Source organism: Alexandromys fortis, unplaced genomic scaffold, assembly GCF_014885135.2.
Source record: "Alexandromys fortis isolate MF-2015 unplaced genomic scaffold, M_Fortis_MF-2015_v1.1 scaffold_75, whole genome shotgun sequence".
Taxonomy (NCBI): Eukaryota; Metazoa; Chordata; class Mammalia; order Rodentia; family Cricetidae; genus Alexandromys; species Alexandromys fortis.
Window position 1 is genome coordinate 898842 of NW_026067956.1, and position 130343 is coordinate 1029184.

General features: G+C 45.3%; 2 protein-coding genes across 3 annotated transcripts in view; one reads left to right on the forward strand and one right to left on the reverse strand.

The window, feature by feature from the left end:
• Nuggc (nuclear GTPase, germinal center associated) overlaps positions 1-11438 on the reverse strand; it is a 35657-nt gene extending 24219 nt beyond the window's left edge. The window contains exons 1-7 of the mRNA XM_050152281.1: positions 11346-11438; positions 10409-10631; positions 9144-9374; positions 6751-6960; positions 2794-2969; positions 1513-1531; positions 814-903 (exon numbers count right to left, since the gene is read on the reverse strand). Coding sequence (XP_050008238.1) covers positions 814-903; positions 1513-1531; positions 2794-2969; positions 6751-6960; positions 9144-9374; positions 10409-10631; positions 11346-11401 — 1005 coding nt within the window. The 5' untranslated portion in view covers positions 11402-11438. The remainder of the gene's footprint in view (positions 1-813; positions 904-1512; positions 1532-2793; positions 2970-6750; positions 6961-9143; positions 9375-10408; positions 10632-11345) is intronic.
• Positions 11439-26727: 15289 nt separating this feature from the next.
• Positions 26728-90850, forward strand: Elp3 (elongator acetyltransferase complex subunit 3). 2 transcript variants are annotated; one of them, XM_050152190.1, is made up of 15 exons: positions 26728-26846; positions 31226-31325; positions 37220-37358; positions 40034-40104; positions 40738-40801; positions 41979-42047; positions 44508-44662; positions 56286-56447; positions 58537-58663; positions 60791-60984; positions 69538-69628; positions 71577-71642; positions 73071-73298; positions 73962-74043; positions 89780-90850. In XM_050152190.1, exons 1-15 carry the CDS (start codon positions 26828-26830, stop codon positions 89854-89856), a joined length of 1644 nt encoding a protein of 547 aa, XP_050008147.1. In that variant the 5' UTR covers positions 26728-26827; the 3' UTR covers positions 89857-90850. The 2 variants fall into 2 exon arrangements, with proteins under 2 accessions (XP_050008147.1, XP_050008146.1); XM_050152189.1 differs by having other exon boundaries at positions 26753-26966.
• Positions 90851-130343: the final 39493 nt, after the last annotated feature.

The following is a 130343-nucleotide window of genomic DNA, read 5'->3' on the forward strand; positions in this document are numbered from 1 at the left end:
CTCTCTCTCTCTCTCTCTCTCTCTCTCTCTCTCTCGCGCGCGCGCGCGCGCGTGTGTGTGTGTGTGTGTGGTATATACATGTATATGGGAGGTGTGCTATCAGTGCATATGTATATTGAGGCTGGAGGTTAACATGGACCCTCTTCTCTCTTGCTCTCTACCTGTTTTTGAAGGCAGGGTCTCTCACTGAACCTGGAGATTACTTTCTCAGCTAGACTAGCTGACCAGCAAGCCCTTGAGAGCTAGCTACCTGTTCGGCCCACACTAAAGCTGCCTGCAGCCATATCAGCTTTGATATGGATGTCGGGGAGCCAAACTCAGTCTCTTCCTCAAGCTTGCGGAGCAGTGTTTGAAGACTGAGCATCTTCCCAGCCTAAGACTACTGGCTTTTTTATTTTTCAGTTATTCCCAAGAATCTGGGAATTTTCCCCAAATCTTTCCCTAGTATCACCTCTTCCTACTGCCGGTGGGACTTGGAAACCTGTTCCCATAGAGCTGGCTCCCCGGGAAGCACCCACACGCTATACTTGGCTGACTTTCCCTGGAGACAATACCTATCTTCATTTACTCATTCCAGTAATCACGAGGGACACAGCACTAGCTCCCCATTTTACAGACAAGAAAGTAGAGGCACAAAGAAGTACTATAACATGCCTAAGGTCACAGAGGTATCAAGCAGCAGGACTTACTTTTGTCTAACTTGTCTACTCCAAAGCTTTTAATCTTGTTACCACAGAGGTTCAAATGAACATCTGTTTCTCAGTATGTGAGGACAGAGAAGCAGAAAAACACACAGCAAAACCGCAAACTCACCTTCAATTTCTCCTTGAGAATTCTAGTCCTTTGTAGTTTGATTACTTCATTTCTTTGCAAAACAGCCTCTCTCTGACTCTGAATAGCTTGCTGGGTTAAGAAAAAAATACAGCAGCCAGAGGCTAGGGTTATGGGCAGTGGTGAGGTGATCAGCGCATGTTGTTTTAGCTGTCTTCGTTTGGCCCAGAAACTCAATTATTCACATATTAGGAAAATGTACTACCAATCACAAAAGACATTATTTAAAAAACACTATTGGGCCAGGCTGGGGCGGCGGTGGTGCACACCTTTAATCCCAGCACTCAGAAGGCAGAGGCAGGCGGATCTCTGTAAACTCAAGACCAGCCTTTTCTACAGACTGAGTTCTATCACAGCCAGCGCTACACAGAGAAACCCTGTCTCAAAAACAAAACAGTATCAACAAAATTACTGGTCCAGATCCTGAAGAGATAGATATCTCAGTGATGGAGAGCACCTGCTGTTCTTTCAGATGCCCTGAGTGTGGTTCCTAGCATCTATTTCTGTGGACCACAACTGCCTGTAATTCCAGCTCCTGGGATCGATCCCTCTTCCAGCCTCCACAGGATCTTCCCTTACATAGCACATGCATGCACACACTTGCACACATTCATACACACTCACACACACACACAATTAATAACAAAAATAGATGCTTTTAAATGACTGGTCCATACTTACATTTCCAATCTTTCTTTCCCTAAAATGAAATAAGAAAAAAAAAAGTAACAATGACTAAACTTATTTTGCATTTTCAAAATTTCCAACTTTGCCGGAAAACAGCACAGACAAACAGACGTGTCCCGGTTTTGTATAAGCTCTTTTTTGGCTCAACCCTCCCTCCACCACCTCCCCTCCTCTTCCAGTATCTTGGAAAGAGGGCCTTTATTTCCCAATGGTGAGCAATGGCCTGTAAACGCACTCCCTTTCCCAGGAAGAGGGTGGCCCTCTCAGTCTGAGTTCCCATGGTACTGGGCTTGTCCCTCTTTTAGACAGCGGTCTTAGAAATGAGGCAATCCTCAGTGCCCATCAGATTTAATGATGCCCAGTTTCAATGTTGGCCCTGGAAAAGTAAGCTTCAGACGTTCTGTGGTGGGGAGTAGGGCAGGATAAATTGTAGGCGTGAGGAATGAAGCTAGAATTCTGACCTAGACCGTAAGAGGAAACATTTTAGAGAAAACAGCCAGGCTTGAGTTTTGGTGACCCTGGGAGGAATGTGGAGGGGACGTGTGATGAGTTCCAGAGACTGCAGAGAATTTCCAATGGCCCAGCAACACTGACATTGTATCTTGTGACCTCATGCTGTGTGCTCAACACAGCCTGTTTGTATTTGTTCTGCTGGTTCGTTTTTTTTACTCAACGGTATCCCAAGGTGGAAGGGAAGTCCCACCTCTCCCTAGTAACTGGGGGACAGGGTCCCATGGAAATGAAGACATCTATTATTAATTTCCACCAAGCTCTCCAACCCAATATCTCTAATACAGATCTTTCATTCCTAGTCATTAGATTGGTACTCTAAAACCTTTGGGCCAAATTCTTAAGTTTTAAGTTAAAAAAAAAAAACTTAAGTAAACAATACTGAGGCGAAACCTGACACTTGAAAGTTACAGCAGGCTGGATATGGTATGTTCCTCCGAGTCACAGGAAGCCTACATTTTCATGTCCCTGGAAACAGGAAGCACTCTTTCTATACTGTGCATGTGCGGGGTACCTCAGAGTTTCCGTAGAGAACAGTGGTTTAGCACACAACTGCCCCCAGGAGTGCCCCATGGCTGAGACTTTTGAGCAAATCCACCCAGACATCTTGACATCTCAACTAGTCACACAGACTTCTCTTTCATCCCCAAGAGTCACTTGGTGAAGCCTGAGGTGAAGTTCTATTGTTATTATTTTCACAGCCAGGACCCAGGAAAGAAAGTCCAGGGCTGGATGAGCCACAGACTTGCCAGCTCGGCACAACACCTGAGATACTCCCGCAAGTGGAGTTTGTCCGTCTTGGTGACCACCAGGGCGATGTCCCTGCAGAAGCCACGCTGGCAGGCTTTGATGCTCTCATTCAGAAGGTCCTCGTGGGCCTTTCCTCCCGAAACACGCTCTACGTCGCTGATCACCCAGATCACAGAACACTTATCAACGGTCTGCAGGACAAGGGTCAGAAGGTGGACAGCATCTCAGTGGTAGAGCCTGCAGTTCAGTGATGGAGCTTTCCCGCTGCCTTCTCAACCCCTGCCCCTCACTCAGGGCTCCTACTCCACTCTCTGCACCAGCCAAGGAAGCAGCTCATGGATACTCATGTGCGCCTCCATTTGTCTCTTAGGGCCCTGAACTGGATTAGCACCGATGAGCAGACCCCCTCTCCTGGACATCCTACACACCTCAACTCCCTACCACAGCTCCTCTCCGACTGTTCGGTGCAGTTCTCTGTCACCTAGAGGGAAGGGGACCTCTTGCCTTGCATCTTAGAGTCCACAGAACCTCAAGCACTTGGCCCACCAGAGCTCCCAGCTTCCTGAAGAATGATTGGCAGAGTTCTAAAGATCAGTGCTCTGGGCCCAGACCCATCGGCCACATGTGTCGCCTCACAGGAGGGCTCTTCAAAACTACCTTTGCTCACCTAGCAAGAAGCTAAACACCTGATAATTCATGTTCCAAAGGCCAACAAACATGACATTAGTAGCCCCAACACTGCTTCCTTAAATGCTCATCTTTGAGTGACAATTATGCATGGCCCTGTGACATGATTCTCACTGTATTGTCTGTCTTATCTCTGTATATGCAAAATGCTGACCCCAATCAGAAACCAAGTTGACTCTCAGTTTTTCAACACAATAAGTTGCACATAAAGAGAGGTATGACTATTTTGTGACTTGAGAATTATTATTCTCATTATTCCTACACATATCAATTGTGTTAACTAGTAGAGATCCTATACCTCAGAGGATATATGCCTGGAAACACCGGAAGATATTTTTAAAGAATGTTTTTATTTGCATGCATGTATATGTACATGTGTGTGTGCGTGTATGTGTGTGTGTGTGTGTGTTGTGTGTACGGGTGCCTACAGAAGCAAGAGGAGAGTGTACACTGCTCTGGAGCTGAACTTACAAGCAGTTGTGACATGGAGGCTGACAACTGAATCCTGGTCCTCTGCAAAAGCAGCAGCAAGTGCTCTCAGCCAATGAACCATCTCCCCAACCCCTCTAAAGATATTTTCAATTGTTACAATTTGAGATGCTTACAGATAAAAGCTAAATTCCTTACAATGCCCAGATGACCTTCCGATAACAAAGAATTATCTGGCTCCAAATGTTACAAGGTCCAGAGACCTTGAGTTAACAGCAGTGAGTTTCAAAACAGTTTTCTCTAAGGCCAAACAGCTGATGAGCGGCAGAATTTGGGGTTAGGTTAACTTCCTAACTGGCCTGCTGTGACCCCTGTGCACTGTACCCACTGGCCCAAGGCATCCCTTTGGTGAAAAGGCAGCCCCAGCATCTTCCCCTTTCTCAGACTCTAGTTCATAGCAAATGCCTCTGAAGGGACCAGGGTGCTTGTTTAAACACAGAACTGCTCTGATTGCATCAGGAGGGGAAGACCTGGTGACATCAATTGCTTATGCCTCCCACTGGTTAATAAAGAAAGCTGGCTTGAGCCTATGGCCGGGAGGAGCAGAGGTAGGTGGGGAAGATGAAACTAAATGCTGGGAGAAAGAAGGGCAGAATCAGAGAGAAGCCATGTAGCCCCACCAGAGACAGATGCCAGAACTTTAGCCAGTAAGCCACAGCCACGTGGTAATATACAGATGAATAGAAATGGGTTAAATTAATATATAAGAGTTAGCCAATAAGAAGCTAGAACCAATGGGTCAAGCCGTGTTTTAAATATTATAGTTTCTGTATGGTTATTTTGGTTCTGAGCAGCCAGGACAAACAAGTGGCCTCCTTCAACATGACCCCAAGTCCTTTTGTTCCATAGATCATAGTTTAAAGAATATGTGCCCTCTAAAGAGAAGAAACCAGGTCCAGGGGAGTAAAGGAGCCACACACATCTGGACCCTAACCCTCATCTCTTTGGAATGGACCCACATTTAGACACCAATGTAAAAATGCCTGCTGCCTTCCCCTTCTGGTTCTTCCTAGGAAGAAGGTGCTGTCAGTTACTTCCTGTAAGAGGCTGTCAAAAAACCTCAGGAATGCAGAGGAGAGGGGCCAGGCAGAGCAATCTAGGAACCAGCCTGTCCCTCTAGCCAGCCTCCTCAGAGCGTGATCCAGGCCAGATCTGCTGGCTTTGATAAACAGCCCAGTATATCCAAACCGGCTGCAGCCGTGTTCCATCCAAGGGAAGAGCCAGCCCCTCCTTAGCTGTCACTCTCTGCTTGGCCTGAAACTAACTGAGGGTTTAGGGCTAAGACTAGTGAGAAACTAAAGTTCACATGGCCAGTCCTGAGCCACTGACCAGAGTGAAGGACACGGACTACCTCGTCCTAAAGGAGAGGAAAAAGGACGGGGATGGAGAGGATAGAGCCCCGTGGATCAGCTAAGAAACCTGATATCACTGAATCTTGTCACCGGCTAGCCTTGGACAAGGGACTCTGTCCCCGGCTAGTCTTGGATAAGGGATTCTGTCACCAGCTAGCCTTAGACAAGGGACTTTGTCCCCAGCTAGCCTTGGACAAGGGACTCCATCACCGGCTAGCCTTGGACAAGGGACTTTGTCACTGGCTAGCCTTAGACAAGGGACTTTGTCACCGGCTAGCCTTGGACAAGGGATTCTGTTTTCTGAACTTTTACAGCTTCAGCTGTAGAATCTGGCTCTCTGTTCACTTAGTGTACACTGGCAGAGCTGTAAGAGTTCTTCATAATAGTAGCTCTGCTACTAACAGTGACAAGACATCATCCATCCCTGCTCCCGTCTATCTGGGGTCCTGTGTTCCCCCATCCCTGTCCCCATCTATCTGAGGTCCTATGTTACACACACACACACACACACACACACACACACACACACACACACTTTCTCTTTCTTTAGAGAACGGTCTGGCTGTTCTTTTCCTTCCGGTTTCTTGAAAAGCCTAACCCAGAGGCAGCAGGACAAAGGCAGACAGCTCCAGGCATGCTTTCTGCCATTTCCCTCCTCCACACCCACCATGACCCTCCCTCTGTCAAAGAGCATCATCCTTCCCTGCCTTGCCGACAGAGAGTCAGACTCTTGGTTCTTGAGTGACTGACTTCTGTACCTTGCACCCCTGCCCTGTTATGATTTGGATGGGAGAGGCCTCCCACAGGCTCGTGTGTTTGAATGCTTGGTTCCCAGCTGGTGGTGTTTGGGAGAAGTTAGGGAACCTTTCTGATAGCTCAGCCCCACTTTCTGCGCTCTCTCTCTCTCTCTCTCTCTCTCGTTCTCACTCGCTCTCTGACATGACCGCATGTCTGCCTATCTCTGCCTCTCTTTCCTAAGTGAGGACGAAATGAGATCACTCTGCTTCCTGATTGTCATGCAGACCCTGTGCTCTGGCCACCATTCTTTCTCCCCATGGTGGGCTGTACCACCTCTGGAACCGTAGCCAACAAAACAAATCCTTTCCCCCTAAGTTGCTCTTTGTCAGGACACTCTATTGCAGCAGCAGAAAAGTAACACAGCCTTTGTGCTCACGGCCACCTTGTCCCCTTACTCTGCTTCCCTAGGCCTCTCTGTTGCTGCCCTTCTTGTCCATCGTACACTCTTGTCCCGGCTACACACACCCCTGCAATCCCTTCTCCCCAGCTTCTGTGGCCATCCACATACAGCCCCTGTTCAACACAGGAATACAGAAAAATGAAAAAATTTAATGTCAACAAGTTCACAAAATCCCAACTTGTTTCTCTGAAGGGGGTGGAGGAAGAGAGAGAAGAAAGATAAACCCCGTGGGGGGAAAAAAATCACCTTTTTCCACATCTCATCCCTCTTGCTGTTGAAGTCGCCTGTGCCTGGAATGTCCACCAGGACAACCCCTTCTGGAATCAGGGCAGATTTGGGAAGAATCACTTCCACGTATTTAATCAAGGGCCAGATTTGTGTTTCAGCTGATCCTCCATCCCAGTCGCTCCTCTGAGTGCGGATATAAGGGTCCAGCTTGACAGATAGCTCTCCTGCCTGAAGAGAAATGACAGGTTGCACGGACCAATGAGGGCTCTTTATCCTGGCTGTGATGCAGAATCAATGAAGGGATGCTGAGGGACAATGGGAAGTCCTCAGACAACAGACACCAGGAAGCACAGAATGGTCTCCTCAAGGACCCGTGAGCCTGTGAAGACCAGCAAGTTCAAGTTCCTTGACATAGTTGGGGCTGGAGAGGTGGCTCGGTGGATAAGAGAACTTGCTGCCCAATCAGAGTCCCAGACTTCAGATCCCAGCATCCATACTGGGCAGCTCAAAGCTGTCCGTAACTCCAACTCCGTGTCTCTGTCTCTCTCTCACACACACATACAGAGAGAGAGAGAGAGAGAGAGAGAGAGAGAGAGAGAGAGAGAGAGAAATAAAACAAAATAAAATGAGTAAATATTTAGAATTCAGTGGGGCTGGGGATGTAGCTCAGCTTATAGAGTGCTGGCCTAGCGAGCAGAAAGCCCTGGGTTTGGTCGCAGCACTGCATAACCTGAGTGTGGTGGTTACAGGAGACAGGAGGACCAAGAGTTCAAGACCATCTTTGGCTACACAGTGAGTTTAAGGCAGTTCAGAATATAAAAAACCAGCCCAACACAACTAGAAGAGGACTCCAGAAAAGTTATAGGATGCTAAATTTATCTCCCAGATTCCATTTGCTTCTAAAATTGATGCAGTTTTCTAAATTTTGCTTAGAGCATATTTTCTCCACATGGCGAAAGGCAACTGTGAAGAATTTAGTTCATGGAAGTCTCATGTATAATTATAGAAAATCAATCATGACCTAATGATCATATTTTAGAAATTAAAGATTGATCAGAAATTTGATCTTTAAGAAAAATTTTTTAAAAATTTCCAAGTAGATATACATAAATATATATAAATAAATCCTTCCTCCCCACCCCCATGTGTGTGTGTGTATACATGTGTGTGTGTTTGTGTGCACACTTGATATATATGCTTTTCCAGAATATTTCAATAACAGTGAGTGAGATTGGGGGAAGAGGAGGTTTCCAGTCTACTGTTCCTACTTAGATACATCAGGACAGTAAGTCTCAACTGGTACACTTCAGAGAGCAGAAAAGCTAGGATCCATGGTGGCTATTGTTGATCAATGTCTATGGAAAGGCCCAGAAAGAAAGCAAGAGAGAATGACACATACATATAAGTTCACACATAAGCATGCCTCAGGGCAAACGTGGAAGTCAGAGGACAACTTGCAGGAACCAGTTCTCTCCTCCCACTCTGTGGGTCTCGGGGATCAAATTCAGGTTGTCAGGCTTGACGGCCAGTACCTTCACCTGCTGAGCCAAGTCACTTGGCCCACCGTGGGAAACCTAGGTTCTTTAATGTGCAATGTTTATAGGTTGGGTGTTGGTTTCACAGATAGTTTGTCTTAATATAGATTCTGAATCTCAGCATAATAGAACGTATGCCAATTCTGAAATTGGATGGGCATCCCAGGCTTCATCATGCCAGCCTGATCTGTTTGGGGAGCCAAGGGAGTGAGGTTGATCTAATCAGGGCAAGTCAGATTGTTGCCTTCCATAGCTAAGGAGAGCCACTCAGCCCAGTTCTGAACAATGAAATCCACACGCAAAGTTAACAATGGTGTTTCTGGGACTGCTTCCACTTCCTGAAATGGGAGATGTGTTTGTTGCCAACATGCATCTGCTTCTTTCCATGAGACAAGCTGCAACAGCTGGCATTTCAGCAGCAACCTTATGACTAAGAGGCCACAAGCACCATGAAAGGCCAAGGAGACCACAGAGATGTTGAATCTGACACGGCTGAGTTACTGAACCGATCTAAGACCCTTTTGCCTCCTAACGAATAAACTTCATATGCTCACGTCTTTATATATATTTATAGTATGCTATATATGATATATAATATAATATATAATGAATACATATATACTCATTTTCACTCAAAGTCATTCCAAATTAATCCTCATCTGGCTGTAGTCTTTTCTGAGCATAAAAACTTCATTTGGAAATCAAAGTTTACCATCTATAGGCATAAATAATGAACGATAATTGGATGATATCTAATTCTGATTTGGGTAACAGTTTATTTCCAATAAAAACCACTGTACCTTAGACAATTCCCCTTGATTTATTCAATTGTTATATTTAAGACTAACAATAAAGAAAAATAAATCTTGACGTTACCTCCTCTGCCTTAAGAGTGATGGTTCTGGAGGTCGGAATCCTCACTCTGGGCTTCGTCCTTAGCAAATCCTCATAGGGCCTCTGTTCTGCCCCACGGCCATACAGCATCTGTAGCTTCTGGGCCGCTTCTGCTGCTGCATCATCCCTGGCCCACATATCTGCATCTTCTTCCCTGGGCCCCTCTGCCCTGTGCAGGAGCGTAGTCAAGTCCTTCAGTTCTGCCTTCCACTCCTGCCAAGGCAGAGCAAGCCACACTGCTCATGACAGACTTGGGGGAGGGGTGGTAACAAGGGGAAGGACAGAGCCCCAGGCCCTGGGGGGCGGGCAGAGGTTGAGAACAGAACCCTAAGTCAGCTACCCTAACTGGTCCAGTAAATGGTTGGCTTCATCAATTTGATACGGTCTAGGGTTATCTGAGACAAGGTCAAAGGAGAAACCGTCTCACTCACGTCGGTCTGTGGCCATGTCTGTGAGGGACTGTCTTGATTTTCTGAATGACGGAAGGGAGTCAAGTCAAGTGTGTGTGATGCCATTTCAGGGCAAATGGTCCTGAGCTACACAAAAAGCAAGCTGAGGATGAGTATGGGAGCCAGCCAGGGAGCGAGCCAACAGGCGGCAGTGCTCCATGGCTTCTGTCTTTGAATTTCTGCTCTGACTTCCCTCAGTGACAGACTGTGACCTGGAAGCACAAGCCAAATAAACCCTTTCCTCCCCACAGTTAGTCTTTGCCATGATGTTTGTCACAGAAACAGAAAAGAAATGAGAACAATGAACATGCAGGGGCTTAGAGAGGAGCACGCCTGACCCAAGGCCCTGGGCCAGAACCCCCATCTCACCCTGCAGAATATTTTCGCTGAAATAGGTTTCATTAGATGAATGTTCTATAGTAATTTGTGCGCGTGCATACACATGTTTCATGAAGGCAGGGCTTGACATCAGATGCTCTCCTCAATCACTTCTCCACCGTATTTGTCTGTCTGTTTGAGACAGCATCTCTCAGTGAACTGGGAGCTCACCAGTTCAGCTGGCTGGCAAGTGCCGGTCATTATCTCTGTCCCCCTGGCTTTTTACTCTCCACAGATGCTGATGGTCCAAACTTAAGTGCTCGTGCTTACCAGGCAAGCACTTTACCAACTGAGCAATATCCCCAATCCCTGTGAGGCAGTTATAATGATATAATTGCAATCTCTGGTGGTGTCGAGAGGAAAACTTCATGGAAGAAAGGAAAAGAAGAGACATGAGAGACGGGGGGTAGGCTGGCCTACCTGATCAGACAGAAGGTGGATTTTGGCCTCATACTGTTCACAGCAGCCAGAGCTCACTTGGACGATGCATGATGTGCAAATGCTTTCTCCAGACACTGGTAGAAACATGGCTTGCTGGATGAGGGCATTGATCAGAGAGCTCTTGCCGGCTCCAGTGCTTCCCAGGAACCCTACGTAGATCGGCTCCAGCGGTGGTTTTTCAATCAAGGCAAGAAGCCGGTTTCTGCATCCATTTCAGAGTGCACAGGAGTATGAGAAGAAGCACACCAGAACAGAATGCAAAGAAACTAAAATCCGATCCTGGGCAATTCACTACATCCTTCCTTTCTTTGATGAAGGGGTAATACTACTTCCTACTTTCTACATAGACTTGGGCTGGGGAGCAAACAGGACTAGGTAAAAATGCTTGGTAAGGAGAATTCTCCACAAACGTTATACTGTCTACATAGATGTGAGAGACATCCTTGTTTGTGTTCCATGTTCTCGTCTCTAATAAAAACCCACGCAGAAAAGTCTGAGGAGCAACCCGGAGTCCTGTGAGCAAGGTCAACTATGTCACTGACTTGACTGAGGACCTTTGAGCCAACTCTGTACGGACAGTTGATGAACTCAATGACACAGAGTTTGGCTGGGTTTGGAGCATTTCCCCTTATCCACAGTGTGACTTTGCTTCATGGCTTGGTCTTTCGGAGCATCAGTTTCAGTAAAAAAATGGAACAATCACAGGAGAGTAGCTGACAACAGTGGTCACACAACAAATGGTTACTGTCAGTGCCTAAAAACAAAACAAAACCCACAAACAATATAGCCCGAAAGAAAGCCTCCAGCCGTAGGAATTGTTTCCTGTCCTTTTGTGCTGTTTCTAACTGAGAGCACTTTCTCTTTCTCCTGGTGGGGGGTATGGCATCGGATTGGAGGGTGAAGGTTCCAGACTTACATGAGATACTTGAGTCCACTGGGAATACTGTCCTCCAGGAAGACAGACTGAATCATTTTCTGATAAGTGTTGCTCAAAATCCTCCTGGTCCGAGACTCCAATTTTTCATCTGGAATCAATAGAAATGGGTTACCTGGGCGTGTACCTGGCAGAGAAAGAATGCCAGGTCCCCAGAGGAGGCTACTGAATACTGCAGAAAAGGAAGAGATCTCAGCAAAATGAGAAGTCAATTAAACCAGCGAGCGAGCTATCTGACCACCTACAGAGACCGGCACACTCCGCACTCCCCTTACACTTTTCTGTGTGTTGCCATGGACTTTAGCCCTTCTAGAGTCTTCTCTCCTGCACATTCTGTATAAATACCCACCAAAGCATCTAGCTAACCATCTACAGACTGTCTTCTCACTCAGAAAAGGCTATTTTGAAAACAGAGCAGCCTAGACATAAATGGTCAGGTTATATATCTACATGGAGATGCTAAGGAGCAGGTGCATGTGGAGATGCTCCCTTGCCTTCAGAACTTTCCATCTTTCCCTCCGAGTGTCTGCACCTGTCTGTGAAAGGCAGCATCGTGTTGCCACAGCCACGCCAGCCTTTCCCAACACTCACATTCCTTAAGAGCACTTTGCTCCGCAGAGGGAAACGCTTGGAACTGCTGGTCTCGATGTGACCTGCGTCTTTTCTTCACGGGTTCTTTACACAGATCACAGTCAACTAGGGATAAACAGAGGACATAGAGAATTACGGGCTGAGGAGGGTGGGCAGGGGATCCTGGCCTCCCTCTGCCAGTGCACACAAGCTGAAGGCCTCAGAGCACCCTGGCTAGCTCTGCCTGCTCTGAGGGGTTGGTTGTCTCAATTTAGAACCTAATTCTCAGGGTCACTGCATCTGTTGTGCCTTAGATCGGTTACTTTTGTGTTACCTGTGATAAAATGTCCTGACAAGAAGCACCCAAGGAAGGAAGGATTTATTTTGGCTCGTGTGACAGGAGCGCAAGAAAACCGGTTACGTAATATCGGCAGTCAGGACGTAGGGAATAATGTATACACAGCTCACTGTTGTCATCCTATTCAGTCTGGGACCCTGGCATATGGGCCAGTGCCACCCACATTAGGGTGGGTCTCACCTCGTATTCAGCCCAGGACCCTGGCATATGGACAGGTGCCACCCATGTTAGGGTGGGTCTCACCTCAATTAACCCAACCTAGGAGCCCCTCACAGACACACTCTTAGGCTTCTCTCCACATGATTCTGGGTCCTGGCAAGCTCTCTCTCTCTCTCTCTCTCTCACACACACACACACACACACACACATACAAATACCATCACGCATCTGGTTTCAACATTTCTCGCCACAGGCAAACTGCTCTTTGCATGTCCTCAGAAACCAAAATAGCTAGATACGGTCCGTGAAGTTCCACAGGGATCAGACAGGCCTTTCAGACCTCCATCAGAAACAGAACAGAGGGGAAAACAAACAGGTAACCATGGCAAGTGTCTTCTGCTAAGCCGCTGAGTCCTTCCTCATCTGTAAACCAAAAGGCTGGTCAATTAGAAGCACTGACACAGTGTGAGGGGTTCCCTACCCAATGGATGCCTTCCAGCTGGGCCTGGGGGTACATAACTGTACCCCCAGCTACTCAGGAGGATGAGGCAGGGAGACATGGCATCTAGACCAGCCTGGGACACCTACTAAGAGCTTATCTCAAAATGAAGGTTAAAATCAGGATTGGGAAGTGGCCTAGCAAGTAAAGTGCTTATGGAACAGCATGAGGTCCAGAGTGTAGCTGCCAACACCTACGTAACAACTATGCTGAGCCAGCTTCAATCCCAGCATGGTGGAGGCAGAGACAAGCAGATCTCTGGAGCTCCACGATCCTAACCCAGTGCTTCTAGGGCTTGCTGGTTGCCAGCCTAGCTTAACTGGTAAGCTCCAGGTTCAGCAAGAGACTCTGTCTCAAAATAAAAGGGTGGAATACAATCACAATACATTATATGTGTGTATGAAATTGAAGATAACAATGTTCTAAACTAGAAAGTGACAATGGTGTCACAGGCCCATGAAGATGCTGCACTAAAGTCTGTTACATGGTACAAACAGGCAAATTGTATTCTGTGTAAATTTTTTGTCAATAAAGATTTTTATAAAACTTAAAAAAAAAATAAGGTGAACAGCAGCTGAGGAAAACAACCTACATTTAACTCTGACTTCCATATGTAGTCAAGCATGTGCACACCCACCCACATGCATGTGTGCCCACATATAAATACAAACACACATGAACACATGGACATGCATACACCATTCATACATACACAAGTTGAAAATTAAAAAAGGGGGATGGGAATAACTCAGTGGTATCGATTACTTAACTAGCACGCATGAAGTCCTGGGTTCAACCTCAATACCACAAAAGGATAAAATAAAATATACTATAAAAAATAAAAGATGCCTTTTGGATATTAAGTAGGAGAATCACCCCTGTCCCATGCTTCTTCACCTACAGACATTAGCAGCAGCTTCCTTAAGCAGGAGAAAATAGAAATCAGGAGATCTTTGAAGTCTGCAGGAGTCATTCATTCCCTTACATGAGGACTTGATTATGAGGTGGATGGCTGGTAGGGGCCCTAAACCTAAGGAAGGCTGTGCTTTAGATTTGGAGAACACACCTCATTAGTGTTGGCTGGCTAGAAAGGGGGAACAGCTTGGTCTCTGGGGCAAAAGTTGCTGCAAATGATCCTAACCCAGCGCACCTAGGGCTTGCCCAGGGAAATAGCCATGGAGGGACCTGGAACACCTGGTCCCAAGAGATGCCACTCTGAGCTCATGTGAAGAGCGGATATAAGGCCCCAATGCTGAGTGTGGCCTAAGCAGGTCAAGTTCACTGACGGACTGATGAGGCACTTCAGTGGGGACCTAGGGTAGCAGCCTGAGCAGAAGCCCCAGCTTGCATCACTGGGCTCCAGATGTGAGTCTCCCACACGTCACACACAGCCTTCCAGCACCACCTCTTCAGTCTTGCATCTCCCAGAGCAGATTCTGCTGCCTTCTGGAGACAGCTCATATGCCACAGAAGGTTCCAGGGCAGAGCCACACATGTGCCAAAGTTTGAGCGGATGACACCTCATGCTTCTGCTGTGACAGATGAAAAGCTTGTTCACTAGATCCTTCTGTCCCGGGAAGTGACTGATCTCAACTGCAAGCGTGCATCCTGGCTCAGCTTCAGCACTGCAGAGCTAAATACCAAGGAACTGCTGGCTCTGTGGCTTCAGCCAGAGAGGAAGAGGCAGAAAAGAAAAGAACATGCTATTCAAAGGCCTGGGCCAGTTGTAGGCCAAACACTAAAGACCAGGAAGCAGCTCAGAATGCCAGGATGCACGCACAGTCATCTGCAAAATAATATAGAAGGATGTCTACTTTGTAACTCAGGTACTCTTGTGTGAACGATGTTCGCACAGTCTCTAAGCCATATGCATCAAACAAGGAATAAACCCATCTATCGAGAGCCCTCATTTCAACTTTGTAAGACTCGGCAATTCATCTGATATTAGTGGGAACCTGGGGTAAGAATTCAGATAAAATAACAGGATTATAATTCTTTTCTCAGTTCCAAAAATGAAAAGCCACCTGGAAAGGATAAAATATTCCATCTTGGATTGATATCATGAATGGGTCTATTAAACTGTAGCTGGAGTGGACTGGCCTGAACATGGACCGTGGTTCTTATCCCCTACAATGGCTTGGCCATCCCCTTGTCGTGTTTCAGCTCTATTGAATTATTCTAGGAAAGAGCAAGGGAGTGGATGGAAGGAAGCAGGCAGGGGTGTCGCTTTTGAAAACTGATCTTCAAAAGGTGCAGCTCTATAGTCAACGTGAACCATTGCTAAAACAAAGGATCCCCTCCTTAGCTCTTAGCTCAATCCAAGGGACCCAGAAGTTGCAGAGATTTTTGCTTGAGTGGCCTGTCAGACTTCATGAGATGGCTGCTATCCACATAGACCTGGAAATATTGGTTCCCTTTCCCTTAAGGGAGCTGTTTCCATAGTGACGAGGAGGATTTTGCTCCTCGGTTCTGAAAACAAGGATGATTTGATATACCCTTGTTCCAGTACCTGGGAGCTGCCCCCTCTGCTTCCTCAAAGAGGCACTCGCTGTGGCCCAAGAGATCTTCCACCAGCCCACTGAGGCAGGGAGCTTACCCACACTGACTCCAATGGACTCGTCCTTAAACAAGACACTTCTTAGGTGCATCTCTCCCATTCTGAGAAAAGCCACCTGCTAGTATTCCAAGGACCTCACCTTGCTGCCTTAGATTTCGGAGAGTCCTAGCTTGGGTTCTAGAAACTATTTTTAAGATAGGAAGCCTCACACACACAACTGATCATCAAGCAGCTCGCTTTGATATGAACAGACTACTTCAGTTAATGTTTTTAAAAACTGACAGCTGGTTCTTACTAACTTGCCATTAGAAAACAGCATCCAAATGAAGAGCAAAGAACGCCAGCTGTGAGCACAGTCTCAGTGTTTGAACAGACAGCAGTAGCCAGGCCCTATTTAGGGTCATTTTAGGAATGTTACCTGAGTGTGGCATCACACCCGCGGAAGCCTCCGTTTCTGCCATTTCCTGCTAAATCAGTTGCTCCTTTTGTCTGCGTAAGAATACCAGCCTGAAAGGATAAAGAGAGGAGGGATGCACACATTAAAAGTACAAAAAGCGGCCGGGTGGAGTAACAATCCCACTTCTTGAAAGACTGAGACAAGATAATCACAAGTTCAAGGCCGACCTGGGCTCCAAAGCAAGACCTTGTGTCTCATTAAAGAATAAAAATACAAGCCTCCAACAGTGAGAATACGTAAATATGCTTGTGTTTTATGTCTTCCATTAACTTCCAGAGAGAGGGGAGTCTTCTCACCTCTCTTTGAAACCCTCACTGTGCCTCACACATCACCCGTCGACATGAGATGTGACAAAGATTAGTGTGTGATAATTGGTTCTCCATCACTCACGTTATCTGGGGAAGGTTTAATTCGATATTGCCTGAGATCTTCAGAACAACTCATTCTGAAATGAGAATAAGCCTCTGGTGTCCAGAGCTAAGGACGTCAAATTCTACACATTGCTTTGGGCAAGGTCAGTGCCGCAGGAGGGTGAACTCGAACTTGTGCCAATGACATATATTTCCAGCAAGAGTCAGCTTGAAGCTGGGGTGACTCCATGCCATTTCTCGGGACTGGAGTTGCCTGGCTCGTTACTGGGCAGGGAAGGAGAGGTCTGGTGAATCAGTCTTACGGACATTACTCACCCCACTTCATCAGGAAGACACCTGACTGGGGGTTGATTAAATGCAGCCCTGAAGCATGGGGCATACACAGGAGGAACAGCAGTGTGAAAGCATCCGAAGGGAGTGTCAGAGCTGGCCTGTGTCTAGGTCACTGGCAGATAAGCCAGGACATGCGCAGGCCCCATGGAGACTCTGAATGGAGAATACTGAAGAGTCGAACATACGTCACCCTGGAGCCCTTCTCTCTGCCCACACAGATGAGAACCCAGGGAATGCTGGGGGAGTACCCAGAGCCCTTACTCTGCACAGCCACTGCACCTGTGGGGGAGCACTCAGCTGTGCATCTCAAAACCAGAACCACCAGCCCCTCTGAAATATGCAAAACCTTCCTGAGGTGTCGGTCTCCACTAGTCTCCGGGGCCCTAGTGAGACAGACTCACCAAATAAGGCAGCCTGCGCCTTATTTGCACATGACCCCCAAATTAAAATCACAGCTCATCAGCTGAAATGATCTATTCTTAGTTCAGCTTACAGATCTGACCGGACTAACCGGCTTTCGTGCTTGGTACACACTGGTTGGATGGGATGGGATGGGATGCTGATCGCATGCAAGGTTGGAAGCATGTTAGCTCTCCACTCCCTCTCTTGGGCCCCTCACATCCTCCGTGGTTCTCCAGGGAAGGAGTCCTGGTGAATGTCCACAAACCTGGCACCCTAGGATGCCCTGACCCCTTGCTTCCCTGTGAACGCCTACCCTTTATTCAAGAGTGTGTTCCTGGAATTTTTTCTCTAATAAGTGTCTGAATTCCTAATAATTCCCTTCTCAGGTTCCTGCTGTTCTGTAAATGACCCAATTATGACAACTTTTCTTTCTTTTCTCTCTCTCCCCTTCTCTTTCTTCCCCTACCCTTTCCCACAGTATCTTTCTATGCAGCTTAGGCACAGGATAGCCTCCAACTCACGACTCTCTTTCCTCAAACTCTGAAGTGCTGCAATTACAGGTATGTACCACTGTGCTCAACACAGTAACCATGGTTTATGTTTCCTCTTCCTTACTGAACTATGAGTTCTACAAGGTTCTCTGATACTAGAGAAGTCTGAAAAATGGCACCTATGTGTATGACCAGCTGGTAATGGACTCATCTTCAAATGCTGAGATTCTGAGTTCTTGTTTTGAAGTGCACAGCAGAAACGCTGGGAGGGGGAATGCTCAAAGTCACATCCCACGAGAGACACAATGACTTCTGATTTAAAATACTTGAAACTGGAGGGATGGTTCGGCAGTTAAGTGCACTGGCTGGTCTTGCAGAAGACTAAGGTGGATTCCTACCACCAACATGGTAACTCACAACCATCTGGTCCCAGCAGATGCAACACCCACTTTTGGCCTATGTTTGTAGTGGGCACACACACATAGCACACAGGCATGTATAAAGGCAAAACATCCATACACGTGAAAATAAATAAATAATTTAAAAATCACTGTTCCAAACACTAAACATACCAAACCACATCAGGACTGAAATGAGTAAGGACAGAAAAGGCAATGAACCACAGCATGGCCTCTCTTCAGCGAGGCCTGTCTGACTCCCAGTACAAAATGAGGAAGTAACGAACAACCTTGCTGTTTTCTAAAGAAGGGTGGGGCAGTGAGCCACTGTCACACAGAACGCTAGCCGCTAGCCGTTATTTTGATTTCGTGAATATTGCAGACCAAAGGAAAAGTATGATCCCATTGCTGGACAAAATCCTGTGGTTTGCCAGGACAATCAGCATTCTAGAATGCAAACTCCAGGAGGAGGAGGACTTGTGAGTCCAAACAAAACCCCAAAGAACAACTGAACCACAGCAAAGGCATCATTACCACACTGACATCGGGCAACATGAACATGCTCAGGCTCTTAGACTTGAAGATGCCCTAAGGTTCATCTCGAGAAGAAGGACCTTCACTTTCAGAGGGACGCGGGTCGAAGCACATTTTTAAAAGCACACAGAGCGAAGGGAAGAAGCAGGCCTGCTCACTGGATACTGGAATACCAGCAGTGGTTTGGGCTTCTTTCAGGGTCAGGGGAATGTTCAACTGACTTCTTTTACTACATCAACAAAACATGATGTCCAGAAAAATCTGTTGGCACATATATGTCCAGGGTTAGACTGAGATTAGCTGCATCGGTGCAGACACCGAACCACGAGCCTCTCACCAAAACAGCGGCCAAGTACCAGTTCACAAGGAATTTGTGACTTCTAACCGACATGTAGGGACAACGGAAACTACTTGAAATGGAGTTATAGGAATTTAGGTTTCAGATTCCTTCTGCCAAATTCAAAGTCTGTGAAGAAGGGGCCATTTGGTTGACCAACTGAGGCACTACAAAATGGACAGAAATACTCTATAAAGAAAGCAAAAGGAAAACCTCTAAGAAGCTAGCCCATCAATATGGAGCTGAACACTATAGTGGCAGAGGCCACCCTGCTTCTAATTCTGCTACCAACCAAAAGAGCCGTGGAGCTGTGGGACATCCCCTAGTCACCTTGCCACTCTGGGCTTTGGGTTTCCCATCTGTGAGCAGAAGGCGTGTTCTCTGGTGTAAACAGATGCTGAAAAGATGACACCCTCATCATGAAACCCCACCAGCAGCGTAACAGCAATTAGGGCTCCCAAGGAGTGGAGCAGAGCGACTGAGAAGGCCTCAGTGCTGAGTTCACAGTCTTAAAAACAACCATCCTCAGCCAACGCCAGAGCACACTGCCCTGCAGAGGGAAGCAATAACGGTGGGAAAATCGGGTTGGTGTCTGTGAAGAACCAATCCAAAGCAGTCCAACTTATAGACCTGTGCGAGCACAGCTCATTTCAGTTGGGTTTCGGCTGCACGGCCAGCCCTCGTGGTTTGCTTTTGGGGCTTATTTACATTCGCATGCCCTGAGCCCAAGAATGGCATCTTTCAAATGATGCTCTGCAGGTAATGCTAAACACTGGGCGGCTGCCCCGGGGCTGATTTCCTGTTAAATAACCGACTGTTGGCAGCTGTTCTTGCCTCTCTCTCATCCTCCCTTTCTCTGGTTTGTCCTTGCTTACGGCCTCTTTATAAACGAACAGTGAGAGAAGTGATACAAACTCTTCATCCCTATCAGAGCGCAGCTGTGGCGGGTAGAATTAGAGAAAGACTATCAACCCTGGCTTTCAGTTTACAGACATGTACTCTGAAGCACAGAGAGGGGAAGGAACTTGCCCACTGTCACCCAGTAAAGAAATGGTCACCTGACAGCAAGGTCAAGAGTAAATAAATAGCATATGAGCTCTCAAGCCAGACCTTCCTGGAGGAAAAAGGTGGCTGTCACCTAACCACCAGTGTGCCCAATGTTACATGCCTGCCAGAGGCAGAAAAAGCACAGGGTGACATGTTTATCTGTCAACGTTTCCCCCTCGGTGAATGGGAGGAGTTAAGCAGATATCATCCAATTCTGACGAAACAAAAGGAAAACCATCCTCATGGGCAGAAGCACAAAGCCCTATTCCTTGGGGTCATTTTGTGTACAGACTTCCCTCTGAGGAGTATAATACAGAATTCGGAGGGGAAGGAGTAATTCGCCCGATACCACCCCAGCCAGGTAATCCAGATCAGCACCAATAGTTACAGCTCAAGGAGATGCTGTTTGTTCTCCTTGAGGTGTGATGAGAAAGACTTCGGCTCTGTGGTCTTCTTCCCCCAACCCCTAATTCTAATCTAACTATGAGGGAAATAACAGAAAATGCCAATATCAGAGAATCTTACAAAGTACAAGATCAATACCCTTCAAAATGATCGATATCATCAAACACAAGGAAGCTCTCAGGTGACAGCCAAGAAGAACCTTTAGAGACAGAACAGCCAAGTGTGACATGACATCCCGGAGGGGGTCTGATAGAATATGGACCCTGGACATAAACTTGGAACATTCATCCACTAAGACACAGAGTTTTCCTTAGCACTCATGCTCATTCATGACCGTGGACTCATTCATAACTAATATGCCCCTCCAGGATAACCAAGGTCATTAAGGGCAGGTTACACAAACTATTTTCTCAAGCTTTCTGTACATCTAAAACTATCCATTTTAAAGACTCTATTATTTAAAAATTCCACAAATCATATCACAGAATAGATAAGAAAAACAACTTACCAGATGGTGCTGAACTGAAAGCAAAAATCAAAAAGATTTTTAAAAAACAAAAAATCCCAATCAGTGTTGCTTCAGTTCCAGAAGCCCACAAGTGAAGCAGCAGCTAAGAGAGACACATCGATTCAGATGCTGCAGACACGAGGGCGCTAGATAGGGCCCTCGGTGGTCACAGTCAAAGCCACATCTGTAAACACGGCGGAAGTGAAACCAACCACATCAGGCTCTTTTACCCCCAACTTCTTCCCTCAATACGGAGATGTGCGGTGCTCTATATTCTATTTATCCCAACTTTCGCCCTCAGTAGGAAGACATGCTGTTTTCTACTTTCATTTAAACTTCAATTGCACGTGAACTGGGGATCGTGTGCCCTTCCCTGCTGTCTCCCCACAAGCACGCAGGACTTGACCACTTTTCCTTCCCAGAGTTTAGCGTCCTGCCGCCGCACACTTTCTCAGAGGGTGACTGCTGTCCAGATGGAGGCAGGGCAGAGAAACAAAGGGCTGGTTCCCAGATACCCGGATGTGCCTGGCTGAGGGAGCTGGAGAACAGGATGCTATCAATAAAACCCAATTTTGACACAAACAGCGCTACCCCCAAATAAATTCCGCCAAAAGTGAAACACTGTTGGGTTTGATTGTTAAAAAAAAAAAAAAAAGGAAAGCCAGGTTCAAATCTTTTTTTTTTTTTTGAGAAATTAAACTTTAGATCTTTTTACTTTTTTTAAAAAAAATGAATTTTGTTTTTCTTTTAAGACAGGGTCTCACTATGTAGCCTAGACTGGTCTTGAACTTACAAGATCCATGTTCTTTTAAAAAAAAAAATGTTAGCCAGGCGGTGGTGGCACACGCCTTTAATCCCAGCACTCAGGAGGCAGAGGCAGGCAGATCTCTGTGAGTTCGAGGCCAGCCTGGTCCACAAGAGCTAGTTCCAGGACAGGAACCAAAAGCTACGGAGAAACCCTGTCTCGAAAAATCAAAAAAAAAAAAGTTTTTAGAGTACTATCCAGTAGAGAAGGGCAGAAAATAAAACTCCCCCTTTGTGAAGGTTGGCTACCCTGCCCTGTTGATCTGACTGAGGACACAGGAAAATACATTCTTTCAACCCCAGGCTGTGGGCTATTACCCCCGGATACCAGGACAATACAATACTCTAGGTAATACTCCAAAATGGGGTCAGAAAGTAACAAAAATCATAACATGGGCAAGACTGAAGATAAATATCTAGAGTATTTCAAAAACTAGTTTGAACTTTTGATGGGATGGGTCCTCCCTACATAGGCAAGATTCTAAAATATCAATATGAATTTCAGAAACTTTTTTCCCTTAAGTTTTTTATTAATTTTCTTTTTATATTTTTGCCAGTACAAATTTCAAAACAGAGAAAAATCAACATGAATATCACCAGATCATCACTTACAGGCATCCAATACGTGCTTAGCTTGCCCCCTACTGGTGATTTTCCTGTCTCCATCGCTAACTATTTAGAAGTGCTACTAAATAACTTTAAAATAGGTTGGGAAGCAGTTAAAGACAACTGGGTTATTTATGACAGTTTTTTTTTTGTTGTTAATTGATTTTTATTGAGCTCTACATTTTTCTCTGCTCCCCTCCCTGCCTCTACCTTCCCCTTCAACGCTCTCTCAAGGTCCCCATGTTCCCAATTTACTCAGGAGATCTTGTCTTTTTCTACTTCTCATGTAGATTAGATCTATGACTGTCTCTCTTAGGGTCCTCATTGTTGTCTAGGTTCTCTGGGATTGTGATTTGTGGGTTGGTTTTCTTTGCTTTATGTTTAAAAACCACCTATGAGTGAGTACATATGATAATTGTCTTTCTGGGTCTGGGTTACCTCATGCAAAATGATGTTTTCTAGCTCCATCCATTTGCCTGCAAAATTCAAGATGTTGTTATTTTTCCTGCTGTGTAGTACTCCATTGTGTAAATGTACCACATTTTCCTTATCCATTCTTTGGTCGAGGGGCATTTAGGTTGTTTCCAGGTTCTGGCTATGACAAACAAAGCTGCTATGAACATAGTTGAGCACAGGTCCTTGTGGCACAATTGAGCATCCTTTGGATATATACCCATAAGTGGTATTACTGGGTCTTGAGGAAGGTTATTTCCTAATTTTCTGAGAAATCACCACACTGACAACCAAGGGCTGTACCAGCTTGCATTCCCACCAGCAGTGCAGGAGTGTTCCCTTTTCCCCACAACCTCTCCAGCATAAGTTGTCATCAGTGTTTTTGATCTTGGCCATTCTTACAGGTGTAAGATGGAATCTCAGAGTTGTTTTGATTTGCATTTCTCTGATGACTAAGGATGTTGAGCATTTCCTTAAGTGTCTTTCAGTCATTTTAGATTCCTCTGTTGAGAGTTCTCTGTTTAAGTCTGTATTCCATTTTTTTCCCATTGGATTATGTGTTCTTTTGATGTTTAATGTCTTGAGTTCTTTGTATATTTTGGAGATCAGATCTCTGTCTGGTGTGGGGTTAGTTGTTGGAGGAGGCGCTTGTTTGTCCAGGCTGCCTGGCTAGCTTAGCCCTGAAATAACCTCACAGAAACTGTATTATTTAAAACACTGCTTGGTCTATTAGCTCTAACTTCTTATTGGCTAATTATTACATCTTAGTTTAAGCCAACTCCATTAATCTGTGTATCACGATGAGGTCACAGCCTATCAGCAAAGTTTCAGCACATCTCTGGCTGGCAGATCCATGGCATCTCTCTCCCCACCTTCTTTTTCCCAGCATCTAGTTCCATCTTCCCTGCCGACCTAAGTTCTGCCCTATCAACAGGCCAAGGCAGATTCTTTAATGGTAATCACATTAATTGTAATCACAGCACACAGAGGGGACTCCCACATCAGTTACTGAAGATCTTTTCCCATTCTGTAGGCTGCCGTTTTGTTTTGTTGACTGTGTCCTTTGCTTTACAGAAGCTTTTCAGTTTCAGGGGGTCCCATTTATTAATTGTTTCTCTCAGTGTCTGTGCTACTGGGGTTATATTTAAGAAGTGGTTCCCTGTGCCAATGTGTTCAAGTGTACTTCTCACTTTCTCTTCTATGAGGTTCAGTGTGGCTGGCTTCAAGTTGAGGTTTTTGATCCTTTTGGACTTGAGTTTTGAGCATGGTAATAGATATGTGTCTATTTTCATTCTTTTACATGTTGATATCCAGTTATGCCAGCACCATTAATTAAATATGCTTTCTTTTTTCCCATTTGATTTTTTTTTTTTTGCTTCTTTGTCAAAAATCAGGTGTCCGAATGTGTGTGGACTAATATCCGGGTCTTCGATTTGGTTTTATTGGTTTTATGACAGTTCTTAGCACCTGACACTGGACATCTGAATGCTAGGCTGGTTAGAGGTTTGGTCACCCTGCCAGGCTGAATTCCCACTGAACTCAAGGAAAGTATCAATGCCAATGAAAGAATTTGCACACAGTGTCATCACACCCTACTCCCATGGCCGTTCCGCACTCCAGTGCCCCATCACCACTCTGCACTGCCATTTTGCAACCCCCCTTAATCTCAGGTTCCTTGACAGCTACTACTACCCCATTTATCGGTCCTTCCTTATGACACATTTTCTCAACCCTTACCTCTTTATTGATTATGAACTATCCTAGTTGGGTTCTGTTGCTGTGCTAATACCCTAACCAGAGCAACTTCATTGTTCAGGTTCTGTGGATGGCCTATTGAAGCCATCAAAAACGTTTTCAGAACCTGAACAAGCCTTACCATTTTCACGGCTTTCTACCCTAAGCCTGTGCCTGGCTTGAGGCACAATAATTTCTTGCTTTCTTTGGTTCCCACACTTTGATGACACTGGAGTCTATCTTGGTTAGACTTTCTATTCCTGAGATGAAACATCATGACCAAAAGCAAGCTGGGGAGGAAAGGGTTGCTTTATATTTTCACATCATAGTTCATCTCCAAAGGAAGACAGAACAGGAACTCAAACAGGGCAAAGACCTGGAGGCAAGAGTTGCAGAAGCCATGGAGAGTACTGCTTACTGGCTTGCTTCTCATGGGTTATTCAACCCCTTTCTTAGAACCCAAGACCACCAGCCCAGAGATGGCACCACCCACAATGGGCTCGGCCTTTCCCATCAGTCACGAATTAAGAAAATAAGCTACAGCCAGATCTTATGGAGGCATTTTCTCAATTGGCATTCCCTCCTTTCAGATAACTTTAGTTTGTGTGTCAAGTTGACATAAGATCAGCCAGCACAAAGCCAGAGCAGGTTCCTGTTTAATACATGTTAATGTTTTGAAATACATATTGACATCAAACTCTAACAAAATGACAGATAGAGAAGAGGCTGGGGGTTGGACTATAAATCTGAGAGCAGAGAGATGATAATTAAAACCATGGAACTCTGGGGAATCATTAGAAAAAGTCAGGGTCAAGTGACTTCTGAAGAAGACCAGTATCTTGACATGAGACAGGTATCTACAAGAGACTGAAAAGAAATAATAGAAAACTCTAGAGTGGGGATCCTTGTCCTAAAATATTTTCAGGGAAGCTAATTTATTTTTTATTGACAGGAAGGTGCTATTAAGATAATTTGGTACACTGAAAAAAACAATTCAATCTTGACCAGAACAGTTTCAGTGTCATGGTAGCACCAAAAACAGAGCTACCTCAACTCTAGTGGGAAGTAAGGAATTGGAAACATCACATCCAAGCTTTTATTAATGTGAAGGATTCTTAATATCTGGTCCATGGACAGAGGAGACCATGAAAGAGTTTCAAGAAAAAGTTAAATTCTAAGTCCTACCTCCAGATGTTGTATAATTTTGACCATGGTGTCTCACCCAGTGTTTCCGGAACAGTTATCAAGAAAGATGTGTCGTGTCATCTATCTGAGACTCAGGGAAGCTATAGACTGCAGATCCTGCAAGATCAAGCTGATAATTGCTTCTTGCCTAGTGTCTTTCAGGAAAACCAGAGCGTAGCTTTCACCACAGTGAAGGTTGAATCTCATGGTGTGTGGGATTTCTATCCAGTCTTTGTGTGCTGCGCCTGAGTTCCTAAACCTCCTTGCAAGGACCACTCACATCTGCATTCTTCAAACAGGCACTCCCCATGCTCCTTAGGAGGAAAAAACAGAGACAAGAAAACAAGCATTGAATCCCCACTTGAGCCCACAAGTAACTGAGCGCAGGATAACCAACCGCCTGTTTTCTGTCTTCGTTCTGTGTCTCTTTGTCTCCTTTACTCTGGCTGAAGGCTCAAAAACAAATCGTAGTCCTAAACCTGCAGTCACCTTGACTCCAGAGAAAACAGAGCCTCAAAGGGCAGACTCGTGACCGTCCTAGGGCCCTTAGCAGTGCCCTGGGGCAGTAAGTGATTATCTTGGATCTCCTGGAGGGATATCAGCAACAAAGACTTTGACCACCTTGCAAAGCAGAACTGAGACACTGATCAACCAGAGCACACCTTCTCCAGGATTGTTTAAACAAAGCATACCTCGTGGTTCCTGTCTTCATTTCTCCCATAACCTTTAAAAACTAACGCTTACATCAACACCCCTAAAAGACAGGCTTGGGTGTGGATGTGGGGAGGAGGGTGAAGTGTGTGTGTGTGGGGGGGGGTCATTGGTCTCCTTTATCTGTTCGTCTTCCCAACATGGTTGGCTCTGCTGCTGACACGTGTCGCAGCATCACTTGAGGAAACTGTCAGAGCCCAGGCTTTTGCTTTAAGAACTCAGGTTACACCTCACACTCGTCCCAACTTCTCAGAGTAGCTGCTTTAAATAAACTGTCCGGTCGATACCAGCCAGGGCTAGCTGGCTGTTCCAAAAACAATTCTCCATCCTCCCACAGAAAGAACGCAACGCACCGCCCCTCCCAGTCAGAGTGAGCAGCGAGCCGCCACCCAGACAGGGCGGGGCTCCGCGCGCCGCCTTCTGGGAAGAGCTTTCTGGTACAATCGCTGTGCTTTCACGACAGTCCCGGGTTGCTTTACGGCTGCTCGGCTCCTCCGCAATCCGAGCTACGGTAACGTGGCGCCGTCCCCCTACATCGCGTACTGATGAAGCAGAAGAGGAAAGGTGCAAAAAAGACAAAGCGGGACGAGGGGGAAAGGGAGGCAGCAATGGATGACCCACAAGACCTGGATGAACCCCACACGTCCAAGGACTTCTCCTCCCTGAGGACCCCCGCGCCCTGGGGTCGGCTGGCCTAACTTTATCTGTGTGCTTTGTGTCCAACAGCCAGCCTCTTTGGAAGGGGCTGCTTGGTGTCTTTTGTGTAGCTGGGTGGATGGTACCGTTATTCCAAGATAGGTCTCAGAGGCGTTAAGGTGGGGAGTGGATTTGAGGCGTCGCAGTTTCATTTGTGGCGACTGATTGGACGTGTTTATTTGGTTGTTTGGTTTGGTTTGGTTTTTAAATCTTAAAGTAGGAAAGGCGTCGGCCCTTCCTTAAAGTAGGAATTATCCACGCAGTTTGCGCAACAGCTTTACGTGGACTTGCTCCCTTTTGTTTTACCCCCGGAGTGGCCTGGAGCAATGTTGTGCAGGTTTTTCAACAGAATGAGGTCATTAAAAAAAAAAAAAAGAAAAGAAACGAAAAAAAAAACATTTTTTTTAAGTATTTGTAATAGATTCCACTCCTAGCTCTGCAGACCATCTTGAGCCGTTGTTCTGATAATGCTTGTCTGCTGTCAGAACAATAGCTGGGAACTGAACCTTTACCCAGCCATTTTGAAGTTGTGTCGTCTAAATTTATACTTAGTGTGTGGAGCCGACTGGTCATGGTGAGCCCTTGACCCCCCGGCATCAAATGAAAACTAAGTGTGTTGTTGGTCACTGCTTCTTGGCATTAACTGGAATTTCCCTTCCAAACAGCATGGCCTGTATTCTTGTCGCACCAAACACAACATGCACTAGATTGATTTGATCTTGCTGCGTTATAACTTGTTCCTTCTGAGGTGATCAGGCCACACAGCTTTACTCTTATGGCTTTAACAGTCACCAACACCTTAGTTTTTATTTTGTTCTTGTGGTTTTGTTTAAAATTGTTTTTTATTGAGCTATATATTTTTCTCCGCTCCCCTTCCCTTTTCTCCCCTCCCCTTCTGCCCTCTCCCAAGGTCCCCTGCTCCCAGTTTACTCAGAAGATCTTGTCTTTTTCTATTTCCCATGTAGATTAGATCCATGTATGTCTCTCTTAGGGTCCTCATTGTTGTCTAGGTTCTCTGGGATTGTGATTTGTGGGTTGGTTTTTCTTTGCTTTATGTTTAAAAACCACCTATGAGTGAGTACATATGATAATTGTCTTTCTGGGTCTGGGTTACCTCACTCAATATGATGTTTTCTAGATCCATCCATTTGCCCGCAAATGTCAAGATGTCATTGTTTTTTTCTGCTGTGTAGTGCTCCATTGTGTAAATGTACCACGTTTTCCTTATCCATTTTTCGATTGAGGGGCATTTAGGTTGTTTCCAGGTTCTGGCTATGACAAACAATGCTGCTGTGAACATAGTTGAGCACATGTCTTTGTGGTATGCTTGAGCATCCTTTGGATATATACCTAAAAGTGGTATTGCAGGGTCTTGAGGAAAGTTGTTTTCTAATTTTAGTTCTTATTTTGAAGTCACCTCTTAAATTTGTTTACTTGCTGTCATTCCCTCTACCATTTTTGCTTTCGCGTACATTTATTTTTGTCAACTCTTGCATCTGTCTTCTGAGATTTGTCTGTTGGGTCAGGACTGCTGCCTGTCAGCTTAAAGGTTTTCTTTGCGTCTGGTAGGTTTTATTTTGTTGTTGTTGTTTTGTATGGGTAGAGATGTGTGGTGTTGCACTTATGTATGTGGGAGCGCAGGTCAGAGGAGGAGTTCTAATGTTCTGTTCTGTCACACTCCACCCTACCCCTTGAGACACGATCTGTCACTAAACTTCGAGTTAGGCTGGCAACCAGCAAGAGCCAGCAATCCTGCCATAGTCCTTTCTGGTTCTCTCTTTCACACATTCTGGGTTTATAGGTATTAATGTCGCTATGCCTAGCTTTTAACATGAGTGCTGGGATTCGAACTCAGGTCTTCACATATGTGGATTTTTAATGTACTGTTCAAAAGCCTTTTGTTTAGAATCCAAATTGATTGTATCTTTTTCCCCCTTTTGTTTATATTGATAACCTCTATTTCTTTAAAAACTACTTTCATTTCTTAAGTTAGAGCATTGTTAACACCTTTTATGCCTTTGCATAGTGGCCAGTGTTCTGTGTGTTTATTGAACCCTGTTCAGGCAGCCTGTGTTCAAGTTGGATAGATCTCCTTTCACCAGAACAGGTAGTTGTAATGTCTGGCGCTGTTCCATCCTCTTTGTTTCCCTGGAGTTTTACACATCTTTGTGTTACCAGCCCAGCCTTGTTGGGGAATATTATTTTAAGGTGTGTTGCTTTTGTTTATGCTGCATTTGTTTAACTCTGTGAAACTGTGATTCTTTGCCTCTCTAAAACACCCGAAGGTCCTGGTAAAGAGCTGAACGGCCAATAATGAGGCAGGAGCACAGATAGGCGGGGCTGGCAGACAGTATAAATAGGAGAAATGAGGAGGAGAAGAGAGAACAAGGGGAGGAGGGCTTCAGGGGCCACTGAGTAAGAGTGAAGGGAAGGAAGATAGAAGACAGAAAAGGAAATCCCAGATGGTAGATGGGATAATTTAATTAAGAAAAGCTGACAAGAAACAAGCCAAGCTAAGGCCAGCCAGTCATAACTAAGAATAAGCCTCCGTGTGTGATTTATTTGGGAGCTGAGTGAAAGGCCCCCATAGAAAGCCAAAAGAGTAAAACTTCGCACTACACAGCTTCCTGCCCTTTCAGTGAAGTCAGATGGGGGTATGAGAATATGGCTGTGCAAGCTGACAGGATGCTATGTCATCTGTGTTCACCCCACACCCCAAGTCCACCTCTGGTACATGGCCTCTGGGCCACCTTTGTAGAATTGAGAAGTGCTGGGGAAGCATTTACTCTTTGACTGCACGTGGACTTTTCTCTTGTTGTTTTGTCTGTAGCTTTGCCTCATTAAGTCAGTGTGGTACACAGTGCACACTATGGTGAGAAGACAGGGACCTGGGACTTAACCCTGCTTGATCTATTTTTTTAACATCTATAAAATGGGATAGCAATACCAGGTTTCCAGTGTGATAGTGAGTTTCAGATGGGACTGGATGAAAGGTCTCAGTACATTCCATGGCCTCCTTAGCCACACTTCTATGATCACTTCTTTATTTTACACCAGCAGGCAGAAGGCGTGGTCGTTGCCATCACCCAAGCTAAGACATCACACCATTCTTATCAGCTGGTAAAAGATAGGCTCCACTGACCCTTAGGAAAAAGAGCTGAGATTATCCTGGTTTGGCTGAGCCATTTGTGACAGTCTGGCTGTAAGATGATAGGACATGCAGCAGCATCTCCTGTTTCTGTGGATGGGGGGCTGCCGAGACAGGACCATGAAAGTCTACAGATGGTGTCTTAGAAATGTGGCTAGATCCTTCGATAGGCCAGACAAGGTAGTCTATGCAGTATAATTTCAGCACTGAAGCAGAAAAATCACAGGTTCAAGGCCTGCTTGAACCAATAGCAAATTCAAGTCAGCCTGAACTGTATAATGAGAAGACAGCCAAAGGCCCTTCAGTACATCTTTGTGGAATGGGCAGGTGGTCCTGTCGTTTCTCCTGAGTCTCTTCAGGTTGAGTTAGTGCATTCTGGGACAGGCAAGTTCCTGCTCTGTTTCCCTCACTCAGTCTGAGATTGAGTTAGTGCATCCCAGTGTTCTCTGTGGGCTTATGGTGTTCATCATTGCCACTCTGCAGTGAAGGGCTAGACACTCAGTTACTCTGGCCCCTTCCTGCACTCGTAGGTTCTTTCCGTACATGATTGTTCCTGCAGTTGTCTTTCCTCTTTCCTGTATCTCTGCGATATCCTCTCAGTCCTGGACTTCTAACGGGAGCTTTTCCCACATACAGATAAGGTTGGTTTGGTTTTTTGTTGTTATTGTTGTTTTGTTTTGTTTTTGGTTTGTTTGTTTTTGAGAGGCGCATTAATTGAAAATACAAAAGATGTTCAGATTGTGAACAATACAGATTTAGTGTCTCCTCCTCTTGAGCTATGTGTTTGACATGTTTGAAATTATTTTAGAATTAGATGCCCCTGAGCTGTTCTTGAGATGATTTTGGAAGGAAAGTTACTAAGTAAGATTGTTAAACCTTTACTGTGGGCTGGCAAGATGGCTCTGTGGTAAGGCCACTTTCCACCAAGCCTGATAAGCCAAGAACCCATGCAGTGGAAGGAAAGAACCAACTCCTGTCCTCCATACTTTATTGCATGCGCATGCCCATGTGTACGCATGTGTTATGTACATATATACGAATAGATAAATAAACGTAAAAAATGTTGATGAGACTTTTGCTGCTGTTAAAATCTTTACAGGAGATCTCAGCCCTGCTGAGCTGATGCTGATGACTATAGGAGATGTTATCAAGCAGCTGATTGATGCCCACGAACACGGGAGAGACATCGATCTCAATAAGTAAGTGCAGCTATAAGAGGGCAATCTTGCAGTTTTGTTCTTAAGTAACAGGCTGTCTGTCTAACTGTCTGATACATGGCCTCACTTTGAAGCCCAAGATCTCCTCACACTCAAGCCATTCCTCTTGCCTTTTCCTTCCAAGTACTGGAATTACCAGCATGCCCCACTATGCCGAGTGGGAGAGTTGTGTTAACTGATCCTGTGCTACCTGTTTTCTGTGTAGTCATTAAGAATCGGAGATTTCTGCCTTGTCCTATCATGTCCTTGACAATGAGTAAGCTGTGTCCGAGCCTCCTAATCTAATTGCCTCCATCTTTATGGGGTACTCCCAGTATCTCAGGCACTGGTACAAGGGCAGTGCAGGTAATGGCTGGGTTAATCCTCTCAGGAACTTGATGAGGGGTGTCTTAGTTTGAGTTATTATTGCTGTGATGAAACACCATTACCAAAGCAGCTTGGGGAGGAAAGGGTTTATTTGGCTTACACTTCTAGGTACCATCTGTCACTGAGAGAAATCAGGGCAGGCAGAAACTCAAACAGGGCAGGAACCTGGAGGCAGGAACTGATGTAGAGGCCATAGTGGAGTGCTGCTTACTGGTTTGCTCCCCATGACTTGCTCCGCCTTTTTTATAGAACCCAGGCCATCAGCCCAGGGGTGGTACTACCCGCAATAGGCTGGACCCTCCCCCATCAGTAAATGCCTGACAGGCTTGCCTATAGCTCAAACTTATAGAACATTTCTCTCTCTCTCTCTAATTATAAACTAATTGGCCCATTAGCTCAAGCTTCTTATTAACTCTTAAAACTTATATTAGCCCATTATTCTTGTCCATGTTAGCCATGTGGCTCAGTACCTTTTTCAGCGAGACAGTCACATCTTGCTTGCTCTGTGTCTGGATCACAGCTGCGACTGCAGAATCCTTTTTCCCAGAATTCTTCTGTTCTCATTGTCCCACCTCTACTTCCTGCATGGTCGCCCTGCCTATACTTCCTCCTGGCTACAGGCCAATCAGCATTTTATTAAACAAGTACAAGAAACAAATGTTTACAAGGTAAAACCATTGTCCCACAGAACCCCCCCCCATTTTTTTAAAAAAGAACAAGAACTCTGAATCTAATATTCTTTGTTTAGCTTTTCTCTGTACCATTATCCATAACAACTTGTAACCAACATTCTAAACAAAGGAAAATATCCATAGTCCATTTTTGGGGAATGTGGGCTTAGTTTTTCAGGCTACCTCCTCCTGGTTGGGGGTGCTGATAATCTTATGGCGGCCTAAAGAAAATTTAGAATTATGATCAAGTCCTGACTGTGAGGCTTGATCATCTCAGCCAGCAGTCTTGGGTGTTGAACTCAGGCATCTGGGCCATCCACTCCTTTTGGAGATTTCTCAGGGGGTCGTTCTTGATAAAACCTTATTTTTCTTAACCCGAAATAAATCTACAGCCTCTCATTTCCTGTAGAAACAAAAGCAAAACCTCTTCTCCAAAGTAACATATCGTTTTTAACTTCAATTTTGAAGTCAAGGCATTTACAAAATACCTATCTTGGATTAATTCAGCAGCATTTATAAGCAAATATCTTTTAGCAGCTGTTCTCCTTCCTCAGCATTCAAACAATTCAAAGAGAACATAATAACATACAGTATCCAGATTCTCTGTGTGTTTTCCATCTTTATGTGGCTTGATTTTAAACTTTATTTCTTTTATTTTTAATTTTTGGCTTTTTGAGACAGGTTTTCACTGTGTATCTTTGTCCTTGAACTCACAGAGACCCACCTGCCTCTGTCTCCCAAGTGTTGGGATTAAAGGTGTGTGCCACCACACCCAACTACTCTTTCTTTTTTATTTTAAGGACTTTAACCTTTTTTCTTTTCTCTCCCAAGCCTATATTTGTTTTTAAACACACTAAACTGTTTAGAGGCTTTTTCTTCTGAAACTATCTTTACAGCATCTCTCTTTTTTTCACTACATGAGTCTTTAATTTGCTAAATGATATGGCTAGGATTAAAGCCATGGCTTTGATGGCTGGATCCAGCCTATTCCTTAGCTTTATGAGATTTCAACCTCATGGTAGAGGTACCAGCCGTAGCTATTGTTTACTACCACAACTTTACAGTGTTTCAAGGTCCCTGCCACCACCAAAAAATTTGCAGTTAGTCATCAACACCATTCAAGTGTTTTGTGGCAGGACCTCTTAAAAGAGCTGCAAGGTTTTGCAGCTAAAACTGAGTCAAGAAGCCTCTCTTAAATGAGAGCGCTTGCCTCAAGCAAGCAGAGCCCACCCAGGAAAATGCTGCTATCAATAAGCCATGCTTAACTCTATTCTTTTCTGTCTAGATTTACTTCCCGGGCTCTCTCAGGCTTTATGTGGATGCAGCTGTCCATGTGGGCACCATTCTGTTGACTGACATTTTCTGTCCCACCAGGTCCCACAGCCGTTTAGCCCCAAAGAAATCACACAGAGGTCTACATTAATTATAAACTGATTGGCCCATTAGCTCAAGCTTCTTGTTAACTCTTATAACCTATATTAGCCCATTATTCTTGCCCATGTTAGCCACGTGGTTCGGTACCTTTTGCGGCGATACAGTCACATCTTGCTTGTCAGCTTGACACAAGCACAACACTTTTCTGTAAACGGAGATTGCCTGCACTTTTTAGTTAGAACCTTTTCTTTCTCATTTTTCCCTCAGATGGCACATTAATACTAATATCACACTATAAAACATAAATGACTTTAAAGTTCCACCATCTTTATAATTCAAGCAGATTAAAAGTTCATTCTCCTTAAAAATCTAAAATCCCTTTTAAAAGTTCAAGTCTTTCAACTATGGGCTCCTGTAGAAATCAAAATTAAGTTAAATACTTTTTTATTTCAAGAGGGAAGAACCAAGGCACAGTCCCAATCTGAATAATGTAAATAATTCAATGTCCAATGTCTGGGATTCACTCATGACCTTCTGGGCTCCTCTGGGGTACTTGGTCCCCTTCTCTAGCTCCGCCCTCTGCAGCACACACAGCTCGCCTTCTAGGGTCTGGCTGGCTCCACTCCACGGCTTCTGCTGTTCTTGGTGATCACCTCATGGTACTGGGATCTTCAAAATGTTGAGGTCTTCTACAACTCGGCTGCACTTTAACCAGTAGCCTTTCCTGGGCTTTCTTCGTGGTGCCAAGCCTCAGCTTTTTCATGGCCCCTTCAATCCTGGGGTTTCCACTACTATGCTGGGTATACCTTCACCAGTGACCTCTCATAGTACCAAGCCTCAATTGCTTTCCACGATTCTTTCATGGCTTCAAAACCTGTAACACTTGGGATACACATGACCTTGACTGCCAGCACAAAGTACAACCTTGGCCACCTTTTTTTTTTTTTAATATTTATTTATTTATTATGTATACAATATTCTGTCTGTGTGCATGTCTGCAGGCCGGAAGAGGGCACCAGACCTCTTTACAGATGGTTGTGAGCCACCATGTGGTTGCCGGGAATTGAACTCAGGACCTTTGGAAGAGCAGGCAATGCTCTTAACCACTGAGCCATATCTCCAGCCCTGACCTTGGCCACCTTTGAACACAGTTTGCATGTGCTAACTCTGGGGAAACACTTCCCAGTAGACTTTACCTCAGTGATGCTGGTCTCTTCTTAATCACAGCTGGTTCTTCAGCCCCAGCCAACCAGCATCCATTGCTCCAACAAAACAAAGGTTTAATTTAGAGATTCTGGTCTCTTGTTATTCGTAGCTGAGTTTTCCACTGGACACCACATATTTGTCACACAAATGGCCAGGTAGAGTCTTGACTTCCCTCTGAAACTTCGCAAGCCAGGCCTCCATATTCTGCATTGCTCTCGGTGTGCTTATCTTCTACGCTCCTACAAAACAGTCCACTGAGCTCTTAACTTCTCAGTGGCTTTTCAAGGCCAAAATTCCAAGTCCTTCCACAATCCTACCAAAACAACATGATCAGGTCTGTCACAGCAATACCCCACTTCCTGCTACTAATTTCTTAGTTTGGGTTACTGTTGCTATGATGAAATACCATGACCAAAAGCAACCTTTGGAGGAAAGGGTTTTCATTTTTTTTCAGCTCTCAGGTCAAGCTCCATCACTGAGAGAAGTCAGGACAGGAACTCAAAGCAGGAACCTGGAGGCAGGAACTGATGCAGTGGCCAAAGAAGGTGCTGCTTACTGGCTTGCTCCCCATGGTGTGTTCAGCCTGCTTTGTTATTGAACCGGATAATCAGCCCAGAGGCAGCATCACCCTTAATGAGCTGGAGGAAAAACTATAGAATAGTATACTTTCATAACCAAAAAACGGACAATTACGACTCACTTATTTTTTTAGCAAATGCTTTCTAAGCATGGTAGAAGAGGTTAGGTACAGCCATCTTAAACACTAATTAAGAAACTACGCCACCAAAGCTACAGAGAAACCTGTCTCAAAAAAAGAAAAAAAAACTATCCTACAGGATTGCCTACGGCCCAATCTAATTGGAGGCATTTTCTCAGCTGGGATTCCCTCTTCTCAGATGACTCCAGCCTATGTCAGATTGGCATAAAATTAGCCACACAAGTGGCCAGCAAGATGGTCTAGTAGGTGAAAGTGTAGGGGGTGGAGGAAACCAACTCTGCTCCTTATTTTCTTTACTGCATTTGCTCTTTATATATGTTCACAGAGAAAGTTTTCCCCACCACTATGTCATGTAATCACCACATCCATGAACTTTTGTAGACCAGTTCTCCGTTTCTTAAGGTGGCTGTACCCAACCTTTTCCTTTGAACACTGTGCTTAGAAAGCATTTGCTAAAGGAATAAGTGAGTCATAATTGTCTTCTTGTGACTCTGAAAGCGTTCTAGTCTAAAGCTTTTCCTACAATGTCTTAAGAGTGACATCCCTGTGTCTACTGCCTGAGACCTGAGCACTTCTCTGGTCTGTCTTCCCTAATTTCCCCAGCACATGTTAAAGTCCCTTCCTGTATTTGGGAAGCAGCCCTTGCCTGTGGTGTATGTGTGTGGGCTTAGCCACAACACATCACAAGAAAGGACTGTGGCTTACACCTGACATACCACATATGTGGATAGTTGCCTGTGCATGCTAGCTATTCAGTTAGCTGAAAACATTGTGAGCAGCCCACAGATTTTGTCTAGGTGGATCAATTAGAAGACAATGCCACCGGTAGGATTTGGTTAGTGGGCACAAAGAAAAGCAAAGCTGGTCAAATTGTTGAGATGATAAAGGGATAAGCTGGATACAACACGCATCTGTAATCTCAGCATTCAGGGGCAGAGGGAGAATTTTGAGTCCGAAGCTAACCTGGGTATAGCAAGACAAATGGAAGAGGGGTTTAGGAATTAAAGTAATTATTTGAACAGAAGATACTCTTGGGGTTATAGATAGGGTCATAGGTAGGAGGAGACAGAATTGTTTTGTTTTTTAATAGGTAAGGTAGATTCTAGAATTTGTATTCTGGTTTGATTTGTTGTTGATTTTATATATTATATTTTATCCAAGGAAGTTGTTCTTGATTGGGGTGATTTCTTCCTGGGGACACATGGCAAAGTCTACACACAGTCCCAAATGTCAACAGCGAGGCTGAAAAGGTAGTTAGCTCAGAGTAGTTCTTTAGGGTGGAAGGGTTTGGAAAGAGACCTTCACTGTGCCATTATCCTGGCCCACAGTCCTGCTTTACTTCCTAGTGTTTAGGGTTAAAGGAAAGCAGGGTGCTTACTAACAGATTTTGACCTTTGTTTCCTTAGTGTATAGGTTGTTAAGCCGCTCTTGTCCCCGGTGAAGGGAAGAGCAGGGCCAGATGTTATGTGTACACATCATTCTGTCAGTAACTTGTGCCTGAAGTGCTGTGATCTTGATAACTCTAAATGCTTGGGTTTCAGAGTGAAAACCAAGACAGCTTCCAAGTATGGCCTTTCGTCCCAGCCCCGCCTGGTGGACATCATCGCTGCGGTCCCTCCTCACTATCGAAAGGCCCTGATTCCCAAGTTAAGGGCCAAACCCATCAGGACTGCCAGTGGGGTAAGTGGCTGAGCTGGAGAACTGGTGGTGGCAATGGCGAGGTGGGGTGGGGAGCTCAGACTCCTGAATCTGTCGTTCTGTGTGCTCGAGTGAAGAGGGGTGCAGCAATGCTGAAGGGGAAAGGAAGCCAGCCAGTATGCTTAAAGCAGTTTTTGTAGTGCTTTAAAGAATGAGGCTCGGTCACTTAACACTATAACAACTGTTGCTGACCCTCTTATTGCTGATAGCTTCCAGTTGGTACTTCTAAAAATCATATCATGGTGCAGGGTAGGGTTTTCTTTTCTTTTGTTTCGCTTTTTAATTTATTTTTATTGTATGTGTATTGATGTTTTGCCTGCATGTATGTGTGAGGGTGTCAGATCCCTTGGAGCTGGGGTTACAGTCAGCCATGAGCTGCCATGTGTGTGCTGGGACTTGAACCCAGCTCCTCTGGAAGGGCAGCCAATGCTCTGAACCGCTGAGCCATCTCTCCAGCCCCAGCAGGGTAGTTTTATATGTGATGATTATGGAGTAAATCTCCAATAGGGAGTGCTGTGGGTGTCCAGAGATACGGGTCCCCACAGCAAAAGGGAGCCCCAGCAGAAAGCATGGTGCTTTCCTGACCTGTGAGTATGCTTGGATTATGGGGGTGGGGTCGGGCTCAGAGTGTTGGGAACAAGAAAGGAATAGGAAAGAGATCACAGAGGTGGGAGGGGCGTGAAGGCTGCAGGCAGGGAGTGCCACAGATGGGCGGAAACTCAGAGTTCACTTGACTGATGATTTTCTTTTTGAGACAGTCTCACTGTAGAGACCACACTGACCTTTGAACTCATACTGAGTTCATCTGAGACAACTAGGGACCTTGTTTAGGATTAGCTTGTAAACAGTCACGTACATCTGGCAAAGAAACCAGATAACAAGAAACCATTTCAGGTGCCTGTATAGGGTCCTGATGTGAGCAGGACAAGTTTCTAGAAAGTTAGTCCAGGTCCGGCCTGCATAGCAGTTCAGAAACAAAAGGCTGTGTTGGGAACTCTTGTCCTGATCTCTGTAAAGCATTATGGGCTAAATTGGGATTGAGGCTCTAAGATCGCTGAATGTGAGAGGCCAGGGGAAATGGGCAGGGTCAGGATTAGGGTTCATTGGAAAGGGGTTCCAGAGTTGAAGTCCATGTTCATCATATGACCCAGTGTGTTTGGTATGCTGTCTGGACCAGGACATGACATTTCTAGTGCCTGTGTTGGCTACTTTAGTGACTTGCTCTTCTGGATTCTGATATTTGTGGACAGTTGAACCCCACAATTTTTACATACAGTGTGCTTTCAAATCTGATGCACATATGTTATTAACAAGTACTTGTACACACACAAAAACGTAAAAAACAAAAATGAAAACCCGGGAGTTTAGCTTGTGTGCGTTGCTGTCTTCTCACCGCCTGCTGTTTCAATAACATCTCAGTTCAGAATCCCTGCTGACCCTGGTTGCCATGGCTCCTCAGAACATACCTGTCCTGTCTTTCCTTGATTTATTATCTTCATGGTGAAGATTGTCAGCTGGTCATTTCCTAGCACATTTCTCAGTTTGCTTTAACTAAGGCTTCTGTGTAACTAGAGCTGGGTCATGCCTTTTTGGTAATCTGCACACATGTGTGTGCTTACATAAGCACACTTCCATCTGTTTCGGGGTGTCTTGATCTGTCAACAACTGTATTTGGAGAACAATACTTTAGTTTCTTCAGCCCTGGGCTTCATTCTGATTCTCTCTGTTACACGTACAGCTTCCTCTTTGTCTGTAGGAAATCCTGCTCATGTTAGCCTTAGTGTGGCTCTATCTGGTCAGCTACTTCCTGTGTTAATATCTTAATAGCCTTAATATCTTTTGTTTTGTTTTGTTTTTGTTTGTTTTTTGTTTTTCGAGATAGGGCTTTCCTGTGTAGCTGTCCTGGAACTAGCTCTTGTAGACCAGGCTGGCCTTGAACTCAAAGAGATTCAACTGCCTCTGCATCCCGAGTGCTGGGATTAAATGCATGCACCACCACAGCCCGGCCTAGCCTTAAAATCTTTGCTACCAGCCTTTTCTCAAGCAGGCTCTTTCCCCCACCCATCCTGGACTCGGTCAGGTACTCTGAGATTTTATACTTAGACTCTGGATCAGTCTGGTCCCTAACTTCCCTGCTTTCTGCTATAGATTGAAATCTAGAGTGTCGTGGAATTTGAATAATAATGATTAGGTTTAATATATATAGTGACCTTTGTTAATATTTTAGCAAAAAAAACTAGAGAGAGAATAAGACTCATCCAAACCTTAAAAATTAATTTCCAGGCCTGGGTTTACAGCTCAGTAGAGGAGTAGTGCTCAGAGACTCCGGATGCAGTCTCCCCCACCATAAATTAATAGTAACAGTTCCTTATTCTGTATTTACCATAAAACCAACTGTAAAACTCATATACAATTCATATAAACATTCAGATATTATCAGTATAAAAGAATTCAGCTTTAGGGTGTAGCGCCATCCGTATTTTGAGAGAGATACCCAGATTTCTCTTCAGGTTGCATCGATCTTTCCCATCTTCATATCATGAAGACCCTAATGTGCAGCTTCAGTTACATTCCTTTCCTTCGCTCGTAAGGTAACCACTCTGTAGAACTGTGTTAATTTTTCAGTGATAGCTTTTTAATTAATCTTTCTTTTATAGATTGCTGTTGTGGCTGTGATGTGCAAACCTCACAGATGTCCACACATCAATTTTACAGGGAATATATGTGTGTAAGTATGATTTTGACAAGTTGGTGTGTGTATGTTTCAGTTAAACTAGTATGTAGATTTTCTAATGCCCTGGCCAGTGCAGGCTGATGATATTAAGATGTTGCTGCATAGACTCGCAGCTTTGGTAAGTGGAGCAACCACTGCTGCAGTGCTGAAATACCATAGGTTATGAGCTTGGGATAACGGACATCTGTGACTAACAAGCTCCCTGGATTCCAGCATCAAATTCAAAATGAATTTGGACCAGAAAAATATCAAAGTTTTTAAATTATTCTTATAAATAGCTGTTAGATTTCTGTAGTTGAGGCATTGAGAAGAATTCATGGGTACAAATGCATGGCTTGAGTAGGAAGATTAAATGGGAGGGAAATTTTCCTGAATATGGGCCCCAGGAAAGCATAGAATCATCCAAACTGGACAAACTGGGCTCCCGCATTAAGATGTAAAGATCTTTGCCTGCAGTGTTCTGGACACGAATGTCGTCATGTTCCTTCACTTACTGTCTTGTTTGCTTGTTGGTAAACAATGCTGCGAGAGCGGACTGCTGTTTGAGGTGATGGCAAAGCCGCTTTGATAGCAGGATTTTCTGTTGGACCGAGTATTTCACCTGCCCTCCCTTTCTGTTGTATCTAGATACTGCCCTGGAGGACCTGACTCGGATTTTGAGTACTCAACCCAGTCTTACACAGGCTACGAGGTAAAAACTTAATCCTGACTAAGTGCTGTGATCCAGAGTGAGGCGTGACAAGTACCAACGTTCTTAGAAGTGTGGGCTTTTTTCCTGATTAGAAAGCTTTTTGCCAGATATTTGACCATATGTGTGCCAAGCCACCGGAGCAGTGACATGAGCATTTCTTACTATTATTTCCGACCACTGTCCCAAGTGCTTTGCCACTCCAACCCTTTCAGCAGTATTTGGAAACAAGATACTGTGATTATCTCAGTTTTATGGTGAAGAATTTGAGGCATAGAGTGTGTGTGTGTGTTTAGACATTTCTCTTTATAACTCAGATTGACCTCAACCTTTTAATAGTATTCCTATCTCAACTTCCTAACCACAAGGACTTTGGGAATTAGATAATCGATCAGAGCGCTTGTCCCTGGAAAAAAACTGATTCTCCCTTTCTTAGCACCATCGATTGCCTGTAGCTCATTATCTAGTGGTAGGGCCTTAGGAAATCCTCATCCATGTTGGCATGTCAGATGGTGGTGTCATTGTGTGAGTCTTGTTCACACAGTCATTTGTTGGGATCTTGTAAGTGTATTTACTGTCACATCTAAAAGACATGACCTGGTTTTCTGCCCACCTCTCCCTGAGTGTTTGGTGTAGAGGTTGTATCAGCTGGAGTTAGCCACTCCGCTGTCACTTACTTTCTGTATTCTGACCAGTTGTGGGTCTCTATAATAGTTTCCACCTGCTGCTGTTCCAAAAAGAAGCTCATCGTCCTTGTATGCTAGGAAACTGCTTCATCACAGTAGTTTCCAGTGTGATAGTGGCTCAAGACCATTTGCTGAACCATTAGAACCCTTGTGTAACAATAAAGGCTTTGTGCAAAGAGCATTTTGCTACATGACTCTCTTGTATGTATGCCCATCGGTGTGTGTGCACCTATGCTTCGGATGTCATTACATTTCCACAGAAGGTGACTGAAAACCAAGAAGATGCCCTGCTGTTGAGGTACCCTCAGCAGTGTGGTAGGGACTAGTCTGATGTTCTGCACCTTGCCAAAACTGAGAAAGGAAGGTGGGATATGAGGCATGGCTTTAGTGTTCAAATCCCTTGAGTAGTTTAATTTTAATACAACCCTTCACTCCTTCGGTATTTTTTTAATTTGTTATGACTATAATATGATATTTTTTCCTTATTTACTTAGCCAACTTCCATGCGAGCTATTCGTGCTAGATACGACCCTTATCTGCAGACAAGACATCGGATTGAGCAGGTAAAGAAACTTTTAAATTGGTTTTTGTGCTTCAAGTGTTGCCGTGCCGTTGCTTGATTTGGAGTCGATGTGAAGGAGAGAAGAGTGATTTTACGCTCATCTGGAGAGACTTTCTGTGCCGTGTGTGGTTAGACTTGCACTCCTTAGATACTCCTGTTTCCTTGAAGGCTTTTATATTCTTGTACTACTTTCAGTTTGAAGGAAGTCACTTATGAAAGTGTGTAAAAGTTCTTTAGCAGTCAACAAGGGGTTGAACATCAGCTTCCAGAGCCAGGTGAAGAAGTGTGACAGGCTTGGTCAGTGAGAGCAGGCAGTTTACAGGAAAGTGGTGTGGGTGGCTGTTTGGGTCTTGTGGACTTGTTCTGTGCCATGACCGTGGTGGTGTATACTCCCCACTTGTACCTTTTAAAGGGGGTGGATTTTATTGCATATAATTTATACATTAACATAACAGGTTAAAAGCTTGTACTATGTTGGTGATCTTGAACTTCTCTAAGCATAGTTGACAAGTGTTAAAATGTAAGCACCATCTGTAGTTGTTATAGTAATTTACATGGCGATATAAATAGAAGGTCTAAAATAGAGCGTATAGTACACACATTGCTTCCGGGTTTGGGTGTCTGTTGTTGAACACCACCAGTTCTAGTGATCACTTTGCTGTCACCCAAGCACATGTAGGGCAGGAGTGTTTGCTGTAAGAGGACCCTACCCGGGGAGCCCACGAGGCTTGGGAAAACGTGTTCTGAACTGACTTTGACCTCGTTTTTGTATTCAAATATGGTATGTAACTCATTTAAGATAATATTAGTCAGGATCAATAGAACAGAACTTACAGAATGAAATGATTTTCAGGCTGCGGGCCAGCTAATCCAGCAATAGCTGCCTATGAACAGATGGTCTAAGAATCCAGTAGTTCAGTCTACAAAGCAGAATGTCTCAGCCGACCTTCAGTATATGGGGAGCCCCAAAGAAGTGGGCTCTGAAGCTAATGAAGGGATGGTCTTGGTAGCAAGAGCAAGAATAAGCAAACAGAGAGAGCTAGGCTTCCAGCAGAAGGTGTGGCAGAGATCTTCCCACCTCAAAAGATCTGGATTAGAAGGGGGTTTTCTACTTCAGATGATTTAATTAAGAAAAAAAATACCTCACAGGTGTACCCAGTCATTTAGGTTTTCATTAACTCCAGATGTAGTCAAGTTGACAACCAAGAATAGCCATCGCAAGATGGAAAACTGTCTTAACAGAGTATGAAATGGTATACAACTAAAAATGTCTTAACGGAGTATGAAAAGGTATACTTACTAAAATGTTTGAAGATCCTAGGTTTAGACATTATGATAATCACATAGAGTAACAATTCTTTTCAAACTGTACGTGTAGTAGAGCCATGGGAAACAGTAGCAGTGGGGTGGGTCTCCACCTCTGGAGGTGAGTGTGGAGTTTGGCTTGGAGTCCTAGCAGGAGCTTTTGTAGATGCTACCAGGACAGTTTTCTGTTAGCCGTGTAATGTTGATGGGGAGACACACGCTGACTCAGATGCACAGACACAGTAACAGCAGTTGGTACTTGCAGAAACAACTATTTTTGAAAGGTTCCATGGAGATAGTCATTACATGGTATATTCTAGTTCATAATTTGACATTTTGATCCAGTTTCCGTATACCTAACATACAACAAGAAATTTAAAAACTTTTAAAACTTCAAATCCAGGTTTATTGTAGCTGACCCAGTGGACAGTTGAGCCCTTCTGCCCTGAAGTAGGGAAGATGCGTTATTTCATTTTGGAGCAGTCAGTTAGTGCTTTGGTTTTCCAGTAGCATCTTGAGGGCCTGTGCCCACAGGCATCTTGAAGTCTACTCTAACTAGTACTCATCTTTCTCCCTGTGCACGAAGTCCAGGTTATGCATCACCCGCCACTGTGTGTTTCTACTGTGAAGTCAGACATAAAATATGATCAGTAAATTTTTGCAGTATTTGATACTACATTATATTGATTTTTTATTTATTATATTCTGTTATATCTTAAAACTCTTCCTGTTGTTAAGTTCCTATTAACTGTCAGCATTGAAGTCTGGCTTCTGCTTCAGTTTTAATTCTCTTTCCCATCTTTTTTGAGCAGGAATTTTTTATTTTGTTTTTTGTTCTGTTTTTAAAGATTTATTTATTATGTATACAACATTCTGCCTCCATGTATGCCCACACACCAGAGGAGGGAACCAGATCTCAGTACATATGGTTGTTGTAATATGTGGTTGCTGGGAATTGAACTCAGGACCTCTGGAAGAGCAGGCAGTGCTCTTAACCTCTGAGCCACCTCTCCAGCCCCCCAGGAATTGTTTTTTAAATGCACTGAATTAACAACATGTGCTTTACTGTAAACTGTGCTGGTGCGACTATAAGATGAAATTGGAAATCCTGCAGCTTCTCTAGTGTGATGCTCTGATGAATGTGTGTTTCTTCCAGCTAAAGCAGCTTGGTCACTCCGTGGACAAGGTGGAGTTCATCGTGATGGGTGGAACGTTCATGGCCCTTCCAGAAGAATACAGAGATTATTTTATCCGAAATTTGCATGATGCTTTATCAGGCCACACTTCAAACAACGTTCATGAGGCAATCAAGTAAGAAGCCCTATTTTCTCACTGAGTGATTGTCTGCTCATCCTCCTAGCGGCTACCTGCGATTTGATCCTTTCTATGTATAGATTCTGAATTTCTTGTACTCTTTCTTTCTTTGTGTATGTCCGTGTATGGGAAAGAATTATTTTCATGGAGCCACACCTCCTAATTGTTCTAATGAGTTCCACTTCCTGGTGACCAAGCATTCAAATATATGAGCCCTTGGGGGCCATTCTTACTCAAACCGCCGCATGTCTATGCAGTTACAGGCAGTGGGCACAGCATGAACAAGACAGAGCTGTGTGTCCTTGTGGTGCTTTCCTTTTATATCGGTGTCTTATGGAGTAACGGGTATGATGGAAAGGGCCTGGTGTGACACGGTCCTGCTGTAGGACAGCTAGTCAGAGACCTTCCTCAGGGCACAAGGAGGACACTGAGAAGGGAGAGCTCTTTCCACAGGCCACTGGGTTATACTCCAGTGAGCAAGGGAATGTCTTCAGGTGACGTTGAAAGACTCAGCGTGGGCCAAATTATGTATTTCAAGGAGCTGGAGTTTGTATGAAATGTAGAAGTATGTTGTTTCAAGCCAACACATCTTTGTTAACAGGCAAGGTCATTGAACTGTCTTCTGACTGACAGGTTAGAGGGTTACCATGGGAATGTGAGAAGCCTCTAAGCTTCCTTCTCACCTTGGTTCACCAAGGGTAGTGGCAGTGATAATGGAGAAGAGACTGATGAGAGGCATCAAAAGCCAAGCCTTCGTTGGATGCATGAGTAACTGGATGGAAATGACATATGCTAAGGTGGAAAAGCCATAGGAAAGCTCAGGTTTGATGGAGGAAATTAAGAAGTTTACTTTTGGTTTGTTATCTTTGAAATGCCCATGATGTATATAGAGATGTCCTGTAGGGTCCAGAAAAGGAAGTCTTGGCTGCAGGTACACAGTGGAGATTTTCAGTCATAGGTGATATTCACAGCCTCGTGGAGGAATGGTTTCATCTAGTAGAAGAGTTTTGCATCTCCAAGGTGTGCTAAGACAAAAAGCAATGTTCAGAACAGTTTGTGCTGTACAGTCCCTTCATGTATGTGTCTACCCAGGCCTATCAGTGTGGTTGTCACAGGCCAAGATCATCACTGAGGAAGGAGGAAGAAGAGCTGAGAGTAAAGGAGGCTTACATTTGTTGTGGAACCATGTTCCATGTACGTGGAACCATTGTGATTCACTTCACAGTAAGCCTTTGAGTGTGGTGTTCAGATTTCCTCTGCTTTACATTGGAGGAATCCAGAGCCCAGAGACGTAAAGCAGCTTACCCAGGCTTAACACAGGTAGTTGATGGCAGAGTGGGAATAGAAACCCCAGGCTACCTTCAGAGCCTGAAGTTGGAAATTGCTAGGCGTAAAAGGTGTGTTTGTGTGTGTGTTTGTGTTTGCGTGCACCGGAATGTTAAAAAGAGAGTGGTTCTCTTTCCAACACCCCTAGCACCATCAGACTTTGGCTTCTCTTGTGAAAGGGAAGGAAACTGTCCTGCTGCTGATTACAAGGTGGGTGAAATAGTGCTTTTTTGTAGGCTTTTTTGTGGTGATAAACAGTATCAGGCCAAGAATGGACATGAGGGGAGCTTTTTGACCCGAAGCTAAAGCCTGAATACACATGAGAATGGACTTTGAGTGGTCACTCTGCTATCAGAGATCAACAGTGATGACTTTGGTAGGGTTACCCCCTGGAATGAGCTTATACCTTCCTTTGTCCCTTCCTTCCCCTGTTGCTTTCCTTTGGGCTTGTGAAATTTAAATAAAGATGGTGTTTCATAAATGTAAATAGAAGTTAAGGGATAGCTTGAGGGGTTGCATAAAAGATTGATCTTCTGGAAGAATGTGTGGTGAGCAAGTGCTTGTGTTTGACTGATAAATACTGGTAAACTTTGTGTCCCTGAATCTAGACTTCTGGGTATGTGACTTGTCCCGAAGGGACCTCGGTAGCTAGATAGTATGGCATCTATTTTTACTATTTGTTCAAACGTTGGTCATCGTGAATATGAGTCATGCTTAGTCTGCAAACTTTAGAATAGAGGAGTGATGATGTAACTCAGCTCACTCCTCTTTGTACTCAAGAGTCAGATGTGATAAGTGTAGTTAAAGTGTGATGTTGGAGACTAGCCTCCATTAGTCCAAGTTGGAGACATAGTGGCAGGAGCGACTCTGGGTTCCCAACTGAGCACATTCGCTTCTAAAAACCCCAGCAGTGTTATCTTCAATACCACTGAATCTTTCTTCTCACGTGACAATGAGCTCGATGTCCTCTGGCTTCCTCACGTGTGCGCGCATGCACACACACACAAATACACACCTTCAACTTAAGAAACCTGTGTTGAGAAAGGGGTTCTATATGTACCTAAGCTTGGGAAGATTTATTTACTTACATTAAATACTTTTAAATTATTTCTTTTATTTCTTTTTAAAATGTATGGCGCTTGTGTGGAGGTCAGAAGATAGCTTTCAGTCCTCTGCTTCTGCTTTGCTGCAGCCGCAGCGACTCTTTAGTCTGCTGCTGAGCCTTACCTTCCAGGCTTCCAAGCCCTAGAGCTGCCGAGTGACCCTTGTCTGTCTCTCATCTCACAGCAGAAAAGCTGGGATTACAGATACATGGCACAGATAAGCCATCTTGTCAGCCATATTCACAGTGTTTATATATGTGAAGTTCAGCTATGTCTGTGTTAAGGCACACCTCTCCTGTGACTTGGCTCTGAGTTCCCCGTGGGGTTTGAGCCCTGAGTACTGATGGAGCAGGCCGACCAAGCAAATGCGGAGTTTCTGGGGTGCAGCTGCTCTGACATTTTCGTCAACTGAAATGTTGGCAATCTTGCTACAGTTTGGTGATAAATATTTTGGTACTCAGAGTATTTGGCCATACGTCATCTATTTTTGTGATAAAAATTGGGTTTTATGTTGTAATTCACTCAATTTGGATCACGATGTGTGTCCAAAAAGCCCACGAGGGGACAAAACCTCTCTTCTGGGGCTGCCTGGCCAGGGCCGGCATAGACTCGTTCTGTTCTTTACCTCAAGGGGGCGCTCTGCTTTTAGCTTTAAAAAATGTTACTGACTTGAGCCTTCATTGCAGCAAATCTCATGAATGGCTCCTAGGAAGTAATAAAAGTGCAAGCCAGGAGCCACGAAGCCACCTCAGTGTGGCGCTCCGTTATTCTGCAGCCCAGTGGGCTGGTGTCTTGGCCCCTTCTCTCCCCACTCCCGTCTCTGTCCTTTGTGAGGCAATATGAAAAGTGTCTATTTGTGAGCTCTTGTTTGCTTTGTTGAGGTCAATTCTTCATACAACTCCCTATAATAAAGTGTTTAAGGGACATTTTGTGTCAGTTGAGGCAGCAGTTTCTGAACTGAGCTAGAAACAAAACTGTTTTCAAATGTTAGCATTGTTGTGAATGAAAGAAGAGCCCAGGAAAACTGGTTTGGGTCTGATGTATTCTTTTAGAAGTTGTTTTCCAGAGCAGCCCACCTCCCTTCGTGGAGCTGGCTCAGTACTGAGCCACAGTAGACATTTCCTCATTGAACAGCCCAGCTACAGCACTGATGTGAGTTTGCTCAGTAAGATAAGATGTGTCAGTGGAATTTTGGAGTCAGGGTTTCTCTGTATAGCCCGAGCTGGCCTTAAGCTCATGGAGATCTGCCTGCCTCTGCCTCCCAAGTACTGGTATTAAAGGGGCATGTGCGTCACTACCGCCCAGCTCAAGGGTTCATTTTAAACTTGACCTTCAGTTCTGTGAGGTGGCAGGCAAGCCACCAGTCTTGAAGGTTAAGCATCCTGAGGGTCACACTATAGACTCAAGTGTCCCTCCTTGGACTTCCTGTGTCTAACCTGAGTAGTTAAAGGTTTGCTTGTTTGTTTGTCTATTTAACTGCAAAGATTAGGATTAGACTTCAAAAGAGCCCGAGAGTGTGAACCTGGTTATTGTTTGTGGCCAGCAGGTAGCCAGAAGCCTGAAACCTTTGCAGGCAGAAAGTGGAAGAACACAGGTCTGCTCAAGGACAGTGCAGGCCTGGCCCCTGGAAAAGCTGTTGAATCCCGCAGGCCACTGGTAATCACTATCCCATCGACTGAATCTCTTCAGGTCTCCAGAGACTGACAGTTACTGAGTACTGTCATCTCATAAAACATCTTCACTTGGGAGAAAAGACCATAGTGACTCTAAGTCACCGGTCACCAGAGTGCAAATGTTGCCAGATAGCTCAGAACAATCTTCTAAAGGAGTTTTATTCCTTTTTAATCAGCTCTGCCCAGAACCCGTTTTGCATTTAGTGTGCCTTGACTGTTTTCACAAGATGCAGTTTCAGAGGGTAGTTACCCACGAGAAGCCAGTGAGTCATACCTTCTCCTCGTAGATTTTTAAATTCATTTCCGTTCCTTCCTGTCTTCCCTCAACGGTGGCTTTAAATCCTGCAACTGTGTCCTTGCGTATCTTGGGAAAGCTAGAATGCTAGGAAATGCTGAGTACCCCAGAGAACTCCGTGTTCTCACCTGGGCTGTCCTCCCAGATGCTCTGCCATGTGCCATGTTAACTAGCATCATTCCGTGTGGCGGTTTTCCCTGGAAGTTTATACACAGCAGAATACACAGACTTAGCTTACCTTGGTGTGCTTTGACACACCTGTGTAACAAAACACTGTTAAGATTCAGAAAATTGCCAACTGTGGTGTCATCCTAGCAACCAAGAGACAGAAGCAGGGGGTCTCAAATTTGAGGCCAGCCTGAACTACTTACTTAACAAGACCCTGAGAACTGAGAAAATAGTTTAGTGCAGAATATTTGTGTCGCCAGAGTTCCTTTATGCTTCTCCAGAAATTCCTCCCGCACCTTTACCTCCCAGAATTGGCAGATCTTCTGGTGGTTTTGGTTTTTTGCCCACTTGCCTTAGGTGAATCATGCCCATGCCCATCACGTAGTCTCCTGTGGAAGGCTTCTTCTACTGAACAGTGTTGTTACGTGCATCTGCAGTTGCCAAGCAGTGTTCTGCTGGGTACATGGACCACAGTGTGTGTATCCATCCTTCTGTCAGTGGACATGGGGCTGCTTGTGGTTGACAGCTTTATGAATAGAACTCTGTGACTAGTTTTGTTCAGGTTGTTTTATGGTTAAACGTATGTGTTGCTCTTGGGTAGTAATGGAAATTGCTAGGTTTGTTAGTGTTTTATGAAAAACTGCCATCCAGAAACGGTTGTGCACTTTGTACTCCCACCTCTAATGGGCGAGCACTTGGTGGTTCTGCATCCACACCAGTACATGATGTTGTCAGTCCTTTTAATTTTAGCCATTCGGGTGGGTGTGTAATGGCATCTATTGTGGTTTTAATTTGCATTTTCCTGATGACTAATGTCATTGAGCACTTGAGTGTACGCTTATGCTGTCTGATTATATTTCCTTTGTGAAGTGTTTAATCTTTTTCTCTTTTTTTCGGGGGGTGGTAGGAGAGTGTTACATGCCCTTGATTCAAGAACTTCGTCTGTACTTGACTATTCTATTGATGATCTCTTAGGGCAGAATTAATATGACTAATTTTTTCTTTCTTAACATTGCTTTCTGTATTGTTACTAAACCACATGTTTTCAGAACACAAGGTTAGTCTCCTATGTTGTCATCTAGTTAAAATTTCCGTTTTCACATTTAGCTCTCTGAGCCCCTCTTGAATTAATTTTTATGTGCACTGTGAGGTGGTAGTCAAGGTTTCTTTTTTTCCAGTATGGAAAGTGAATTGTTTGAAGATAATTTTTTTAAAGTTCCCCTTTCCCATTTAGATTTTATCACTCCTTTGTTAGAATCAAAGGACTATACCTGTGGAGCACACAGTGCAGTGCCGCTGGCAGGTCTGGGCTTTTAGACCAGTACTGCACTGTTGTGATTACTGAACCGTCTTAAGCGTGTCTTGAAGACAAATCGTATACCTCCTCCGACTTTGTAATTGTTTTGCAAGACTGCTGTAGATAGGCTGAGCCCTTTGCATGTCTTTGTAAAATTCAGAATCAGCTGGCAGTGACCAGTGTTCTTGCAAAGTGTGATAGAGTTAGGGTGTTTTCAAATGACAAGACACAGTCTCTAGGGAGAGAGTTGACAAGTTGTCAGTCATGAAATGGCCTTTCCTCACTTATTTAGATTTCCTTTACTTCCCATTAACAATCTTCAGTAAAGACATTTATTGCTTTTACTTTTTTATTTTCTTTCATTTTTATTTTATGTGTATGTCTATTTACATGTATGTATGTATATGCATGTGTGTGCAGGTGCCCACAGAAGCCAGAAGAGTGTGTCAGATCTTCTGGAACTGGAGTAAGGGGTGCTGGGAACTGAACTCGGGCCCTCTGCAAGAGTAGCGCCTGCTTTTAACTACTGAGTCACATTTCCAGCCCCTGGGTTGTTCCTTTTTAGTGACTTCAGTAAGATGTGGAAGCTTGACCATCCTTTTTCTATTGTAATATTAGTATAGAAAGTGGGTTTTTTTAGACTGCTCTCTTTCTTTCTTTCTTTCTTTCTTTCTTTCTTTCTTTCTTTCTTTCTTTCTTATTTTGAGATAGAATCTCACTTTGTAGAGCAGACAGGTCCCAAATTCAGAGATCCACCTTACCAGTTTCTAGGCATTTCTTTATGCAAATACCCTGCATTTTTATATTTTAAATTATTGTAATATATTTTAATTATTCATTGTAAATTTTTATGTAATAGCTTTTTTATTTCTTCTCCAATTCCAGGGATTATATGGAAATTGTTTGATTTCTATATTTTGGGACAGTGAGGTTTTGTTTGATACTTTACTGATTTCTGATTTGATTTCATTTTGTTCAGAGTGCCTATGCAGTTCAATTTCAGGTTTTTTTTTATTTTCTTTTATTTAATTTGTGGAGACTTGTTTTATGACCCAGGTATGTGCTTCCTCTTAGTGAATCATGGCATGTGTGTTGGCAAGGAAGTAAATTCTGCCTTGCCTGGTGTTTGCACAGCCTAGTGTGTTAGCCTTAGTGAGCTGTGCGACACTGCAACACCCAACAAATCAGCTTAGACAGAAAAGCTCTATTGTCCTTACTCGTGCTTTTGGAGGTTCCAGGCTGTAGTTTTAACATATGATAGGAAGAATCCTGGCGGAGAAAGCTATGTGACACAGCCTTTCAAGGGCAGCCCTTAGTGACCTGACATCCTCCCCTAGGAGGTTTATTTTATTGGATGTTAGTTCTGTCATACAGCCTCGTGTGCTTCCTGTCAGCCCTGGAGATCTTTGCACTGGCTTACTTTCCACCCTTGTGTGATGTTATAGAGCAACTGGGTTTCTTCTAGACAGAATCCAATAGTACTTGGGTCTTGTGGGAGCAGGGAGTAGGCAGAGTTGCCCATTTTGATAATGTGCGCCATTCAATTGCAGTGTTTGGTGGTATTAACATTTGGTATAATTAGTGATGATTAATCTATATTGGTTGGCTTTATGTCTACTGGTTTAGTCACACACACCCCCCATATTTTAGTTTTCACTAACAGAGAATGATCATTTCATTGAATTCCATTCTTTTATGATTCTGTGTAGTTGGTTTGCTCTGTATCCCTTGATAGAGAACATCTTAAGAGAAAGTAATAAGGACATTACCTGAAGGCTAGAGGTTAGAGGCACTTGGTGGCTGTGGCATGGGCAAAGTGGAAATGCCCTCATGAAGTTTCCATACGAGGTTGATCTTGGCCTCCTGGCCTCTGCCTCGGGCGCCCAGAAAGCTGGAAGTCAGGAGCACTTGCTCTGTGCCTGGCGGACCGCTCTCCTCACCTGGCCTTGTCTTCTGCTATAAGCACATATTCTGTGCTCTACTCTCCCTCGTGTCGTGGAAAATAAAATAGGGGGACTAAAGTGTCCCCCGGGTGCTTGTCTGACATTTGTGATGTGAAGACTTTTATTGGAGTACTTTTGTCCACACTGTGTTTTTCACTTAGCCATGACCTCTGTCAGGGCAGCTTTTGGGTGATCCACCTGCGCATTTAGCCCCTAAGTTCCAGTATGGGTATGACAGTAAAAGCATGCCATACCTGCGACATTTTTTTCTGTTCCTCCTGGTCCCTCGGCGATCTCATCATGACTATAAAACACTAAGCTATGGAAAGAATCAAAACCAAGAATGTCGAGCGCCGCTCTAGTGCCGTCAGCCATGACTAGTATGATGGGTGCCTCGTTTTCTCTCCTCTTCAATGTCAGCGGCTCAGCTTTTCCTGGTAATACCTGTTAAACATCAAAGTTCTCTGACTTTTTCAGTTATATTGGGCAGAGACTGTTGACTTTTAGATCCTATGAACATAACCAGTCTCTAGAAAGAAATTGGATTACGATCTCCAAAATGAGAGGATGATCCTGTAAGCCCAGTGGCTTAAGTCTAGAGCTTCACGGATAATGAGAAGTACCAGATTTTATTGAGGGAGTTTCCAGGTATGGCAGTAGTTTTGTAAAAGGACCTTTGTTCTGTGCTTATGGTTCTGAGGCATTCAGTAATAACCCAGGTGTCAGTAGTCCGAGCACATCTTCATCAGTCCAAAGAACAACTTGTTTGGGGCCTGTAGACGATGGGAAGAGTTGGTAGATTGTGAACACTAGAAGTTAGTGTTTCATCTCTGTGCCTTCATCTGCTTCTCAGTTTAGCTAGAATGGATTGAGTTTGGGATTCTATAGCTTGACTGGAAAGCAAATCTGGGATTAAAAACTAGTAGATTTTTAGTTTGTTCAGAACCTTTGACCTAAAGCAAGATACCTCTATGTTTGCAAGAGGGCAGATAGCCAGCAGGGTCATCTAGAGGCTGTGGGAAGGGAGAGAGTCCGCCTTTGTCCCAGCTACAGCAGATTCGCCTATTCATCCTTCATGTTCATTTCTTTGTTTTGATGGGAGGAGTTAGCGCAGAACTCATAAGCTGTTAGTCACTGAACATTGTTGGGCCTGCTGGGAGCCCCGTCTGAAAAGAGAAGCAGACATAGCCGTGAATAACAGCCTAGCTTTGTAGTGTGGATGAATAAAGGGCCCTCACCGAGGGTTCTGAGATGTCGTAGGATGAGAATGTCTTTGAGCAGAGTTGAGACCTGGTTGGCATGGGTTTTGTTGCTCTTAGTTTCTAAGGTGAGGCTCTCCTTGCCCTCTGCCCTGCTCCCTGCCCCCTGTGAACAGTTCCTGCAGCGTACAGTATTGACTTGTTATGTTTCTTAGAGGGCATAGTGGTAACCTGCAGGAAATGTGTAGGTTCAGTGTAGCCCTGCAGCCTTCCTAAGACAACCCTCTGGCTGCATTAAAAAGCAGTAGACCTGGCTCTGTCTCTTAGAAGGAAAAACAGCTCCTCTCTGCCCCAGAATCTAAGAAGTCTAAATCCCAAGAAGGTGAGGTGTTGACTGCAGTACTGAAAGAGAGGCTCTCTGGCTAAGTGGCTGGCTAAATGATAAGGGGGGGCTATGGAGCAGACCCTGAAATGCTCGGGCTAAGTAGCGTCTTGACTACACATACGAGCATACAAGAAAGAATAGTCCCATAGACATCCTTCCATCTCTTAAACGAGGCAGCAGGTTTACTAAAGTAGCGGACTCCATAGCAACAACAGACACTGCAGCTCATGGAAGATGCCACACTATTGTTTTTATTGTTCAAATTTGATTCGAATTTCTACTTCATTGCTTTTCAGATAGAAATATAATTCTGAAAGGAACTCTAAAATATTGGCCCTTTTGTTTGTTTGGGGTTTTTTTTGGGGGGGGGGAGTGAGACAGGGTTTCCCTGTAGCCCAGGCTGTCCTGGAACTCACTCTGTAGACTAGGCTGGCCTCGAACTCAGAAAGTTCTGCTCTGTGCTGGGATTAAAGACATGCGCCACCACTGGCTTTTTAAAATGTGAGTTGTTTCTCATTCTCCACGTTTCCCCAGAGGAAAGACATTTTTGAGATGGAGTTAAGTTTTTGAGCATAACATTTACCTCTGTGTCCTGTGCTGTGTTCTGATTCCCCAGGCGGCAGCGTCATGCTAGTGGCAGCCTCCTCTGGGCAGGTCCCCCTGCTGCTGTTGCTACCTCTCTGGTTTTTCCCAGTGATGGAGCTGTCACTGAACCCAGGCTCTCTTGCCTAAGGCTGTGGCTTTTGAGAAATATCAGTTAATAGGAAGGTTTGTGGCACATGTTAGAATCTGGGTGCCAGGGTGCTTTCAGTTACTCTTTTGAAATACACTCAAGAGTGTTCTAGCTTCTGACTTTCATCCATTTATATAATTTGCTTTCTCCACAGTGGTTGGTTAGCTTTTCTTTCTCTTTTTCTCTTTTTTTCCTTCTGTTTCTTTTAATTTCATATAGTTGCCTGGAGCCCGTGATTGCTGTTGGGAGCAGGTGAGAACTGTGCCGCTGTGTACTCCTGTCCTCCTATTTGACAGGCACAGGGCTTTGAGACGTTGAGAGAGGACAGAAGAGCCACTGCCCTGTCCTAAACAGCACTTGACAAGCTGTGAGCATTCTTTTCTCATCATTCATCTCTTAGGTTGTCTCTCTCCTCTATGTTTCGGCTGATGTCACGTGCTACAAAACACTTCCAGTGTGTTAGATGAGATTGTACGTACAGCCAGTCCTGCAGCTCAGTGATTATTCACACTCTGAATAATTATTATAGTTTTAAATTAGTCATTTTTAACTGGCACATAAAAATGAAGAAATGCAACTAAGTTACAAATCATTATGATATCTGCTTTTCAAAACTTCTTTAGAAAGAAGAGGAATAAATAACTGCAAAAAGCTTCCCTTGGTCTTTCCACCCAGCCTGTGAGAACAGGAGCAGAGAAGAAAGGTCACAGTTAGGAGGTTAGAGATGCCGAGACAGACAGGCCTGCCTTCAACTGTTAACTTAGATTTTATTCTCTGTGTATCTTGAATAAGATGTCTATTCCCCTTGAGCTTCAGTGTCTTCCTGAGGTAAATGGAGTGATAGGACACCTCGCAGTTGATAGTCAGGGGCCAGTGTTGACCACTGTGACCTCCATCACCGGGTTCCTGCCACTCCACCTCACCAGCCCTCTCGTATCTAGACTTGATGAGACAAAAACCCTCCCTAATTTTGCACATTCCTAGAAGCTAGACGTTTCACCCGAATGATCCCTGCAGCCCACGCTGCTTCCCTCTCCCCTTTGTTTCTTGTATTTAAAATGGCTCTACGATGCGGTGAGAAATAAGTAATGCAAATGGGTTTTGCTTATGTGAAATCGGTTGCTAGGAAGTGAGAAATAGCTTTTCACAGTGAAATCACTGTTTTCAAGATGATTATGGCTGCAGCTAACTGTGTGTGAATAATAATGACAACGGTAATGACATGAGGATGCGCCGGTACAGTCGTGTCAGCTCTGTGAAGTGTGGGTACCATTGTTACCATCGTTTTGTAGATGAAGATACTGAGGCCAGAGAGCTTAATAGAATTACTGTGTGCCTGGTGAGGAAATAGCAGAGCTGGGATTTGAACTTACACTATCCGGCTTCAGAGCCCACACACTTAGCTCCTGTCTGATCCTGGAAAGACTAAGAGAAGGCAGGCTGGAAAGAAATGACCCCAGACTGTGGCAGGTGTAGTCATTTTAGTTCTGCTCTGCAGGTATTCTGAGAAAAGCCTCACAAAGTGTATTGGAATTACGATTGAGACCAGACCTGATTACTGCATGAAGCGGCATCTAAGCGACATGTTGACTTACGGCTGCACGAGGCTGGAGATCGGGGTGCAAAGTGTCTATGAAGATGTGGCCAGAGATACCAACAGGTGAGATGGTGGCAGATGGGCAGCACAAGCCTCCTCTGTCTCTGTACTCACCTTTCTTCCTTGATCCATCTCGGAGTTAAGTATTTGATCTCTTCTCCCATCCATGCGTGTGCCTTCATGTTGAGTGTAGTCATTCGACACTCCCTTCTGTCTACCCAGGGAAAGTCAAGTGTATGAGAAAATTTATAAATCACTGCCCACTTGGTGGACTAACAGAGAAATTCAGATTTCAAAATGGCGGCAACTACCACTGACTCAGAGTGTCAAAGGAGGCTTCAGGAGGAAGATGTGTTGAGTTGGACCTGGAAGTCACTTCACGTGGCCAGGGTTGTGAAGGAGAGTTAAGGAAACTGGTCCATACTTAAAGCAGCCTAGAGGAATGATAGCTCCAGGACTTGGTCCTTTAAGTAACAGAGATTGGTTGAATATTTTTAAGCACAGGAAAAAAATCTAAATCTAATAGGTATTGTACCTACAAATAGGAGCAAGAGGAACCTGAGCAAATAGGAAAAATCTAATAGGTATTGTACCTACAACTAGGAACACGAGGAACCTGAGCAAGTAGGAAATATCTAATAATAGGTATTGTACCTACAAATAGGAACACGAGGAACCTGAGCAGAGCAAGCATGTAGGGACGGTCTCACACAGGAAGGCTGCTGGAGAGTGAAGTGTCACAGGCTATGCCAGGGAAGCTTCCTGAAGAAATGACATGTAAGCTGAGGCCCAGAGGAGACTCGCTGCATGCCCTGAAGGAAAGCTGATCGAGAATGGGAGAACAGGGCAGGCAGAGGCTGGATTATGAAGGGCCCAGGAAGTCAGCCCCCCAAGCTGGGCTTTTAGTCAGGAGGCAGGCTGGAAGTTAAGATAGGAGTATGCCTGCATTTAAGTAAGAGCCCTTTTGTTCCAGTATGGGCGATGTTTAAAGGGGGCTGACAAGAGACAGACTTGGCCACAGCTGTTGGAGTAATTTAAGCAGGAAACCATGGAGTCCTGCATAGCAGTGTGTGTTGTTTGGTGACTGCTAGGCGGGAAGTCCAGGAGCCTTGGAAGGAGAGGTTTCCCTGTGGATGCTCTGAAGAAATAAAGGTGTGCTTTAGAGCAGGGCTCACCAGTAGAATGTTCCACTGGGGTCAACTGTCTCATGTGACAATGTAGCTGAGGACGTGAATATTTCTTTGTAATTTGATTTTTAGAGCCATATACACATAATTGTGACCATATTATACCATGGACTTTGAAGTAGAATTCTTGAGTGAAGAATTCAAAAAAAGTCCCAGTCCCATTCCAGAATTTTGGACTTCACTAATGAAAACTAATTAGAAATGAGAGTGGGGTATCCAAAAGGGGTATGATAGAGCCCATGGCTTCTAGATCTTTCTGTGCTAAGTGGGAGCATCTTGGTGGTAGAAGGAATAGTCACAAGGCTTCAATTGTTAGTTACCCCAACTGTCATCAAGGCCTGCTTCCTGCTTGGATGTGGCAGGAAAGCAGATGCTAAGAGACTTGATCCAACCCTGTGCCAACAAAACCTTTCTCTGATGGACCCTCTGAACACACTGGTGCAGTCTACTTCATATTATAGTTTACTCCCCCCCACCAATATTTCCTAATCCTAAATGAAATGACACCTCAAGTTAAAGCCCCTTCATGGTTGGTTTTTGGGTTTTGTTGCCCACTGTGTACCCAATCCTGGTATAGAGCCAAGAATAATCTTGAATCCTCCTGCCTCTACCTCCCAAGTACTAGGACTCTCAGTGAGTATCAGCCATGCCTGGCTGCTGTATGGTCCCTGTTTAATGTTGATTCTACAGTAATAGCAGATTTTATAGCTGGTGCTGAGCCATGTCATCTGAGTGCACAGTGGCCCTTATCCATTTGCTTCCAGTCCTCCGAACAGTGTCTTAGAAGCGCAGTGGTTTTCCTCCAGGCCTCCCTATACCTGTGTAAAAGTGAGTTCTGGGGTTCTATTCCCAGCCAAGTGACTCTGACTCATGGATTGTTTTCCTCCTTCTCACCACCTCACCCCAACCCCTGTTAACTTGGTTGTCCATTTATTTGTCTAACCGGTGATGCATTTTCTTCCCAGGGGCCACACTGTGAAGGCAACATGTGAATCATTCCATCTGGCCAAAGATTGTGGTTTCAAAGTGGTAGCTCATATGATGCCTGACCTGCCAAACGTGGGCCTAGAGAGAGACATTGAGCAGTTTATAGTAAGTATTGCCTTGAGCCAGCAGACCCAGATTGCCTCTGTACGCTCCCTGCACCTCTCTGCTCGTGCTTGTTTGTTTTTGTGTTTTCCATTCTCAGAGCTCTAAAACCTGTTCCAAAATATTAGGAACACAATAAAGAATGGTTACCTACCTCTCCGTTGTCAGATAAAAACTGTATTTTAATATATTCTTTTCAGGCTTTAAAATGCTTAGACTTGGGGCTGGAGAGATGGCTCAGTGATTAAGAACCTGGATTCTATGCCCAGCACCCATGTGGTAGCTCATAACATATGTAACTCCAATTCTAGGGATCCAACTCATTCTTCTGGCCTCCCTAGGAAAAAAGAAAAAAAAAAGAAAAAAAACAAAAAAAAAAAAAAAAAAAATTTAAAAAATAAAAAAAAATTTTTTTTTAAACTATAAAATGCTTAGGCTTTGGGAACTGAGGTTGTTTATGCACATGTAACATAGGCACACTCACATTTCCATGGAGATGAGGTAGGCTAAAACATTTATTTCCATATGGTGGCAGGTGGCATAGGTAAGGCACATGGCCTGTCAGCTGGGATGCTGGCTTTTCTGTCCTCATTGTTTTTGGCCAGAATCCTTTAGTCCCATGTCCCTAGAGGGGGGGGAAAAAAAAAGCTTCTTGGCCAGCACAGGAAGTAGAGACAAGACCTTCCGTGTGCAAGCATGGATCTAGGGTTCGCTTTGACTCCATGTCTGTTCCAGTCTGCCTAGGAGTTTTGATATGTGGGCTTTATGGGACTGTGGTGTGATGAACTGGCCTTCATCAGCCTCTTAACTTACAGTTTTCTTCCCTTTCAAAGCTGTGTGCCAGGCTTCATCCCACATGCCCCCTTATCTCCTTTCTTGTTCATTGTCCTTCTAAGTTTAAAATTCTTTAAAAATGTTTCATCGTGCCTTGTGATTTTAGAGGAGAAAGAGAGAAACCCATGTTTTAAACTCCCATGTTTAATCATGGGTCCAGGACCAATTCAGTCTAGCTTCGTCTTTACAGAAAGAACATAGCAGCCCTGTGTTACTTAGAACCAGTACTCTTCTGATGGCATGTGCTCAGTGTAGATTCAGGTTAGGCAGAGAAGGGCTTGCCTGCATGCTGTTTGTGGGTGTCTAGAATATTTATTAAAGACCTTATAGATCTGTAAAATAGAAATGTTGTAAAGGAAATTGCACAGTTAACAAAAGAATGTCTCTAAGACCACATGGTGCAACAAGAATACAGCATCCAGGAAGGTGACTGTCAATGAGATCTAAACCCTATAGCTACATTATTTGAAAAGCAATGTAAACCGTGGAAGGTTTGCGAGGATAGTGCAGCCAAAGATTTTAAAGCACGATTTAAATTTATGGGCCAGAGAGCTAGAGTACTGCTGACTGGATAGATCCTGACAGGGGTGCAGGGGTGGAAAGGCCAGGACTGTGAACCCACCTCTGTCCACTACAATGACACACAGTCAAGATTAGCATCAGCACCATGCAAAGTCCTGAAAGGACAAAGCCTGGTATCTCCCTGCTGCCTCCCAGATAAAAGAACAGCAGGTGGGACTGTAAGATGGAAGAGATCTATGCCAGAGTAGACGAGCCAGGTGAGTGGCTCAGTGTCAGTTAACAAACGGACTGTTAGCCCAGGCCAGAAGTGGTGCCAGCTGGACTGACGACAAAAGTGTGACATCCTGGGCTCAGCCAACTTCCTCTGTGAAGGGCCCTCTTGTAAACACTGTAGCGATTTGTTTGTTTTCCCTTTGTCTATATTGTAGGTTTTGAAGAGACTTAAATTTTTTTCCACAATTTTTCAAAAGTTTGAACAGTCATATATACTATTAAAAATGTTGTCGTCTGGAAGGAGGGAAGGAAGGTAGGTAGCCTCTTAATGCTCAGTGTGAGACTGGTGGCAGCCTGGACAAGGCTGTACTCTACAGGAGGGCTGTGCAGTGCAGCACAGATTGGGGTTGTTGAGCAGTGACATCTTGTCATCCCCGTGTCTAGTTCTTGACAGAAAGGGTGGGCAGCTCCGGGCCTGCTGCAGGTGAGAGAAGCTGGTGTGAGCCTTCCCTGTGGGGGACAGAACGAATGGAGGGATAATTTTTGGTTATCTGTCCATAGGAATTTTTTGAGAACCCTGCTTTTCGTCCTGATGGCTTGAAGCTGTACCCTACCCTGGTGATCCGTGGAACTGGGCTGTATGAGCTGTGGAAATCGGGACGATACAGGAGCTATTCTCCCAGTGACCTGGTCGAGTTGGTGGCTCGGATCCTAGCCCTCGTGCCCCCGTGGACTCGTGTGTACCGAGTGCAAAGGTGTGTGTTACTTTTCAGTCTCCAGACAACTGATGCTCTCTAAAGGAGTATTCTGGTTGTATATCACGAGTTTTGAATTCTTTTTTAAATTATAAGTAGATTATCAGGAATGCTGTGAGGAAACTAAGGACGGTATGCCCAGTCCTCTTTGCCAGTATTGTATATTTATTCATCATCCATTTGTCCGTGAGCCAGGAAAGTAAGAACAACCTGAATAGGTCCCGTGGGCAAATTCTGTGGCAATCTGAGAATCAAAGGAAATATATTGAGGGACTTGGAGATGGGTCAGTCATTAAAGTACTTACCATGCAAGCATGAGGACCTAACTGTGGTCCCCAGAACCCAAATAAAGTCTAGCACAGTCACATATGATTGTAATCCCAGGACTGGGGAGAGAGGCAGGCAGGCAGGCCCTAGGGGCTCCGTGGCCAGCCAGCCTAGCTTACTTGGTGAATTTCAGACCACAGAGAGTCTATCTCAAAAGGATGTGGACAGCACCTGAGGAACCACACCAGTGGTTCTCTGGCCTCCATGTGCATGTGCACGCAGTATATACATGTGTGTGTTAATAAATTATAACCAAATGAATAAAATACAAGTCCTTTGATCTATTCTGCTAATCTTAATTAGGTCAGTAATTTGTGTGCCTCAAAAGCATAGTATCAGCAGTGTTCATTACATATAGATTCTGTATTTGCAAATTTGCCTACTAGAAAATTGTGTGACTCAGACTCTATCCTTGCAACACATTTGCCATAAATCATTCTCAGAATAGGGAACAGTTTGGGTCGTTCATGTACACACTCTTAGCCGAGGTCAGAACAGTGCCTTTCTGCCTCTTTCCAGCCATCACACTGTAAACGTTTTTTTGTTTGTTTGTTTGTTTGGTTGGTTTTTTTTTTGCACTCTGCTTAATGCTACATTTTTCAGATTTTTGTGAGCTAGTTAGGAATTGGCTCTTTAAAATGACCTCCAAACACAGTACTCAAGTGCTACCTATTGCTCTTAAGTGCTGGGAGGCTGTGAAGTGGCTTACAGAGGGAATAGCGGGTGCTGGGGAACCTTTATTGAGAAGGCCCAAGAGGGACCTGTTGGCCGTGAGTTCAGTGTGAATCAATCAACTATATATATATATATATATATATTAAATAAGATGTCTTGGGCTGGAGAGATGGCTCAGCCGTTAAAGGCTAGGCTCACAACCATAAATAAGATGTCTTTAGACAGAAATGCAGAGGACAGGCACTTACTTATTGATGGTTGACAAAAAAAAAAAAAAAGTGGCGTGAAAGGCTCATAGGAACCTCACCCTGTGTGCTCTGTAGGAGCAGTGGGTCTGGTTCACTTCTTCCGTGGTGGTGGAGACTGAGAGAATGTAATACCTACTGACTGCCTACCTACCAAAGAGCACGGGAGAAGCCTGACCATTATCCAAAACCGACGAAATGAGCTGTGTGCCATGTGCTAGGGCCAATTAAAACCACAGCCCAGCGTCTGTGCCTGAGTCTAATCATGAGCCAGTATCACACAACCCAAGTAGGTGCACATTCTAGAAAATAACCAGCTTCGTCTTTCAGAGTATCAGGGCCAGGGAGTTAGCTCTGTTTGATGGAGACTAAAGAAACGGGACCACTAAATACAAAATGGAAACTGGGCCCTTTTGCTTGAAGGACATTGCTAAGATGCTGGTGCAACTCTGTTGGGGTCAAAGAGCAACAGCAGAGTGTATGTTGGGGGCAGTTTTGTGGTTGTGGTAGAAATGTCTGAGTATCCCAAGTCTTGCCACGTCTTACTTCTTCCTCTCCGGCAGGTCAGAAACTATAGTTATCTGAACTTCTTCTGTGACTTAGGCATTGTTTCCCAGATGTTAACTAGTACAGCAGGAAAGAAGGACATGGCAAGAGCAGTAGCAGAGGCAAGAGTCCATGTGTCTGTCTGCACCACCCAGTCACCGAGGAGGCCAGTTCCACTCCCACCCACCCCTGAGAACCAGGGTCTTCTAATGGAAGGAGCTGACGATAAAGCCTCCTGTTGTCTTTCTCCTGAGTCAGGGCAGCAGAGACACTTGGGTAATGTGAAAAGCTTCATTTCAGGTACCATAGGAAATGGCATAACAGACCATTATCCTGCCTGCACCAACTGAGACAATAAGGATTTAGGGGGTGACAGCAGCCCCCATCTTTGAAGTATCTGAGGGAGAAGGACCATCTAGTGTGCAGCCCTCTGCCTTTAAGGGACACCATCTGCCTCATAACTGCAGGGGATGGCGAGGTCTCCTGAAGGTGTAGAGTCATGATGCCCTTGAGTCCAAGGACAGCTGTTTGAGGAGACCAAGAGTCCAAGCAGCACTTGCCTGGTGAAGCACCACCTTGTTCCCAGAGTGGGGTCAAGTTTCCATGCTTTAGGGCTGGTGATTCTCCAAAGTTTGAAAATAATCTTTTGCTGGTTTAATTCAAAGACAGTATTTTTTATAATACTTTCCATTTTTTTAATTATTTTTTATTTTGAACTCTTTAAAATATAACTATGATACTTATTATACAAGTTTTCATCCCTAAAGATTTTGGTTTGTGTAGCTTACTATGGACTAATTAGTCCAGTAAAACATTGGTTTTGGTAAACATGGGTAGAAATTCTTCAGATATTTTGGTTTTATGTTTTTAGTTAGATATTATTGCTGAAATGTTAATGTGACTATTTGCATGGAAATTCATGTTTTAGATTTTCCTATTTGGCTTTTTTTTATATCTTTGTGTGTATATGTGTGGTTTCTACATATACGGAGGTCAGAGGACAACTTTCAGGAGTGTGTGTGTGTGTGTGTGTGTGTGTGTGTGTGGTGTATACACACATATGTCACTGAGAGGATACGGAGGACAGAGGGCAGGTTTCAGGAGTTTGTTCTCTTTCCACCGTGGATTCCACCGTGGACACTCAAATCATCAGACACTTCTGCCTACCCAGCCTTCTCACCATTCTGCTATTTGGTTTGTGCCCATTTTTATTTCCAGATAGTCTATGTACATTTGGTTTTCTATGGCTCTTGTGTTCTACGTCCATGGCCTCAACCTCAGATAAAAACTTCCCAGGGAAAAGCTACAGTGAGCACACGAACACTTTACTCCTCCTGTTCTTCATAACAGCAGTGTAGCAGTGACTCTCCAGTGTTTATCTTATGCCAGATGTGATAGGTCATCTGGAGATGATTGAAAGCATATGTATATGGCATCATCTTCGTGGAAACAAGCATTTTGTGATCCTGGAATACTGAGGAATGCTATACCGCACTTAAAAATTACTCAAACTTAATATAGACTGTAAGTTCCCATTTGTCCTCAATAGTCATTGGAAATTTAACCTCTACTTGTGCAATACTGAGGTAGTGTGTAAGATTGCATATGGTGGTCCATGTTTACACGGTGTGGTTTTTAATGTCAGGTCAGTGCTTCATACCTTGCTTTGCAACCATGTGATGTTTTCCTTTGGCTCCAGCAAGATATGATATATTAACTCTCCAAATGTTTAATGCCTACATAGCTAGCCACACAGTACTCTGTCCACACAAATACGATATTGTTTTAGAACTACAACTCCTTCAGCACATGTGTTAACAATGAGCTTACACTGTTTACAAAAACATCTTTGTTTGATGAGTATTAATCTTTACAGAGGACCAAACACCACATTATCTCACTAGTGTGTGGATCTAAGCAAACTGACCCACACAAGTATGAAGTAGAGCCAGGCGGGTGCTCATTAGGTCTTCATTCATCAATTGAAACACAGTTGCAGTTAAGTGTGAGGGGTCGTTCCTCTGTTGATGCAGTAGGAAGGCAAGTGCTGGAAAGTTGCATGTCAAGGAAAGGAGACTGAAGTGTAGCCCAGCAGTATAACATCTGCCTCCAAATGGGGCCCAGGGTTCAATCCTAGCCCCTGTCCCTTCCCTAAAGGCAATTAGGATAAGAAAGAATTCTGAGTGTTCTTATCATAGGAAATTGATACTTTGGGGGGGGGGGATAGATGTACTAAATAATGCAATAAACTTTCTATAATAAATTGAAATATCAGAGCATCACACTGAGGCCTGTTTATATATAGATATTAAAAGCTTAGATATAGTTAATTAAAAGTGTTCAAATATAAATAAGATTCATATCGTCTTTAGGGCTATACTTTAATGGCAGCATAATAGTCTTATGTCTGTTTGTCTTATGTAGCAATTGGTCCTTTCATTAGGTAGACATTAGACTGTTTCCAGGCTGTCTTAGTTGCTTTCCTGTTGCTGAGATTAACAAAAATAAATTGGAAAAAAAAAAAAACTTTTTTAAAAAAAGTCATGTTTTTGCTCACAGGCTACAGTGTGATATGTCAAGGAAGTCACAGCAGTAGGAGTTTGGGGCAGCACAGAAAGTGACAACCCTTTGTGCCCATCTCACTTTCTCCCCTTTACACAGCACAGGATCTCACCCCAGGGAGTGGTGCCACCCACAGTGGGCGGGTACTCCTACCTCCATTTACCTAATCAGGATACTCTACCACGGGCAACACGGGCATCCCCAGAGGCCTGTCTCCAAGTGGTTTTAGAGCTCATCAAATTGTCACTTGATAGTAACCATTACTCAGGTCTTTCTTCATCCCTAGCCCCTCCCTCCTTTTGAGACAGAACCTCTCTATGTGCTTCCCCGGGGCTGTGAGTAAAGGTATGTCCACCATGCCTGGCCCCTTTAATTGTTATCCTAGTCTCCATTATAGCTAAAATCGGTATGTATCAAATTTTATTTTTTATAGTAGAATAATCTATGGAAAGAATTACATATGGTATCGGATCTATGTATTTTTCATCATTATTTTAATACTTTCTAAGTCTTTTGAAAAAAGAACTATAAATGGGATGGGGTTTGCTGTGTATATGGATACAATTAATAAGTGTTTCTAAAGATTATGCTAATTCTTATAAATCATTTCTGTTTTATCTCGTCTTCTATAATATTGCATGCCTATAACTTTTTACATTGAGGGTATGATTTGCATTTCCCATTAATGGGGATTAGCTCTTACCTTGTATCTGATTATTGTTTATGTTCTTACATGACTTGCTTGTGTCCAATTTACAAGTCATGGGGTCCAGAGGGAGAAAAAAGTGCTTTTTATAGAGAAAATCCCCCCAAAAGGAATTCATAAATGTTCACTCACGTTGAATCCTCTTACCTGGACAAATAGGAAGCTAGGGAACTGACAGTTCCTGCCAGAATGGGGCACTTGAGTACCAGAACATCTGACAGCAACATTCTTGGTGTGAAATAGCATTGAGTGTGTTTAAAACCCTGAAGCTTCATTTCAAGGAGTGTTAAAATTTATACTCAGTCTGAGGTAGAATTTGTTATGTCTGAACCTCAAGAAAGAAATTTGTATCAAGATCTGGATGATAAAAACTTTAAATGAAAATGTAAATGAGCAACATAAACCTTATTACAAAGGTGCAGAGAAGGGACTGGAGAGATGGCTCAGCCATTAAGCACAAGAACTGCTATTGCAGCTAACCAGAGTTCTCATACCAACACTCACACATTTCACAGCTGCCTGTACCTCCAGCTCCAGGGAATCTGACACCCTGTTCTGGCCACCATGGGCAGCTGTACTCGTGTGCACACAGCAACACACAGCAACACAAACATACACACAATCAAGTGTATTAAAGGTACAGAAGGAAGGCTAGGTGTTGAGCAGTGTCAAGTGACTGTGACAAGTGGTGTTCCGTTCAGCTCATTTCTTCTAGCTTCAGTCTTAAAATATTAGGCTAGTTCTGCAGGTCAGAAACCTGCTGCTGGTCCAGGCACATCTAAAAGCACCTCACTGTAATATGGAGGCTGGTGGTCAGGCTTCTAGAAAGAAGCCTGGTGACCACGAAAGCCTCCTCCTGAGGCATTCTATACCTCCTTTGTTTTTGTTTGAAATCAAAGCCAAGGGAAGTCACAGCTGTCTTTTCTGTCCTGGCCCTTTAGCAGTTCAGTTGTTTCCATGTCTTTCCACCTCATAACATCTGCCTGCCACAGCTGCCTAGCAAAGGTGAACCTTTCGGGTGGACACGGTGAAAGAGTTAGAGACTGTGTTTTAGGCAGGTCTCTAGAGAGGAGAAAATGCAGTGAAAGCACCGTATTTCAGGGTATCCTTCTGCTAGTCAGTCTTCCTAATGGATTACTTGATGTCTTCATTGGTTATTATTTCCTATACCTGCCCCCTTGCCTGCTCCTAACTGTCTCATACTTTTTAGCTTTCTGACAGTTGGGTCAGGAGCATCTTCCTGGTGTTTTTATAAAGCACATCCTGCTGGAAGGTTCTGTATTCTAGCCCCGAGGAGTGTAGTCAGTGATTAAGTGTAAAATTCTGTCCAGGCACATGATGGGCTCTGCATTAGATCGCTGCTGCCCCTAGGCTATTTGACAGCTGTCTGCCTCGATATGATATTAAATCACTATGAGGCATCAGGCTAGGAATACCAATTTGCAACCAAAGCTTGCTTCTGATGCATGAGAAATTTCAGACAGGAACAGCCATAAACATGGCTTGGGAAGGTTTTTGATGAGCAAATTGTAAATATTAGCACCTCTAAGCTTGAAATATTACCCGTTGAGCCAGTATTCGCACGTGTGATGTCTCTTCATGCCAGGAAAGAGACTAGATTAAATTACTTAGAGAAACGTAAAAGAACTAAAACTCCTACCTCGATGCAGCAACAAGGTCAACCATTTATAGCAGCCTGGCCCAGGTTGTAACCCAGTCTGAGTGTGGAGTTAGGATCCATCATGCACTGCTATGCATGCAGAAGATGCTTGGCCAGTGCAGAAATGTGTTCCACATTCCAGTGAAGGATCCTATCTCTGAGAATTGTAGTCGCCACATTTCTGTTCCTTAATAACCGAGAGCTTCCATCTGCTGTGCTCCAGGCGTGTCGCTACCAAAGACCATTAAAGCCGTGCTTCATTTTTATAGTGACAGACGTCAACTTCGGACTTTTATGAACTGGTAGCATTCCTGTAAGTTTACTGTGGTAATAGACATCTACAAGAACATGCAGCCTGTGCAGTCTCACAGGCCCAACACCTGGCTTGCTACCACTGTCACCATCTTGAAATTGTTAATAATTTTATAATAAGAGGCTACATGTTCTCACTTTGTGCTAGGTCCTACGAATTATAGAGCAGCCTCCTGGTATATGTACTGTAGTTATTTTAGCACAGACACACACACAGCAAGGTTATGCTCTGCATTTCCTTGGGACAGTTACTCTAGCTTTGTCTAGTTCATTGTTCATAGCAACCGCGTAGGACATAACTCCCATAAATAACAAGACACGAGATGTGTTTGTCAGGTATTGCCAGCATGATCTCTACTGATCCTCTCAGGTTAATTTTAGAATATGTATAACAAGGGTTTGGAAGTATATTTTAAGTTTTAAAATATTTAGTGTGTTCATATAATGACTGTTATATATCCTACAACACTTACAAGTTGCTATAAAATATTTCAGTGTTAGAGAGGAGCACTTAGAAGATTTTATATTTGGTTTATGTAATATAAGCAGAAAGATTTTAAGCAAAAGTATGTATTCCTTGCTAAGTAATATTTACTTTCAAAACTTTTGCGTGATTCTTTTTTCTGATTACCAACTTTGAAGTATATACGGAATTTAAGAGACTAAAATGCTGAAGTTAAAAATCATTTTACAAAAAACTATACTTAAACGATATATGTGAACGAGTTAGTCAAAAAACAAAACCAGTTTTTTACGTCCCTTTGGGCCTCCTGGTATGTTTCTCTCTATAGTACCTTCATGGAACCCTCTGGATTTCAGAGCCTGACAGATCTGTGAAATGCTCCTTCGTGCTCATTGCTCAGCTTTCTGGAGCTGGTACAACAAAACACCTAACTCCAGCTTCTGATTGGCATCTCCTTCATGTCTGGCACTCTGCTATACTAATGCAGAAGCTAAATCTCATTTCCTCAGCCTTAGGCAAGATCTTATTCCCCTAAAGCAGAGTCCCTTCTGGTTTAGAATTGGGGAAGGTCTATGAGTGGTTAGAGCAAAACCAGGCTTTTGACCTTGGTGAGTTTCAGGTTCTGTGTGGGAGGGAAAGTGTTTGCAAAATGGTACATGAATCAGACGTGTTATTTCTCTCCAGTAGGTTGAGGGTTGTTGCTTTTCATTCTTGTTTTGTTTAGTACAGGTGTCTGTGAACCCCAGATCCTTCCTAATGGCTCCCAGGCATTTGGGCAGATACTATGCTCTGTTCTCTAATGTGATTTCCATTAGATGTGTTTCACCAACCCTCTCAGAGGTGGGTGGAATCAGCTTTGAAGATGGGAAAGCTGGGGTATAGGGATGCTCTCAGCCTTGCTCCCTCTCCTCCTCAGGATGGTTGGCCTCTGTTTTCTGCTCCATGGCTTTGCGGATTTTCATTATTTTTCATTTTCAAATTTCCCTGCCATACTGCTGTAGAGAGTGGTTTATATTTTCCACAATTGATGGTTTGTTGTTTCGTTTTTCTCCTACAGAGACATTCCGATGCCCCTCGTCAGCTCAGGAGTGGAGCATGGCAACCTGCGAGAGCTGGCATTTGCAAGAATGAAAGACCTTGGAATACAGGTATGAGTAAATGTGACTGCCAGGGATACTGTAAAGAAAAATCTCATCATATGTATCTCCAAGGCTGTCACTCTCATGCATTGCTGGTACCAGTTGGGTCAGAAAGCTTATCTGTTACAGGTGTTCTGTGTAGCGTATAGAAGCTGAAGTGAGTGGTGACCAAGGCTGCCGCTGTGTCTCTGTCCACTTCTGACTTCTGTGACCTGTTGGCTTAATATTTACTAAGCAGCTTCTCTCTCTTGACTCTAAAAGAATTAAGGAAGGTGTTAATTTGACAGTCTCTAGGGGTAGTAGTGAGTTTGAAATGAAGCGTCCTAGGAACTTCTTAGGGCTTCTGAAGAGATAAGCCAGGAGTGGTGCCTGGCCAGGGCACCAGGGGTTAGGCTGTGCCATCAGAATGCAGTGCCATTGGTTGGGGGAGGGGGAAGGGATCTGTTGACTGTTTGTGTTCAAGCATAGACCATGGTTTCAGAGAGATGGTTCCAAGGCCAGCACAGCACACATTTGTGGGCTTGCCCATGACTTATTTTATGCTTACTCAAACTATCATGGAGGAAAAAAATTTAGAACATTGTCCAGAAGAGAATTTTTTTTACTATTATTGGTTTATTCAACACAAAATAGTATAATAATTAATTAGTTGAGTGTAATTAATTAATTAAATGTGAAGTTTTCAGTTTTAGAAATAAGCGAGTGCGTGTAAGCATATTAGCAGCACCACATGGAGGGCAGTCTCCCTATCTGCTGGTCTTCTTTAGCCTTGCTCTACCTAACCCTTGATAGGATCTGCTAAGTGATCCGGGAGTGACTCTAAAAACCAATTCCCATGGGTAATGTTCTTACCAGAAAATCCTTGTCTCTGCCTTATAGAAAACAAACAAACAGAACCATGCCCCAGGAAAAAAACAAGAAATATAAGCAGCAGGTACCGGTTGACTGGCAGGTAACTCAGTTACACACAGTCTCCTGTATAGAGCTGGGCTGGAAGATAGAATCTGCTCTTAGTAGATAAGCTGCAGATCTGGTGGCCACATCAGCAGAGTGTCCTTCCGGGCAAGTTTCCCAGAGCATCGAAATACCTTTGTTTTTGCAAAACTGAATACTGAGCACTTATAGAAGCATTGTTAATACAATTGCTTGAATGATATTGTCAGATTTTCTAGCACAATCCTCTCACACTAGTAGAAAGTATTAGGATACTGAAAATATATTTGTGGTTTATTCTGTAGGGGAAGAATATGCCATAGGACATACCATTGGGTAATGATGTGTCAGGCTGTATAGGATGCACACGGGACTAAGTAGGAGGGAGGATTGTTACAGGTCTTGGCCATGCAGACTAGGCATTGCATTGGCATCGTCTCCTGGAAGCTGTGCACACTCAGGGGATGTCCAAGAGCCATCTGTAGTTCAGGTTCAACTTGTGTCATATACTTGACTCTAGCTTCTTTCTACATCTTCCCTTCCTTCACAATTCCTGTTCTTTCTCCCACAACGCCTTTCTTTGAAAGGGAAACATACCTTTAATATGCATCTTTTTGCATATCTAAAATGATATGGTATTGAAAATATTAATGTCATACCGAAGGAAGGTTTTACAAATTTAAGAATTTGTTTTTGCTCTTCTGTGATCATATTTTAGGACTATATTTTCAATCATATTTTGGGGTTGTGTTTTTCAAACAGTTACATCTCTTGGACAAAACTATTTTCTAACTGTCTGATTTAATGTTCTTTATTCCCCCAAGATTATATGTGTTCTCTTTGAATTCTGAATTCATTTTAAAAGGAAAACTGTACAACTTCATAAATTCCCATTCTCAAATTCAATAGAGATGGCTTTTCTAAGGTTTCATCCTTTGTTTCAGTGTAAGTTATGTTCAGACTTGAGCCCAGGATTTATGTTAAATGAACACTGAATGAGTCACTACTCTGGTGTTTTTTGCAGTGCCGAGATGTGAGAACCAGGGAGGTTGGAATCCAAGAAATTCATCACAAAGTGCGGCCATACCAGGTCAGTTTCCTTTAAATCCGTCCCAAGCTGGGACCCCACCTGCTCACAGAGGGAACCCAGAAATGAGTGAATAACTCGGTAGAACAAGTCAGGAAAGACAGACATGAGAGTCACTGAGTTATGGAAGGTTAGGAAATTCAAGGCTGCACCCTGATTTTCATCAGCACTACAGTGTGGGACATGTTCTGTGGTGGGGCTGCTCTACCCTGCTGTTAGTCTGTCTGCAGTCACTCTGAAGGGCACAGTGACGACTCAGAGTCCAGTCATTTGACCTGAATGCATTCAAGTGTGAGTAGCTTCCTAGGACCAGGGGCTGCCTTCCTGTGGAGCGCCTTGCTGATCTCTTCTGTGTGACCCTCCAGATCTTGTCCTTTGATGATGACTCAGTGAGTTCCGCAGACCTTCGCATGGTGCCCAGAGGCATTCGGGGGAGCCTCACTTTCATATGTCCATCAAGTCTAACTTGGTGCAGCGTGTTCTACGGGGTGCAAGTCTTTGTAGCCCCATGTGAGCAAGGCTGGAATAGATGATCTCTGCATCAGTGTTTCTGTTCTTAGAATGAACCGTGTTGACATTAAAGGGTCTCTTGAGGGAAAAAGTACACCTAACACTGCATTTTGACAAGTTCTTAATCTAATTATATACCAGACATTAAGCTGAGGTTTGTCTGTTTTGTTTTGAGTACGTTCTACCCATTTATAGGGTGTTATAGGTCTGTTAAATCCCTATTCCAATAAGTAGAATTCTGAATGAACACCTCTTGCTCCATAGTGTTCATAGAATTCTCTGTACATTGGGCTGGAGTCAGAATTTATATAGGTCTCTACTACTGAAATCCCCCGGCAGCTATCATCCATCCTGCACTCTGGCGATTGGACTTTAACATACTCGTTCCCTCACTAGGCATATTTCACAAGCCCTGTGCTGTGTTATACTTTCTTAAGTCCCATTGAGAAATAAGAGACAAAGATCACCCCCTTACACACACCTCAAACACACATAAAAAGTAGGTTTTAGTGGAAGAAGTAAGGGCTAAATAGGGAAACCATTGAGTATCTGACAATTTGAAAGCAAAACGGGGATGGGGGCTCTAAAAGCCAAACGTATGATTAATCTGTAGTTATATCTTAGACACAATTCATAGGACATCATAAACTTCTATAGAAGTCACTGAGCTGGGGGTATCTGTAAGAATCTCAAGGTTAATTAAGTTCAAATATTTGTAAAATTGTTCTCCATTTATAGTAGTCCACGAACAAGGCTCTTATTTAATCCTGTGCTTGAGAAAAGGCAAATAAAAGCCGTAATTAGTGATGATTCATTCTTTGTTCCTAGCTGAACATTAGCCTAAACACATCCATACAATTATAAAAATGAGCTTGGTTCTCTAATTCTGAATGAGGATTTTCATGGCTTTTTATCCAACAGATTGAGTTGGTGCGGAGAGATTATGTTGCAAATGGTGGCTGGGAAACCTTCCTGTCCTATGAAGATCCTGAACAGGACATTCTGATTGGCCTCCTGAGGCTGCGGAAGTGCTCAGAGGAAACTTTCCGATTCGAATTGGGCGGAGGCGTCTCCATAGTCCGAGAGCTACACGTGTATGGAAGTGTAGTTCCTGTGAGCAGCCGGGATCCCACAAAATTTCAGCATCAGGTAATCTGCGTCCTGCTTCTCCTTGGTCTATAGTTAAGAAATTGTCTGAAATAGGAAACAACAAAAGCAGTGGAGTAAGGAGGGAAGGGAAAGATAGGATGGGAAAGAATAGGATTCAGTTCAGTTCAGGGCATCCTGTCTCAGTGTTGCTCCCATGTGGTCCTGTGGGCACCAGGTGACAACAGATACAGCCTGTAGAATCAAATGAGGTAATGGCAGGAATGTGCTTCACGGGTGTAAGTTATGTAGTATGTATGAAACCCTGTTCTAACCCCCAACAACCTAAAATTAGAAGTTTCAGGAAAATATATTAAAAACAGAAATAGACTTAGGATAGACCCCTTTAAAAAGCGGAAGGTGAGTTGGACAGGTAAGACCTATTCTCATAGTCCAGACTCGTGTCAACTGCAGTTGCCCAGACCTTCCCTAAAGAGAAAGACCAACCAACCCCATCACCCAAAATGCCATAGCTGGCTCTTGTCGCAGTGCTGACCTCTCCTCTGAGTGTGGCTCTGGGCAGGGTCCAGTGGTTTCCTTTTCCTTAATCATCAGCAGATTTTTATCACCGACTTTCAGACATTTTACCAACTACCATGTTTGTGGACCTCTCTTAATGGATTTCCTTTCCTTATTAATCCATGAACTCCTTGATGCTCTTTCTAGGGGTTCGGCACGCTGTTGATGGAAGAAGCAGAAAGAATCGCTCTAGAAGAGCATGGATCTGGGAAAATTGCAGTTATATCAGGTGACTGGAGAGAGGCGTTCATGATTCGTTCATTGACATTTCACACTGACACCACAGTGAGAGTCCTCTGTTCAAAACTGGTCCAGGCTGACAAGCTAAGGACTTGTGTTCCAATCTTTGGGAATTTCTGAGAGTAGTTGGGTCAACTTGGGGTTCTAGAAGCACTTGGTTCCTCAGAGCGCCAGGCCAGTAACTAGTGCACTTTCTTTGCTCGCCTGACCTCTGGTCATTGTGGTCAACTTGTCTCTGTGCTCTCTGTCAGCTGCTCTGTCTGTGGCAGTGGAGTTTGATAGTGTGGGCCTGAGGAAACGTGAGCAGCGTAGAGCCTGATTGCTGGTTCGGGATGATTGAAGGCAGAGTGTAGTTCTTGCCCTTTCCATGACACCGCTGTTGCCTTTGCTCCTGAGTGACAGCTTTTTCATTTGGAAGTGGAAAGGAGGAAGAAATTTTCCTCTGCCCTGTCCCAGGCCAGATCCAAAAATTAAATAGGCAAAGACAAATTAACAGGAGGAAGGTATGCAAATTCATATAAAATGACCGAGACACAAGGAGCCATCCTTCCTGAGAAAATGAAGGCCGGGAGATGCATGTAACCTGAACAATGATGAAGGGTGGAAAGTCATGGGAAAATACGGTAGGAGGAAGGATGTGAGCCAGGAATAATAAACTGGACAGACTTAGCAGGGCCTGTTCGTTCCTCTTGGAACTTCTCTATCCTTAGATTTGAGGTCAGAATGGTCTCCCCTCCAGGACAGGCTGGAAGAATATTTGGGAAGGTAGGACAGAGGAAGTTCCGAGCTCTTCCTGAGCCTGCCGTGGTCTCGATTCCTCCAGCTTTGCCAAGGCATTTGTGCATTCTGAATCATGTAAGGACACCCCACGGCCCCTGTAGACCAAGGACATCTTATAGTTAGGGAGGACACATGAGATTTGAGGGTAGGGGGAGCAAGAAATGATGGACAACCCCTTTTACTCAACAGTCTTCAGTGTGGTGTCCCTATAAGAAAAAATTACTAAGATCGTGAAAGGCAGAATCAAAATTTACGGTGTATTTGCCCCAGAATGTATTTTGTTTTCCTGTTTTACTACCATATCCCAAAAGCTTACCTGTAACCTAAGAAATATTCTTCTGAAAATTAAAGCTGAAATGAGGTTTTTAAAAGAAAAATCAATAAGAAGTTGCGAGTCCATAAAATCAATACTGGTGCCCAGGTCTTCATGATTACAATTATAGAAATATAATCACACAGGCTCTCTTAATCATTCAGTCTGACTTGGGTTTTTGATGTTACCCAGATAAACAAAGTACTTCTTAGCATGTCTAGCTTTTTCTACTTTTCTCCATTACTTGAACCCCACAAAGTACCACCTGGCTGAGCTATGCGGCCGGCACTGATGAGCAGTAGAATGAGTCCCTCTCCTAGCTTCCCCGTACTTGGCCAGGAGTACCAGGAAAGGGCAGCCTGCCACAGAATGCCTTCTGTCTGTGCATCAGGACGGGGCAGACAGCACCTGAACTCACCCACAGAGCTTGCTAAAGTCTTTATTGCATTCTGGTCTCGTTGTGGGCTCAGAGCTCACAGTTGCTAACCAGCCAGTGTGCTGATTGTCTCCAGGCCAATCTGAGAGACTAGAGTCAAGTATTCTCCAAACACTATGCTCTCTTCCCAGTCGTTAAGGTGATCTTAATTCTCTGACCTGCAGCCCTACACTCCCAGACGACACTGTAGCACGTGATTTTTCTGGTGTCTTTGGGAACCTAATCAGATTTCCATTTTCCATCACTGCCTTCCTGACATCCCTTTTCCCTCAGAAGGATCTACCCAAGGCCCGACTTGCCCGAGGTCAAGTCCAATTGCACATAAGAGCCTCTGTCTATTTTTTCTGAGCAGGTGTCTTTCTGAGTGGGAGTTCGCATCTGCACTCACCAGCTTTTTCTCGTAATCTAAATGATAGCTCAATTTCATGTCATCTGCATGGTGAATTTCTAAAATCACAAGAAACGACTTGCTTAGAGACTCAGGCAAGAGAACCTTTCTGTCTGCAGCAATGCTGGCTCTCCTCCCCTGGCACCCTGCAGAGGGTTCTTCAGCCAGGATGGGTTTCTATAGGAACAGCCCTGGAAGGACTTCTTGGAGCTGACGGGAGTTCTTTGGGAGAAAGTGTGGTGAGCACTGTTTCCTGCCTTCTGGTCTGGGAGCCCCACCATTGTAGTAAAGAAAGCCCCGTATGGACTCCTTGACTTCCTATTTGACTCTGATCAATCTTCACAAGGAAACACTGAACACATTTGCTGTGTGGCAGGTGCGCTCTGTATCGTGGGTCTGAGAGATCTATGGTTCAGAACTTACGAAGGTAGATAACAAGTGCTTAGTGTGTCATGTGTTAATGTTGCTTTTTCCTTCGATTTTTTTCTAAGTATGGTGGTGATTGTGAGTGTGTGTGTACATGCTCATACTCACATGTATTTTAATATATTTACTTTCATTTCATGTGCATTGGTATTTTTTGCCTGCATATATGTCTTTGTGAGGGTGTCAGAACCCCATGGAACTAGAAATACAGACAGTTGTGAGCTATCGTGTGTATGCTAGGAATTGGACGCTGGGTGCTCTTAATCGCTAAGCCATCTCTCTAGCCCCAAATTATGTTTTAACTGGCATTTATAAAAAGTCAAAAAGAGCGGGATGGTGGTGGTGCATGCCTTTAATCCCAGCACTCGGGAGGCAGAGGCAGGTAGATCTCTGTGAGTTTGAGGCCAGCCTGGTCTACAAGAGCTAGTTCCAGAACATGCTCCAAAGCTACAGAGAAACCCTGTCTTGGGAAGAAAAAAAAAGTCAAACAGTTGCTCTGTACATTGATCTTAATACAAAATTCTCTAATGATACTTGGTACTGCTGTTTGTGGGGTGTGTTTCATGAACGGCACCATTAGATGTGACACAGAAAAGAGATGGTTGGTGGGGAGTGTGCAGGGAGCCAGTGCTCCATCCCTGCCTTGACAGCCACTCTCCTGGTGACCTAATGAAGTTCATGGTCCTTATTAATTTTATTAAAATCAGGTTCATCAGGTTATCTTTGACCATTTTGTCTGGTATCTTGGTTAGGGGTCTAATGTTGTAAAGAGACACCATGACCACGGCAACTCTTCCAAAGGAAAACGTTTAATTGGGGCTGGCTTACAGTACAGAGGCTTAGTCAGTTGTCATCATGGCAGGAAGCACGGCAGTGTGCAGGAGGACATGGTTCTGGAGAGCCAGCTGAGAGTTCTACATCTTGATGTGTAGGCTGCAGGACAACTTTGTGCTATACTGGGCATAGCTTGAATATATGAGACTTCAAAGCCTGCCCCCACAGTGATATTTCCTCCTGATAGTGCCACTGCCTATGGACTAAGCATTTAAACACAAGTCTTAGTACACTTTACCAGCCCCTTTTCTGATACCATAAACAACTCTTTAATTTCTTCAGTAATAAATTTCATTCTTATTCTCAGGTAGGTATTTGATTACGAAATTGATGGTGACGAAATTCCCATAAAATATTGGTCCCGGCTGTGGCTTGTGGATACACGACTTTGGTCACCACTGACACTACTCTGTTTTCTCTGACGTTCTCCTCAGCTCCTGATTCTGCTCTCTCTTGTCTGTGGCGTTCTTCTAAGTCACACACAGTGGTGGCATGGCTGTTCTGTCTTGACATGACTCATGAGGAGAGGGGTTGAGGGATCATTTGTCATTGTGTTGGCCTAGCTGTAAGAGTAATGCCTTTCCCTTCATCTTGGCAGTGGGTTTTCTCTGTTACTTAGATTTATTATCTGGTGCTCTACCTCTGGACAGTGCTAGCAACTTTGCTTTTGATCTGATTTGAACCACTAGTCAGAAAGGTTCTGCATATTCTCGTTTTCCTTATTTATGTTTTTATCTGTTGCTTCCATGTATTTATTGAAAACTACACTGTACTTGGTGAACATAGCTCCATGAGAAGCACTGAAGCTGCTTTAAGCAGTTAGATGAAGTACTACGAGGCATTCAAGTTCACACACTTTAAAAGTACACAATTATCTTAGTAAAACAGTTTTAAAGTTAACTGTCAGCTTTAACTGTAAAAATTATTTTAAAAGCAAAAATGAAATACTTAGCTTCATCATCATCAAAATCGCTAGATGTGTTGAGGGAAAAAATAAAAGGATCTATAATCCCAATACTTGGGAATCTGAGACAGGAGGATTGCCGTGAGTTCAAGGCCATCATGAGCTACAGAGTAAGACTCTTATGTTAAAAGGAGAGGTGTAATGTTGAGCTGCCTTCTGCAAACTGATCTCCATCCATCATTGTCCCCATTTGCAGGGGAGGATGCAACACCTCCTTAGGCTCCAAGTCATTTCTCCACCAGGATTAAGTGCTTCTTTTTGCATGTGCATATATATATATATTTATATGGGCAAATCGGTGTGCTAAAACTCGTTAGCCAGGCAGTGGTGGCACATGCCTTTAATGACAGCACTTGGGAGGCAGAGGAACATATATTTCTTAAGTGTTCCAGGCCAGCCTGGTCTACAAAGCAAGTTCTGTTTACACAGAGAAACCCCATCTCCAAATAAAATAATTTTTAAAAACTAGTTTATAAAATAATGTATTGGTAGGGACTATCTGTTAGCTGTTGTTCAGTTGCAAAGCAGCTAGTCCCAGTTGTGTTCAAGGGCATCAGTGTCTTGGCCGCTTACCTGAGCGGCTTCTGCGGGTGCCCGTTTACTTAGAATCCATGGAGTTGGTCTATCTGATGATCAGCAGCCTGTCCTTCTAACATCAAGAAGCAGTTTATCTCATCCTTCATTCATGGAGTAAGGGCAAGGACCTCTACTGAGAAAGCTAACTACAATCTTTCAAATGCCATCACTAAAATCACCATGGAAACCAGAATTCTGATGTCACAATGCCCATATCATTTCTACAGGGGCAAATATAACCATCAATAGCCACTGTTTAAAAAGCCATTTAGCACCTTCAACAGAATAAGGGATTCTTTTTTTTTTTTCTTTTGGTAATTTTGGCTAGGTATCAGATTTAATCATGTTACTGTTTCAGTTTGCCAAGCTAATTACTATGCGGTAAGATGGACAGCTATTCCCCAAGCTCCCTGACTACCTTCGTCATAAGCAGTATTCTATTTGTGTTCTTTCAAGTAGAAAATTAATATGGCCATTGGCCAAGAGCTGTACAAGCTTGATAGATCACAGTGATGGTGAGAGATGAGAAAAGGTCTGGATAGTTGATGTCAGAAACCTCTCAAGTCAGAGCCTGATAGCCATTTTGTTTAAACCTATTACGATGCCAATGACGAGGGGAGGATAGATCCAAATACAGGGTGAGTGAAACAGTCACTGTGAATATGAGGTCATTCTTAATCATATTATTCAAAACCATGTGACCTAAAGCTGTGACTACAGTCCCCAGTAGTCAAAAATCAATGTGTCTGTGCCTTATATAATCCAACATGGCTTCCTGGGACAGAAATTAATGGTCTTGTGCCCCAGAGCCCCTGATTAATAATGTTCTATGTGGACAGAAAATAGCAATTGTTTCCTTAGGCTATGACCAGCTGAGATTTACTTCCTGGACCTGAGAAACCTCACCTGTATCCCAGGTTCCTGCACGGCTCTCCATTTTGGGTCAAGGTTATTTTATTCTTTGCATTATAATCTAGTTGAAAAGCAGGGTCCATTTGTAGCCTCTTCTGTCTGATAATGGACTCATAATCCTACCAGAGTCCCCAGAAGAACGTCTCTTTATTATGGCAGACTATTTGCTAATGGGCCAGGAAACCTGCCAAATGCAAACCGGTTTGTACCACTTGTGCATGTGTGTTAATACAGGACTTAGCAAAAAAATAAGAGAAAGAGTGGTTCCTCTTTTGTGCTCTCTCCTTCACCCTTCATATAATTTTCTTTTCAGTAAACTACCCTGCAGCATCTTCTAACTAAATGCACGTTTTCTGGATTCCATTTGTCTTCTTCCACTTTGATTTTTAACAGTAGATCATACGTGTTGCTTTTTTGATAAGTCTTCCAGTGGGCTTATTTTTTATCATTACTATCATCTTGCTTTTAAAGACAATAGATGCGTCATAAAGCATTATGCTGTTACAAGTCCTCTATTAACGTCAGCATCATTAATCAGACTGGCATTGATGGCATAGAATACTATTCAGCTAGATAACAAGTTGACTGTGTGCTTGCTAATTGGTGTCTCTTGTAGTTCAGCCACGGAAGCATTCTTGCCTGGCTTATCTCAGGAATATTTATTCCTTGGCTTGACATTTGTCCCTTGTAGATGTATCAGGTACCACTTTGTTGTAAATGAATAAGGTACCAGTTTGTAGCATTTTGCATTAAACCATCTGACTCATATGACCTCCTTAGTGCTCATACTTAGTATTCCTCAGTAGGCTACTATTTAGATCTTGTAGGTTTCTGAGTCTTGGGAACATTTCCTCAACAGAAGCAGTAGCCTGGCAGCAGTGAAAGAACTGCATGTTGGCATTTACCTTTTTAGCCGCCTTGTGTTTCAGAACTGTCTGCCATCCAAAGGCTAGCCTTGCTCCCATGGCCATACTCTAGGTTTCTCCCCAGTCCCGTTCCTTCTGGTTTGTGGATATAGGCAGTAATGGTTGTGTGCTTTTGTTTAGGAGGAGGAACGGGTTGTACCATGTCGTCTATGCTGATATCCCTAAAGTTCTGGGAGCTTTGAGGTTATTGGCTGTCTGCCTTTATTAGAAAGGTGAACGCTGCTCAGGTTTCTTGTGGAGCAGCAAGCCTTCTTTAAGGGACTGCCATACTTTGATCTTTTATAATGCTTTATTGCAACCTTAACTCCTCATCAACTCTCCTAGGAACAGTATTGGGTTTTTTCTCTGTAAACATTTGACATTGCCTTTACCCATTAATTTAATAATGTTTTATTGTTTGTATCTATTAGAGTCAGGATTCTCTCCCTTAAGGTGAATAGATATTGATAAATAGTACTGAAAATATTGGTGCAGCCTGCTAAGCCAAGGGTTCTCAGAGCCTTTTAGTTTGGGGATTTCTGCTTCCATCATATAACATGGTATGTTTTCACTCCTCTGGCATCCTGGCCTGAGCTCTGGCCCCTGACAAGTTCTCTCTCGGGAACAAAGGCTGTAAGGTGGTAGTTGCGGGCTAGTTTATTAATGCCCACCCCACTGTTGCCTCCCTGAGCACATGGTTGTCTAGTGTGCCTACCACCTGAAGGCTGTTTGGTGTCCATGAGGCCCTTCTCCCTGTGAATGGTGCACAAGTTCCTGGTTGCCCAGATTATTTGACTAACACAATCCTCCTCCTTCTAATCTAGAGGTTTAAAAGAGAAATTATTTATTTGCTTAATGGTGCTATGTGAGAGCTTCAGCAGGACATAGAGATAGGCCTGGTCTGTGCCGTGACAGGACTTAGCTGGGGTGGCTTCGGGGCTGGGTAGTTCTGACACCAAGGAGAATTAGTTCTTCTCCGTTGGTTAGAAGTCCTTAGGAAGAATTGATACCAATTCTTTTCAAATCTGATGGGTAGAATTACCTACAGCTGTTTGATCCTGGCCTCCCCAGCCATCTAAAGAATGGGGGGATGACATTTGATTGTGAGCCGGGTTCTCCTTGCTGTAGTTTAGACCCTGTTCTCTGTCAGGTTTTGTGTTTCTGAAGATTTTCTGTGTTTCATGTGGGTTGTCTAAGGTGTTTGTTCCTAGTTTTTCCATAGTTTGTGCTCATTATATTTCTTTCTATAAACACAGTAGTAATGCCTCCTCTTTTATTAAAAATGATTTGATACATTTATCTAGTGGGAGGCAACTGCATGTGTCACAGTGTGTGTGTCAGGGTCAGGACAACTTTTAGAGAGTCGTTCCTCACCTTCCACCTGTGTGATAGATGTCAGGGATTGAACTTAGGCTAGCAGGCCTGGGCCAGCTCCTTTACCCGGGGAGCCCTCTCCCCAGCTCCTTGTTGCTGCTGTTTTGCATTTGTTTTGTTTACTAGTTTAGATTCTTGTGCGTGGGTGTAAACAATGTCCCCACTTGTTTCTCTTCTCTCTGAGGTGAGATTGAGCAGCTTTAAGAATGAACTTTTGATTTTATTTTCTGTTCAATATTCTATCCCTAGTTTCTGTCATCGCCTTTCTTGTGCTAGGTTTGAGTTTAATATGCTCATTTTTATCTCCGGCATTTCTCGATTTTGAGATATTTCTTATTTTCGGTGTGACCATTTGCACTATAAATTTCCCTCTGCACACTGCCTTTGCTGGACTCAGTGTATATGGGAATGAGATGTATTCAGTTTTTTTGTTTTTTTTTTAAACAGAGATCTTTCTCTGAGGCCCAGATTGGCCTAGAACTCACTGTACTGCAGAAAGGCTCAAGCGTATGGCAGTTTTCCCCCATCAGCTCTGAGTCCTGGGTTATAGGAGTGATCCATCAGCCTGCTTTGATTTCAGTCTTGTTGCGCATAGTAGTTTCCAACTCCCTGAGATTACTTCTTTGACCTGTTGGCCATTTAAGAGTATGTTAATTTCCACATATTTATTATGTGTTCTGCAGTTTTCATCGTGTGTGTGTGTCTGTGTGTGTGTGTGTATGATAAAATGCCTTCAGTCTCACAAGTAATTGTCCAGGTCTGAACATTGGTGCCAAGTCCTGGTCCTCGACAGTTGGAGATGGCTAGAGACCCCATCCTAGCTGCCATGATCATTGCCCTGGAAGTTTTTTCATGGTGGAAAGCACCAGCTGACCCACGGTGCAGGGCCTGCTCCACGTCTGCCTAGAAGCCGTGACTTAAGAGGCTTCCAGCTCAGCAGCACACCTCACAAACACACGGGTACCATGGTTTCTGAGGTAGCTATGAGAAGCGAGTGACCCCAGAACAGCTGCATCACCAGAGTCCCACCCGTCCTAGAAACCCCCTGTGGGCGCTGCAGCATGAGGCCCCACCTCTAGTTACGCTCTCCACCTGCAGCGCCTCCCTCCTACCTCTTCCTGATTTCTGGTTCCATTCCACACTGGTAGGAAAGGGAATTTTGTCTGGTTAGTGTTTTTCTGGCTTGACATGGTTACCCACAGAACACACCGTGTGCTCCTGTGAAACTGTTTGCTCTGCTGTTGGCAGTGGCATGATGTCTTGAAGCACTGGCCCTAGCCTGTCTGTTCCTCCCACTGTGTGCTGTTTTTACCACAGGTTATACCTCAGAGTTGTGTATTCATCAATGTAGGTTTATAATTATTGTTATATGGATTTGCCTTTTAGATTCCATAGGAAGTAAAGAGAAATTTTAAATTAGAACTAAAGGCTTTGTTTGTGTGATTCCCTTTATGGTGCCCTTTAGTTCTGATTGCTCCGGGTTCTTTCAGCCTTTCTTATGAGGCAAGTCTGGTAACAAATGCCTTAGCTTTTGTTTATCTAGGAATGTCTTTCTCCTTTGTCCTTGTCAAATGTAGAATTCTGGTTGGCTGGTCATTTTCTTTCAGTAGTTTAATAAGTAATCCCACAGTTGAGACTTCTTTGGTTTCTCCTGTCAGCTGTCAGTCACACTGAAGACCGCTTACACGTAACAAGTCATAGCTCTGGCCGCTTTCAGAGTCTCCATCCTCTCAGTTGGCTTCTGGCCAGAGGCTGTGGCCTGTCCATTCACCAAGCATTCCCCTCACAATTGCGTTTGGCAAAACCTGGTATCACAAGGTAGTTTCTTGTGGTTTGGAGGCTGCCTTCTGGAACCTCCTACTCTACCATTTAAAGTCTGTGTCAGAGAAGTCAGTAGAAGAGAGTGGTCTTGCTTCAGGCAGTGGATTTTCCCAGTCCTTGGCTTCTTAGAGATGTGCACATGGTTTGAGACGAGAGAAGGTAGTGGGAGTGACTGGTGCCATCACACGCATCTGCTCTGGTCGCAACAGCCACTCCACTTTCAAATCAGACAGCACATGCTCTCTCAGGAAAAGCCTGCAGGATGCCGGGAAACATCACCGGCGTGGACATCACTGTGGGAAATGATGGAACGTGAGAAATCCAAATTCTATTTAGATTTCTAAGTTTCCTACTTTGGGTCTGTGTTCCTTTTTACTGTGTAATATTCAAAGACCCCTTGCAAATGTGCAAAGGACATTTAGGCTGCTGGGTAGCAGAGTTCCTGCAGGTACACTCTTTCCAGTCAAGAAAAGGGTATTAATGACTTGCCATAACTAGCTACCTTAAAGAAGAGCTCAGTTTTATGCTCCTAACCTTTATCAATTTTGTAATGTTTTTTCCTTTTTAACAGAACATGAGAGAGATTATCTGAAAGACTTCAGGTCATTGAGTTAATTGGTTCTTTTTCAGACGTTGAGAATAAAAGCTTTCCCCTACTTGCATGTCAGTGTGTTTTTGAGTGAAATATTGCCGTCCTTTTAGATCAATGAGATGCAGTAAAGTCTCATTTAAATAGTAAATGAATGAAACTAATGAATATATTCCCCTGTATTAATACTGCAGCACATATATAGCCCTGGATAGATAGCTGATTAATCGAGCAAAAATAATTGAAAGTTTCTTTAATTTGTTTTATATTTTATTAAATGACATAAACCATCATCTTACATTTTTATATCTAATTTTTAAAACTCAGATTTCAGCTTCATGGGATAGATTAATGTATTTTGTCTTTCTCATTTGAAGCTTGGCCGTGGGAGTGTGGTGATGTGGGCTCAATCTTCATTCAATCCAGTTATAATTGCTCATGACAAAGGGCAGCCTTGTACCCCAAGAGAAGAAGTGTCAGAGAACAAGAATACACCTCCAGATTTCTAATCCTTTCCTTGTCAGCATGAGAATGTCTAAATCATTTACCCACATTTTCTTCCGTTGCAGAATACCAGGATGCAATGTGTTTGCACATGCTCATTTGAGCCCCCACATTATTTCTTCCTCTGTTCTGTTATCCCATGGCTTTTGCCGGCTGGAATCCCAGCCTGAGTTCTCTTATGTTTCCATCTGTGTGAAGGGTTGATTCATTTCCCCGATGAAGTAATTATTCGTGTAGTTGAAACTGTCCCCCTTTTAATTTCATTTTATAAGCTTGGCGGTGAACTGTAACAGGTAGCAAGGGAGCCTGTTCATGTCAGACTGTGAATTGTTTGGCCATAGCCATGTGTCTTAGTCCGTCAGACAGCTGCAACAGATACTCGAAGAAGTAAGAGAGATTTGCTTACTGCAGATCTGATGATAGTTCACTGTCCAAGGCAGCAGCATATTTGGTATTGTGTACAGGTCATTCATCCAAGGAGACACCCAGGACACACAGCCACACCTAGCTTTTAACGTGGATGCTGAGGATCTGTACTAGAGTCTCCCCTTCATCCCCTGAACTATATTCCCCGTCTTCCGTAGTGTAGAACTTAAAACAACTGGGTTTGTTCCCGTTGCGTATTGGTTAACTGTTTTAATCTACACACACACACGCCATGTATTAACCTCATTATGCAACCATAGTTAACCCTCTCCCATAGCCAGTGGCTGAGGCAGTTAGCGCGGAGTCTCTTCCTCCTTAGAGTGGGCAGAACTGTGTTTTAAGCTAAGTGGCATCACACAAAGCCAGGGAGAGGGGATCAGAGAGCAGGGCTTCTTTCTGTGTCAGGGACTTGGAGTCTACGCGTGTTCAGCGTAGAGAACATTCCCGAGATGCAGTCACTGCCAGTGTCCAGGTTGGTAGGTGTCCTAGGAGGCCAATGACTCTTGGCAGCCAGACTTGGAGATCATCTACCTATAGAGCAGAGGCGTCCCCACTGCATGCTGAGTGCCCCCTCATCTGGAGCAAGTCATACCCTCTTCCTTTAATCCCCACTTTGCCTGGGTCATCAATCCCTTGAGAGAAGACAGCAGAAGCCATTTGATAACTGTTTGTAGTCTGCACAGTTAAGTCTGTTCGCACACATTTCCTTCTCCCAGAAGACCTAAGGCAGAAATGGAGGCCAAGGAGATAACTCGGAGGCTGGTCACATGTGCAAATATTGCTGTAGGCGGTTTTTGTGGTATTCTTTTTCCTCTTGCCTCATTTTGGCATTGTCACAGCTGGCAAAGTAGTGACCATACAGATTTTTACTCTGCCTACCATAAAAATGAGGTCCTTATGACGTAGATAAGTTTTGACTGTGGACCAAGTAATCCTGAAGATAAAGCCAGACTTCGGACTGTACCCCTCCCCACTGTTGCTGCTCCTCTGATAACGGGGGGCTCTGTAGTGAGCACCCCAGAGACCACGGCCAATAGCGCTTGACTCCTCGGCAGCCCACGCGAGCGATGGCGTGGAGAACTCCTACTTGCACAGCTGTGTGCTGCTCCTGTAGGGGAGAGGCGGCAGCAGCCAGGCTGATCTGGGACCAAGACAGCCCAGCACGTCAGCACAGTCCAGGAGGCCACTGACGTCAGCTCCAAAGGGTAATTGCTTTCTCCTGGCTGACTAATACAGGAAAGTTACCGTGACTGAGGACTTTGCCTGGGCCCCACAAAGGGCCTTCAGGCAGCCGGGTGATGCCACATTCCCTTCCCAGCTGGCCAGTTTGTCTGGCAGGTTGGAGAAATAGGCAATTCTTAACTTCAGGAAACAAGATGCCTAAGAAGATGTGGGGGTGGGGGGGGGGTGGGGTTTGGACCAGCCAGAGGCAGGCCAGGCTTTCCACAGCACTTGAAGGTTCTCAAGAGCCCCAGGAACTGACTGGGGCTGTTGTATGTTCCTGATCTGGCCAGAGAGGGTCCCAACAAAGCCCCAATGCCTTTTCCAACCTGGTCTCAAAGACCCAGTTCTAGGAGGAGCAGAGTCCTGACTCCCCTCCCCTCCCCCTCCCCCGCCGGGAAGAGGAGGCTCACTTGGAGTAACTGCTGAGAAATGTTCCCATCAACTCCAGGAAAGCCCATGTCTTAGCCACCCATCCAGGAACTCAGGGCTCTCGCCATCCTGGTTATCCAGTCTTATCTCAGCCTGTGATCTATAAAAACACTTTGCCCAGAAGCAGATCTTAAAACGAGGCCACCATCTTGCTTTGACAGGGACCATACAAATGAACAGAATTATGTGTGTTCAAGACCTGAACTAAGTAAATCTGAGGAGATTATTTGGGACACCCCCAAGCAGAAAGTTAGTGGCAGAGCATCAGGGGTGAACCAGCCACTGTGGGAGCTGCATGATGCCTTCCAGACTGAGTAGACCTGTGACTCCACTTTCAAATGCTTGAGTCCTTTACAGCATAAGTAAGTGCATGGAAAACGGTGCCCCACGGCCAGCAAGGTGGGGGTCTGAGAGGCTCCAAAGGGTAGTTCCTCCCTCTTCAGCGTGTAGTCTACCCACCTCCTGGCCCGCAGTGTCACGCCAGTTTCAGTTTTCTGTAGTGCGTCCTGCAGTAGCACTTCTCTCTGTGTGTACACAACATGAAAGTAAAGCGCGTGTAATAGGGCCCCAGACATTTACTACATCCTGATTCTGTGCTAGTCACTGTAATAACTCCAGTGACAAAAGCTGTTGGCTTACAGAGGAGGGAGGCAGACAGTGGAATAGAGCATGCAGTGCTGACCCAGTGGCCGTAATTGAAGTCTGCCCTGCTAGCCACGGGGGAGAGTAAGTGGGGCTAGCCTCTGGCTAGAAGAAAGAAACCCCCGGGTCTCCAGCGTCTGAGCTGGGACTGGAGGGCAGTCGGGCAAGAGCTGCATGGGGGTGAGCATGGCAGATCAGTGGGGTCAACCCGGTCAGCCTGTTCTGTCCTCTGATAACACAAGGGTCATTTAGGCAGGGTTGGAGTGTGGAAGAACTTGTTTTCAGATGGGAGTTCAAGCTTTAGGACCTGCCGTTGGTGTTCCTAGGCTCTGAATCTGGACTTTTTATGGTTGCTCCAGCAGTGAGATTAACTTCCTGTCCTCATACACTGATGTGGGTCACAAGGAAGGACCCTGCTCTGTGACTTCTTGTATAGGTCATGCCTGCTCCAGCCTTCACCAAGTCGGTGCCACCTATAAAAAGGTCTTTCGTCTGCTGAGAGTGAGTCAGCATGGAGTTTGCTGTTCCGTGGCTGGTGAACTGGCTTCTAGAAAGAGCTGGACACAGGCCACTGTGTCTGTACCTGTAACACATTGGGCTGTCCTGATCCTGGCTTCCTGGCTGCCTCCTCTCCTGCCCCACTCTGCCTTATTTTGCTGAATCCGTCAGACGCTTGGAACACTTGAACATGTGTATGAAGTGGTGGTGCCCTTGCGCTTCTGCAGTGAGGTGTGACACACGGAGTAAAGAGAAGTGTCAAGATGGCAGCTTTAGTAGCAAGTGTATATCCCTGTGTAACTACTTCCTGGGTGTGAGACAGCATTCTCAGCCCTACAGAGGCCCTGAACCCTTGTCATCTTTCAAATTTAACTGTTGTCCAAATTTTGGAGTCTTTCCCATGTCTGAATTTTGAAACGGAATGTTTTATTATCTGGTTCCATCCACACGGTTCTGGGAAATTTCTCCATATGGATACAGATAACAGTTGTTTCTCACTGCTGAGTTACATTCCCTGGTGAATATACCCACCTACTACTGGAGATATTTGGGTTCCCGCTTATCTTGGGGGTTACAATGTTTTGTCACAAGTCGGACATAGCACTTCTCTTCGCCGAGGGGATGGATACCTGCAGCATCATGGAGTATGCCCTCAGATCTAGAACTTGGGGAATGGTGGCCCTTTGGGCTTTGAGCCTTCCTGTTGTCAGTCCGAGCTGATGCCTGTGCCCATATTTCGTATGTCCACCAGCCCCTTGCTCTGCACCAAGCCCGTGTTGGGCAGAAGTCGTAATAATAACACGACAAGCAGAAGTGTGCAAGACAGTGTGGCTCCCCTGGTTAGAGTTAGTCCTGGTGGGGAGCCTCTGTCCATCGTACGTACGGGCTTCAGCCACTTCCCAACCCGCAGACACTCTGAAGTGGGTAGAACTAATGGTGAGGGTGTTCTGTTCCTTATTGGTGTAAGACGGGAGTGTTTACAACTGATGTCTGAGACTGAGGCATCCTGGGAGCTGAGCCCTCACCCTGCTTACCCGCTCTACCTCTCCGTAGTCAGAACTGAGTTAAGTTGGCATCCACAGAGAACTGGCGAGCGGCTTGGTGAGAAAAGCCCTCCTTTCTCCTCACAAACTATGTGTCCTGCGAGCCAGGGCCCTTCCCTCAAACCCACTTCTCTGGCGACAGCTGAAGAAAGAAAATTTTTCCTGTGACCCCTTGTGTATCCCAGCACCACGGACAGGGGCCATGTTTAGCTATGCATGCTTCTGCTATGCAAGCTGTGTGGAAATCCATTTTTCCATCTGCTGCTGCCTTGTTCACCTCCAGAATGCCATTTGGAATATAGGCCTCCCATATGTGAACTCTCCGCTCCTTGTTGGTCTGCATTCCCTCGCGCACTGGTACATGCAGACCCTGGAACCATTGTGGCCTCATAAGTGTGCGTGCCATATACCCTGGTCCTGTGCTAGCGGTTGGGAAAGGGCATTTGTCCTACACAGCAGTCCGTGTTCATACAACTAGACATCGGCATAATCACAGTGGGACAGATTTGCTATGCTGAGAGCGGTTTGGGCGGCAGTGCAGTCTGAATGAGAGACGAGGCGTGAGGCTGGGGCCTGTGCCAGCTCTGACGGCTGCTAAGCTGAGGCTGACTAGAGCTCTGTTTACTTTGTCTCCCTTGCAGGCGTTGGCACCAGGAATTACTACCGAAAGCTTGGCTACAGATTACAAGGCCCATACATGGTAAAGATGCTAAAATAATGGCCACGCCCGTCTACCTTCGTACAGCAACCTCCCTGGCAGAAGACCAAGAGTAGGGTCTCTTGAATACCCAGCCGTGGCTAAGCAAGTAGATGAACCTGCACCCCACCCCTTGTGAAGTATTGTGTCCTCCCCTGTGGCTGCTAGCTCCCAGCTCTAGCCTCTCCTGGCAGAGGCTGGGCCTCCCCCTTTGTGTACCCGTGGAGTTACTTCTGCTTTTGAGGCTTAAATGATGTTTCTAGTTTCTCATTCTGCATGAGGCTGCAGGTGACCCATTTGGGCTCCGACGCTGTGACAAAAGCCAGTCAACTCCTTTGACCATCATCGCTTGTGATTATCATCTAAGGGGCAGCCTCGGGAGGAGATTATTTATATACTCCAAAGATGAAAGCCGGACTGCAGCACAGAAACGCTGTCAGCGTGACTCTCTGGCCTGTAACTATGTGCACGTTCACCCTGCACAGGAAGTCATTCCGTGACTGTGCTTCTGTCTTGAAATGTGCTATGTTTGGGAAAAGAAGAGCTGAGGTTGTGGGTTGTGTTGATAAGCTTGGTGCCAGCCATCCTGTCGGGGGCCTACCCTGACCCAGGCTGTCATCTGCAGGGCGGTGTGAGCTATCTCCAGAGTGCCAGGCTAGCTCTGTGCCAGCCAGTTCTTCTGTCCTAAGCAGACATGGTCCAGTGTGCATAGCCAGAGCCTCGCGGCCCTGGTGGAGACTAGTCCACCCTCAGAAGTGTCTTTCTGCATGCTAATTGTGTAGGTGGGTGTGACGGTGCTGCATGGAGACGTAGGAGTTTGATAGTGCGTGAAGCAGGCCTGCCTGACCTGCACAGGGGTGGTGGGTTTCCCAAGGCTCCTGCATTCATCTAGTCCACTCGGTAGTCTAGGCTCTGAGAGAGCCTGCCTCTCCTGGGCATCTGCCATTTCCATCAGTGTGTGATGAAAACTGTTCTCTAAAGGTCTGAAAAATAAAGTCCTTAGCATAAACGAGAAGTGGTGTGGAGTTTTTTCCCTCGCCCTGTAAACACGATGGCATTTGTCAGGAGTTTACAGGTTTCACTCCAGTGACACCATGTGTTTCCCCCGGGTGCCGCTTGCCGTTTCATTAACGCTGCTGAAAGCAAGGGGCGCAGGGTTTCTCAGGGGCGCAGTGTGGCTCTCCAGCCACTTTCTGATAATGCGGTTTGGGGAGTTTAGCTATTTCTTAGTTAGACATTTCCCCCACAAATGCAAAAGCATTAAACTAATAAAGCGCACACCTCCAGCTTTCACAGCGCATTACAGGAGCTGGTGCATGCTGGGCCAGCAGAGGGCCGAGGCTCCCTACCTGCAGCATGCCAAAGCACCGTGTGTCCCTGGGTCAAGTGAACCCAAACCCACAAGGAAGCCACCAGGAGACAAGTACATACAATGTTTGATTTTAATGGTGGCCACTCGGAGCAAGAATTTCAAATAAGCAAGGGACCCCTGACACCCTCCCCTCCCCTTCTTGTGACCTCGATGCCTGGTCCGTCTGACACTCAGCCCCGCATTCCAAGGTGCCCTTCCCAGGTCACCCCCAGCCCACCTTGGCATGCGTCTCTGGAGGCTGCACAAGTCCACAGAAGGTGCAGAGCTTCACCAGGTGTCACAGCTCCTGACCTAGCGTCTCTTATGACCAAAGTGCCTGGCCTGTGTTGCACTTGGTGTAGCTGCCACCGTCACTGATCCAGCCTCTGAGACCTGTATTGCTCAAGCCAAGGCCACCTTGTGAGGAAGATCAGCTGCCTTGCTCCTGCCACCTTGACTCAGTCCTGCCAGATACGTGATTTTTTTTTTTTTTTTTTTTTGACCTACTCTGAACACCTTTGGCAATGGCCTCAGTGCGCTCAGGTCGCTCTGCTGAGTTCAAGCTTTGGACTAGGGAGATGGCTCAGAGGATGACTTAGGGTTTTTATTCCTGTGAAGAGACATCACGAAGGCAGGGAGCATGGTGGCATGCAGGCAGACATGGTACTGGAGAAGCAGCTTAGAGTCCTACATCTTGGAGGCAACAGGAAATCGACAGACACACTGGGCAGTATCCTAAGCATAGGAAACCTCAAGGACCGCACAGTGACATGCTTCCTCCAACAAGGCCACATCTCCTAATAGTGCCACTCCCTAAGAGATTATGGGGGCCAATTACATTCAAGCTACCACAAAGAATAAAACTGAACCCCAGAACCTAGGTAAGAAGTCCCATGCGGCAGCCTGCATCTGTTATCCCAACACTCCACTGTGTTGGGAGGCCGAGGCAGGAATCTTCCAGAAACTCAGGTTAGCCAGCCTGGTGTACATGGCACAACCGAAACAACCAGAGAGCCCCTACCTCAACCAGCCAGAGGTCCCTCTGACTCCGCATGTGTACCATGGCATGCACACACTGTGCGCCCATTTTTTAAAAATCAAACTGTATCAAAAACATACTGAAATTTATCCAAAGAGAAATACATTAAAGCACATTGCCACAGAGCTCGGTACAGAGCAATGCTTCTAAATTTTGGGGAAATTCCTTTTCTGTTTCCCACCCCTACAGAACAAAGGGTATTTTTTTTTAAGGTTATCACCCAATTAGAAACACAAACTTTGTCGTTGGCCCCCAGAGAGGGCCTGAGTTGATGGGAGGAACTGGGCAGTTACGGAAACTGCTGGGAGCTGCAGAACTCAGGGCAAGGCCCCCTACCTTCTGAGCGTTGGCTGTGTGTGTAACATGAAAGAAGCCGTCATTGCTGGAGGACAGCACAAGAATCAGATGAGGTCCAATCTGTCACAGGAGCCGGGCATCAGGAGGCACTACACCAATGGCTTCCCCACCACGGGTGCCTTGCACCAGAAACCACAATGGAAATTACTTGCCTCCCTTGAGTGGCACTTATGAGGTTCAGAGGAGCCCGTGTGGGCCAACCTCTTAGAACCACGCCTGTGTGACGAGGCACAAGGAGAACCAGCTGGCATTACTAAAGTCTAGGAAGGCACCCTGTCAGGCCCGTGGCTCCAGCAAGAACCTGGCACTGGACTCTGCCGTTTTGCTGGAAGGGCTCTGAAGTTCTCAAAGAGTTACAAAGATAGTATCTACATGTGCATCCAGCATCCAGGCCACTGCCTCTGTCACCCAGATGCACCCTCTCTCTGTCACATGATGCTACAGGGGCCAAGACACTAGAGGAGCATGAAAAGGCCACCGTCATTCCGAGGACGGCCTAGGAAGTTACCAGGTGTTGGCCGTGGAGCTGGCGGGGGCACCCACTGAGGAGTCCCTTAAAGAGTTTGGCAGCCTTCTGTGGTTGGAGCATATATATTTCTATGTAGTAACTGTGGACTTTTCCCCTCCTTAGTTGTGGTGAAAAGGTTGGTGATTGTGAATGAATTAATTGCCTTGGAAACCAAAACAGAAAGAAAACCAAGCACACTGTCTTGAGTGCGCTGCAAGGATCAGAGGGCTGGACGATAGCAAGGGTACCTTGTGCGGTGTGGGGTAGTGAGCTGCAGGGGTCTTTATTCTGAACAAATATTACACTTGTTCAGTCGCAGGGAGTTCCTTCCTGGCACGCGATTCCCACCATGTGGGTGAGGGCAGTCCAGTGTGCATGGAATTCCCCATTCTGCAGTCTCCACCCTGCTGGCCAGGGAGGTCCCAGTTGTCACCTGGTTACAGCATTCCCAGTCTGCAGAGTCGTCTGTCTGGAAAATCTGAACCAAGCTTGTGAGAATTCCCTGACAGGATCCTGACCGCTTTTCGACACGTTTTATAATGGCCTTGCTCCACAGTAGAGTTCTACATGCCACCAACGTGCGTGCGTGCATGCGTACGTGCGTGTGTGCGTGCATGCGTGCGTGCGTGCGTGCGTGATTCCGCAAAGGCACTTGTCGGGAACTGGATCCCCAGCAGAGCAGTGTTGAGAGATGGGGCCGAGGAAAGGTGTCTCGGTTGTGTAGGCTCCCTTTCTGATGGATTAATGTCTGTCAGAGAAGTGGGTTAGTTATCACACTAAAAGTTCCTGGCAAAAATAGGTTAGCTGATCTCTCTCACACAGGTACTTGCTGCAAGAAGGCCCCTCAGGCCTTGAACATAGCAGCCAATGAAACCATAACAACTCTCTAGGTCTTGAGGGACAGCTCGGCGCTAGAGCTCATAGGTGATGCCCTGGCTTTGATCCCCAACACCACCAAAAGGAACAAATACATAGATCAGTGGTTCTCAACCTTCCTAATGCTGCAACCCTTTGATACAGTTCCTTACATTGTGGTGACCCCAACCCTAAAATTATTTTTTGCTACTTCATAACTGTAATTTTGTGACTGTTATGAATCATAATATAAATATCTGTGTCTTCCAATGATCTTAGGTGACACTTGGAAGGGTTGTTCAGCCCCCCCACAGGGTTGCCACCTACAGATGGAGAATACTGACATAGATCTTGGCTACTCATACATGGCCCAGCCTCAGGGCTTCTGTTCCAGAACAGAACAAACTGGGACAAGGCGCCGTGATCTATTTAATCCGGGCTTATGCATCTGAAATCCTTTGAATTCTCAGTAATACTTAGAATTGGACATTAGACGTGGGGCCGTACCTTTCCTCCCAGTGGCTCCACCACCACGCTTTCCCACCCATGAGCCACCCCTGTGAAGGTTATGGGGGAGACCTGTCTAGAGCTTGGCCTTTTTCGTTCCGAGGTAGCGGCACATTCGATTGTGAACAATCTCATCATACAAAATGTCACGCCGCCTGTTCGCCGGAGGCGCTGGAGCGTGAAGATCCGTTATTGAGGGCAGAGGTAACCATACCTTGTCTCTCCCGCCCTGATTGTAAGGTGCCACATGGAAGTGTAGTCCACACCAGCTGAGGCCCTGCACAGAGCTTCATCCTCCTGTCTCAAGGCCCCTCTCTTGTCCGCATGATTGGAGACGGCGCTCCAGACAGACTTGGCAGCACCAGCAGCCACCACCAGGGCAAGCAGGGCACGGGCTCCCATCACCTGGAACCCATCCCTACTCCAGAAGAGCAAGCAGGTGTGCAAACTGAAGAGGAAAAATGAGAGCAGGGAGGGGCTGACAGAGTGTGGGGGCAGGTGAATTGGCTCAGTAGGAATCAACCCCCTTACACTTGAGAACCTACCATTCAAACAGGAAGCAAGATATCTGAGACCCCCAAACTAGGCACTGAGGAATTGGGTGTGGGGGCAACAAGTGGGCACTGTCAGACTTCCAGTGTTAAGGACGCCCATGCCTGTGAGCCATGGTTTTCTCCAGAACCGGTAACAGTGAGGGTCAGAGCTGGCAACTGGGCTAGAAAGGAGTTGGTGTGGAATTTACACTGACCTACCGGATCACCCCCATTGCCGATGTCCAACCCCACTTGACACGATCCCTGCCGTGAATTCTTTGAACACTCCCCCCCCCCCATAAAGACATGCACCAAGAAAAGCAGCTGAATGCAGACGGTGGGAGGGTGCTGCAGAGAGAGCTCTCAGCTCGGAGTAGCTGGCCTGGTGGGAGAATTGACTCTGAAGCTGCTATCTTGGGGAGGGACGGCTGTTTCTGAGAACTGAATACACGGCATTCCTTGCTCCCTCCCAAAACACACAAGGCAATGGTGTCCACGCGAGGGAGCAGGTGGAGTGGAGAACCTAGCACGGGCTGGGTTTGTTCAAACAGCAGTGACACAGCTCTGTGCCTTCCATCCGCTCAGCCTGCCCAGTGAATAGCATCCAGATGAGTGTTGCAAGGAGGCCGCTTGTTGGTTCCCGGCTGCCCAGCTAGCTTAGACCAGAAATAATCTCATAGAAACCATATTAATTAAAATACTGCTTGGCCCATTAGCACTAACTTCTTATTGGCCAACTCTTACATATTAATTTAACCCATTTCTATGAATCTGTGTATCACCACAAGGTCGTGGCCTACCAGCCAAGTTTCAGCACGTCTCTCTCCAGCAGCTCTCTGACTCCGCCCTTCTTTCTCCCAGCATTCATTCTGCCTTCCCCGCCTACCTAAGTTCTGCCCTGCTATCAGCGCTGAAACCTTGCTGGTCAGAGAGAAACCCTGTCTCAGAAAACAAGGTGGACAGCCCCTGAAGAGTGATACCACAGGTTATCTTCACACAAAAATGTGTGCACACACATGCAGAGGTGTACCGGCACACTCAGAAACACAAGCCACCAACACAAAGTTCATGGCATTTGCCATTGTGGATAGTTTTTTGTGGTGATCAGAAACACAAGCCACCAACACAAAGTTCATGGCATTTGCCATTGTGGATAGTTTTTTGTGGTGATCTGTCACCACGTCACCACACATAGACAATGCAGACCCACAGACCAAGGAAGGCTTTTTCCATTTCAGCTTGGTGGAAAATGGACAGCCATAGAGACAGGGAATTAGACTAAGGTGTGACGTTATGGGGGGAGACTGCTGGGCCCCAGAAAGCCTGTCTGTAGGATTCTTCTCGGCCCCTGTGTGGTGATTCTCCCTCCAGGCTATAGCCAGGGTCCCTCCAAAACAAAGTCTTCAAGTGGGGAGATTTGCTTGCCTGGGGGAGAATGGGTACTGGTGCCTATGGCCTGCCTCTGGAGGGCGACTCTGGTGTCTCCAGCTTGCTGCTGGGGAGAGAGGGGGTTGGGCAGGAAAGGTCCCTTCAGAGGATTTCAACTCAGTCTACCTGAGCTAGTGTTTCACACTTTGGGTGTGAAATATTGAGCCCCAACATCCAACATGTCCACTGTGACCCCAATTTAAGTGCACACCAGTGTGTATGCAGATTGGCCTTTTAAGTTGAAAAGTCGAAGAGATTTTGGTATCTGTAAACAATACTGAGGTGTTAAGGAAACTTGTGATTTTTGTCGTATTTAGAATATTGTGACATTGATTTATAAGACTCAAGAAAAACCATTGAGGAACATTTGCTTATGGAAGTCATAAAGGCCCAGTCAAGCTTCGACAAGTGCTGGACACAAAACCACGCGTGTAGGATTGAGAGGAATCTATTACAGTGCTTTGAAATATTCAAGGAAATGTGTTAACTGAATTGAAAATGGGGTTGATTTTTAACTGATGCCAAGCCTAAGGAGGTAAGGGAACCACAGCCCTGTAGGTGCTGGTGATGTTTGTGTCTCTCTCGAGCTTTGGGAGGCAGCAAGGCTAGCCACCTCTAGATAAAGCCACGTGATACAGCTGCTCAGAGAAGGTTCATGGACTCCACTTGATGTGGGAAGTCCTTCTGTATATGTGCTGCTTTTTATTGGTTAATGAATAAAGCACTTTCTGCCAATGGCTTAGCAGAATAAAGCCAGGCAGGAAATCTGAACAGAGAGAGAGTAGGTGGAGTCAAAGAGATGCCATGTAGTTGCCGAAGAGAAAGGCATGGCCACCCGAACCTTTCCAGTAAGCCACGGCCTCTTAGCAATACCTAGATTAATAGAATGAGTTAATTTAAGATATAAGAGCTAGGTAGGAATACACCTAAGCTATTGGCCAAGCCGTGTTGTAATTAATATAGTTTCTGTGTGGTTATTCGGGTCTGGGCAGCCAGGAAATGAACAAGCAGTCTCTGCCTACATTCATTTGTGTATTACCCAGAACTGACCACAGCAGGAGAATGTCCAGAACGGAAGTGACCCACACCTGGTGAAGGGAGCGGAAGACCTCTGTGGGAAGGGCCAGCGCCGTGGCTTACACGCCCCGAAAACAAATGTGCTGGATGCCTCATCCAGGTGAGACAATGTGAGAGGTGATGGGGCCACCCAGAGATACAACAGCAAATGGGCAAAGAGGGGAGCAGTGAGGGGCAACAGTGCCCTTAAACCTGGCTTACTAGACCTCAGCACACGAGTCTGCCATGCCAGGCCATGGAGTGGCACAGATGAGAAAAACCCAGGCCTCACGTGGCAGCTGCTTCAGCCTGGGGCTCACCCGTTCTGGTCACCCTTAGCTCTGGTTCCCATAAGGCACTCTGAGAAGGCTTGGAGAGGACAGAAAGAATGGAAGGATCTAGAGAAAATGCCGTGTTCTCCCGCGGTGTGATGCGGAAGCACTGAGGTAGAAACCGCCAGTGTGGTGTGGACTGTGGCCCCTGCTTAGGTCGTTTCTCTCTGTGCGGGGGCTCCCTGCCCTGCTCTGTGTTGTTAGCTTGCCTTTAACGTTTACCTGAAATGTCTAAATAAGAGAGTACTTTAAAACTTGATTGCAACCCGACGCTGAAAAGCCCAGGGCCTGTCACCTGGTTTTGGTTTTTGAGTCTAGTGGGCCTCTGAGCTCAAGTGTCCCAGCTTCTCCTGCCACCTCCTGGTGTCTGTGACATGACTCATGAGCACTTCATCTTCCCTTCACCTTCTCCCTCTTCTCGTCCCTGTTCTAGTCTTCGTCCTACCCCCTTCTCCTGCCCCTCAGCGTTTTTTCTCTCTTCCCTCTCTTTGCCCCCTTCTCTTCCTTCTCTTCTCCTGCCTCTGTCTCCTCCCCCGCTTCCTTTTCCTCCACTTCTAACTCCTCCCTCCTCCCTTCCTCATCTCACCTCACCAAGAGGTTGCCTTCCTTGCTACCTGGGTGAGGTCACCATGAGATGAATCGTCCATCTATTAGTGACAACTCTGTCCCCTCAGCGTGAGTGCCAGTCACCCATTTCCAATTGCACACTTGACATTTCTACTGTCACCTCAAAGTCATCTAAAATTAAACTCTGCTCCCTCCGCCCCCACAAACTCACTGCCCTTCATGACTCCCATTGCTGCTAATGGCTTTAACTTCCTCCTACCACCCAATGCCCGAGTTCCAAGACATCTCGGCTCTGCTCCCATCTTGCCCTCCCCGAGTGGGAGGCCAATTACTGAGCTCGCATTTTCTCTGTTTCTCCTCTGGCTTCTCACTTTAGCTTTATATTCCATTAGCTCTGCTCTTCCTAGCTGATCTTGCCCATTTCCTCTTGCCTTTAATTGGACCTGTAAGACCCATCTTCCAGTAAGAGTAGTGCGTGAGCTATACAACAGCTAAGATCTTTACACGCATGCTTACACTCAGTGCTCACTAATCCTCCCCAACTCTCCGGCTCCTATCTGTAACAATTCTTTCTCTGTCCCACCAGCTACCTCCAAAATAATGGCGTGGAGACATCTTATTAATTATGAAAACTCGGCCCATAGCTTAGGCTTGTTCCTAACTAGCTCTTGTAAGGTAAATTAACCTACTTCTATTAATCTATGTCCTGTCATGTGACTCATGGTTGTTACCGCTCCTCCTACACATCCTGCTTCCTTCGCATCTGCCTTTCTTCCTCCCAGCATTCCTCTCTGCCTGAAAGACCCACTTACACCTCCTGCCTTGCCAGAAGCAAAGACCTGTATTTTGAGATCTGTATTTTGTTACAGCCATCTTAAACTCACAAGATAGGAAAATATTCACCTATATCCCCTCTGCAGGGTAAGTTCCAGACCTAGAAAATTAGCCTAGTGAGACCTGCAGGCACCAGGCTTCAGAAACAATTAGCATTTCCTTTGTTAGTGAACAATCACAGACCCTCAGTATTTCCTTATCAGCTAGGGACTTCTCCAAACCTGAGTTCCAGCAGACCTGACACCCTCCCTCCCGCTTGCTATATAGCAGCTTCTGAAACATAATAAAGTGCGGCTTGATCAGAAATCCTGTCTTGCTGTCGTTTCTCGCGTCTCTTGTCCCCTCCATTCCTCTTCCTCCTCTAGGTTTATCAGGGACCCCCATTCGTATCCCCCTGGCCTGGATACTGCCTAGCTACTGGCCATTTTGCTTTTTGTTACATCAGTCACAGCAACACATCTTCACACAGTGTACAACTATCCCACCACACTGCCCTCTACGGACAACTCAGTCAACCCCATTGAGGCCTTTGTGGGCCTGGCTGAACTCACCCTGACCTCCACCACCTCTGACCGTACAGTTGTAATTCTCTGCAGGTAAAACTTACAAAGAAGGAAACGGAGGTGCAGGGCATCACTGCTATCTGGGCCATGAGCTGCCACTTTGTCAAACAAGGGAAGTTCAGCTTGGTTCTTTAGCTCCCTTGGTCCCTGGGCTGTAGACAGTTTGCAGAGATGACCCTCAGTTTGCAGAGGGCCACCTCAGCCTTGCAGGCAGAGCTGTTTGTTAAAAGTAGTTAATATTTAAGCTGGTGAGAGAGCTGCTGACTGACAGCCTGCCCTCATTCTCCTAGGCTCACAACTTTATATTTCTTTACTTCTACATTCTTATTTATGAAATCTACATTTCTATATTCTTATTCTTGGACTCTTCAAGATAGTTTATTCTGAAAGCAAATTTAAGTAACCATGGCCTAGAAATATGGGGTCGGGTTCCCCTAAATACCATGTTTCACTATGGGAGTGGCTACATGGGGTTTTCGTTCGTTACGGGACAAAAAAAAAAAAGTCATAAAGTCTTTACCAAATGCATTGAGGGAGGCCACAGACAGGCGGATTACAGCGAAGCCAGGGAAACTCCACTGTAGATCAATACGTAGTATCAGCCAGCGGTCTGCTAAGACTACATTGTAAGGTTTTGGTAGTCAGAGAAAGCTGTATCAGACACACGTGTGGCAAGGGGATAGTTTTCAGAAAGACTAAACGTAGTCCAAGACAATTTACTCTGATTTACATTTTGCTCTACAAACTTAATCTCTTAGTTTAGTTATTGGCCTTGTAGAATCCTAAACACACATGCCATCTGCCTTCGTTCCTTCCCTCCTTCCACTCGCCTGACACTGTGACATGTCAGGGTGGCAGGCTGCAGTCATCGCAAAATGAGTGCATTCATTATTTCCTGTGTTTTATCTTATTCTTGGTTACCAAGAACTGTCCCTGCCAAGGTCCCTTTGTTTTCTCTGAGCATGGCTGAGGCTCAGGACAGAGCAGGTCGGGGGCTCACAGGGCCTGCGTGACCCTTTCATTTCCTTCATTATTCTACTTAGACATTGTGGTTATTGATACAAACTGTCAGCTTGACAAGCTCTAGAATCACCTCAGACGCAAATCTCTGGGTGTGTCTGTGAGGAATATTCTAGATTAGAGTAACTGAGGTAGGAAAACCCACCTTAAATGTGGGCTTACTGACTAGAGTAATGGGACCATCAGCCTCCTACTCTGTTGGCCACACTTTCCCCACTACAATGGGTTTTTCTTCAAATCATAAGCTAAAAGACATCTTTCATTGCTTAAATTGTTTTGGTTGAATACTTTATCTCAGCAATCAAAAAAAAAAAAAAAAAAAGAGTGGGCCAGGCAGCGGTGGTATGCACTTGGGAGGCAGAAGCAGGTGAATCTCTGTGAGCTCAAGGCCAACCTTGGTCTATAGAACAAGTTCCAGGACCATCAGGGATACACAGAGAAACCCTGTCTTGAAAATCCTAAACAAACAAATAAGACAATACCAACATGTATGGTATAAATTCCCAAGGTACAAAAGCTTGATCATGGGGTGCCCCCTTTACACCCTCACATACAACATAGCCCCACCTGCTCATCTTCCCAGAACTGTTAAGTTCATATGAAAACATAGTAACACATGTATTTGTCATGCGCTTTCTGGCATTGCGCTGATCAACACATAAATACTGAGAATCATCCTGAGAGCTGACCCAGCCCTCGGGAGACTGAGGAGCTCACACTGGAGGCCAGCCTGGGCTGGACATCCAGATGCTGCGTCAGAACCACCCGCTTCCCCAAGCACCATCCTGATGTCCAAAGGGGCTGTGTGAATGTACCATGTGCACTTCCCAAGCCCTTGTGGAAAGAGGCAATAATCCAGTTCTTTCTTCTCCCTCTCCCTAGGGTCCCAGACTCAGCAACTGTCTGGTCTAAGGAGAACTCTGGCAAAAGCCCAGTCTAGATGGAGGGGCTGAATAAGCACTGACTAAGATGGAGGGGGTCAAAGAGAGGGGGGAAAGATGGAGAAAGGAACCTGCAGGGAAAAGCAGGGGTTGTTATTCTTAAAAAACGATTCCCGGGCGGGTTGGCGGAGCCCGCCATGAGAAAGCGGCTACAGGAGGGCACGCGCCGCGCCCACGGTGGCAGCAGCTAACAGACATGTAAACACAAGAAATAGCCATAAGTATTTATTAAGGAAGAGGGAGAAAGACAGAGAAAAGAGATAAAAGGAGAGAGGAGAGATAAAAGAAGAGACAGAGAAAACGCGTGCGCACGCCAAGGAAGCAGAAAGAGGAAGGGTCCCAAGATGGCTACGGGCAGGTCAGAGGTTATGGGAGTGGGCGTGGCTAGGGCAGGGACCGAAAGAATAACAGGGGTGATGGTGATGAAACAAATCCACCTGCTATGCTGGCCAAGGAGAGCCCACCACGGGACAGCCCCACACTCTGTGCTGGCCCCATGCATCCAAGCCCACGGAAGGGGCTCAGTCCTGCCTGGCCCGGCTACTCTTGAAAGCGGCCTCACCTTGACTTTCCAGATCGTTGTCTCCTAAGTCCTCCCCACCTCCAGGAGAACATTGCCTCTGCGGATGACTCATAGGGAAGGAACTGTAAGCCACTCAATCACCCAGCCCTGCTCCTGATGCTCGGTGCCTGCTGCTTTTTGTCTTTCCCCTCCAGGGGCAATTTAGGATCTGTTTTCTTGATCCTGCTCCGCCCCCTACAGCCCCTCCCCACCCGTGCAACCTACACGGAAGCCAACACTAACCTTTTCCCTAACTCATTGTTTACCTGAAGCAGACTGTCACTGAGAAATGCCATTCCTTGCCTGGTTACTAACCAAGATGAAAGGATATTAGATCAACAACAACAAAAACCCAGATCTGGGCTAGGCCATGCTGTTTCTACAGATAAGCAAGAAGTTCATGCCCACACCTGAGATGCTCAGCAAAGAAACCAGAGCCTTCCTCTGTGTTTGAAAACTGGTTACAAGCGATATCTGAGCAGACCACAGATAAATAAATCAGACTACAAAGGCTGAGCTTAAAAGGAGCCACGGAACTAAACACGAGACGTAAAAGAAAGACTCCTAGGAGATAAAACAGATAGCCTTGACTGTGGCACTGGCTTTCCAGAGACGTCAGCGAAGACACACTCCACGGAGGAAATAATGATAAGCTGGGCTTTGCTAAAATTAAAAGCTTCTGGTCGGCAAATGATAATGTCCAGATGATAATTCAAGACAGGAAGAAAACATTTTCGCAAAAAGCTACCTGATCAAGGACTTAGGTCCAAAAACCTACAAGCAACAAGAAAGGGAAGAGCCTCATTAAAATACAGACAAAGTAGCGAACAGACTCCCGCAGCCAACAGGATGTGCGGCAGATAAGCGCCTGAAAGGATTCTTAGCATCCTTTGTGCTCCTGGGACTGCAAATCAAAGCGGCCAAGGATGCCACCACATACCTGTGAGCTTGGCGGGAATCCAAAGCACTGACAATAGCCGATGGGGACGGGGAAACAGCGGGGAGCTCATTTATGACTGGTGGGAACCAGAAGGGGACTGTGTCAGAAAATCCCCACAGGGACCTGGGAAGGCTGCATAAGGTGGCAGTCCAACTCCAGGACATGCTAACAATGGCAGGTAGCTCTAAGGAGGCAGGGAAAGTTGCTAGGGGTTGGTTAGGGTCGGGAAGAATGAATAGAGGGCTAGGGAGGGGTGGTTGTTATTGTTACTGTTGTTGTTTTCTTTTGTGTATGTGGAGGAGGGGCACGTGTGCCTCAGTGCGTGCGTGCGTGCGTGTGTGCACGCATGAACTGGTTCTCTCACTCTACCATGTGCGGCCTGGGAATTAAATTCGAATCATCCGAGTTCCCAGCAGGCATCTTTACCAGCGGAGCCATCTCACCTGCCCTGTGTGTCTTTCCGACAAAAATTCCAAGTGTCCATCCGTGGAGTCGATGGCCACACAGACCTCCCATCAAGAAGATGTTTATACCAGTGAATGTGGTACAAATTCAAAACACTGACAAGAACCATTGCCGATAGGCACAAGCAGCAACAGGAAACAGGGTGGGTGAGGGATGATTCAGTGGTAAGAAAGCTCCTGAGCAAGTGTGAGGATCTGAGTTCAAATCCCAAGCACCCATGTAAACCGCTGGCCATAGCTGCCCATGCCTGTGACCACAGCATGGGGTGGAAGCAGATAGGTCTCAGAGACAATGCAGACGCTCTCCACACAAGTAGGGCACTTTCCATGTTTTGGCCCCATGAGAATGTTTGTATATGTCCTACGCTGTCTTTTGAAGCAAGCCTTCAAGGTGAGGCACAGTCTTTGTTTCTAACAAGTTGGTTCTCTCTATATGTTTCTTCCTGTTTTTCTGTCAGTCTCAAGAGCCCCATTCTTGGTCTCAGGATATAAATATTTATCGCTAGCATGTTTTTTTTTCTTTTCTTTCTTTTTTTTTTTTTTTTGGTTTTTCGAGACAGGGTTTCTCTGTGGCTTTGGAGCCTGTCCTGCAACTAGCTCTGTCGCCTGCCTCTGCCTCCCGAGTGCTGGGATTAAAGGCGTGTGCCACCACCGCCCGGCCTTTTGTTTGTTTGTTTGTTGTTGTTTTGTTTTTATTAAATTAGCAAGCATATTGACCAGACTAAAGAAAATGTGGGGAAAGAGAAGCTGAAGCCCAGAGGCCCCAACATGGTATGCATAAGAAGCAGGTCAGAGTCGCTCCGTGTTCCGGAGTGAGAACACACGATTCAGCCCCGGAAAAGCACCTGCATGGGCACACTGTAAGTAACCCGACCTGTACACACCGCTGTCATTTGACCATTCTAAGTTAACCTTTGATTGAGACGTAAGACAGACAGGGACTCAGGAGGCATTCAGGAGGTGATAATCAATGGGCCAGACACCCATACACACAGAGAGAGGGGTGAAAAAAAAAGCTCACAGTGGATCTCAGAAACAAGACCAACCACCTGACCAGAGAGGGAAGACCAGCCAGTAATGATTGCATGCCTTTGTACCCCCTCCCTAGATAATCTGCTTCTAAGAAATAGACGACAGACAATGCTCTGGAATTTGAAATGTCTTCTCGGCTCGCCAGGTCTCTAAAAAAGTTTTAAGGTTCAAATTCTGTCCCTGTGGTTTGGCTTCTGCAGCAGGTAGCAAGGACTGAGTTCTGTTTCCAAAGGCCAAGCGTCTCGTCTTCGTGGACACCTGGGGCTGAGGACTCCGATTCCAACCACGAGTTTGAATCACCTGGGAAGCTGCGTGTCTCCTCATGGTCTCCTCATGGTCAGACAGGTTGCTCACACAGTTAAGGTGAGCCAAGAGAACAAGGGCATCCAGGAAGGAGAGACAGCGTCTCTGGTAGCAGATGCTCGCGTGTGAAGAGGAGACACACAGGGTCACACTCTCTTGTCACATTGGCATGACTATCAGACTCTGCAGGTACACAGCACAAACAGAGACAAACTCAGAGAGACACGTGGATATCGGAGAGCAGAAAACATCCCCCTGGGTGTGTACCTCCAGCCGGAATGCAAATCTCTTACATTTCCCCTCACTGGTCTCAGAATATGAATATTAATGAGCGAAGAGCCGCAGCGCGGGCCGAAGTGGAGGTTTTCATTGTTCTGTTTTCTTGGAGAATCTGTTGTTACACATAAAATCAGACCGAGTGCCATGTGAATGATTATTAGCCTGAATCTGCCAATCACTCAGATTCTGGAATGGAAGCTAGAACTGCATCTAGATTGATTTTTCTATTTTCTTTTGTCAAAATGGCTTTATTAGGGTATCACTTAACTGCTCTACAATTTAGCCGCTTGACTTGCACAGTCTGCAGGTTTCTCTTATAGTTCAAGAGTGTGGCCCTCAGCACAAGCCAGTTCAGAAAGCCCGGACCGCTTAGTTCCTGCCCTAGTTTGTTTTCCGTTGCTAGGAGCAACACCAGGACAAAAGGCAACCTGGGGAGGGAAAGGTTTGCTTCCTCTTACTTTTCCAGGCCACAATCTATCACTGAGAGTTGGATACCTGAAGGTGGAATAGAGTTGAAACCACGCAAGGAAAAGAAAATCAGGAAAAAGAAACTATGAGGATGTTGCTTATTGGCTCGTTCACTGGATCCTACTCAGCTGACTTGCTTATAACACCCAGGCCCACCTGCCTAAGGATGGAGCCACCCGCAGTGGGCTGGGCCCTTCCAGATCAATCATAAGTCAAGACAGTTTCTCACAGCCATGGCCACAGACCAAGCTGACTGAGACAACTTCTCGGTTGAGGTTCCCTCTTCCCATGTGACTCGAGGTGGTGTAACTTAACAATGAAAGCTGACACAGAAAGCTGTTGACACGCATCCCCCACATCCCCTCCAGTCCTCAGCAGACACAAATCTACTTTCTGGCTATAGGTTCGACTAGTCTGAACATTTCATTTATACAGAATATGTAGCATGTGGTCTTTTAACTGAGGTTCATCCACCATGGAGCAGGCATCAGTACACAGGCTTAAATAATATGTTCCATAACTACATATATCATATTGTTTATCCTTTGGCCCTTCCATGAACATTTGTTTTTTTAGCACTGCTTAGCTATTACAAACAATGTTGCCATGAACATGGGCATGCAAGTTTGTGTTTGAACGTGTATTTTCCATTCTTCTGGGGCTAGGCCTAGCAGTGGGATTGCTGGCTTATATGACGATTCTGTCATTGGGTTTCCTGAAGAAGCCTCAGGCTGTTTTCCATAGTGGCACATCTGTACCACCACCAATGAATTCACTTTCTCCTCATCCTCACCCGTACTGGTCCCTTGCCTTCTTCAGTAGGATAACAGCAGCATCTTCGTCCCTTTAGCTCCAGTTTGTGTCGCCCTAATGTCTAAGATACGGAGCACCTCTTACTTGCTCGCTGGCTTCTTTGGGGGAAATAGCTGTACAAACCCTTCACCCATTTTCAGCTAGGCTCTTTGTCCTTCTTTGGTGAGGTTCATTGGTTTCCTTGGGGAATATTTTCGGCCCAATTGTCTACACCTGTCAGTAAGGCTCAGCTCTTCAGGTTTTCCCTAGGGTCATGACTGCTGTGATGAAACACGTGACCAAACAGCTGGGGGAAGAAAGGACTCATTTGGCTCACACTTTCATAGCATTGCTCTGTCTGTTGGAGGAAGTCAGGACAGGAACTCACACCGGGCAGGAGCCTGGAGGCAGGACCTGCTGCAGAGGCCATGGAGGGGTGCTGCTTACCGGCCTGTTCCCCACAGCTTGCTCAGCCTGCTTTCTTAGGGAACCCAGGACTAGAGCCCAGGAGTAGCCCCATCCACAGTGGGCTGGGCCCTCCCCCATCAATCACTAATTGAGAAAATGCCCTACAGGCTTTGCCTACAGCCCAATTTTATGGAGGCGGTTTCTTAATTGAGGTTCCCTCCTCTCAGACAACTTTAGCTTGTGTCAGTTTGACATAAAACAAGTCAGCCTGGAGTTCAACTTCATGTCCCCAGGGTTGTCGCTAAGTGACAAGGACCCATCCCGTCACCGTTTGGACAGGTGCAGCCACATTGCATGGCACTACTGTCCCTGGCTACAAGCTCCGTCCTCCTTCACATCATCTGGAAGTAGAATTTAGACAAATATTCACCCTGTGTGCCAGAGAAGGACGGATATAGTCAATGCATAATCACTCCATGAATAGAGTCTGATGCAAGCGAGATTATCATTCATTTTGGAAAATAAAAGGTCTCAAACGTCCCCTTTCAATAAAGCAAACTTAAAAAAAATTAAAAATTTATACCTATTACTGAGGTGGCCGATAATTTTTAGTGTCACGTACAACATAATCTTGATAGAAAATACGGGCTCCCCTGAAGTCTGTTTCTGTGGGGAGGGGTTGGGTGGATTCCTTACTGAACTACCAGGTTCAGTAAACTACCCCACCCGCTGGCCCGCTATGCAGATCACGTGTCTGTTGGAGTTAGGTCACCATGCTCTGCTTGCATCAGCCACCTGCATGTGGGCCTGGGAATCTGAACCCTGACCCTCCCTGGGCCATTCGCCTTGATGAAACCAGCAGGGTAGGAAAGCTTTGGTCTGAAAGCCTCTGAGACGTCAGGCAAAGCCAGGGTACAAGAAGAATGATCATTTTGGAAGTCTTTGAGAAGAGGCAAATATGGGTGTGTTGAGAGTCTCTCCTTCAAGTAGGCCCAGAGATGCTTAGGAGTGCTGTCAGGCTAGAATTATCCTGATTGCTTTATTTCCGCTTATTATCTGACTGTTGCAACAAAGTGCAGCCTAGACCTGTTGTACCATCGGCCTCAAAATGCCGTTTCCAGAATTCCTATCACAGGCCCACGGAGGGGTCTCTTTCTGGCCATGTCTTTATCCAAGAGAAGCCAAGAGGGTCAGTGAGCATCAGCCACGTCCATCTAGAACTTTCCGCCACAATTTTCACTCGTAGGAAGTGTGCCTTGCTGAAGGGCCATCCTGCAGTGAGAGCAGAGGCGGCTCCTGTGCAGTAATTGGGCAGTTCTCAGCAGTCAGGTTAACATGATGGCTTATTATGCATTTCAAAACGACACACATGAAAACCGCAATAACACGTGTGTTGTCTATAATGTGGTGTTAAGGAAATCGCTGTGTAGAGACCCTAGGCATGATTTTGCAATGTGGGAACCAGAGATGGAGCCGCCTGGAAGGAGTTTCCCAAGAGCATACCCAGTAATCTCCTGTGCACAGCACGGCTGAGGGGCACTTTGTTTTCTTCCTGCTGTGTAAAAGATTTGCTTTTAAAGGTTATTTGTTATTTTCAGATTGTCGTGTGACTTTTCCTAGGGAGATGTAAAGAAACATCTGCTTGGCCTGGTGGTGATGGGGTACGCCTTTAATTCCAGTACTCGGCAGGCAGATCTCTGAGTTCAAGGACAGCCTGGTCTACAGAGAAAGTTCCAGTACAGCCATGGTTTTATAGAGACACCTTGTCTCAGAAATCAAAAAACAAACAAATGGAAAACAAAAAGGAGAAGGAGAAGGAGGAGAAGGAGGAGGAAAAGAAAGAAAGAGAAAGGTCTATTTACTCCAGACAGAGAAAGCACAGACAAACCAAAAAGATGACTCCACCCAAATCCAGCTCACAGGGGCTACTTACAGCAGAAGCATGGGTGACTGACTCTTGGGTGGCCACATCACTAAAAAGTCCCCTTGGGTACGTTATGGAGCAAGTGACCACAGAGGCATCCCACCTGAGACAATCTTAGGGCGTTTCAGATGGCTTCATGAGTGTCATGGATTCTGTGAGCCTGCAGCTCCTCCCCCTTCTTCCATCTTCTTTCTCCCTCATCCTTCCCTTTTCCTTCCTTCTCTGTCTGTGAAAGAATGCTAACAGCCTCAGCCTCCTGAGGTCTCCAGATGGCAATCACAGCCACTCTGACTCAAGATGGCGGAGGTCAGGTCCAGCCTGGACGAAATGGCTGCAGTGCATGTTACCAAATCTTTGCTCCAGATAAAATGCCATGTCATTGCTGCAAGTGATCAGTACTGCTTCTCACCTCTGTTTCTCTAAACATGGCTTTAGTGGCAACCATCTCTCTTACCTGGGGAACAGTTCACCTTGTCCAAAAGTCAAGCACACACAGACAAATTGAAATCTCCAAGTTTTGACTTTTATCCATGGCTGAGTCACCTTCGGAAAGCAAAATACTGTGGGGTGAGCATTGACAAAACATTGGGTGTTGGCCTTTGACAAGTCAATCAATATGGCCTGGATGAAAATGTAGAACATTCCAGAAAAATTAATCAGCACAGAGCATCTGAAAGCACAGCCCTGAAAACTGGGTTCAGAGCCTTGTCCTGCTATCAACTGACTATGTTATGTTAGCAAAAGCAGGTCCCCTTGAGTGGCCTCTGTTTATCTATAAAAAGAGGAAATTCAACAAGGTCCTTAAGGTCTTGCTACCATTAACAAGCTACAAGCCTCATTCAAAGAGGTTGACAACCTTAGAAGTGATTATTCTGTAGAAAGCATTTTTTTTTAAAAGAACTCTTGACAGAGGAATTTAAAATGTCTGAAAGACACTTAAGGAAATGCTCAACATCCTTAGCTATCAGAGAAATGTAAATCAAAACAACACTGAGATTCCATCTTACACCTGTAAGAATGGCCAAGATAAAAAAAAAACCAATGATGACAGCTTATGCTGGAAAGGATATCAGGTAAAGGGAGCACTCCTGCATTGCTGGTGGGAGTGCAAGCTGGTACAGCCCCTTTGGATGTCAGTATGGCAATTTCTCAGAAAATTAGGACACAACTTACCTCAAGTTCACTTTTCGGTATATATCCAAAGGATGCTCAATCATACCAAAAGGACGTGTGCTCAACTGTGTTCACAGCATCATTGTTTGTCATAGTCAGAACCTGGAAACAACCTAAATGCCCCTCGACTGAAGAATGTATAAGGAAAATGTGGTACATTTATACAATGGAGTACTGCACAACAAAAAAAAAATTATGACATCTTGAAATTTGCGGGCAAATGGATAGATCTAGAAAACATATTGAGTGAGGTAACCCAGACCCAGAAAGACAAATATCATATGTACTCACTCATAAGTGGCTTTTAGACATAAAACAAAGGAAACCAGCCTAAAAATTACAATCCCAGAGAACAATGAGGACTCTAAGAGAGACAAACGTGGATCTAATGTACATGGGAAATAGAAAAGACAAGATCTCTGAGTAAATTGAGAGCATGGGATCATGGGAGAGGGTAGGAGGGGAGAGGAAGGGAGAGGAGTAGAAAAAATATATGGCTCGTAAAAACAATTTTTAAAACTTCAAAAAAAGAAAAAGCATCCTCTTTTAAAAAAAAGATTGGTTTTATGTATATCTGTGCCCACTTGTCTATATGCGCACCATGTGCATGCAGTGCCAGAAGAGTCCAGCAGAGGGCGCCGAACTGGAGTTACAGCTGGTTATAAATTGCCTAATCTAGGTGCTGGGAACTGAACCCAGGTCCTTTGCGAGAGCAGCAAAGTGCTCTTAAGTGCTGACCCATCCCACCAGCCCCCAAAGCACCCCCCTTTGTGTGTGTCTAAGTGTGAGACTCTAAGAAGGCAGCCAGGAGAATGATTCCTCAGTAAACAGTGGGCATACTCATTAGATGATCTAAGTGAATGAAGAGGTTCTATATGCTGTTGTTTGTGGTCACAAAAATACAAACAATGGAGGCTCAACACAAAGGGAGGGGTTAAGGAAGTCATGAAATAGCCCCCCCAAAGCAATGTCCAGCAGTCATTTAAAATTATGTAGATCTATACCATTTGATGTAGCTATTCATAACATATGCAGAACATCTATAAAAATCTACATCGTGTACCTTTTTTAACTCTATGTATCTACACATACCTTTTGGAAAGTTTAATAGTAATTATTTTTATGATAGTGAAGTTGCTCTAAGATTTTTCTTTTGCTTCATTTGTGAATTTTTAAAAATAAACACTCCCATTTCTTTTCTTTTTAAGACTTACTTTTCACGTGTGTGTGTGTGTGTGTGTGTGTGTGTGTGTGTGTGTGTTCAGGTGCCTGAGAAGACTGGAAGAGAGCATGGAGCCCCCTGATGTGGGTGCTAGGAATCAAACGCAGGTCCTCTGTGCGTGCTCTTACCTGCTGAGTCATCTTCCCAGCCCCTTATTTGTAAATTTTAACTTTCTAAAAATAAACGTGATTTATTTGCTTAATGAGAACAAATACCCAGGACATATAATAGGAGATGCACACACACGCAAGCATGCATGTACATAAAACCTACATGTAACATGTGCACATGCACACACAGAGAATCACCGTGATATTAGCATGTGTGCTTTTATGTGTATAAATGCATAGGCATGGTAAGATGTATTTTAAGGAACTGACTCATTTGACCGTATGGCTAATAAGTCAAAAATCCAGAATGCAGGCCAACAGTCCAGAAGCTCAGATCGGTGGCTTCATTTTTATAATTTTTTTATTTTTAATTTTATTTTGATTTTGTGTGTATTAGTGCTTGCTTGCATGTATGTCTGTGTACCACGTGTATGCAGTACCCACTTGAAGAGAAGGCATTGATTCGCCCAGGACTGGCATTACAGACAGTTGTTAGCCACCATGTGAGTGCTGGGAATTGAACCTGTGTCCTCTGGAAGAGCAGCCAGTGCTCTTAGCCACTGAATCATCTCTCCAGCCCTGGATACGTTCTTTTGAGGCAGAATTTCTTCTTCTCTGGGAAGTCTCAGTTTTGTCTTTAAGGCCTTCAGCTGGTTGGCCAAGGCCTGCCCTCTATCAGGGATAATCACCTGGAAGTCAGCTGACTGCACAGTCCGGTCTGTAGCTCCCTGATAGAGCATTTGCCTAGCCAGCATGAAGCCCTGGGTTTGATTCCCAGCACCATGAATAAGTACTGTCAGCTGACCACAGCTGTCGGTGAGGCCTACAGAATCCCTGCCAGTAACACGGAGATTCATGGCTGACCGAACAATTGGGTGCTGTGGTCTTGCCAACTTCCCGCATACAAGTAGCCAGAGAAGTTCTGACTTTCGGCAGTGAAGGTTAGGAGACAAACACTTTGTCTGACTTTTAGCGCTGAAGGACAGTTACAGGGCAGACACTTTGTAATTCCCTGGTAGCCTGGTAATGAGGAACAGTAACCCCCAAGAGTTCCTGTAGGAGCCTGGAAGAACAGAGCTCTCTGTCCCTGCGTGTGGATGGTTGCACTTGTGTGAGCGATGTAGGGGGGGGGGGTCACAGCTGGAATGTCTGAGACGGGGCAGGAAAGTGAGATGGACAGTGGGAGGAAGTTTAGCACCCCTGGGGTATGAAGAGGAGTTTGGGTTTCGTTCAGCCAAATGTCAAGGGGTGCAGGAGTACCCCCATGACATCTGCTGCTAAGGAGCCTGGCTGGAAAGGGCTTTGCAGCCTTCCTTTGTTCCCGCACACCAGGGGCCGTGGAGTGTCACAGGCTGGCCCACCGTCAGCACCGTATGCTTTCCCCATGGATCCTTAAGTCATTAGCGGTTCCAAATTAAACAGCCGAATGATCTCACTGCAGGAAAAAGCAGCACACAGTGGGTCCCAGGTGACTGATGGGATGTTCAATGGCGAAAGTGAGGGTAGGCAAGACGGTACAGAAAGTGAGCCGGTAGGGTGCCAGCCATGGCGGACACACCCTGGTAAAGCCCTGGCGCTCCATTTGAGAAAAACAAAAAACAATGCTCGACTCTCAAACAGCGAACAAGGAGAAACACATTCTGGTGTTTTCTTTCTCAGTTCTGGCTGATCAAGCATCAAAAGGCCAATGTTTTCAGCCTTCCAGAAAGCTGACGGCCGCTACATGTTCTCTGTGCTTCAGACTGTTTCTGCAAGGAGTGTGTGTTACTTTCACAGCCAAGGGTAGGTCATAACTAAAGCTCTGTCTGGAGAGGGGACTCAGCGGTGGAGATCATTGACTTCTCCTGCAGAGAGCCCAGGATTGATTTTCTCACCCACAGGAGGCTCACAACCATCCATAACTCCAGCCCAAAGGGATCCTTCTTTGGACACCAGGCATGGACCTGATACACAGACAGAAAGAGATGTAAGAAAACACCCACATACAGAAAATTCAAAGTAAAAATATCTATCAGGAGACCCTTGATCTCAAGGTGTTTTTTAATTTTTAATTGTAGTGTGTGTGCCCGAGTGAGTGCAGATGTCTAAAGAGGCCAGAAAATGGTATCAGAGCCCTTGGATCTGGAGTTACAGTTGTGAGGCCCCCAGTGTGGATGCTGGCAACCAAATCTGGGTCTTCTGCAAGAGCAACATGTGCTCTTAACCACTGAGCCATCCTTTCCAGTCCCTTAAAAGAATAGCTTGAAGACATGTGCTTTCTCTTTCCCTCCAATGGGAAAAAAAAAAAAAAGCTGTACTAACCAGTAATGCAGAGGGACCATCAAGGGCCGAGCGGGACACCGGAGAAGGATCCTGTAATGGGTGAGAAGCCTGAGGACTTCTGGGGGAACAAAAGCAGATGGGAGAAGGGAAACAGACCAGCAGGGTTTACACAGATGTGACTTCCCAAGGGCAATATGACAGTTTATTAATTATAAATGTGCACACCCAGATGGGCAGCTGCCCAGCAGACTGGGGGTTTATCCTAAAGGAAGAAAGGACAGATGGACAAGGAGGCACACCGTGGCACCTGCAGCATGCCTCCTTGTTTATGGTTCCAAGGTTTATTAAGTTTTACCCCTGTCCTTTAACCTTCCCTAACTCAGATGCTCCCTCTACAAGCAGGAAATCACGTCAACATTTTTTCCATTACTATTCTGTGTAAATCCCGTCCTGCGCTGGGCCACTGGTGCGTCCAAATGACACTTGCTTCCCCCTGGATCCAGATCATAACTCCGAGGGACTTGACAGAGGACATCTCCAGAGGGACAGACAGACAGGTCCTCTGTTGTTAGATGCAGCCAGCTCCTTAAAATGTGCCACACTGTATGTTAACTTACGCATTCCTTGCCAGCTTTTCTGTTCTGGTTTCCAATTTCCTTTCCTTTTCCCCTTAAATATCCATCCTTCAATTTTCCCAACCTTTTAGTGATACGCTGTGCTCTGTGGGTCTGTCCTCCCCCTTCTTTTGTTCTGAAGACCCCACCCCCACAGTTTTATCATTTCCTTTATTGTTATTGTTGTGTGTGTGTGTGACGTGTAGGTGTTGATGTATGCCATGGCCTGAGTCCTCTCTCTTCACACGTAGGCTTCAGTGATCCAACTCAGCTCCTTAGTCTTAGACAGCGAGCATGTCACCCAGGGAGCCACCTCACGAGGGCCACACAGCTGTCCCAGAACTCTGCTGCTCTGCCATCTACAGTTAGAATTCACTGTTTGCTTGTTTCTCTCTTTTCTGGTTTACTCTTACATTCTTCCGGAGCACACCGTGTGTGTGTGTGTGTGTGTGTGTGTTTATTTATTTATTTATTTTTTTAAAAAAACTATCTTTTCTCATTTTACAGACCAGTCCTAGTTCCCACTCCCTCCGCTCTTCCCATTCCCTCCACCTTCCTCACCCCTCCCCCCATCCACTCCTTAGAGAGGGTAAGGCTTCCCATGGGGAGTCAGCAAAGTCTAGCACATTGCTTTAAGGCAGGACCAAGGCCCTGCCCACTATATCTAAGCTGAGCAAGATATCCATCCAAAGAAAATGGATTCCCAAAAGCCAGTACAAGCAGTAGGCATAAATCCTGGTCTCACTGCCAGTGACCCTACAATCTGCCCCAGTCATACAATTGTCACCCACATTCAGAGGGTCTAGTTTGGTCCTATGCTGGTTCCCTCGCCGTCAGGCTGGAGTTGGTGAGCTCCCATTGGCTCAGGTAAACTGTTTCAGTGGGTGTCCCCATCATGGTCTTGACATCTTTGTTCATATTCTCACTCTTCTTCTTCGACTGGACTTTGGGAGCTCAGCCCAGTGCTCCACTGTGGATCTCTGCCTCTGCTTCCATCAGTTGCTGGATAAAGGTTCTATGGTGACATTTAAGGTAGTCATCAGTTGCTGGGCGATGGTAGCGCACACCTTTAATCCCAGGACTCGGGAGGCAGAGGTAGGCAGATCTCTGTGAGTTTGAGGCCCAGCCTGGTTTATAAGAGCTCCAGGATAGGCTCCAAAGCTACAGAGAAACCCTTTCCCCCCCCCCAAAAAAAAAAAGAAAAAAAGGTCATCAAGCTTTCTTTTTTTAAAAAAATAAACAATTAACATTAGAAGCAGAACGAACCCAGTACAATGGCCAGTGCGCCCGTGTGAACAATGTGCAGTTAAGAAACCCTCTGAGCTTAAAAGCCCTCTTAGTTGAAACAAACCAATTCCTTAAAGAAAGTAGGGCCAAATTGAAAAGAAAGAAAATGAAAGCATCCCATGACTAGTAACTGAGTCAAGAGGAAAAGGAACCTTTTCCAGAAGAACAGACAGTGTCAATCAAAAATCCACCAATTGTTTAAGGAATAGATGAGTTTTTTTGTTTTGTTTTGTTTTTCAAGACAGGGTTTCTCTGTGTAGCTTTTTGGAGCCTGTCTTGGAACTAGCTCTGTAGACTAGACCGACTTCCAACTCAAAGATCTGCCTGCCTCTGCCTCCCGAGTGCTGGGATTAAAGGCATGCACCACCACCGCCCAGCAGGAATAAATGAATTTTATTTATTCCCTCAAAGAAAGGGGAAAAGGAGAAGCGTATCTGAATCTTCTAATTTTATGGACAGCACAGCCTCGTCTAACCTGAATATCAAACCCCAAGGAACACATGAAAAAGGAAAGCCACGGCCTCTCTTGCTCTTGTAAACACTACGGTAGGGATACGTACAGCACAGCTCACTCATTCTCTTTCTAGCCTCCCTCATGCTTGTGTAGCTGGGGAGCTGTGCTCTGAGAAACGTGACAAGAAAGAGCACTGCCTGCAGTCTGGGGCCAAGGCTGATGATGGGCGGGGCTGGAGGATATTTGTGCTTCCTAGTTCCTTCAGGAGTGAGCGTGTGTGCTTGCGTGCTTGCGCGTGCTTGCGTACGTACGTACGTGCGTAGACCTGAGTTGATGTTGATGTCTTCATCTATTGCTCTCCCCTTACGTTTTGAGACAGGGTCTCTCTCTCTCTGTCTCTCTCTCTGTCTCTCTGTCTCTGTCTCTCTGTCTCTCTCCAGCATTCACTCATTTTTTAAGTGGCCAGCAAGTCTCGGGGATCCTCCTTGTCTCCTCCCTTCCACCTCCATCGCTGGTGTCACCAGCACCTGTCTGGCTTTTCACATAGGTGCTGGGGATCCAAACTTAGGTCCTCATGCGGGTGCCATCACCCCAACCTTCATAGCAAGGCTTTTTATGAGCTTTTATTTTCTCTACCTTCTCCATCTCTGTCCACTGAAGGAGACAGAGAGATCCAAAGTCTCTGAGGCACTTGCGTTGTGGGTGGGGGAGGGGAGCCCAGATCCATAAAACAGAAGGTACAAGATCACCAAGAACTAGACTGTTACAGAGAGAGAAAAAAAATGAAAGTCTGATTGTTCACACCGTGGAAATTTGGAATGTACCTATTTCGGCCAGCAGCATTATCCTTAATACGAAATTGCTAGTTTGAAGTAGGGACTTCAATAATAAAACCAATTTGACGGTTGAGGGGCAAGCTGTTAGAAAATAGAAATCGTAGGCCAAGCTAACCTTTGGCAAGTCATTTGGTAAAACTGTCACTTGGGGAGCTTGGAAGGGAGGCTGTGTGCCCACTCCAGTCTGAAAATGGTCGGGTGAGCACAGGCGTCAATTCTTAGCTGTTGCCACTGGCAGGTGCTACAAAGAATTAAGCACAAGACAGGAACACTGGGCCTGAGTGCAGACACAAAGAAAGAGATAAAGCGCCCAAATGAAGGGTGAGGGGGTCACACGAATCACCAGCTTGTCTTAATTACTCAGAGGGATTCTCGAGCATCCTGTTTACCAGGCAGCTCTCGTTAAATGGAAGTCGAAACCTGGAGGGCAAAGGCGATGGAGAAGGCAGGCTGGAAGATTGTGGCTGCAGCTGTGAGATCCAGCTCACAGGTGACCGAGCAGTAGAGCTGGGACTCCTCTGAGGTCAGATTATATGCTAAGGGAGAAATAAACATGTCTTCAAAGACCTGGCCCAAAAGTCTAAAATCCCCACCTGGATGGTTTGATAGTGGCTAGCGTCATTTTTGTTAGTATAGCAATGGCATTGGAATTGAATTGCTACTAGAAAAAAAATAATGTGGGCCTAATCTTTCTTCCTTTCTTATTGCCGTGTGTGTGTGTGTGTGTGTGTGTGTGTGTGTGAGAGAGAGAGAGAGAGAGAGAGAGAGAGAGAGAGAGAGAGAGTGTGTGTTTATATATACACCAAGTTCATGCAAAATCCCACAAAGGCCAGAAGAGATACACACACTTACATATACACAGACAGGCGCACACACACATAAATAATGCAATAAAATGGAGGCAGGATCTGACTATGTAGCTCTGACTAGCCTGGATCTCACTGGATAGACCAGGCTGGTCTGGAACTCTAAATGTAGACCAGGCTGGCCCTCAACTAAGAGACTTGCCAGCCTCTGCCTCCTTAGAATGGGGGCTGAAGACGATGCACCACCCGCCACGCTGGACTAAAACTTTAATTTGAAAGGAATTAATAGAAAATTTAGAACTCATGCGCTTGTTTAAGATTTATTTTTATTTGTATGTATATGTGATATGTGAGCGTGTGTGCGGGAGAGGGCATCAGATCCCCTCGAACTGGGGTACAGGTGGGTCATGAGCCCCTGACACAAGCCCAGGAGTTGAACCCAGGTCCTAGTACATGGCTCTTAACCAAGGAGCCATCTCTCCAGCCCTCCCACTGTGCTGTCAAAGTATCAGTGAACCGCTGCTTGAGGTGGCAAATGAGCAATTGTAGCAATGTGAACGTTAAAGGGACAGTGTACCTGTTCTGTGTGCTGTGATCTTACCGTTCCTGCACCAGTGTGCCCTGTGTGCCCAGTCTGAGCTCTAGCCTTTCAATCGTAAAGCTGTAATAATAGTAAACCAGGACTGGCAGCAGCACACCTCTGTGGTACTAGCCATTCAGGAGGCTCGAGAAGAAAGATGGCTGGCGTCCAGGAATACAAGACCAGTGTGTGACTTAAGGTAAGACTCTACAGGCCAGGGAGACAGCTCAGCAGGGAAGAGCGCTCGCGTCTGGTCCCAGCACCCACATGAAAATCCAGGTGTGGCAATGAGTGCCTATAATCCCAGCACTAGTAGGAATGGAGACTGGAGGCTTGCTGAAGCTTGTTGGCTGCAAGGCTGGAGGAAAAACATTGAGGTCCAGGTTCAATGAGAGATCCTGTCTCCAGGGGAAAAGGGGGAAAGTGGTAGAAGACCTGCTCCTCTGGCCTTTGTGTGAACACACACACACACACACACACACACACACATGAGAGGGGTGGCAAGAGAAAGAGAGAGAGAGAGAGAGAGACAGAGAGATGAGAGAGAGAGAGAGAGAGAGAGAGAGAGAGAGAGAGAGAGAGAGAGAGAGGAGAGAGAGAGAGAGAACTAATTCAAAGTCCAGCACAGACTTTTCTAGAGTCCTGCCGGGGGCCCTCTCTGCAGTAGTTAAGCCGCAGGACTGTGTTCACATTCTGGTCCAGAAGACAGGAGCACTGAACCCTTCTTTATGAGGTAGAATATTAGTGCCATTCAGCTCTTTGTATTCTTAAGCCCGTTGCGCAGAGATGGAGATATTTTGGAACGTTTAATATCATTTTATAAATGGTTTAAAAGCCCACTTTAAACACTTGATGATCAGGCATAGATGATCTCTCACCTAGCATGTACACGGCTCTGGGTTTGATCCCTGACACCGCAATAAACAAAACAAGCAAGCAATTAAATGGTTTTTCTGATGAACTCAGAACCCTGAAATTACAGCGCCTTAACCAGTGAAAAATGAATCACCGGGGTTATCGTTGGGTTGATTAGGAAAACTATTTAGATTTTTCACTAAATATTTTATTTCGCAATGATTTTTTTGGATTTACAGGAAGGTTTCAGAGAACGTTTGCGGAGTTTTGCATATGCCTCACCTACCCTCCCCCAATGGGAACACCACACAGCACAACTGTGGCACATTTATCAAAAGCAGGAAATCAACACCGGCGCAATGCAGCTAATTAAACCATAGACACTCTGTGGACTGCACTGATTTCTCCATTAATATTCCTTTTCAGCCGCGGATCCAGGCTAGAGCTGTACTTTATAATCGCTCACCGTATCTCCCTGGCCTCTCATCTCGTGGCCTTGAGCCTTCCAAAGAGCAGAAAGGGGTCTGTAATGGCGCGCATTCCTCAAGTCCTGTTCAGACGGTTGTTCTTTGGTCAGTAGGCTGAGGTGGGCTTTCACAAGAGGACTTTGGCAGTTTGACTGTAATTGGCCCCCATAATCTCATAGGGAGTGGCACTATTAGGAGGTGTGGCCTTGTTGGAGTGGGTATGACCTTGTTGGAAAAGTGTGTCACTGTGGGGGTGGACTTTGAGGTTTCCCATGCTCAGGATACCACCCAATGTCTCAGCTGACTTCCTGTTGCCTGCAAGATGTACAGTTCTCAGCTTCTTCTCCAGCGCCGTGTCTGCATGCACACTGCCATGCTCCCTGATATGATGGTAATGGACTGAACTTCTGAAACTGTAATCAAGCCACCCCAATTAAATGTTTTCCTTTGTAAGTGTTGCCATGGTCAGAGTGTCTCTTCACACCAAAACAAAAACATAAAAACAAAACAACAACAAAAAACCCTATCTAAGACAAGGATCATAGAGCCAGACACTCCCCTGATCATCTCCCATCAAGATAGTTGCCATGTTGGTATGATAACTCCCTGAGAAGATAAATGCTCAGCCTTAGGGAAGCCTGTGTCTGCCATCTTTCTCAACTGTAAAGTTATCATTTCCCCAGCCTCTACCTTGAGTTTATACCCACTAAGATAAGAAGGGGAGGAGCTGTCAAGATGGCTCAGCAGAACATTGGCTACTCTTGCAGAGGACCCAGGTTCGGTGTCCAGAACCCACAGGAGCAGCTCACATCCCCAGTTCTTATTATCCTATAATTTGATTCTTGAAGGAGGTGTGCTGATCCAGGGCAGAGACCTGGGAGTGTGCTCCATTTCACTCCGAAGAACAACTTAAAGGTACAGTCACATAAAATCTCTTTCTGGGATTGTCTTAGTTACTGTTCTATTGCTGTGAAGAGACACCATGACCAAGGTAACTCTCATAAAAGAAAACATTACATTGGGGGCTTGCTTATAGCTTCATAGGGTTAGTCCATGACCATTGTGGCAGGGTGGCAGGCAGGCAGACAGGCATGGTGCTGGAAAAGTAGCTGAGAGCTTCATGTTCTGATCTGCAATTAGAGAGGGAGGGCCCAGCATGGGCTTTTAAACCCTCTAAGCCCATCCCCAGGGACACACCTCATCCAACAAGGCCACACCCCCTAATCCTTCCCAAACAGTTCCACTAAGTAGGAACTAAGCATTCAAACATATGAGCCTAGGAGGGCCATTCTCATTCAAACCACCACAGGGATGAACTATAGCAAAAACGTGTTGAGAACATCTAATAGAGTTCCCTGTAAGAAGACCTAGATCACACACATTGAGCTTAGCACATAGAGCCATGGTACCCCAAGTACCCACTGTCTCAGCCAGCTTCCAGAGAGAACCATCTCCTGCCGGCACCAGATTGGAAGCTCTGTTTGTTTGACAATGTGCTCAAATTGTTATTAGAGAGAGAAAACAAAATAATTGAGTATGTTTCCTTCTTGGAATCCCACAAAGAAACGTATCCTTAGCAGATGTCTTTCTGCTTTCTGGCTCCAAGGCAAGAATGGTCTGTGTTGGTGTGGTTTAAAGAAAACGCACTACATTTGCACAATGGAGTACTACTCAATGGTAAAAAACAATGACGCCTTGAAATTTACAGGCAAATGGATGGAACTAGAAAAAAACCATCCTGAGTGAGGTAACCCAGACCCAGAAAGACAAGTATGAACCTTCATCTAGCAACTGATGGAAATGGATACAGAGATCCACAGCTAAGCACTGGACCGAACTACCAGAGTCCAGTCAAAGAGAAATAGAAGAGATAATATGAGCAAAGGGGTCAAGACGGTGATGGGAAAATCCACAGAAATAGCTAATCTGAGCTAGTGGGTGCTCACTGACTCCAGACTAAGAGCGGGGGAACCTGTGTAGGACCAGACTAGGCCTTCTGAATGTGGGTGACAGTTGCATGGCTTGGACAGTCTGTGGGGCCACTGGTAATAGTCCCTAGTACATGAACTGGCTTTTGGAGCCCATTTTCTATGGAGGGATACCTTGCTCACCCTAGATACATGGGGGAGGGCCTTGATCCTGCCTCAGAGTGATGTGCCAGACCTTTTGACTCCCTATGGGAAACCTTACCCTCTCTGAGTAGGTAGGGTGGGGTGGGGGGAACGTAGGGGGAGCGGGAGGAGGGAAGAAAGTGGGAATTGGGATTGGTATGTAAAATGAGAAAAGATTTTTAAAAAATAGAGTGTAAAATAAGATTTAGCACCTTAAGCCTCTTAAGTATTCAGTTTCATCATCTTTACATGGTTGAATAACAGACCTCCATTTTTGTTTAGAAAACAGAATCTCGAATTCTTGAACAGTATCCATGTCTCTAGCAGCTTGCAATCACCACTTGACTTGTTTCCATGAATTTTGATTACTTCCGATGTCTCACCTAAGTGGAATCATCTCTCTACACAGTCCTAGTCATTCTGGAACTCACTATGTGGAACAGGCTGGCCTTGAACTCAGAGTACGCCTGATGCTGCCTCCTGAGTGCTGAGATTAAAGGCTTGTGTCACCACACACACACACTCTCTCTCTCTCTCTCTCTCTCTCTCTCTTTCTCTCTCTCTCTCTCACACACACACACATATACACACACACACTAAAAAAATAAAAAACAGCGGTATCAATATAGCAATTGCATTATGTATATAACTGTATTATGCATCGGCAACTGCTTTAGTATGTCAAGGTATTATTCACTGGATTTAGAAGCTAGATGGTTTAGAAGTTGATTACTTCCTGGGCTTCTGTACCACAGGGGTTTTGTCATCAAAGTGGAAGCCAGAATGTCAAGGTTTCTCTGCTTCCTCTAATTAAAGCACACCTTGGGGTCATCAGTTCAGCATACACTGGGAAACATTAGATTTGAAAACAGCAGCCTGGGCTTCAAAGGACTCATGACGTGTCTATAGGATGTCTCATTCAAAGTCAAGCCATGAAGTGACGCCTCCTTGGGGGAGGGGGCCCAAGATTGTCAGTATCTGGACGCCCTGGCACTGACCTGGACATCAAGCCCTGAATGAAGCCGGATGCTACCTAGATGTGGGTGGGGATGGGTTGATTCTCATCCAGTCAGTTGCAAGGTCACTTAACTAAAGACATCAGCTAGAAGTGGTTGCGATCAATATCGCTGTACTCAATATTACAGAAATCTCTCAGTGACTCTAGCTACTTGGAAGGCTTCCCCAGAGAGTACTTGTGACCACTAAAATACCATGTGCAGGTGAGGTGGTGGAGGTCAGAGGCCAATTCATGGGACTCAGTTCTTTCTGTCCTTCACTCCACGTGGGTTCCTAGGAACAGACTCAGGTCGAGAGTCCCAGACCTGAGGAGACAGGGAACTGAGCACCAGGGTTCCCAGCTCTCTGCTTCCTGACTGTGAATGCGACATGACCCCCCATTTCTCCAGCCATTGTGACCACCCTTGAGCCAGGAACCCAAATAAATCTTCTCTCCCTCCAGGTCGCTTTCGTCAGGGTATTTTATCGTGACAAAGTAATCCACACACCCTCCAGACAGCGCCATTCCGTTCAAGCCAACTGCTCGAACACAGGAGCCAGTGAGGGACTCTTCTGGGGGCAAGGTCTAGCTAAGAACACTGCACATGTGCTGCTGTGATGACTAACCCACGCAAGGCCTTCTGGGAGAGCCAAGAGGTATCTAAAAGGGGAGGCAGGAGGGATTGCTCGCACAAGCCTGCTGTCCCAGCTCTTTTGAGGGCTGATGCAGGAAATTGCAAGCTTGAGACCTTGAAGAGAGGGAGGGAGGGAGGAAAGGTGGGCGAGAGGAAGAAAGGGAGAATGAATGTTGCCACTAAAGGAATTTTCCTCTGAAGTCTTAAAATAGCTGATAAAGTAGAATTTTCAAATTATTAATCTAAGACCTGTGATGATCAGAAACCATCCTGGCACAACTTCAAAGCCCTCCGTGGTATTGAAGCACGCGTGTAGCTGTCGGTGGCCAGCCTGCCTCACCGGATTCAGAGGACCTCTGACCCACATTCATCACCACACAAACACACTACTCGGGAGGATTTCATGACTCTGGTTCTAGTTCATTATTTGCAATATAACATCTCACTTTGTTAGACCAGCTAAGAAATGCAGCCAGTTAGTCACAGTAACCACTGCTTATCTCGTTTTTTTATTTGATTCTATTACAACATAGATTATGGTCGTCTAGGAGCCACAGGATTTATGGGGGAGCCAGTCTGAGCATCTTTCTTCTACAGCAACTACAAAGATTGGAGTCTGACTGCAGAGACCTGGACACAGAGCAAAACCAAACCAAGTGCGGTGACGTGCTCCTGGAAGAAAGAGCGACTACAGCGCCAGGTGCTCCTAGGCTGCTTTTAAAGATCTTGAAATTGAACAATTCTCTTTCTCAGAGGACTTGTGCGTGTCCTTGGACAACTTCCTCCACCAAATAAAATCAAGATGAATGAATCTGACCCTGACGTGACTGTCTGTGTCTCTTAATGAAGACAATAAACCTGACCGAGATGAGGGACACTGTGTGCGTAGCGTGCTGGTGCGGACGGGTGGTGTGGAGTGACATTGGGTTTGAGTATTTTATTTTTATTTTTTTTATTTTTTGTTTTTTTCGAGACAGGGTTTCTCTGTGGCTTTGGAGCCTGTCCTGGAACTAGCTCTGTAGACCAGGCTGGTCTCGAACTCACAGAGATCCGCCTGCCTCTGCCTCCCGAGTGCTGGGATTAAGACCGTGCGCCACCATCGCCTGGCTTGGGTTTGAGTATTATCCCTGTTAATCTAAAACCCTTTGCTTTTCAAGCAAAGAAATCCCCGGCTGGAAAAGGCCCTGGAGAAACTAGAGAAGAAAGTTCTGCCTGAAGTTGGAAAAACCTGAGTCAAGTTCTGATTCCAAGGTTTACCTTCTTGAGAGCCTGGGCCTGGGGAGATGATTCAATCCGTGCACACCAAGAAGGAGACCTGCATCTACGCGTGATAGCGTGTAATCCTCAGGAAGGGAGACACGTATGGGTCATTAGGACTTGCTGGCTGGAAAGCCTAGACTATCAATGAATTCCAGGCCAATAAGAGACTCTGTCTCCTAAAACAAGTGACTAGTTCCTGAGGAATGACCTCTGGCCTCCTCGTACACATGTACATCTACATACGACACACCGCATCCAAGTTCATTCTCACACAGCCCTCCCCTTCTTCTCCTCTTAAAAATGACCCCTGCAAGGTCATCCGCTGCTGTTTCCTGCTGAGTCAGAAAGCAGCCTCTTTAACTTCTCTTCCCCGCCTAATAAAGGATCTCTCAGGGAAAACAAGTGTTTGGGCGTAGTTTGTGTCTAGTCCAGGAGGAAGCACCCACTGTGTGAGGGTCTCCTTCAGGGGTCCTCACTGCAACCGAGACTCCACCTTCATTATTGTCTTTTCCCGGCCTCTTCAGGAGGACACCCACCAGGCTTCACATAGCTCCTCTAACACCCTTCATAGCATTTATTAGACCACACACACACACACACACACACACACACACACACACACCTATTCATTTGCAATGTGAAGGTCACAAGCCCTAGTTACATTACTAGGACCTACAAGGGACAGGGCGCTGAATTCACAGGCGTGCGATGTATGTCTACAGAATGGATGTTCTTTGAACATGCAACCACAAGCTCATTTAGCATATTCGCTGCTGGGAAGTTTCACCCCAACTAGTTCCTGACCCTACTAAGAAAACCCTGCCCTTGGAGTACGACAGCAGGCAGTTTCCCAGCTGCCTCCAACATACTCAACTTCAGGGACTCTGAGCCCGCTACATGATGCGAAGCCTCAGCTTCTCTCTCCACGACCCCTTCAGTCCTGGGTTTCTACCATAACCAAAGCTGTACCTTCACCAATATCCTCTCTGGCCTGTCTCCAGGGACTCCAACACTTCCACGTAGTGCCAGGCCTCCCCGGCTCTCCATGATCTCTTCTGTGTGCTAACCTAGTACCACATGAGAGACTTTTACCATTATCCAGTTTAACTGCAAACTTGAGATGTGGTCTTGGTCCCCACTGTCTGTTGACCCTGAGGAAACACTTCTCAGAAGATTCCACCTCAGTGATGCTGCTCTCTTCTTAATCCATTGTCCCAGCAAAGAACAGAAGGTAGCACTTCCATTGGCTTTAATAGAGAAATCACAAGTTCCAGTAGAGTCTTTGCTTCCCCCTGAAGCTTTCAAGCCAGGCCTCCATTGTCCACATTGCTTTCAGCATGCTTCTCTTCCACGATTCCCCAGAACATCCCCCAATCTCGGAGAACTCAACAGTTTATCCAGCGCAAGGCTCCGAAACCCTTCCACAATTTTCCCCAAAAAGCACCGTAGTCAGGCCTGTCACACAGCATCTCACTCTCGGGTACCGATTTCTGTCCTACTTTTCTTCTCTTTTGCTGGAATAAACATTGACTAAAACCCTTTTGGGGAGAAAAGAGGCTATTTTAGCCCTTAGGGTACAGTCAGTCATCAAGAGACACCAAGGCGGGATTCCAGGAAGGAACCCGAGGCCGGGACCAAAACAGACCATGTTGCTTGCTGCCTTGCTCCCTAGGGTTTACCTAGCTACCTTTCTTCTATATCCCGGTCCACCTGTCTGGAGAAGGTACCACACACAGTGCACCGGCCCCTCCTGCAGCAGTTAGCAATCAAGAAAATGTCCTATAGACCTGCGCACAGGCCAATCAGACGGAAGCAATCCCTCGGCTGAGACTCTATCTTCTCAGGTGAGCCTAGGTTTGAACATGATCGCTGCCATCTATGCTGGAAATTAGAACCAGCAGAAGGGAAGTGGGAAGGGGTACCCTTAACTCACTTCCAACCCAAAGGACTGGGGAGTCATTTAACAATGGTAACTTTTTTTTTTAACTGACCCAATTCAATGTTTACCATTAGATAAATGACACTTGAGATAGACAGTACAGGGCGACAATAGGGGTTTTCCCTTTGCATATTTGGATGTTAGAAATCACCCCCATTAGAAATACTTAGAATCAACGAGACTCGGCTATTGGACTGACAGCAGCGACCAGAGCTACAGCACACATGCCATTCTGCAGACATTTCTGCATTTCCCGGGAACTGCCTAATAACCAGCCATGGAGCTAAAGAGAAGCATCTACGAGTTGTCACCTAGAAGTCAGTGCCCTCCTTCGAGGTAGAACAGAGGGTGGCCCTGCCCAGGCTTAGCCGCATCAACTCTCTGGAACTGTGACGGCGTCTTAATTTAGGAAAAGGCTTTTCAGATTAAGCTAAAGATCCTAAGAGGAGCATTATCCAGGTGGGCCCTGAATTTAATGACAAGTGTCCTTGCAGGAGAGAGGCAGAGGAGGGATGTGGGGCAGAAAGGAGAAAGACCGATGCAAAGGAGAAGGGGGGGGGGTCAGAGGCCGGAGTGGTTCATCAGCCAAGCCTAGGCTGTGACTGGCCACCACAAACCAGGAGAGGCTGGAACAGGAAGGGGAGCCCCGCTAAACATTAGACTTCTAGCTTCCAGAACTACTTTTTAAAAACAACAATAAAAAATCCGGGTGGTCTTAAAACCCTAAGTTTGCAATATTTCATCGTAGGAGCCACAGGACCCTAACCCATCCTCTTGCCACCTTCCGGGAAAGATGATTGTCTAGTTGGGGCAGCGGTGTGCACCTTTAATCCAGCCCTATGTGTCGGTACTCAGGCATCTGGACTGGCCTGCCCTTGGGGTTCTGACAGGAGGCATCCTCAGCTGCAGCCACTAAGAGCACCTGCTGGGCACATTCACTACAGTTCTACAGTTCCCTTTTAAAAGGGCCCTGCCTACCTCCTCTCTCTCTCTCTCTCTCTCTCTCTCTCTCTCTCTCTCTCTCTCTCTATCTCTCTCTCTCTCCCTCTGCCTCTCTCTTCTCTTCTGCTTCTCCTGTCCCCAGAGGCAGGTTTCCCCCCTCCCCTTCCCCGCATTTCCTATTTCCCTAATAAGAGCTCCTCCATGTGAACTCGGTGGCATGGGCGTCTTTCTCTCGCAAGAAAGATTTTTTTTTTTTTTAATTACAACACTCGACCTATAGGCAGGTGAGTTGGAGGCCAGCCCCTTTATACTGTGATCTAGGCCAGGCAGGCCTACATAGTAAGACTCCTGTCTCAAAAATAAGAACATAATTTTTTAAATTAAAAAGATGATTATTTATAGGGTACATAGCATCATCTGCCTCAACTGGCCAAGGACATAATGGGGCCGGTATAAACAAAGGCTACAGCGTCTCCCACATAAAAGTTGCCAGTGGCTGACAGGCAGAAGTATTGATCCACCTCTAAGGGTGAGTTACCCAGTCTCTACTGAAAGTACCCAGGAGAATGGGAGTGTATAGATTTTTACATCTCAGGCCCATTTCAACCAGAGCTATGCTCAAGGTCAAACAACTTAAAAACCCACAGACAGTCTTGGGTTCAAAGAATTGATTTTACTGGTACTCCAATAATAAAACAAAAAGAAAACTATTTATTATCCCGTGACATTCCACCTACTTCTCACCAGGCTGGGGAATCAGACCTTTCAAACTCTTCCTGTTTTCTTGCTGTGAAAGTGTTGATATCACAGAAGGGGGGGGTCAGAATAAAAAGGGGACTCTTAGAAAGCCAAGGAGACATTGTCCTCTCTCTGAGAGGACACAGAGAGAAAGATTTTGTTTCGCAATATATTGTTCTGACAGTCGCATTGCGCATGGAGCCTGTTGTCCTGTCTCCTGTGGGAACATGCAGAAAAACTCAGCCTTATCTGTGGATGCACAGGCTTTTCTCAGTGGTTTGGAGGAGCATCTTCTCTCCTGGGTGTTTGGGGGACAAGCAGAGGTGGGAGTAAGGAAATGAATAAAGAATGGATTTTAGAAACCTTAGAGGAATCTCCCAAGTGGTGGACAAACTACTTAGCGCAAAAGCTGGAACATGAACGGTGGCCGCCCTGACTAAAGGTCAGAGAGTTCAGGTCTATTCTTGCTCCTTCGAGGTTATTGACTAGACACTTGACTTAGGGTGTGGCTACTAACAAGACGTCCTGACCTAGAGTGTGGTTCCTTGGTGTTTTGGGTATTAAGACGGCCCACGGAGGTGGATCCGTTCCACCTTGACCGAAAGTCAGAGAACTCAGTCCTACTCATGCTCCTTCAAAGACGTGACAGGAGCTTAGACCCAGGGAGTGACTGCTTACAGGATGCTTGGTCTGAGGTGTGGTCGCTGCATGTCCTGCCTAACCGCCAGAATACTTAACTCAGGGTATAATTGCTTGATACTTCAGATATTGAAGAGGTAATTGCTGGTTATTCTTTGTATCATGTTGAAGCAGTCTTTGGCCTTCTTCCCTCTCTTTTTGGATTGGAGTATATAAGCATATGGAAAATGAACATGCGTGAATTCAGTATTCACTGAATTGCCCTCACAATTCTATTCTGTGCCTTTGTATCTCTGTTCCTTCTGCCTAATTTCTAGTTTACACGCCCCTACCCTGGAGCATGGGAACCCCGTGGAGGCTGGACCCCGGTAGATGTCGCCCCATCGTGGGGTCATGACAATGAACAAGCAGAATGACATAAATATGTCATTTATCCTATAAACAGTCCTCAGGGTCAAGTGTTTTTGTTCCCACTTACAGATGGGTCGCGTGAGCTTCTAAGAAGTCACATGATTTGAAGTTGCAGTAAAACATGAACACAAAATTTGTGTGTTTTCTAACGGATTGCCCCTTTCCTCAAAGTCACATGGACACAGAGATATAAAGGGTATGGGTCACCTCCCTCAGGAGGGGAAAAGGAGCAAGTCAGGAGATGGGGAGTGTTGTGGTTTGAGCATCCCACAAGGGTCTGTGAGATGGTGTTATCAGGGGATAATGGAAAGCTGCCACAACTGGTCCCATGTGGAACAGGTCTTTTGAATAGCTTCTAGACTCACTAATAGAAAATGAATCCACAGCTCAAAACCTCATAACAAAAAAATCCCCAGGCCCAGTTGTTTTGTTGGGAAAAAATGTCCAAAACATGTCTTATAAATTTATCAATTTTTCTACAAATCCCTCCAATAAGTAGAAAAGGAAATCTTCCCCAATTTGTTTTCTTCCATTGTCATTTCCAACTAAGATGGCACAAAATAAGAAAATGGCAAACCAGTATCCATATGAATTCTAGGTTCAAAATCCCTACCGAAGTATTGACAAGTGAAGCCCGATATGATGTAATCCCAGCACTTGGAAGATTAAGACAAAAGGACCACATGATTGAGACTAGCAAGGCTAAACGGTGAGTTTGATGCTACCCTAGGCTTCCTAGCTAGACTTTGCTCCCGACAAAGAAAAAAGGGGGAGGGAAAGGAAAGAAAGAGAAAAAGAGAAAGAATTTATCAATAGAAAAGAAAATTAGACACTGTGATATTGTAGTTTATTTCAGGGTTGGTGCAAGGTTGGCTCAATATCCAAAACTAAATCAATATAAGTCATCCTAATTAACAGACTGATAGAGAAAATCTATGTGATCAAATCAGTTTAGAAAAGACATTTGGCAGCTGGGCGACGGTGGCGCACGCCTTTAATCCCAGCACTCGGGAGGCAGAGGCAGGCGGATCTCTATGAGTTCGAGACCAGCCTGGTCTACAGAGCTCCAAAGCCACAGAGAAACCCTGTCTCGGAAAAAAAAAAAATT

Excerpts from the sequence above, each read along its gene's own strand:
- Elp3 (XM_050152189.1), top strand. The coding sequence starts at position 26,828 with ATGAAGCAGAAGAGGAAAGGTGCAAAAAAGACAAAGCGGGACGAGGGG. Across the intron at positions 42,048-44,507 it reads CAAGACATCGGATTGAGCAG|CTAAAGCAGCTTGGTCACTC; the intron begins GTAAAGAAACTT and ends TGTTTCTTCCAG. Across the intron at positions 44,663-56,285 it reads AACGTTCATGAGGCAATCAA|GTATTCTGAGAAAAGCCTCA; the intron begins GTAAGAAGCCCT and ends TCTGCTCTGCAG.